The sequence below is a fragment of the Podarcis melisellensis genome (assembly GCF_964234715.1).
Source record: "Podarcis melisellensis genome assembly, chromosome: 6".
NCBI lineage: Eukaryota > Metazoa > Chordata > Lepidosauria > Squamata > Lacertidae > Podarcis > Podarcis melisellensis.
Window position 1 is genome coordinate 56,975,156 of NC_138538.1, and position 122,498 is coordinate 57,097,653.

A 122,498-nucleotide genomic window follows, 5' to 3' on the forward strand; every position below is an offset into this window, starting at 1 on the left:
ATATTTTATTTTAAGAATTTGTTGCTTACATTTTACATTCATATCAACACAACAAAACACTACATTTTGGAGGTTCTCAACCCCCAGATTTCCCCCCATCCTCCTCCCCGGTTTCCCATCATTACCACTTATCTTTTCTGCATCTTTCTATATTTCTCTAATTTATTCATTTCCCTTATTACAAAATTTACCCTAATTATATCACCAGTGCTATTCTAAGCCTGCTAAAGTTTTTATGTGTTTACAATGCTCCTTCAGATATTCTACAAAATTAGTCCATCTTTAAAAAAATATTTTGTCCTCTTGGTGTCTGATCTTCCCAGTCAATTTCGCCATTTCGGCATAGTCCATTAATTTCGTTATCCATTCTTCTTTCGATGAGGTTCTTTCTTCCTTCCATCCCTGGGCATATAACATTCTCACTGCTGTTGTCACATACATAAATAAAACCTTTTCCTCCTTTGGGATTTCTTCTCCTATTATACCTAATAGAAAAGACTCTAGTTTTTAAATAAAAGTTATTTTAAACATTTTCTTTAATTCATTATATATAATTTCCCAATATGCTTTTGCTAATTTGCAGGTGCACCACATATGGAAAAATGTGCCTTCTTTATCTTTACATTTCCAACATGTACTCGACATTTACTCGACATATCATTCCACACTTTTACATAATTATCTTGAAATAAGTTTATATTTTTTTGATGTTAACCGACCCCTAAATATTTTACTTTTTTATCTTTAATTCTGTTATTTGCTCAAGTTCATTTTTATTTTGTTCTGTCATATTTTTAACCAGCATTTTTAATTTTCCTTTATTTAACTTAAAACCTGCCACATGGCCAAATTCATTCAATTTCTCTAATACTTTTGGTACCAATTCCAAAGGATTTTCTACTGTTAATACTAAATCATCTGCAAATGCCTTAAGTTTGTATGACCTAGTTCCAATTGTGATGTCTTTGATTTCTTCATCTGTTCTTATCTTTCTCAACAAAGTCTCTAACACCAGAATAAATAACAGGGGTGACAATGGACACCCCTGTCTTGTTCCCTTTGTTATATTACATTTTTCAGTAACTGTATTGTTTACTATTAATTTAGCCTGTTGCTCAGAATAAATTGCCTCAATACCCTTAGCAAAGACCTGTCCAAAATTCATTATTTCAATTACTTTTTTCATATATGTCCATGATATATTATCAAAAGCTTTCTCTGCATCAATAAAAATCAAAGCTGCTTGCTTATCAGTTCTAACTTCTAGATATTCAATCACATCAATAATGTTCCATAAATTATCTTTCATAGATCCACCTGGTAAAAAACCGGCCTGATCTAAATGAATTCAAGGGTGCAATTCAGGATGGTACTTTCTGTCAGTTTCCCAACCTTCTATAAATCTTACTTGTGAGGCTCCTCTAGTATAACAGACCAGGGGATCAGCTCACCCACCCGACTGGTTTGGGATTCTTCTCTTTCAAGAAGATCTCTCCCCTTCTTACTGAATTGAGAATCCAAATAATATGTCCTCTCACAGGTGCTGTTCCCAATTCAGCTTCCCAGTTTTCTCTTGTCTATATACTCTTAAAATACACTAATCACTGTCTCTCAAACTAAGTTCAGAGACTTTTTTCTGATTACAGAGTGGATTTAACACACAGCTCAGGAGCTATACAACTATCCAGCTGAATACCGGAACGCCAATTCCTTAACTGCTTTTTTCTCATGCCTACGCCAAGTGCTGTCACCACCTCCCTCTGGCTACCTGTGCCCACAACCAATCAAAAGGAGGCTGCAGCACAGCACTCTAGTGGAATTCTGAGGCACTGCATCACTAAACTCTAAACAAATTGAGCTTTCAATCTCACAAGGCTATAAACATATCTCGGTTTTCACTGAAGGTTTCTTTGACTTTGCCCCTTCAGTCTATGGAAACAAAGACTTTGTTAATTCTCTTTTCAGGTGGTGCTCTTGGAATCCCTCATGTGGGCAAAGCTTGGCTGGCTACTATGAATTTGTACAGCTGGGAGGGAATGAACACACTGTTTCCTGAGCTATGGTATGTGTCCTAAAGTTTACTCATCCCCAACCGACCCTGCCGATCATGAATTGCCAAAGAAAGGTCTCTGCTGCAACAGTATTACACAGTAGGCGGATCCTTCACTAAATAGCAATGACTTGGAAACGGAGACATCCATATTAATCTTCACTACTTCATGTCTGTTTGTGACAGAACCTGTTCCTCACAGGATTTCATGTAGAGGTTACTCAGATGAAGAACATCTACTCATGAGTCAGAGTGAGGTATGCCTGGTTGCCATACCTCTGCCTGATTGGTGAGCAGACACATGTCATGGATGTGGCATATGCTGCATGTTAAGGAGCAAAAACTGCAAGCCGCAAATGGAGCTCAAACTGCAGCCCATAGGCCTGGGAAATGATTTTAGGACTGCTTTAAGCAGTGCTTCCCCCCCTAAAAAATGGTTTAGGGCTACTCTCATTTTCTGACTCATATTAAAATACTGCCCCTCAATGAGGCCAAACTTAGATTCACAAAATGTTTAGATGTATGTGCACCCCTGCATACACCCAAAAAAGAAGCGCTGGGGACCATTTGGTCTCTGTGACCAGTGAATTCTTGTCTATCACATTTTTTTTTGGTAATAGGGTATAACAGGGTTTCAATCTGTATATGTAAGAGACTATGGACTCAGCTATACAGCTGCAAATAAAACATTTTAAGTGTGTTTTAAGAGCAATATACAATGTGACACAAGATGGCTATGGCGAGCCTTATGGAAAATTCAAGGTATTTTTAAAAAGCATTTTCAGAACATTTTTTATATGTGTGTAGATTCTACCTATATAATAGTTTGCTCATGTGCAACCATCTCTCTGCCTTTTTGATGTGCTTGGGATTACAAAACACAGCTACAAAGATGTTTGGTGCACATTATGCAAATGTGCACATCATGGCAATACTGCACTGGTCCCCTCCACACTTCATTTCCAAGCTCAGAGTGCAGGCACTCTCAGAGGTCCAAAGAGGCCAGTTTTTGAGATCCCTAGCTATGATAAAAATGAAGATAAAAACGACAATACTGGAAAGCAAAATAAGGCACAAAAAATATAGTGGATTGTTTTGTTTGTTATTATGTTATGCTTTTTTGTCTTTTTATACCGTAAACTGCCCTGTGATCCTCGGATGAAGGGCAATATAACCTGCTTTTAGTGTTACCACTACATCCAGGATTCCTGACATTGTCTTCCATGAACCTGTTTCTTCCTTCTTTCTGAAATAGGCTGTTTCCTACATGGCTGCCGGGACATCCCTCAACATACTTGTGTCACGCTCGCCATATCACCCTCGTGATGAGCTACTGCTATGCCACTCGCCTGACTATAGAAGAAGATGAATTGATCCAGAGTCTAAGACAGGCAAGGCAACATTCTCCAAACATCCCAGCATCCTTGGTCAAAGTGGGACCCTCATACTCCCTTGAATCTGCACTTGGGGGATCGCTTGCTTGTATCTGACAGGGAGAAGGCTGAGCTGGATGTCCTTTTTCCATTTAAGGCAGAAGCTGAGCTCAGAGCATTGGTGTTTCAAAATGCCATGTGTCAGGGGCTCAGGAGCAGAGGCACAGGAGAGGGAGGAAATGGAGAGCGAGGGGGAGGAATCCGAGGGGAGCGTAGGCGATGACAGTGGTCCGAGGGATTCCCTGAGTCTCTCCAGCGAATCGGAAGATTCACAGAAGGGGGCGCCCCTGGCCAGGGCAAGGGGGGTGCCTAGGGGGACACCCCAGGAAGAAGGGGCCAGAGGGGACTCAGAGAGCAGCAGTTGGAAATCAGGACCAGCTTCCCCACCAGAGCGCAGTGGGGGGGAGGAGTCCCAGGTATCGGGATCAGGCTGCTCACCACCAGCGAGAGGAGATGAGTCAGGATTGACCACGCCTCCATTGGAGAGCGCGGAAACGGTCGAGAGGAAGGTTGGAGGCTGGGCGCGCGCGCCAAGTTCAAATGTACAGGCGAGCGGCACAGCAGGTAGCCCGGATAGTGAACCAGGTCCTAAAGCCTGCCGGAAGGAGGGACAAGAGTCAGGGGGGTCAGCGTCAGAAGAGTCCAGAAAGGAGGAGACCCCGGGGGGCAGAAGGACCCAGAGGAGGAAAGAACAACGGAAGAGGTGGAGTAAGGCTAGAGTCTTAAACTGGTGTACAGGGGGCGGAGACTCAGACGGAGCTTCGCCGGTCTAGGTTCTAGACGTAGAGCTGCACGCTGCAGCTTGTAAATGGAAACTGAACTTCAATAAAGACTTTTGTACTTTACCACCGGCTGGCGTTGGGCCTGTGTGAGCTGGGACCTAGAGGCAGCTCTGACACCATGTTTTTGTTTTAATTTATTTTAATGGCTCTGTGCTTCGTGCTCCACAGATAATTGCTTTAGACCTTTGCCTCTTCTCCTAAAAACTGACAGACAACACCCATGTTGCCTCCTCCATCGCAGTACCGTAATACCAGACTCCCCCTTTTTGATGCATGTTTTTCTTTCTTTCTCCCTTTCTTTTTGGGTGGTAAAAGGTGTTTTCTCCTCCCCTCTTCAGAATTGCTGAAAAACAAATTAATGAAGAACTGTTGAACCATTAATCTATGGAGTACCCTCCTCTAATGTTTAATTCATTAATTCATTAAAATATTATTTATTATAACATACCTCTTTTCATATAAGTATCAAAATGGTGATGAAGTGGACTATGAAAGCTGATGCCATAACACAGGGAGGGGTGGGCTCCCTTCCTAGCACAAAGCATTGCGTTATGTGGGTACAGAGCAGATTTTGCCACACTAACATGAATTTTCTGGGGTTTTTAAAGCTCTGAAATGACAGTTGTCAAGTACACTAATATCCTGCTTCTTCTTTACTAGGAAAGTTATTTCACTTCATGGTTTCCTTCTAGGAGATTTATGTGGAGGACTTCTCCACCATTGATTGGCCAGCCCAGAGAAACAATATTTACGAAACCGATTTGCAAGCTGCACACAGCTGGATGCTGAATGCTGCTTTTGGTGAGTGATGTAGGATTTGGCAAGTCTTATTCCAGGAATTCGGGTCTTCAACGTAGGTTTTCTAGGGTTTACTTGGCACAGAGAAAGAGAGGAAGAGACTTCTGTTGGTATAGACAAACACATTTTCTGAGGAATAAGACGTGGCCCAGACATATATCCATGGAAACATACAACATCTTCCAGGTTTCATATTATCACAACTTGTTAGCTGGAAGCAAACAGTCAGCTCTGAGAACAAACACAATACAAACCTTTGTAGCAAATACAAGTAAGAGCCTTGCTTTGTGAGCAAGAAGTCTGAACCATGCTATGGACATATGCCATGGAATTATGGATTTTGTTGTCTCATAACCATTCATGGTGATCATCACTGTGGTTTTGCCTGTCAGACTACAGGGTAGTTCGGGACAAACGATCGTAGAAAGGTTTTGAGAAGGGGATCTGCAAAATGTTCATGGAAGTGTGGGCGGGGGTTACCACAGATGGAAGGCATGGCATTTTGGTTTTTTCTCTGTGTTAAAAAATTGATTTTTTATTTTTTTAAAAAATCTTTAACTGTTGAAAGCTAAATTGTGTTTGTCTTGGCAGATTCTGGCTGGTATCTGCCATTTTCATCTACAGAGAATGCCCTGAATTCTGGGGGATATGTCAGCTGCCACAGTAACCACCATTGGTGGGCACAATTTTGGTGTGGTAGCAGCTGTTCTCCTTTTCCCACTGAATTCTGGGGGAAAGAAAATGGTCACCTTGCAGCTGCTGAGAATTCCACTTACCCTTTAAATGGGTAACAAGATGGCCAATCACAAATCTGCTAAGTGGTGTCACTTGGGTCCACATATGAAAGAGGGTGTCCCATTAAAGGGATCCACAAGGAGTTGCTTCTGTCTGAACATCCAGGCGGGGGTTAGGGTAATAGCACTCATTGACCAGGGACCCTTTGGGGGGTACCCCAATTTGGTGTAGGTCATAGTATTGGGTTGACCTTAGAAAAAGTTCCAGTCTGTAGGTTGGACTTCAAATGATATACCCAATGTCTATGGCTAACATTCACATCTGTAATCAATAAAGTTGTGGCCTATTTGACCCATTTTACATTTACTCTCGTTGTCCTGTCTGGTTATTTCACTGTAATGGGGGCAATGGGGTCATTCATGGTGACTTGGCATGCAAGCTCCTCACTTGTTTGAAAGGCAAAGGGAAAAAACCAAATGACCCTAAACCACTGGTTCCCACTCCCTGGTAAACCCCTTGTTCACACCCATGTTCTTTTGCAGATTCCCCCCGAAATCATCTTTGAAATTTGGGGGCTGAAATCCTGCCTCTATTTTGAGCCAAAAGATCTTTTGGAAGCAAGTGCCATTGAATTCAATGGCGCCTTCTTCCAGGTAATTGCATGGAAGATTGCAGCCTAAAACACACGAGGAAGATAGAACCACATTAACATGATTGTGATGTTCATAGTGTCTCTCTTATTCCTTCTGTAGCTACCTTAAATTTGTATGAGAGATACCATTTCACCAGTTTCAGAAAGAAAGCCATCGCAGAAATGTATGAGCAAATAAAGGCTGATGACATATTCTCAAATGCCACCAACTCTAGTCCGGTAGGTCCTTTGTGAATGTATTTCAGAAATAATTGTATCGGGACCAAATTACTTTTGATGGCAGCATATATTCCTTCTCCTGAGGAAGATTTCCCCCAGAAACCAGTATACTTCCAAAGGTAGAGCTATGCTTGTGGCAATCTTGTTCTGCCCACTTGAAGGGGTTTCTGTGTTTGGCTGGTGACATGCAGAGACATAGCCACGTGGCAGATGAGTGTGCTAAGCATGGAGGTATAGTGGAGGAGAATTTCTAACTGGAATGATATCTCTTTTGTCCTGTAGATTTGTAAAGCGTTTCATATGCTAATAAGACGGCATGTTGATGGAGCCAATTCTCCAGCTTTTCAAGAACATATCTCCAGAATTTATGACTACCTTTGGTAAGGCTGGCATATTTATTCCACCCATCTTTGTAGTGTTCTGAACATGGTCTTGCATAAGTGTGGTTTTGCAGACCTTGATCTTTCCTCAAAAAAGGATCAACCAGACTAGAAAACGAACTTTCACATTCACATCAAACTTCAGAAAGGTGTTTATACCTGTGACATCTGTCATATGTGCACAGATGAGCACAGATGCTCAGATGGCAGTTTCATCACTAGGAGTTCCAGGGGGTTGCAGGGGTGGGGAAACCAGAAAGGGCATGCACACTCTATAAAGATATCTCTGCCCCCTATCTTATGTGAACAACCCTGTGCAAATGTGGCTTGCAGTGCAGTGGGATAAAATGACCTTGCTGCGTTTTAAGCCAGTGATGTGAACATATCCTTATTTGCAGTATAGGCAGATCTCATGCACACCCATGCCTCACTCTTGGTGTTGTATGGAAGAGATATCAGGATGATTTGGGTCTCCTATTATGCAATGCAGATAGGTAACTACATGGTCTTGTGTCTGCTATAATCTCTGCTTTTTATATCTCTGCAGGATGGGACAAGATGGTATGTTAATAAAGGTACAATAGTGTGAACCAATATGTTGGGAAATATTATGGGCTGCAATTTGCATTGCTTTGGTGACTCTGAAGCTCAGCTGTCTTCTCCTTGCCTGACAGCACCAGCTTATTTGAAGTGAATATCAAAATATCAGGAGATCCAGTCATGGCTCTCCTGCATAAAGTGTAGCTTCACCCCAGGGTTAGGGCTAGGAGATAAGATGTACGATAATACCAGGTCATGTAGCACCTTTTTAAAATGCTGATTCAGATCTTATCTGATGTGCCAAAAATCCCAAAACACATGCTGCTTAACTGAGAGAACAGGAGGAATTGATCAGTACACAATACAATCAAAACGAGGGCCAAGCGAAGGTGCAGAAGAGCCCTTTAGTTACTAATTTACTCCCAGTGCTCTTGCTTTCTTTTAAAATAGTGTATTATAAAATAAAAATGGGAGGAAACCAATTCTTCACCACTCCCACACAATTCTGACCACACAATTTTCAGAGGCTTCCACACCAGTCCACCCACATCTTTCCCCATCTTCCACTCAGTTAAGCAAGAGGCCTTATCACAGTTCCATGAGACATTCCAGCCCTTAAGGAGGGTGCAGAGCAAGGCCAGTGGGGGAGGGTGTAGGCTGGGAAGTGGACATGACTGGGGAAGCATCCAAAGGGCTGGTTAGAGAGGACTGCCTTTAGATCCCAGGCCATTGGTTCCCCACCCCTGATCTAATGGACAAAACTGTTCTTCCTTTCTTTATATCAGGTCATGGGATCACAGACCTGGGATACATCATTTGCCATTCAAGGCTTCTTGGAGGTATCATTTTATATTGTCAAATCTTCTGCTTTTGTTCTTTCCACAATAATTTCCATTTACACATATATTTTAGATGAATGAACTGGCATGTAGAGAGTGTGTGTTCATTATTTAACCAAAGCACACACATTACGAGATCCGAACACCTCGTATGCCTGTCATGGTTAACCAAGAAAGGCATGTTCTCCAGGTGATTCTTAGGACATGAGGTCCAGAAATCCACACACTGAGTATTCCTTTTGTAACACTGAAGTTATCCCTGAAGAACTTGCATTTATTTTTGTGGCTGTCCAAAGTGATGTTTTTGTGTAAGTGTCTGAGATTTTCTCTGTGACTTTCCTGGGTCAGAATTCTTAAGCATAACTTCTGTCTTTTTCTAGGCTGGGGTTCAGAACAATCCTGACTATGCATCCTGTCTGAAAAAAGCCCATGAATTCTTGAAAGCCTCTCAGGTAAAGCACTGATCTTGGAATAACATACACAGGGACTCAATACTGCTTTCAGCTGTCTCAGCAAAAGACTCAGGAGGGAAACACTTGTCTCTTTTTGCAAGGTAACATTGACAAGTAATATCAATTCGGTTTTATAGTGTGACTTCAGTCCTGTGTAAAACCTTGTATATCCACTGCAATTTACCTCAACTGACACTATGGGTTGTACGCAGTATGAATCCTATTCAGAGCAAACCAATTCAGGTTAATAAACCTGCCCAATTTGAGTTCATAAATTTCAGTGAGTTTGCTTTGAGTAGCAGTTACAGATAGGTAGCCGTGTTGGTCTGCCATAGTCAAAACAAAAAAAATTCCTTCCAGTAGCACCTTAAAGACCAACTAAGTTAGTTCTTGGTATGAGCACACGAAGAAGTGCATGCACACGAAAGCTCATACCAAGAACTAACTTAGTTGGTCTTTAAGGTGCTACTGGAAGGAATTTTTTTTGTTTTTTGCTTTGAGTAGCGTTAGCACTGGACACAACCCTATGTGCTGCCATTGCATCAGGTTGTAGCCATATTCTGTCTTCTAAATTACAGAACATATTTCTGACTGAGTTAATTTATTTATTATTTTCTATTCTTTGTTAATTATTGCATAGCCCATCTTCTTCTCCAAGGAGCTTAAGGTGGCATACATGGTTTTCTTCCTCCTTACTGAATCCACACACCAACACTGTGAGGAATTTTAGGCTGAGAGGAAGCAGGGATTGGCATCCTGGTCTCTCAGGTCCAACACTCAAACTGTTATGCCACACTGGCTTTCTCTGGTTATAAATATTTTCTGATTGTCTTTTATTAATATGCTGCTAATCTGTTTTTCAGATTGTAGATAACCCACCTAACTACCAGAGATATTATCGCCAGATGAACAAGGTACATCCAGAATTGTGTCCTGTCTGTGTGACACACAGCCAGCAAAAAAAGAGTCTTTAAGTGTTAATTCAAATCAAATCAAATTTTATTAAACGGTCACAGACCAGATTAACTCGTACAGCTAGTCAGCAAAGCATAACACCGGAAAAGACAAAGGACAATTTCAATACAGATTAGGCCATAACAGCAATTTAAAATTAGACAGCATAAATAAAATTAAGTATTTGCCTTCGCCTGCATATTGACATTGGAAAGCTCTTGTTTCTTACGCCTAATAGCGGCTACACAGAATTTGGCAACATTGATCGTAATTTCAGGAACCTTATCTTCTACCAAGGCTCTCATACGTTGGAGTTCTGGTTCATTTTTAAGCTTTTGTAGAACTGGGGCAATAAAGGTCAGGCGTAGATCCTCGTAGTAACTACAGTGCAGCAATACATGCAGACTTGTTTCCACTTCCGATGAGCCACATGGGCAAACACGTGACTCATATGGTTTGCCGTCATATCTGCCTAGCAGCAGGGCAGAGGGCAGAACGTTGAATCTGGCCAGGGTAAAGGAGTGTCTGTACTTAGCTATTTGTAAATCAGCCAGATAATTTGGGGGTGAAAACCCTCTCCCAAAGTCTCTAATTGTGGCATGTTTATCCATTTTGCCCATATGACATTGCAACTCTATGTCCCTAATGCGTTGAAGCACTTGACTTTTGGCTTTCTCATATCCTGCCGCTATCAAGATCTGCGGGGAGAATCCCAAGCTTCTTATCTTTTCAAACAGGAAAGCTTTCCAGGTAGAATGAAAGGTGTCTAAGAGTGTTAAAGGAGCCAAACCGGCCGGGGAAAAAATAAGTTTTAACCAATAGTGTATCTTTAGAATCCACAACCGCGCGTTAACGGGTGGTTGTCCAACTTCTAAGCGGACAGCTATATTAGATACACAGGGGGGGATCCCCAATAGACACCGATAGAATTTTGTTTGAAATGCCTCCATAGGCACAAAATTTTTAAAACTGGGATCCATAAGTGAGTTGTGGGAGTATTTTTGCAGCAAAAACCTGGGAGGCTGCCGGAACGTATTTACCCCCTTTCCCATGAAAAAATCTTGTAAGGGCTTTATTGGCCCTTCCTGCGTTGGCAATGGCGTTTTTCATCTGTTGGTGCCATGAGACCCTTTCCTGAAAAGTTATTCCCAGGTATTTGAAAGTTGCTACCTGGTCAATAGGTTGACCGTTTATTCTCCATTTGTGTTTCCTTCTTTTTTTTGAAAACACCATAATTTTAGATTTGCTGTAATTTATTGATAGTTGTTCCTCTTGACAATAGCCAGCAAGTGATCTCAAAAGCTTCCTCAAGCCAACAAAGGAAAATGAGAGTAGGACTGCGTCGTCTGCATACAGAAGCACCAGGAGGGGCAAACCTGCCAGTTTGGGAGGGTGGGCATTTTCTTTCGCCATATTTACTGCTAGAGAGTTGATGTAGAAATTAAATAGCGTTGGCGCGAGGACACATCCTTGTTTAACCCCATAGTGCGTTTCAATTTCTTTAGTTAGATGGCCTGACCGATCGCATCTTACCCTCACCCTGGTGTTTTTGTATAGACCACGAATAAGGCGTAATAAGCGTTTATCTATGTTTGTAGCGCCAAGCTTTTCCCAGAGTCTATCCCTTGGTATTAGATCAAAAGCCGATTTAAAATCGACAAAAGCTGCATATAAAGACCCCCCTTTTCTAGAGTATTTATCTGCCAGGTGTTGAAGGATAAGGGCCTGGTCTATAGTTGAACGCTTTGCTCTAAAGCCAGCTTGAGCTTCTGATAGAATATGCTCTCTTTCCATCCACTCCACTAATTTATCACATAAATGAGCAGCGTACAGTTTCCTAATAATACTTAATAGACTGATTGGTCTGTAGTTAGCTGGCTCAGTTCTGTTTCCTTTCTTGAATATTGGAATGATGATGGCTAAACCCCAGTCCTCGGGGATAATAGCTGCTTGATTTATACTAGTGAACAAGGCGGCTAGCACAGGGGCCCACCATTCAACATTTGCCTTAAGAATTTCTGGTGGGATATTATCAGCACCCGGGGCTTTCCCTGATTTAATAGATTGAATAAGGCCAGTAATTTCTTCTGTGGTCACAGGGGGCCATTCCTTGCCAAAATCACTTGAAGCAGGAAGCAGAGCTGGGACCAGTTGATTTGATGAATATAATGAGAGGAAGTAGGCCTCCCATGCTCCAGCGGGTATAGAGTATTTGATTTCAATTGGGGAGTCTCTCCAGCTTTTGGCAATTGTTTTCCAAAACATGGCAGAATCTTTCCTTCGGGAGGCCTCCACTAGGCACTGCCATTTCTCCCTTTGTGCCTGGAGCTTTTTCTTGTTAATCAAAGCTTTATAACTGCGTTTTAACTCAAACCTAATGGAAGCGAAGGTAAGTTCGCTGCTCTATAGTTCCTGTACTTATCCCGCAGGAGGCGTTTCATAGCCATGCATTCTTGGTCAAACCAAGGTTTGGATTTATTAGAGTGTAGAGATTGCCGTGGCATTTTTTTGTTGGTCAGATAAGGTTGTAGGGACGAAATCAGTTCCCGGAACATGTCTAATCTAGCCTCAGGAGTTGGGGAATTAACAAGGTTCTCCTTTCTAGCAAGAAAAGTATCTGAGTGAAGTCTTTCCGATATTTCATCACTCAATTTGCTGGACCATTTGATACGTGAGTATCTTAGCTCCATGTTTTCGAAGTGTTAATTCTGAGAACCTAAGGAGCCTGCTGGTTTAGGCCAGGGCCCATCTAGTCTAGTGTCCTGAAGAAGAAATATGGATCACCCGTCAAACCTCTGGTTGCTTTATTGGGATCTTTTTGGAAGGAGATTATTCTACACTGATGGCTGCCCAAGGAGTCCTAATATATTTTCTTCAATATCCAGGGTGGATTCCCCTTCAGCAATCGAGATAATGACTGGATAGTCGGTGATTGCACTGCTGAGGCCATGAGGACATTGATGCTGCTGGAGGAAAAATGCCCCTTCATAGAAGATCATGTGGCACCTCAGCGCCTCTTTGATGCTGTCAATGTGGTGAGAAGGGGGAAAGCTCAGAAGAGAAAATGGGAAGCAGGCAGGAGGAAGCTATTGTGGGGAGACTGAGGTCATCTAGCATGCAGTAATAGTGCTGAGGAGAATATTGGCTTTGTGGGACCGTAGGCTAAGACAATTGGTGGAAGTGTCCCTATGGCAGAATTGTATCCTCTGTGAAGGATGATCAGTCTTGAAGTTTGAGTTCCTTATGCTCAGGTAACGGGTTGTAAGGTAGCAGGACTGAGAGCAATCTCCCCCAGGAAGCTGGATCGAAAGCTCACTGGGCTTTAGGATTGACAACAGACAGACCATTGATCTTGTTCATTAGAAAGTAGCTATTGCATCATTACAGTTCACTTACAATTTGAAGTCAAATACATAATCTGTTAATCTCTGTTCCTACAGTAGTAATTTGGAGATACAGTGCAAATTAGCAAATTTTGTCCTGGAATCCTCATCATAGTCACGAGGAGCAATGACACTTTCTAGGGTTTGCTAGAACAACAGAATCTCCCCATCCACTGAGTTCTCCATTGGCCAAATATGGTGAGAGAGGGCCAACTGGCACAACTACATATGTACGGCGAGCGACTCTCCTTTTGTTTAGTTCCACTTAAAATAAAGAGATTAGCTTGTCAAGAGCACAGACTCTGATTTTACACACCATTGTAGCCAGGTGGAGTGGCGCCTGAATTGCATTTGGTGCTTGTGGCAAAGTCTGAAATAGCAGGAATCTATCCAGACTTGAAAAACAGAAAATGGCCACATGAATCATGGGAATTCTTGCACAGAAAGGGGCAACTAAAATGATGAAGGAGTTGGAGGATCTCCTCCATAACATTTGGGGTTTTTTGGTTTATAAAAAAGGCAAGTGAGGAAGGGACACAGGAGTGGCTGGTGGGGCTGGACAGGAGCGACTAGCCATGTTCCTCTGCAAGTAGGACAAGGAACACCATGCCTGTTCTTACACCCTCTCCCCGCCCCCCCATCCCACTTGTACTTTTTTGCAGATTCTGAGCATGCGAAATTCTGATGGTGGTTTTGCTTCTTATGAAACCAGACGAGGGAGTAGACTACTGGAGATAATGAACTGCACAGAGATATATGGTAAGAACACAGCCTTGATATCAGTACAACTTAAATGGGAATCTTTTGTGAATTCTGGTCCTCTTTACAATTTCATAGTTTTGGGGATAGAGACCATGAACTGAAGCCACATGTTTGAAGGCAGTTTGTTTTGGCCATAGGACCTTGGCAATTGTTCATGTTGTCAGAGTCCACCGTAGGAACTGATAGGGGAGATGTTCTAAGGCAGGCTGGTGGTTGGTTTCTGGAACAGGCAGAACAAAGATGGCGTGATACGGACAGTCCATGTGGCTCTGACCATGGAACCAAAATGATAAACAGGTACACAAAGTCAGCTAGAAATCAATGGTCTCCTCACATCACACATTGTCTGACTGTCAAAACTCTGAAGCCACCTCTCCCAGGATGACCCCACCACCTCACAGCCTTCAGGGAGGCGACACTTTCCCTTGAGGGCATTCTGCTGTGAACTGCATGCCAGTGGCCAGAGCCGGCTCTCCCTCCTTTTGCCACACCCTCTTCTCTTCCTCTCTCTCTTTTGCTCTGTGCCCAACAGGCTGCTAGGGGAGAGACCAATAATTCTTGCAGAGGTCTGTATGTGACCCCCTGGATGCAGATTGCCCACCCCTGATCTAGACAAAGAAGGATCTCGCTGATAGTCCTCTACACAAAATGCATGACCAGTTTTCCTGATAAGCTTTTGGTGGGCTGACATTTTGACTGTTGTTTTTATAGAGTTTTTTTTTTCTCCTGCTGTTTAAACTGCTAGGTCTTGCCTCCCTTTTAAAGGATATTTTCGGGGATGCTAGCATTTTATAAATCTGTAAGCCACCTTGAAACATAAAGTAAAATACTTCACTTTATGATTTTCAGCTGACTGTATGGTCGACCACACCCATACTGAATGTACTTCATCCATAATGCAGGGATTGAAACATTTTGGGAAAAGATTTCCAAATCACCGGGAAGATGAAATCAGGTAAAGGTATGGGGGGGAAATCCCCAGAAGCTGAGTAGGATATTATTGTTACAGCATGAATTCATATTATATAGTCTTGAATTCTGTATTCTAATAGAATATTCCATGTTAAGAGCTCAGGAGTTGCAAAGACTGAATTTTTTTTGTATTTGATTGCAACTCTAGTCATTATTCAAAATATATACATATACCTCCATCTGCTTACATACCTGGCAACTAATGATCACACGGTACATCTGAAGTGGACTCCAGTCCATAAAAACTTTTGCCACAATAAAATGTGTTAGGCTTTAAGGTGGCACAAGACTCTTAGTTGTTTTTGCTGCAGCAAACCAGGACAGCTACCCCTCCGAAAATGTTTATGTACATGTAACTTACAGCATACATGCTATTTCCAACATAGAAGTGATACAGTATGTAAAGTTGTTGCTGGTGATTTAAACAAAGACTGATGAGGAACACTCTTGATCTTACTTAGCCATCACCTGGGAGGCTGGTAGGACCACTACTGGATCACAGCCTGCTCTAAGGTGGGTCACAATAGCAACACTAACGTTGTTAAAACATTAAGAAGTGACGAGACCAAGATGAACAGAAATTTCAGAAAAACTGGAGTAAATATTGGAAACATATTGGAATAAATTTGTAGAGGGAACTGGCGGGGTTGGAATAACTCTAACAGTGATTGGTTAACATCTAAGATTAAAAATCAAATACGTGATTGCGGAATTTATTCAATACCTACCAAGAGCCTAAAACACTTTGATTTTCTTTTATGATTTATTGTATAATTTGTATAATTTGGAGAAGGGAAATAATAAATTATGTAAATGAATTATATTTATATCTATATGTATACTGATATAGCTATCGGTATGTTTATGTCTACTTGTTTATTTTATATTTACACTGATATGTTGTTGTTTTTCTGCATAATTTGAATAAAAATGTATGGGGGGGAAACATTAAGAAGTGGGCCACTAAATGCATGTTTGGGGTGGGTCCAAGTTCTGAAAAAGTGGATGGCTTCTTTAGGCCGTTGAATGCCATTGTTACACGGAGCTTGTCTTAATGATTGTCTTATCCAGAACCTGGTTAGCTTGAAATGTAAGAAGACTCCTTTGTTTTTCTTCCCAGTGATACTCTAAGTAAGGCTTTGCAGTTTTGTCGTAATACACAGAAAGCTGATGGCTCCTGGCTAGGGTGAGTGGCTTACAAATATCCCACACTGAACTTGACTGTGGCACTGGTTGGCGGAGTTTCTGAATGCATACATAGTGTTCTCAACGAATGACTTTGCTGACTGAGCTGTGGAAACCTTCCCCTTTTGAATGCCTTTCCTACACAACAGTTTGACAGATAAAAAGGAGAGAACTAGCTAATGCAACACGCTGTTCCATTGTTTCAGCTGGTGTGTCATCCTAGTAGACAAAGTGCTGTGGATCAGCTGACCACTTGTAGTGTAGTTGACAGTCAGCTGTCCTATGTTGATACGGCCTATGATTGTGGCCCAGTGCAACCCCTCGGGGGACGTGGATGGGGCAGGTCCTTTGTCCTTCATGGCCAATTGTTTTCTTCAACTCACCAGAGGGGATGATGGGAACGCCTGTCAATTTTTAAAATATAAATTGGCCAATATTGACCTGATAGTGGAGTGGGGCTTCAGCAGCAGAGATAGATACTGAGGGTTCACTCCAGTCCTCCGCTGGAGTATTTAAGCCATCTGCACTGGGAGCCAGCAACATAGTTGGCAGCTTATCATCCCACCCACCTAAAAATTGGCATTGCCTTTGAGGTAAGTGGGCAATGTGTATGGAGGACCTTGCTGTGGAGATAATCGGTCACTGCTTTCAGGACCAGGAAGGAATTTGCATGCAGACAAATTGGGCCCAATTGGTGGTTTTGCCTTCTCATAGCAATTGTCACAACTTTCAGTGGATAAGGCATGGGATGAATTTTTGGTCTATTTCTTGGGGGGTAAAATGGTGCATCACCCCCTTCATTTGGTGCCTTATCTCAGGGAACCCTGGTAAAGGGGTTTGGGTAGAAGATTCTGTCCAGAAGTCCAGATGGGGGCAGACAAGCAAAGAACTTTCATTTCATGGCCTGGGGGAGTGGTCAGTTTGGTTGACCTGTGTCTTGAGGTGACCAATCACAGGCACAGTCCCTGCATGGGAATGAAAGGACGAGTATGCAGCCTCTTTTTTGATGCAATGAGATCCTAAAAATAAACAGAGCTGGATCAGATTTAACCCTGATGCATGAAATAGGCAAATTCAGCATGTGACAGCTAAGAGGGCAGTTTGGGGTCTTCTTCACAACATATAACTGATGTTAGCCTGTCTGAGGAGTGATTTGAAACCAGCAGCCTAAAATGTAGTACCAATATCTAGGCATCAGCAGCTTTTTCCACCCTCAGTCAATCTATGTCTGTTCTGAGGCAGGATTTTGTGACCGTTCAACTGAGCAGTCTTTTAACAATGTAGTTGCATTAGGTAGTTGCACAAACCTTCACATTGTCATTAGGCTTAGAGAGAAAACATACTGTACTGTTGCCAACACTATGTACTGATCCCATACTGATCCCTTCATGAGTCATTCACATCCTTAGATCTACAGCCAGTAAGAAAAATAACTGGTTATATAAATTAGATCTAGTTAAATGTACAACAAGAAAAAAATAACAAGTTATATAGCAATAAGAGATTCTGACTTTGACTAGGAACATGAAATTCCAAAGATTCTCGCATTACAGGGGGTTGGACTAGAAAAGGGATCAGCAAACTTTTTCAGCAGTCCCCTAGACTTGTGGGGGGCCAGACTATATTTTTTTTTGGGGGGGGAGAACGAATTCCTATTCCCCACAAATAACACAGAGATGCATTTTAAATAAAAGGAGACATACTACTCATGTAAATTAATGCTGATTCCTGGACCGTCAGTGGGCCAGATTTAGAAGGCGATTGGGCCGGATCCGACCCCTGGGCCTTAGTTTGCCTACCCATGGACTAGATGACCCTCATGGTCCCTTCCAACTCTTTGATTCTATGAAACAGTGAATGGAAGGGCATACTCAAAGGGTGTAGTCTGTCATTTGTCTCAGTATCTTTCATTCAGCGGCTGATGGTTTTTTCCTCCCTGACAGGCGATGGGGCGTATGCTTCACATATGGCACCTGGTTTGGACTAGAGGCATTTGCATGTATGGGATACATCTACCGTGGTGGGTGAGTAAGCAGCCTTTCGGGTAGAAGATTAGTATGAATGTTGCTCTGCTGGGAGCCCTTGATGGAGCTGAGCTTCAGGGGGTGTGTGTGTGTGAAGTGGAGAGACCGTCAGGCTCCTCCACCCAAAATATCAAAGGCAGGGGAGTCATGTGCATATAATATTGACAGCGCCAGCCCCTATGCATGCTTACTCAGAAGTAAATCCAGCTGAGCTTAGTGGGCCTTACCTGCAGGTAAGTGTGCATAAGATTATTTGGATGCAGTCAAGGCCAACAGTGGAACAAAACCCAATGAGGCATCTCATGGGCTATTTTCTCTCTCTCCCCTCTCATATTTTCTAGGGAGGCGTGCAAGGAAGTGACCAAAGCCTGTGAATTCTTAGTCTCCAAGCAAATGGAAGATGGTGGCTGGGGAGAGGAATTTGAATCCTACAAGTTTTGCAAATATATTCAGCACACTGTTTCCCAGATCCACCAAACCTCCTGGGCTCTGTTGGGGCTGATGGCTGTTAGGTAAGCACAGAAGCTGGCAGTTACCTACCTTAGCTAAGGCTTCTGTCTGCTTTTGCCCAAGTGGTTTCTGCAGCAGCTAGACAAACCAATTAAGGCGTGCTAAAGAAACATGCTAAATTTTGTGAACTTGCAGAGGACAGAATTTTCCTGCAGCTTCGTATGTTGATGTTCCCAGGTGCTTCTTAGTCCAAACAATTGAAATAATGCCAAACAAAGAGGCAGTTAAGGCCGTCTTAAGGACTGGGATGGAGGCCTCACAATTTCATTTCTTTAGCTGCTTCACTTTTCAGAACTTGTGTGAAGGACTCATGCACTTACAAGTCTTTCCCCTAGGGGGACCCATTGAGTTTCTGTGAGCCCATGAGGGTTTCTTTCCTTTAAAAAGAAATTGTAGTCATATAAGCTCCTTAGAAGAAAATGTTAGGCTTTCCCTGCTGATAACAGAACTAATGACCGGTATTTTTGTGGCTTTGCAGATATCCTGATGTTCAGGTTCTGGAAAGAGGAATACAAGTTTTGATTGACAGACAGACATCGATTGGCGAGTGGCCTCAGGTGTGTTAATACTTTTAATTTCTTTTCCTAATCAAATATCCTCATAGCAATATAATTTAAAGGTTCACAGAAACAGTATATTTCAGCCAATTGTGAAATGGATTATATCCTCTAAATATATGTAAAATGAATGAATGCAGAGCATTTTCCACCAAGTACTGAGAGTGGGGGTGGCTAAGTTGTTGCCTTCCAGCCTACATAGGCAATAGACAGGGATGTGTTAGAATTCTAGCCCAGTCAGAGGTATGTGCCTATCTGTTCAGGCACCGGCTGAATTCCTTAGACCTCCCTCCGGCGACTCCCGGCAGGATACAACATACTCGAGGTCCGTTCCGGCGATTTTCCTCAGGCTGTGAGGAAAACACACCAACTGCTTCTCCTCCTTCTCCTCCTCCCTGCATATCCCCTGGGAGGGGAATCAGACACAGACAGAAACAAATCTACATGTCTTTATTTGTGTCTTTTAGCAGTCATACAGTAAAGATGTCTGCTCTCTTCAACAAACAGAGAGAAACTCCAACTCCACCCATGTACTTCCAGCACAGGTCATATGACAAACCCACTGAGCTAACATCCGGTGCTCAGTACAGAATGGACTGCCCCTTTGTTCCCATGGCAACAGTCACAAACTTCCTGTTTGGCTTTCCAGCCACAAGCAGCAGACCTGGCTGCTATAGCCTTTGCTTGCTGCAGCATTGGTGCTTTAGAATAACATACTCCCCCTAAAGTATCAATGCGTGCTGCGAGCAAAGCGTCATCCAGAGAAGAAAACAAACAGTTGTTATACTTATAACATTTCCCTGTTGTTTCAGTTCCACCCTGGGAACTACCCGCCACTGGTTTTACCAATGTACCTCTCTGGTTGTGTGACTTCCAAGGAATGAGTGCTTCTGCATTACCTTGGTTAACAACTCTCTGTTGTGCCTTTGTCTCTGACTCAGACACAGCTTCAATCTGACCTTGGTCGTTTACAACAGCAACAGCTAAGTTAGCAAACTCTTGTGAATACCTCTTGGGTGGTACACCCTTCGTTGCTCTCTCAGACCTACGTAAGAGGTGCTGCTCTTCTCTGCTTTCTGGTTCAGCCTTTGGACTCTCTGGAGAACCAGTACTAAGCTTAATCAGTGGTTCATCCTCCTCTTCTGAGGGTCTAGTCATTGTGTGAGATTTCCTCTCAATGACTGTGACAACTGAGCTGTCTGAGCTATCGCTGTCATCATCAGTACTACTGAACTCAATAAGATCAAAATCATCATCATCATCATCAGAATCATCATCACCTGTGGGAAATGTTGGAACAATCACTCTCTCCTGTTCAGGAGCACTCTCTAGAAATTTTGTGAGAATCACCTGACCAGATTCAGACAAAATTACTCTGTAGAGACCCTTTTCATAACCCACAAAAATGCCTCTGGCATTCTTTACTCCACCTGGAGCTTCTGTTCTCACATGAGACCCAAAAACCTTGAAATGGGCAACAGAAGGTTTTCTGTGGAACAGTTTCTCAAAAGGAGAACTTCCCAACTCCTTTGAAAACTTTCTCAACCACGTGTAACAGAATGACATTAGCGACTCAGCCCAGTACTCATGTGGCAGATGTGAACTTAGCAATTGCGCTTCCATTCCCTTTTGCAATTCTTTGTTCACCCTAACACAAACACATTTGTTCCAAGCTTCTTCAGAACTAGCAACTTTGTGTCTTATCCCTTTCTTCTTCAGGAACCTCTGGAAAACCTGTAAGAGAAAAATTGGCTTCTCATCTGTGCAAAGACAATCTATGTCAGCATCATGCATATTTTTAACCTTGTCACAAAACTCTTTAAACCTTTCTAAGGCTTCTTTCGGTCTCTCCAAAAGATAAATCCAGACAAAACCTGTAAAAGAATCAACACATATTAGGTAATACTTTGCATTGCCTCTAGATGGTGCTAAAGGACCAATCACATCAGCATACACCCGCTGAAATGCCCTGTTGACCCTCGAGGTGACCTGTTTGGCGTTTTTCTCAGCTACACCTGCAAAAGAGATCATGTTAGAATCACAAGAATTACATTTCATGTAATCACTTTGATCAAAAGTCAACAAATACAGTCCATCTTTCTCTTTGGCAGAAAGATACAACTCTCCATCTTTGTAGATCTCGCATTTCTCATCATCATAGGACAGTTTTAGTCCCTTCTTGGCAATCTGTGAAACGCTGAGCAGATTGTGCTTCAACTCTGGAACCAAATAAACATTGTTTATAGTCAAGTTCAGACTTTTAAGATACACAGTCCCAATTCCGGTCGCTTCCAGCTTTTGACCGTTGGCTAGTTGTACAGCGAAGCTTTGCTTCTCAAACGTAGAAAATAGTCCTCTGTGTCGACACATATGCTGCGTGCATCCGGTGTCTAGGGCAAAGAAATTCCCCGCTTCTGGTGTGGCCTTTAGCGACATCAAAGCCTTTGCAGTCTTTGCCTTTGGCTTGGTGTGACCTTTGTCTGACGCCTCAGACTTTGTGGAGCTCGCCTTGGCTCCTCTGTTCTTACGTGGCTTCTTGCAGTACCGCTGAAGATGCCCAGTTTGGTCACAATTGTAGCATCGGACAACGTTTAAAGCTACAGCGTCTCCTCCAGTAGCTTCAGCAGTGGGGTTGTCAGAACTCCGTTCTCGTCTCCCCCTGTCCTTGACTTCCAGGGCGGCAAGTCTGTCATGTTCACAAAGAACAACGGCAAAGACCCTCTCCGACGTGAGATCCGCTGCTGGGAGAGACCCCAGCTGACTGGCAACTGTTTTGTAAGTCCGATTCAGGCTGTTGATCACCATGAAGCAAAACACTTCCTCCTGCAGACGGAAATTGTGTTCCACCATCTGTTGACGCAGAAATTTCATTTCCGTCAGGTGCGCTTGAACATCTCCATCAGGCGCAAGCCTCAGGTTGGTCAGCTTCTCAAAATACAGCAACGCTGAAGAACCTGCATCTCTCTGATGTGTCCTTCTCAGCGTGTCCCAAACAACTTTCGCGTGGTCTAAATCTTGTATGTGAATCAGCTGCGAATCTGACACGCACAGAATTATAGCCGTTCTGGCCTTCACATCCTGTGACTCCCAAGCACGCGTTGGTGCTGCTGGAATGGGGTTTTCAATCACCCCAAACAGTCTCTGATTCTGCAGCAAGGCCTTCATCTTGATAGACCAAGATGCATAATTGTCACTGGTCAAAAGGGGCGGAGAAGGCAAACTGCCCTTCTTTGCATCCATCTTGAGTCCTTGCATTGACTCTCAAACACAAGCCTCTAAAATCCAATAGCTGGCTTGTTTACACTCTGTGCCACCTGGCAGCTCTGAACGCTAGCTGCTTTGGAAAGTCCCTTTCCAACAGTTTGTTTGCTTGGGCCTAAGTCATAACAAAACCTTGTTTTTGCCTCTCCGAGGCAAAAGGCTGACTTGTCCAGCCCTCTCGTGAAACTGGCCTTCGTTGCTAAGCAACAGCATTCCTTTTCCTTGAACAGGAAACCACAGGAATGTTTGGAATGCAGAGCTATTGTCTCTCGGAGCTGTTTTTCCCAAACGTTTCTCCCTCGAAGCAGAGAATGAATCAATCTGCATTCACACTTCTAAGCCCGAAAATCTCATACCTGGGCTCCGTTGCTTGGCTTTCAGATTCTTCTGGTCAGCGTCTGGCTGCAGAGAATCAGCCTTCTCACCTCAGGCTTCCATGGAGGCCACTTCTTCTGCAGAGGTCGATGAAAACAGCAACCGGCGTCTGCTACCACTGTTAGAATTCTAGCCCAGTCAGAGGTATGTGCCTATCTGTTCAGGCACCGGCTGAATTCCTTAGACCTCCCTCCGGCGACTCCCGGCAGGATACAACATACTCTAGGTCCGTTCCGGCGATTTTCCTCAGGCTGTGAGGAAAACACACCAACTGCTTCTCCTCCTTCTCCTCCTCCCTGCATATCCCCAGGGAGCGGAATCAGACACAGACAGAAACGAATCTACATGTCTTTATTTGTGTCTTTTAGCAGTCATACAGTAAAGATGTCTGCTCTCTTCAACAAACAGAGAGAAACTCCAACTCCACCCATGTACTTCCAGCACAGGTCATATGACAAACCCACTGAGCTAACATCCGGTGCTCAGTACAGAATGGACTGCCCCTTTGTTCCCATGGCAACAGTCACAAACTTCCTGTTTGGCTTTCCAGCCACAAGCAGCAGACCTGGCTGCTATAGCCTTTGCTTGCTGCAGCATTGGTGCTTTAGAATAACAGGATGATGGGAGTTTCAATTCAGCAATATAGGGAGGATCAAAAGTTTCCCACCCCTCACTTACTAAATGAGGCAGATCAGAATGTAATCTCTTTGGCGTTGTTGCTGTCATAAAGATGCTTCTCATAGATGGCTGCAATGTATTGTGGACACACATGGACACTTCTGTGGCATTGGTGAGATCTTACATGTGCTGCCCATATTCTCCCTCTATTGGACACTCTGATGTTCCTGTGGGAAGTATTCTGTTGCCTTAGGCACCCAGGTGATTCATGCACCTGTCTTGTTACTGCTGTGGCATCAAAATGTGCCATCAGGATTGAGTTTGTGTGGTATCAGAGCACAGGACACAGCCAGCCCTACTGTTAACATGTGGCAGGTCAGAGGGGTGCCCTCAAAAGCCATAGACTGCCAGTTGATTATTTTATTTTTTAATCATGGAACCATTTGGATATTCTGCCTGAGATGCCACAATGTCTTTAGTCGCCTTTCCTACATTTTAATTGGCTCTGGTCTCTGATTCCTGCTTCCAGAGTCTTGTTTGCCAGCCAAAAGCTCAGTGATACTGTATGTGACAGTTGCTCTTAAAAGAGGTTACAGTGATCATACAACTGGGTTCTCAAATGGAATTTAGTCACCATGAAGTCAGGGAGAAGACTGCATGCAGGTTGTTCAGGAATTTCTCTCTTGCCTCTCCTCAGGGTGACATCGCTACAGCATTCAACAAATCTGGTACTCTGCATTACAATGCCTACCGAATCATCTTCCCTATCTTTGCACTTGCCCGCTTTTCCCGGCTATATCCCAGCAGCCCTGTCGCTAAAGGACTCCTGAAGAATGGATCTGTGCATTCAGCGCAGAGTCAGAATGGAGGGTGCTGAGCAGAGGTGCAGTGTCATTCCTGAGAGCTTGGGTTTCATCCTTCTCAACATCACCCAGTGCTTTGCTCTCTTGGTTGATATTCGCTGTGTAGCATGTGCTGTTTTTCTTCTATTATAATGCCACATTAGATCACTTGAAACATTCCTATAAGATCAGAATGAAGGGCGCATTGACAACTGAGAGACTGTCTTTTCCTTGCCAGGCTAACATGTCTTGCTACCAGGAACAGCTTAAACTATCACATGAGCTAATGTCCAAGCATGAATCAACAGGTGTTGGCTATTTGGAGAGTCCCACCAGAAATTCATTATTTAAATGCAGTGAGTACATCTCCGAATAGCAGCACCAATGTAATTGGTTGCACAGGAGTGCCAGCTTGGCCCCGTGGCCATGGGTGCCATGCAGCGTGTATGGCCTTGGCACTGAAATGTGTGGGTTCCCGTCCTCTTTATGGGGAATTTTGTAGGTGCTCAGCCACGCAGGGCCTCAGGGAGTTGGCACCCACGGGTTGCATACTTGATAAGATCAGTAAATAAGTTACTGAATATGTGATTCTGAATATGACTGTTAACGTATCTGGTGGTTTTAATTAATTGCTCTGGAAATGTGACAAAAGAACAGCCCCACAATCCGTTCAGAATTAATCCATTCTGTGAGTTCAGTATGTGGCCTAGCAAGAAGCTCACATGATATGTGAAGACAATTGATTCAAAGGCAGGAGGCTTTCATTCTATATTTTCAACAGACAAAACCAAACAGGTACCTACATATTCTTGTTTTTTAAAAATTCTAAATAAACATCTATTATATCTCCTTTTCATTAAGTGAAAAATATGGGGTGATGGTGGTGGTTTTCTTCCAAACGGAAGAGCACATCCCCTAGGTTGCTACAATTAAGTTAAATGAATGTATATATATATATCCAAAGCAAGGGCATAGGTATCAATATCTGGTCATATTAAGCTTTGATGGTTGAGAAATGATATATGTAAAACATTATCAGAGTGTTGCTGTAAATCACTTACACCTTACCTGCTTCCCAGTAATAAATGAAGGCTATTTTATCTCCTGTTGACCTGCTTCTGTGTGCTTTGCATACATACATACATACATACATACATACATACATACATAGTGTCAAGGTTTTGAGCTTCTTTAATGCTTTGCTTTGGAAAAAATTAATTACGCTCATTTTTTAATATGAGCACACATACCTCGACTCCTCCATGTATATGGGAGACTAATACTTGGTGGGTGCTCTAGAAAGTATCACATTTTATTATATAGCTTTTCATAATTCTTTCCGCAAACTATGGGGAGAGCTAAACCTCTTGCTGTGCCATGTGGCTGAAAAGCAAACCAGCCATTCAAAAGGAGAGTGAGCGCTCATTCCGTCTACCTTTGTTAAAGTCACACTTCATGGTCTCAAAGAGCAATTTCACCAGCTCAGTCTTCCCTCTGGCCACCATGGCTTTGGAGAGCTCAAGCACCTCAGCTGTGTAGTGACGACACACCAGCCTGAGCTCCTGCTGCACTCGCTGTTTGGGATATTTCTCCTCAGCCTTCTTCACCCACAACTCTACTTCCTTCATCAGCATCTCTGTATTCATCCTCTTCTGACTGAACAAGGCAAGCAGCATTTCCATTAAGCAACGGAAGCTCTCTGTGTAAACAGAACCCACATCATCCAGCTCTATTGCCTGCTTGAAGCATTCCATGGCATTCAGGTCTTCATTTTTTACCCGAAGGCATTTCCCCCTCAGCAGCTGGATTTCAGGCAAAACATTCCCCAGGTCTAATTCCATGGCTTTAGCAAAGAACACAAGGGCATTGTTCACGGCATTTTCATCTACAAGTAAAAGTTCCTGCATGGCATCTACTCCCATGTAGTAACATACCTGGAAGAGCAGTGGGTGGGCAGGGAGGGAAAGGAGGAACACTCAGTATTTATTTAAACATGTCAAAAGAACAAAGATGGCTTACAGCTTGCAGAAAACAAATCCATAAATGTTCACTGTTAAATAACAGCCAGAAAATACATTTTTAATATAATGGTAATGAATCATAAAAACACTTTCTTGAATATCTTGTACTTTCTCTTAAAGCATGGGGGGGGGGGCAAACCTGTGGCACTCCTGTAGTTGTTGGACTGCATTTCCTGCCAGCAATGGCCAATGGTGAGGCATGATAGGAGTTGTAGTCCAGCAACATCTGGAGGGCCATAGATTTGCCCTCCCTTTCTTAAAAGCTTGTAGAGTGAGGCTGTGTGTTAACAGTGAGGCTGTGTAATAACAGAGTTATAGTCAAGAAGCCCCTGTATGATCAATCATTAAAGAAACTAAAACAGGACCTCAGTGACATTCAGCTCTTCGTTTTTCATCTGAAAGCATTTCCCCCTCAGAATGGGCAAGTTGAGGGAGAGAGCGCACCCCACAGAGACAAAGCTATTCCAGGGCAATGTCAGGGCTTTACATAGGTCAACACCATTGGAACCTTGAGTTGGTTAAGTAGGCTGCTAGGCAGGAACTTTCTATTAAATTAATGTATTATTTCAGAGAAGGGAACAAAAAATTCACAAACTATGGCCACTTCAACAAGGCTTGTGGGTGAGTCACACCAAATAGAACCAGAGCAGAAATTTGGACTGAAAGTTCAGAATAGCTCCTTATGGTGCTCATCCCTTCAGAGATCCATGCACACACAAGAACTTCTCCAGATGTTACTAGTGGTGAAAAATGGATAGGCTCTCATCACATTCTGATTACATTTCTGAGATCTCTCTAGAATTAACACTCTAAAATTAAATAATTAAAAAGTGCAATCCTAACAGTGTTTACTAAAAAATAAATCCTATTGGATTCAAATAGCGCTCGCTTCCAAGTTACTGAAGTTAAGAAGGCAGCCTTAGTCCTGTCCTGTTAAATCCTGAATGAACAACACCACTTTTATTATCATACAGATAAAATAAAGTGAAGACCATGAATGTGTCTGGACCAGGTGGCTGCTTTCACTCACCTGGCCTAGGTCAAGGTAAGTCTTCAGACATGGATGCACCTTCATGACGTTCTCGAGATCAGCTTTGGCATCAGAGAGGTTTCTCTGGTCTGGCATTCCTCCCAGGCCCATCTTCACACGATCCAAATCACGCAAATATAGTTTAAGCAGCATCTAAAAATAAAGAGCTATTCAACACTTTTTTGCCCTCCCCTCCCTGCGCATTAGTTTGTACGACTGTTCTTTATTCCCCAACATCTCTTGTTAAAAGGGTCTCAGGGCTCAGAGCTTGGAAAGACCCAGTGGTACCATCAAGGTAGGACTTTGGGGCTGAAGTGTGGGACACCCCCCCCCATTCCTCAGAATGAGGAGGGGAGGCCTCAGACACAGCAAGGTTGACTTACCACATATGGAAATAAGTGAAGTAATGTATACGACCATCTAAAGCCCCCTCCCATAAGTGCGTTAAGTTCAGAGTCTAAATCAGTAAATGACTGCCTCTGCCAGATACTGCCCTTCATTCACTTTTAATCTGTATACCACCTACAATTACTATACACAAGGTGGTTTACAAGCTGAAGAATAGACAAAACGGACAACAAAGACTGCACACTTAATAACTATCTGATCCAATACAAAAAAGTCACAATAACTTTAAAATAAACAGCTTATATCAAATAGACACAGATATTACTAAGCTAGATGGACCAAGGCAGGTTCATATGTTCTACCAGAGTTGGTAGCACTGGAATTTAAGCAGTGCCGTCTTTAGGAGAAGTTACAAGAAGAGACTTTTTGTTCATGCAGTTAAACCAAAATAATTGATGCTGTCCAGATAGGGAGCTGCATTAATGGCTTTTCAGGAAGCACAGTGCTGACACACCTACCACCCCTACCCCTACCCCTACCCACCCCTACCACCCCTACCCCTACCCCTACCCACCACCCTTACCCCTATTAGTGCAAAAAAAACAACAACCCCCAGCTGGTCTCCCATAGCATTTGTATGTTACAAAGGCCTTGTTTTTAAAGGAGAGTTACATACCTTGGCACGCATACAATATGCCTGCCAGTTAAGTACTGGATCTGGCAGCACATCTAAGGCCATGTTGCAGACTGCCATTGCCATTTCTTGCTTGCCAAGGAAGTGGAGGATTTTTGCTAGGCGGTTCAGAACCAGTGGGTTTTCTCTAGCTATCTCTATTGCCTTAAAAACAAACAGATCCACAATACATTGTTCCATTAGTGAACTTCTCCTTGCTCTGTTGAACAATGGGCAATGAAAGGAGAAATTTATGTGTCAACATTCAGCTTGGCTGCCATTGCACATTATGCCCTTTGAAAGGACTGAAGTGTGTGAGGACATGAACTGAGGTGGCACCTTGCTCTGGATGAGAAGGAAATGAGCAAAAGAGGGTATCTCTTCCCTTCTGTCAGTTATAGCACGGCCTTTTATATATCTACTCATAAGCAAGTGGTAGCTGGCACCACTGGAAAGGGGGGAAAACAGGGAGGCCAACAAGAGGTACACCCAGAGTCAACAAATTCTAGTTTTGTGTCCATCCTCCTCTCCTGAAGGGTAGAAGGGGTATTTGTTTTATAATACACCCGCATTATCCTTAATTATAATTAGCACCACTTGAAACACTCACAGCATTAACACCCCAACAGAGCTTGCTTCTCCACTGGCCACAGCTTTGGATCCAGCACAGGCCAAATACATCTCTCTCTGCAGCTTCTAGCTTCAGCTTTGCAGCTCCACCCACTCTGGCTATTGTTCTGCTAGCAGCAGGGCAGGGCCAGATTAAGATAATTTAGAGGGCCTCCATATATAGCTTATTCAAAATATAAACAATAATAAACAGTAAAATAACATTTTATCTTTCAAAATGAAACAAAACCCACAGTATGGTGGAAAACAATGTTTATTTTTGTATACAGTACTTCCACTTTATTTATATTTGACAAATTTTTCTCCTACTTTTTCTAATTGCAAAGTCTTTGATCAGATCCTCAAAACTAACCTTACGCAACACATCTGCTTCTAAACTTAGTAGAAATAAGGCACCCAGCTTGCCTTGTTGCATAGTTGTTCTGTTGGTATTTTTAATATAATGGAATATCAGCTGAGCAATTTGTGACTATTAATGTTAAAAAACCCATCAATGGAAAATTTCTCTGGTGCCCCCCCCCCTATTTTGCTCAGTGGTTAATCCAGCCCTGCAGCTGGGTGAGGGGTGTGTGGGGAAAATCTCACCCATTTGTTTTATGGTACAGAGCAACTTCTTTGATTATGCTAAATCATGGTCCTTAACTAGCCAGGCAAAGCCATTAACCTGACAAAGGAACTGGTTTGGAAAGCTTGTTCTTATACAGATAGCCCCCCCCCTCCAAAAAGAACTCGTAACCTACTTTTCCAAAGCAGTCGAGGGGATCTGTCCCAGAGTACCCACAGTCATGAATAGCCATCGGGGTATCTGAGAAGGAATATTTCCTTTCAAACAATATCCCAAGATAGCACCAGGCCAAGGCTAGAAGAGGAGGAGAACAGAATTGAAAGCAGGGCAACATATTACAAACGGCATTGTAAATTCTACTCTACTTTCTCCAAAGCAATTCAAAATGATTTACAGACAGTTACTGAGGTTGGGTAATAGTAGAAAAGTTCCAAAGGAACATTTTATGCCAGCTTAAACCAAGCACTGAGGTTTCCCAGCTGATGAAACAAACTACTTGTGAAAATAAAGAGTAGTTTGCCTCACTGGGCATGGAGATTGCAGCAATGAACACTTAGTTGGACGTCTTCTAGCTGAGCTGAAGAGCCCAATTACACACACCTGGGTTGCAACAGTCTTCTGGGATGCAGAGCTGCATGTGTGAATTACACATGTAATTACATGTTTTTGATTGTGCAAGTGACTTCTCCTACCTCTATAATGTAGGCTGGAGCACTTCAGGACTTGCTGAAGCAAAACCAAGGTTCTGTTGAAGGCTGGCAACCTTTTTTCCTCATCATTGCCCTTGTTCATCCACATCGCATCCAACCTGAAGTGAAGAGAGAAAAAGGCTATTGTGATTTGTTGTTCTGCATATACAGAGCTCTAAAACTGGCAAGCAAACGATTTACTCCAAATGCCACTGTTTTACCCCCATCCAATGGGTTTGGCAGCAATATTTCAAAACAGTTAATATAAAATACAAAAGACATAAAATGCAATATATAGTTCCCCAAAATAACCACCATCTGCTGCAAAATAACCCTTTGCAGCGTTTCTCAACTGGGGGCCTTAAGGATATTCCAAGGGGGGCACAGGTGAAAGTCATGTAAATGGGGGGCCACAGAGGGTAGTAAGAAGTGAAGAAAACAGAGGAGTGACTGAGAAAAGAAAAAAAAATTAACGAGCTTTAGAATAATATGTCTATACTGTAGTAGTATAGTACCCCATATAGTGAGCTCCTGTTGCTCGGTCCCAGCTCCTGCCAACCTAGCAGTTCAAAAGCACATCAAAGAACAAGTAGATAAATAGGTACCACTCTGGCGGGAAGGTAAACGGCATTTCCGTGCGCTGCTCTGGTTCGCCAGAAGCGGCTTAGTCATGCTGGCCACACGACCCGGAAGCTGTATGACGGATCCCTCGGTCAATAAAGCAAGATGACCCAGAGTCGGTCACGACTGGACCTAATGGTCAGGTTGCCTTTGCCCCATATAGTATGATTAATCTTTTTTAAAAAATATACCATTTCTACTTCAGTTATAGGAAGGAACACTTGCTATAGCTAAGCCATTGGTTGTAGCCAATAGAAGGCTTTTTTCTAGGCTAGCTGCAGTGTTGGGAAACAGCTTTGGGAGTGGTCATTAACTGAGGAGGGAAAGATTAAGGCACATTTGTTTTTAAATCTTGTCAAATGTTGCACCCTATACAGTAATGAATGATGCTTTGGCAAGTCTTTCTGCAAAGCATTGTTCTTTGTCCTTTCTAATTTTCATGTTCTATATTGTTGACACTGTGCTTTCCATGACAATTGATTTATCTCTGATTTTGTAACAAAACCCCTTTGATGTAACATAGGGAGGAAAGATTGTGGATCAAAATCTCTGTGGTTGTCTTTGATCTAATGCTGATTGGTTCATAGTTCTGTATGGTGCAAGGTGCCTACCGGCACAATATATGAAATATAGCCAACAAGAAACATAGCAGAAGTAAATGGAAAACAACCCCCGACCCACTCAACCTAGCCTTAACAACAGTACTTACGCTCATTCAAAACCAGTATTTCCCTGTGCGCTATGGTGGTTCTAAGACTGTAGTGCTGATAAATTAGGCCCTAATCCACAAATGCTTAACTCTAATAATAGTGCAATAGTGCATCTACTCAGAAGTAAGTCCTACTTCAGTGGGGGTTATTTCCAGGTAAGTAACTTTCCTTCCAAGGCGAAAAAGGTAAAGGGTGGTTTTGTTTTGCTTTTTTGCTGCAAAGTCCACTCACCCCTCTTAGTGCAGCAGCGTTATGGGAGCACCAACGAGGGAACTGGAACAGTGATGCCCTTCCTGGATCCTAGCCTGCACCCAGCTTTGGCGAACAGGGATGCAGGCGAGGGACTCGTGCTGTGCCAGGGGGCAGAGCCAACTGCTGCCCCTCCTGAACCTGCCCTCTCCCTTTCTTTTTGCAACTGAAAGTGATATGTTTCGTGTCCTGCTGGGCCTTAACTCACTCCAGATGTTCTTGTGTGGTATAGTGGCCTTTGCCAACCTGCTGCCCTTGAGCTGTTTTGAACCATGACTCCCCATCAGCCATGCTGACTGAGGTTGATGGAGAGTTGTAGTCCAAAATAGCTGGAAGGTACCTGCTTGGCGTAGACTGGACTACAGCTCTGGACTATGGATCAAACCATATAATTCTGGGAAGTCTGTGATCAGATGCCCTCATGGAGCTCTTGCAGTTATGAATAACGGTAAATACGGCCACAGGAATCCTGATTCAGATCAGGGCAGCAGTGTTAGGGTTTTTTTGTTTCTTGTTTAACTCTTTTCTAATGCTGCTTTCCTGAGCTGAATTCCTCCCCCATCACCTGCAACTTGTCCCTTGTGAGACAAATTTCAGTCAGTGTAGGGGAATAGGACATCATAGGACCACACCTCTGATCCAAGTCTGGCGATGGCAGAATTTATGAGTGAAAAGCATGCTAGGAATCTGATGCAGTGATGTCTAGTTGGGCCACTCAGCCACGAAACTCACTGGCGTTGGAGCAAACGGCAATCCGTAGAAAACATGAGTTGCCATTTGCTAGGGCTGCCGCGCATCCGGAAATTCCTGGACATAGTCAGAAATCACTGAAATGTCTGGGAAAATCAGGGCATATGGCAGCCCACGCCGGTAGTGTAGATTTTGGCGAATTTAATTAAAAATAGCTCAAAAACGACGGCAACCCTACCATTTGATCTAATTCAGCAGTAAATATTGGGTTTTCCTGGGAAAAGCATTGGGCTATTTTTTTTTTTTTTAAGCACTCAGACAGGAACCGGGGAAGCACAGACCTGTGCCCAAGAAAGCATGGGGCAAAAAGTAAATGTAGATAAGCCCTAAGTGGATCCCATCACAAAAAGTTCTAGACTTGCCCCTCAGAGCCCATCTTGTTTCTGTTTCCTTTGAGGTGGCTGATTCTTGCCTCACCTTATGTGCAGGGTGGCCATAGTGAAGTACCAGCTTCGTTTCTCCTCCAAAGGGATCTGAAAGAGGGAGAGAGAAGTTCTTAGAAAAGCAGTATTTGCCTCCCTGCAAATACATTTTAAAATATCATTGCCTTCTATTTATTTTCCAACCATTCTTCGGTTGTGGAATCCAAGGTGGCATTCATGTGGTTCCCAAGCAGTGGCCACCCAACCAGCCACCTGCTTAGCTTCTCTAAGGTGATGGGCTTCAGGTGCCTTCAGGTCTGTGCTGAACACCAGTTGCTCCATTAAATCAAGGACTTTGGCAGCTACTCCTGTCCTCGCCATGTTCAGTGATGTAATATTAATAATGCAATGCATATTAGGAGAGATGCACATTAAATGGTGACAAGAAAACCACAAACTGATGCAGGAATGTGATGAAATGAACTTAAGACTGGGAAAATGGGAAACTACGAGAAATCAAAACTGACCAATTCTTTCATATCTAGAAGTAAATCCCACTGATATCAGTTGGATTAATTCTAAGGAGCACAATCCAGGGAACATATTCTTTTTCTTGTCTCTCTGTGTGTCTGTATATATGCTGATATATGCACATTGATTCACATTCAATTGATTATTGATTGATCAATAAACAACTCGGACTAATTAGCTAAGATTTATTTAATTGGGCAGCCATGAGTAACAGGAAACGGGTTGTAGCTAAAAGAAGCTCTGAGCAAAACAGGTAGAATAGCAACATTTTTCTGTGACTCAAGGTGGCAATTATTTTCTGAAACATTTTTGTCGTTACTATTATGGTTAGTTTGATTCCCCCCCCCCCATTGCTGCTGCTTTCTCTAATGTCTTAAGAAGTTTGGACTCTGCACAGTTGTAGTTTAAATATAAATATAGCCCTGCCCCTCAGTGCAAATATTTTGCTTTGACAAACAGTGCTTCAGTTCAGCCACCTGCATATTCCCTGTTGTCTGTCGCTGCAGGGGATGATAAACTGGGTGTGCAAAAGGTTGCACCTTTGTTTGGACAGCTTGAGCCAAGTAGTCCAGAATATTTAAAAAGCATCTAATCAGAAAACTGGATAGTGTTAGAAATTGGTGCAGAGGACTGTTCAGGGACTTCTTGGGAGCACTGCAACCACTTCTCTAATAGGTTTGAGCACTCCAAATAAAATATTTGAATTGGCCTCATCTTTGGTTATGTCTGGTTCTTTCTTAAAGCCACATGTCTAAAGCATCTTAGATTTATTTATTTTTTAAATTGATCAAGGTTGCGCCCAGTTACAGAATCCTTGTTTAAATTTACCCCCTCCCCTGTGGCCGCATGCTCCTCCCATCTGGGAGGATACCAAAACAAGCCCCACCTCCACCAGTGACCATAGCTGTTTCCAGTCCTCACACTTTTTTTAAAAAAAGATTTTATTATTATTATTTTCTTATTACAAAAATTGTACATGCATATCATAAAACATGGACATGGCCAACCAAAAAATGAGTCACTAGAGGGGTAGAATTCTAAACATATGATTTTAGAGTGCATAATAATGAGGTGATTAAGTTCCTCCAACCTTTCCCTGTGATTCTGAAGCCACATTTTCAAAAGAACCTGAAGCTCCTATGCAGCACTGTGCTAGAAAGGTGAGTGTCATGCCCTGGCTTTGTACCTGTGTGTCAGCTTCATGGTGGTGAACGAGGGTAGCAGAATGCATTGCCCGGCTGGCAGCTGTTGCTGTAACCTGATGTATCTGAGCAATGCCCCAGAAAACTATCATGGGCTGGTTGTGACACATGTGCAAGCCATTCTATAGGCATTTCATCTGCTGCAAAGACTATGGGTCTGACATATTGTAGCAGCTTTTTCCTAACAGGATGGTTATTAACCACACACACATACAAAAAAGCTTCAACCCATCTGGTCAAATGCCTGCTGGAACAGAACAGTCTTGGTCAAGCAGTGAGAAGCCAGGGGAGTTAGAGAGCAGAGACACCTCCATAGGAAGCTGCCTTGCACAGAGTCAGGCCATTGGTCCATTTAGCTTAGTATTGTCAACACTGACTGGCAGCAGCTCTCCAGGATTTGGGACAGGGGCCTGTTTGGAGATGCCAGGAACTGAACCTGGGACCTTCTGCATGCAAAGCAGATGCTCTCCCTCTGAGCCACCTCCCAAAGCAGGGAGCTTCACAATCGAACTGAGGCGCCATTGAAGCATAGCAGGACAAAAGGGCCTCTCAGCCTCACAAGAGGCCGTGAGGACCTAGGGCTCTGATTCTAAAAGTTGGCTTATCAATATTATCCATTGGCATCTCCTTTTGTTTGCTCTTGCACATTTATGCAGGATTAGGTGTTTGAAGGCTACAAGTGGTTTAAATGAAGCGGTGGTTCTTAATGAGAAGAGCTTTCTCTTGGCCTGACTCAGCTCCCAGAAGGGTTGTTTCCCTCCAAAATAGCCTAGCAAGCTAACTGGAGATGCAATTGCTGCTGTAAGAACAAGCACCTTTCCCTACACAGATCAACAGCTAAGATGCCTAACCTACCTCACAGGGTTGTTGTGGGGATTAAATGATGCGGGAGAGACCATGGATGCCGCCCTGAGCTCTTTGGAGAAAAGCTGGGATATAAAGGCAATAAATAAATAACAACAACTAATGCAGGACCCACACTTCTAAAACATTTCTAGACAACAGACGGGTATGGTGCGCCTTCTGAAACAGAAAATGAAAAGGGGTGTGTGTGTGTGTGTTGGCTAGTATCCCTCTTCCAACGAATGACCCATTGAATGGCAAGTGACATCAGAAGGTAAATCAGCCTGCCTACCTGCTTCCCATAAGCAAGAGCCTTGCCGTAGAGAGTGAGGCCTGCAGTCAGTTTCTCCATCTTCTCTTCTTCGTTCACCAGCCCAACGTCGAAGGCATAAGCATAGCCCTGCTCAGCCAAGCAACGGGCTGTTCTGAGCTGGGGGTCCCCTTGCGGCTTGTGGTCTTCTGAATCCAAGCCCATTAAGAGGGAGAGTCTTTCGGTGCACCTAGCCTCTTCTTGCTCGTTGTTCAGCCTATCATAAACGTAGGCGAGGTTGGCCCAAGTGTTCAGATTCTCAGGGTCCTCCTGAGAGATGCAGAGGAAAATCTCCTTGGCTTGCTCCACTTCTTCCAGGTAGAAAGAAAAGACCCCAAGGAGGTTTCTGATGGCATACTGCTGCAAGCCAGTTTCGAGCTCTAACTCATAGGTTAGGCTCTCTCGTTTCAGCTTCAAGTCTCTCCCTTGGAAATTCATAGGTGAAGAAGACTCAAAGTTCAAGTTCATATCTAAGTGAAAGTGACCTGGAATGTAATCCATCTCGTCAATGAGAGTATCAATGTCCACCTCGGCTTCTTCCATTTTCACGTTGGAAAGAGTATCAACCACTCCAGGCTCTCTCGAACAGCTACTTTCCCCTGTTATTTTTCCATTCAAGACGTGGTTTTTTTGTTGGTTTTTTTACTGTCCTGTCAGGGTATTTGCCTTTGGAAATCCTCCACCTCTTTCTCTACCTGTATTTCTGGTTTAGCTGATTCACATGAAGTTTGGGAAGGGAGGAGCAAAATAGAAGCTTGTCATTCCACAGCCAACCAGCTGGTTCAGGGTTCTCATTTGGTCAGTGAATAGCAGAAAGCAAAGACAAGAACTGCTCAAGCAACCCTTCATTTGTCAATAAAGGAGAAAGCTCCAGGTCCTGGAAGGCTACCAGTGTATGGCAAATACAGTGATCGGCTCCTTTGAACAAACTTGCATTTCAAGTACGTTATTAACATGCCTTTGAAAAGGCTAGCAGCAGGGAGAACAAATGGTGCTTCACCCCAGCTACCCATAATGCCAACCCATTACGAGAAATGCTTTAGAATGTCAAGTTTGGAACTGAGTGGGATGCAACCTAGTACAAACCATATTGTTGCACAGCACTCCAATCTCCGAGCAGTGCAAGATCCCAGAGTTTCCAGGAACTTACCCAGGGTTTGCATTTCCTTTTAGAAATGAGACACAGCGGAGTCTCTAAACCACTGAGCCTCTTGGGCTTGCCGATCGGAAGGTTAGCAGTTCGAACCTGCGCGACGGGGTGAGCTCCTGTTGCTGTCTCATCTTCTGTCAACCTAGCAGTCTGAAAGCATGCCAGTGCGAGAAGATAAATAGGTACCACTGCTCTGGGAAGGTAAATGGCACTTCCATGCGCTCTGGCTTCCATCATGGCCAGAAGCGGTTTAGCCACGCTGGCCACATGACCCAGAAAGCTGTCTGTGGATGAACACCAGCTCCGTTGGCCTGGAAGCGAGATGAGTGCAGCACCCCATAGTCACCTTTGACTGGACTTAACCATCTAGGGGTCCTTTACCTTTACTTTTCTCCAGTGCTTTTTTTCTGGGGGTATGCATACCCCTAAACATTTTGTGAATCTAGGTTTAGCCTCATTGAGGGGCAGTATTTCAATAGGAGTAGGAAAATGAGAGTACCCCTAAACATTTTTTAGGAAAAAAGCACTGCTTTTCCCTACCTTACATATCTATACACAACCTAAGCCTACAATGGAGGGGTTCACAGCATTAGCGTCTCAAAAGGGCCTTGTTTCTCCCAAAGCTGCAGCCTTAGATTCAAGCAGAGATCAAACATTGTGCTCTGCCTCGCTGGCTGTCCAGCCTGCAGCTTAACTTTTAGGTCACATTGCACACACTTTCAAGTCTAATCTCTGGTTTTTGTCTTTCTTACTATCTAAGAAGTAGGAAAGGAGGGGCCCCACCCACTTGTCACCTGGCACAAAACCCCTTTTCTTGGTTCTCTTAGCGGCCTATCACCTAAACACAGGAAGCTAGCCTGCCTTCTATTTTAACACTTGCTGGGCCCAGGGGTTAGAATGGGTCTGGCACCCAGTTTAACAATATCAGCCTTGATTAAATGCTAATGCTTGCTGGATCCAGGGGTTATAGGAGCCTGGCACCCACAAACTCACAGAAATATAAAAGACAAATTACCATTCCTTGTTCCTTTTCCCCTAGGGGTGGGAAGTTCCAGAGGTAGTCTTGGGTTTCCTTTGGAGAACCCTGGAGATGGATGGTGTCTTCATAAGAATTTTATTGCTTGTATTGTGAAGACAAAAACATTCCTTCAGCAGGTAGGGCAGCTGCTAACCTTGCATCAGAGTGCAGCCGATACAGCCTCAGATTGCACCCCCATTTACCTACCTCCATCTAAAACAGGGATGGGAAACTGGATCTGTCTATCAGGTGATTGTGTAGCACCCTGCTTGTGGTTAATGCTTACCTGGAATGAAATATTCAACACAGCAATAGAGAAATTAAAATAATAATTTGTCAGACAAATAAATGAGAGACACAGTGGTATATGATTACCAAAGCTCTGCCCACTCCAGCCCTGATGGTCAGCACTTATATTTCCTCAGCTCAGCCCCCTTGCTCCTCCTTTGGCTGTCTCTGTCCAATCAGCCTGGTTGAAATTCCTATTGGCTGTTTGCTAGAACCAATCATAAAATATACACCCATTTCCTATTACCTTTTATGGGAGACAAAGAGCTATATTTCCTTCTATCTATAAATGGCAAATAAGTAGTCATATATCTTACATTTGCCTCAACAAGGCACCTTAATTACCAGATCACCTTTTGCCCTTCTTGCCCTATTCACTCCAAAACAGATGGCTAATGGTTTTAAATTTTTATCTTAGACAGAGATCTTGGGTTCACCTTCTCACACACTGTGAGAAGGAGTAAAAAGGTGTGCCTCGAACTCAGTCGTAAATTCCTGCGGTGGGCTATTGTAAATTCCAGCATTGGGTGCAGGGGAGCCAGGTCAACAAGATAAGGAAGTAGAAAGAGTCTCTAAATAAGGTTAGGTTTAGAGAGGGTAGAATGGATGATGTATTAGTACCATGTCTTTGATGATGAGCCAGATTGTAAGCCAAGCCTCAAATGAGGGGCGGCAGCAATAGGGATAAAAACTCTTGCCCGTCCATTGTTCGGGGCTCTTCGTACCACCCTGGGACGAGGAGCCCGCCTTTGCAAACGCGTATAATAAAAGGGAAGTAATAGACCTTATCTCGGTGTCTCCTTGTCTCATTGTAAGTCCACGTAAGAAACTTCTCACAATTTTTGGCGCCCCCCAACGTGGGGCTCTCGACGACCTGCTCGGCGGGGGCTGGGGAACGGATCAGCCGGCACTCCGACTTTCGGAGAGATCTGTTGCTCAGGGCCCGCGGTGACAGGTTCCGGGAGCTGGAAGGACGGAGAACCGACTTAAGATATTCTGAAAGACTGGTGGTCTGGGACCGCCGCAGTCGGGGACTGCCTCGCCCTGCAGGGACGCCTGCCAGTTTACCAGCCACCGAGAAGGAGGCACTAGACTGAAGGGGGTGAGTATCTTGGTAATATATCCCTGGGAAGGGGAATATTGGGTGTTGTTGGTGTGTGGTCTCTGTATGAAAGAGAGGTTCCAAACGGACGCGTGAGTGTGGACCGGGGGGCCTGGGACCCCGGCGGGAGGATTAGCTTGCGGTTCCGTTCTCCCGCGAGGGAAACGGCCAGGCGATTCCGCGTGATTGTGTGAGTGAACGAAAAAGAGACATAATAGAGTATGGGAAAGAGTCAGAGTACATGTAGAAGGGGCCCCAGTAATGGGACCAAGGACCCCATAGATCCAAATAGTCCTTTGGGACAGGTTTTGTTGGCTTGGGATGATAAGGCAATTAGACCCAGATAGAGTAAAAGGGATCATGGAACTACGACCACCTAAAGATAAAACTGATGTAAGAAGAATGTTAGGATTATTGGGATATTGCAGATTGTGGATAGATCAGTATTCAAAGTTGACTCAGTTTTTGAATAAGAAACTGACAGGAAAACAAGAGGAGGTGCAATGGGACGAGGAAGATAAGGCCAGGTGGGAAGAAATTAAGAAAACTTTAATAACTAGTCCGGCTCTGGCCCTGCCAAATCTACAGCAGCCGTTCCACTTGTATGTGACAGTGGCTGCTCAGACGGCAGTAGGAGTCCTGGCTCAGAAAAGAGGGGGGCGATATCAGCCAGTAGCTTATCTAAGCGCAACCTTAGAACCAGTGGTTAGAGGATGGCCGGCGTGCATTCAAGCGGTGGCTGCAGCGGCCGAATTAGTATTGGAAAGCAGGAAATTGACCTTTGGGGAAGCACTGATAGTGCACAGCCCTCATCAGATAGGCGCAGTACTGACAGGTGTTGCACCCACCTGGATGACGGACAGGCGCCTAGTGCAATATGAAGGGATACTCAGAACTGGAAATGATATAACCATAGGGACAGATAGAAATTTGAATCCAGCGGAATTCCTAAGAGGGGAGCGGCAAGAATGGGAACTCGAGGAGCATGATTGCCTTAAGGATATAGAATTAATGGCCAAAGTTAGGGAAGATCTAAGCGAGGTACCTCTAACGGAAGGGGAAAGATGGTTCGTAGATGGATCTAGTTATGTGAGGGAAGGAAAAAGAAGGTCGGGATACGCAGTGGTCAAGGAAGACGGGGAGACGATAGAGAGTGGGGCCCTCCCTAGCACGTGGTCAGCCCAGAAATGTGAAGTAATGGCGCTAACCCGAGCCCTGGAATTGGCAACCGGGTTAGATGTGACAATCTGGACTGACTCAAGATATGCATGGGGAGTGGTGCATACTTTCGGTCGGACCTGGAGAGAAAGGGGCTTCATAAAGGCGGATGGGAAACAAATTGAACACGTTGCTTTACTTGAGCGGCTACTAGAATCCCTGATGGGACCTCGGAAGATAGGCATTGTGCACATCCTCGCCCACACCAAAGGATACAGTTCGGAGGAACAGGGAAATGCATGGGCTGATCTCCGAGCGCGAGAAGCGGCGGAGGGGGAACCAAGGAAGGAAATATTTAAACAATGTGTCCTGCAAGTACCTGTGATTGACCCGCAGGATGTAAAAGATTTAGTGTTCACTCAAAAGGAGAAAGAATAGATGGAAAAGGAGGGATGGGAAAGAAAAGGAGAAAGTTGGGAGACTCCGGAAAAGCAAATGGTCCTTCCAAAATCAACTATGTTAAATATATTGGAGAAAATACATGAAGGAAGTCATTTAGGCACGGAGGGAATGGTGAATTTGGTGAAGTCAGTGTATTGGAGTAGAGACATGTGGCCGATGGCGCATGCCATCGCATGGAAGTGTCTGATATGTCAAAAGGTTAACAAAGCCCGGGCAAGGAAAACTGAAAGGGGTGGGCGGCCTCTAGCGGTATGGCCCTTCCAGAGAGTACAAGTAGATTTTACCGAACTGCCAGAAAGGGGGGGGCAGAAGTATTTGTTGATATTTAAAGATCATTTGACAGGTTGGATTGAGGCCTTCCCTAGCCGTAGGGCCACAGCTCAGGTGGTTAGCAAAGCCATTCTGGAACACATTCTTCCTCGGTATGGAATAATAGAAGTCATAGACTCTGATAGGGGAACTCATTTCACCAAAAAGCAATGCAGGAGGTAATGAGAGCTGTGGGGATCATGTGGAGTTTCCACACGTCCTGGCACCCTGAGAGCAGCGGAAAGGTGGAACGGGCGAATGGGGAAATAAAAAACATTTGACTAAGTTATATCTTGAAAATGGGCTGCCTTGGACGAAAAATCTCCCTTTGGCACTATTAAGGATGAGGGTGGCTCCCCGGAAAGACACCGATCTGTCCCCTTTTGAGATGATGATGGGTCACCCATATCTGGCAGTGTTAGGAAACCCTCAAATCGAGTTCAGGGATCAGTTTATCAGGAAATATTTGCAGTCACTGTCCCAGTCTCTGTTATCTTTCCACAGACAAGGCATACTAGCACAGCGGCCCCCGCTCCTGGAGCAACAGCACACCTTTCAGCCCGGAGACCTGGTCCTGATAAAGGCTTGGCGGACGGAGAAACTCAGCCCGAGTTGGGAAGGCCCATACCAGGTCCTGCTCACAACCGAATCAGCAGTACGGACCAGAGAGCATGGATGGACCCATTACCGCCGGGTGAAAAGAGCTCCACCTGAAAATTGGACAGCAGTGACTAGTCCAAATAATCCGCTGAAAGTTACGCTTACCAAATCAGGAACCGGGATCCAGAAGGGCGCACCTAGACTGTGATGTGTTTGTTTTGTACCTGTGTGTGCTTTTTCGAGTGCTGTTGCTGTCAACATTGCGAAGGGTGTGTGCAGTGTGTGCATTGTACTGAAAGGTGCAGCATCATCTTTATAGAGGACGTTATACTCCAATATTGTGAAGTGAAATTAGGAGGGGAGGTAACGTGCCAATTAGCAGAAACCCCAACGGTGAGGCAAGCTTTAATCTATTTGAACCCCACACATGAAAGGTAACTGGCAAGTATTAGGAATAGTATTAATAGGATGGGCCACTTCATGGGCAACCCAATCGGAACCCCAGTGCACCGAATGCATCCAGACAACCCGAACAGGCAATAAAATCACACAGACCCTAATGTATTATAATATAGCGCCAGAATGTGTTCAACAGTTAGATCCTTGTGTTCACAACCAAACTCAATATTATAGATGTAGGGTAAAAGGAAACAAGACGGAATGCTATGAACCCCTGGCGGTGGGACCCATAACTTCCAGTATATATGTTTACGGATATAAGGGCGGAACCGCTAATCAAGCTGGTGAGGGGAGAAGTATGTTTTCCTTGGCCCAAAACCGACAGGGTTATATAGCACATAATACAACAAGGGGAGAGGGCAGGATTATGGTCTGTTTTGATGCTTGTATCGCAATAGATAAAGGACAGGGCCCAAATGGAGGGGCAGGGGTCTGGTGTGGAAATCGTGGATGGGAACAATCATATTTACAGGAAAGAAAGTACCTTTTCCAGAGAATAAAAGGAAGCAACGTGGGGGCTGGGGCCGGGGTATATAATTATTGGTACACAGAGGGAGTTAATAAGCAGCCCACCTATAGAGGCCCTGAGGGAATAAATCTCACTAGGGGAGCTGCCTCCACCGACTGCTCCACAGGAAAATGCAACCCAGTATGTCTATGGGCGAGCGAGAGACCTTCTACTTCGCCTAAACTTGTGCACATAGGTATAGGCATTGATGGGACTGGAAAAGATCCTTATGGATATCTCATCATACAAATACACACAACTAAGGTAACAAGACAACCCATATCAGTATTCGAAGATTTTGAGGAAGAAGTACAGCATTTAAATACCCTTCCCCTACCCCCTAAAGCCCATAATATGTTCCTAAGTTTAGCTGAGACTATAGCCAAGGAATTAACGGTGAAAAATTGTTTTGTATGTGGAGGAACAAATGGGGGATCAGTGGCCATGGGTGGCTCATGAAGTAAACTATACGGAGGTATATAAAACACAAAACAATTACACTTATAAGCATTTGGGTAACGAGGTATGGCAAATCTCTAATCACCTAGTTGGGACAGAATGCTTCACCAGGAACACCAGCCGAATAAATGGAACGCATGTGGGGACACTCCCTTGTATAGGACAATGGGAGGACAAACAGTGGTGGAGTCAAGGGAATAATAATAAAACTTGGCCCTCTCCCCTCGGAAATATTACCAATATGAGCTTTCTCCTAGACCCGGAGAACAGAATGCTAGAATGGACAACCCCCGATGGGTTTTACTGGGCTTGTGAGAGCTATGCTTACAATAGGTTACCTTTAAATTGGGTCGGCTCATGTGTATTGGCAACCTTAAGGATATGTTTGGTTCATGGTTCCCTAAATTACCTGGTCTGCAGGCCATAGTGGCCCTAATTGGGTTAATTGCGGCAGGATGCGTACTACTTCCATGCATTTTGCCAATCTTCGTTAGAACTATCAATAATTCTTTGTCCCTCCTAGCAGAACGGAAGGTATCCACATATTTTATGAAGATGCAATATGCCTCAGTACCCACATCCGATGAGGAAGCAGAAATAGCAGCCCAAGAATTATTATGTGAGTTCGAGACAAGATACGAAAAGAGGGGGGATTGTGAGAAGGAGTAAAAAGGTGTGCCTCGAACTCAGTCGTAAATTCCTGCGGTGGGCTATTGTAAATTCCAGCATTGGGTGCAGGGGAGCCAGGTCAACAAGATAAGGAAGTAGAAAGAGTCTCTAAATAAGGTTAGGTTTAGAGAGGGTAGAATGGATGATGTATTAGTACCATGTCTTTGATGATGAGCCAGATTGTAAGCCAAGCCTCAAATGAGGGGCGGCAGCAATAGGGATAAAAACTCTTGCCCGTCCATTGTTCGGGGCTCTTCGTACCACCCTGGGATGAGGAGCCCGCCTTTGCAAACGCGTATAATAAAAGGGAAGTAATAGACCTTATCTCGGTGTCTCCTTGTCTCATTGTAAGTCCACGTAAGAAACTTCTCACACACACCATCAATGAAATAAGAATCTAACATTTCTTACTTTCTAAATCCTTTGCATAATTACATTTAAGCCAATATATTTCATACATAACATATATAGATTTTTAGAAGCAAAGGCCTTTTCAAAGTAAAAAAGGAACTTAGTAAAAAACACTTTCCAAAAGCAATCCCTTAAATTTACAACTCCCTTTCAAGCCAGCTGCTGTTTCTATTAGCTCTTGCCCTTTAACTTTAGGAAAATATGGCTCAAGTCTAATGGGAGGTACCTAGTATTATTTTCTGTTAAACAATAAATCCTACTATTTACCAACTCTTAATTGTGTTTTTGCAGCTTGATTGTATTCTGTAATATGTATGGTCAGTATGACCTTTTGCTCCCAGCCTGTAATTTCCTTTTACAACTTTGAGAATTTTGGCTCCTGCTATAAATCAGGGGGGCCCTTGTTCAGGAGGATAAACATCTGCCAAAGCCAGCTGGTCTTCTGCCTGGCATAAAAACATCTTTAAGCATCTGCAGATATATTTTTTAAGCTCATTTTAAAATACAGGTCTTGATCAGATGCCTCAATTGTACCTTCAGGTGTGAAGGAAAAAGCTCCCTTTGCAGCTGGAGCTCCTTAAGAAGACTCTACCTTTGCCTCCCTGGCTTGAATTCAAGCTGCAGCTGCAAATAACGAATCAGAAATGCGCTCCTGGTTTTTCCTTTGCAGCCAAGACTTGGCTCTTTTCATATTTGGCATCTTTTGAAAGTGCCAGTTTTCCCTACCAAGGAAGAAATGAGGACCTCATGGCTTGAACTTCCCCTGCTTGATGTCATATATGACAGCAGACATGGGAAAGGTAGGTATGGCTTGGCAGTCCAATTTCTGAGGCCTAGCAGGCCTGAATAGTTCCATGGGCTGGAGGTTCCAAACCACTGATCTGAACTCTCAGCCACACTACCATCACCACCAGGCTGGGATGTGGATAGTTTCGGTTATCATCCTTCACTGCTCCCAACAGCAGAGTGTCTAATTCAGGCATAGGCCCTCCAGATGTTTTGGGACTACAACTCCCATCATCCCTGACCACTGGTCCTGTTAGCTAGGGATGATGGGAGTTGTAGTCCCAAAACATCTGGAGAGCCGAGTATGCCTATGCCTGATCTAAGTGCATGTGTGAGGAGATGCCTTTCTCCCAGTGATTAAAACACCTGGTACTACCTGGTCATGGTTGCTGCGGAGCTTTCATGGATGGGGGTGCTAGTCTCCTCTGTGGTCCCCACGGAACCTCTGAAAAGCGGCAGTTGAAACTGCCACATCAGCTGAGGCCTGGAGAGGGATAACTGCCACTATCACCTCCCCACCCTGAAGTTTATAAGTCACTACTACCTTGTCAATGAACCTCGTTGTTGTATTATCTTGTACTATTATCACTTTTCAGTTACTGTCATCTAGCCTGGAGGCCACGCAAAAAGGTCTTCAGAATATATATATATATATATATATATATATATATATATATATATATATTCTGAAGACCTTTCTGCGTGGCCTCCAGGCTATATACAAATATATAGAAATCCTTGTGTATCATAAACATATAAATGATTCTTTATTTGCTGCAAAACTGGCTGCAGACTACAACTATTTCTCTGCCTCTCCCTTTAGCTGAAAGGCGTTGGCTCCTGAAGGTTGGATGGAGGGGCTGACCCTTCCACATGTCAGGATCAAGACAAGTGGTGACAGTCCCGAAAAAGCAACTGTTGTACACCACCTCTCCCACTCCCTAAACCTTTCCCATATTTTTACTTTAGCTTAAAGTTCGAGATGAACTGTGGAAGCCCTAAATCACAACAATGTCCTTTTGTATCACATGGGATTTCTGGCACTGAACCACCACAGGTGCCTTCAGCACTGAGAAATCCTCATGAGCATATCAGGCTGTCTGAATACCTGCTCCTCCCAGCCACTTGGAAACAGAAAGCCAAGCATCTAGTGTTGTCATGGCAGTGAAGTTCCAGAGCTCTTGTCAGAAGCAATCTCCAAGAAGGAAGGGGGTTGTCCTCCTTCTGCTCCAAGCATCAGAGGATGGAGGAGCCAAAGAGATTCACAGGTGCCCCCTTTTGGAGTCAAACGGCAAGGTAAGGGCTGCTCCCACAGGAATCGGGTTGGTTTCTTTTTTAAAAATAAAAAAAAGATTACACCTTCTCGAAGACAGGGCATAACTTGTGCTAGGGCTTATCAATGATCAGTCCTGAAAGACGGAAAATATAAGAGTCTCTGAGCATGTGGTGAGTGGCTTTCCCACTTGAGAAACCACAGCCATCCTTCCCTTAGGAAAAACACCAGAAGCCTTTCTTTTGGGAATTACAGACCTGGATATTCCCAAAAAAGCAAAAGAAATTTTTTTATATGCCATGGTGGCTGCAAGAGTTCTTATAACAGCAAATTGGAAGAGTGATAAAATACCCTCAAAGAAAGAATTAGTGGAATATACAGAATTAGATAGCCTGTCTGAAAAAATAAAGAACAAATCAAAACAAGCATTTATTTCAAAATGGGAAGCCTTTAAAATATACTTGAAAAATAATTATCCCAGTTTAAATTCTGTCGCAGCATTTGAATAACTTTAGTAGCAGTTTTAAGTTTGCAGTGAGAGATAACATAGTTCAATCATATTTACATTTTGATCAAATGTATGGTGTAATGGCAGTAAACTAATGAAGATTATCTGAGGTAAGGAGTGGACGAGAAGTCGGGTCTATAGTAATAAGACCATTTTCAGTTTGTCATTTTGTGTTTAACATCGTGCTTAGGATTTTTTCTTTTTGATGTAGATGTTGTTGAGGATGTTGTTGTTGTTATTGTCTTTTTCTTTTATGTTCTTGGGATGCTGTATGTGGATATCTGGTTGAATTTTTAAAAAAATATGAGAGAGAGAGAGAGAGAAACCACAGCCACCCTTCCAGATTTCTGGGATTTTGAGCAGAGGGCGCTCTTTTCTGGCAGCTTTGAGTAATGCAGGCATTTTGTGTTTTAAAAACCAAGCCACAGTTCATATACCACTTGTGTTCGTGGTACAATGCTTACAAATAATTCACCATGGATTTTAATTTTGCAAGAAATGTAAGTTCTCACATACAAATATTCACACAAGTATGGATCATATACAGTTTCTGTCTTATAGATCTGTATTTATCTTGGTTCAAAGTCCATGTAGACATGCCCTAAGTCACAGTCCTACACAAGCAAACAAACATACCCCTGAACCTGCTCAGAACTGCATTCTGCGCATCACATCAACCTAGAACAGTGTTTCCCAACCTTTTTTGGGCAAAGGCACACTTGTTTCATGAAAAAAATCTCGAGGCACACCACCATTAGAAAATGTTTAAAAAATTAACTCTGTGCCTATATTGACTATATATAAAGTAACTCTCTTTAATAGGAATCAAATAAACACAAAGAAAGTATTTTATAATCACTTTATTATGAAATAGTAAGTAAACAGAAATATGAAAAATTATAAAATACTTTATTCAGTGCGCAACCTGGGCCTGTTTGGCTGAACACAAAGCTGATATTCTGGCTGGAATCGAAGAAAGACACACACGTAGCTCTTCGTCAACAGCTCTCAGGCTCTCTCTGTATTTAGTTTTTATAGCAAATGAAGGAAGAGTAAGCAGGCTGGGGTGGGTTAAGTAAGGGCTGAAAGTGCCTAGATGAAGTGGGGGAAGCTAGAGAGGAGGTACATTCTGACGTTTGAGGATAGACTAGGTTCTTTATGTGAATGATAGGTGAGTTATTTGACAGATCAAACTGAGAGCAAGGTGTGGCTTGTGTAGCTGGGGTGGACATGAATGTTTGGGGTGCAAACCCCAGGCCGGCCAGGTCCAAGGGGGGGGCAGGGAGAGACGGGCCTGCCTGCCTCTGCCTGTGCTGTGGTGTGTTTTGCCCCGACCGACGGACGGACCGACCTGCCAGCTGTCTCCGCAGTAGCAGCGCGGACTGGAGCTCCGTCATTCTCCCCGCCGGTGCCCGGGGAGGGGAGTGTGGGGCGGCCGCTGTGGAAGCGACGGCGTGCTCCTCCTCCTCCTCTTGCCGGGCTAGAGCCAGCCGGCTAGCGCTCGCCCCTCCTTGCTCGAGCCGACCCCGCCGCCGGGGGCCTTCCCGTCCTCTCAGCGGCACCGCCTCGCGTCCCTCGTCCGGGGGTTGGGAGGGGGCTGGGGGGGAGGAAGGGGGCGAGGGGGAGCAGCCGCCGCCGCTCCTGAGGAGATTCTGAGGCGGTGGCGGGTGACGCGTGGCGGAAGAGGAGGGGTCCCGCCAGCCCCGCGTTTCTCTCTCTCTCTCTCTCCCTCACGGAAACCTTCCCCTCAGCTTCTGCCGCTTTTTCTCTTCTTTCCCTCTTCCTTTTTTTTTTTTAAAAAAAATGAAAAATCTTTCCTTTCTCTCTTTTCCAGCCCCCCTCCCCTCTTCACGGAATTTCACTGCACTTGGGCGCCGCGGCGCGCAGGCACACTGCTCGCTCCTCTTTCCGCGCAGGCGCCTTCTCTCGCTCTTTCGCCTCCTTTTCTTTCTCTCTTGATGGTCCGCCTACAAAGGAGCGAGGGAGGCGCCCGCCATGTTTGGATTTGCATCCAGCAGGAGATGCCGCTGCCGCCCCGCCTCTCGCCGCCCGACTCGCCCGCCTCCCTCCCACGGCACACCAGGCAACTAGTGTGCCGCGGAACACCGGTTGGGAAACACTGACCTAGAACACAGATCCTTAATAGAAGAGAACTTCAACTGCACAAATGTACTCATAATAAGACATAATAGGGTTGTAGTTTCCTTCCATAGCGGGAGTGTGCAACCTGTGGCCTTGCAGATGTTTGACTCCATCATCCCAGAACATTGGCCACACTGGCTGGTGCCAATAAAATAATAATAATTATACTACTAATAATAATTTTATTATTTATTCCCCACCCATCTGGCTGGGTTACCCCAGAAACTTTGAGTGGCTTCCAGCACATATAAACGCATCATAAAACATCAAACATTTTAAAAAGGAGTCCAACAACATCTGCAGGGTCACAAGTTGGGTGCCACTAATTCACACCTTAGAGGGCTTCCCATTTGCCTCAGCTGTTAGACACTTCAAATTCAATTCAAATGTTACTTCTATTACAAATGCTTTATCTCTGTAAGCACACCAGCTTGCCAGATGAAACAAACACCCCCTTTCATGTGCTGTTCTGGGGATCCTCCCAACAGCCCCTTGAACCAATTTCAGGGGGCAGGGGGGCATATGGGGGGAAGGATTTTAATGTAGATTACCCTGTGCCAGAATTCTGCAAGTCAGATCGAGCTCTGAAACAACCTCATACAGAGCTGGTCCTACTATTAGGCAGACAGGCAAGTACCTCAGGCAGCAGATGCTGGTAGGTAAGGAGTTGTGCAAAGGTGTTGATGGATCAAGTGGCATGTACCCCCTGCTGCCCTCAGGTATGATGGGGGGTGCTGCTCATCATTACCAGGCACCACTGAAGTAAGAGTCAAGTGCCCACCTGCTTAGCTTCTGAATATGGAAGTGGGGGGGGGGGGGAGGGAGGCACCATCTTGTCCTCCAGGCTCCAAGTCAGACAGCAACTGGTTCTAACCTTATAGACAGATTAACTGGAGACCAGGGCTTTTTCTCAGCTGGAATTTGCCGGAACTCAAGTTCCAGCACCTCTCAGGTGGGTGCCATTGCCCTTCTAAGAGAACAAGGGGAGTTCTGGCACCTCTTTTTCTCGAATAATAGCACTGCTAGAGACACTGAGATGCAGGATCTGGATTTTGAAGCAGCACTCTGCATCATTCCAAACACAGGTTGGCTGCCTACATTTACCCTGAAGCTATTATTGTGGTTATATAGCTAGAGTGTCAAAAATTGTTTTGAAAGCAACTGTGTTACATGACTTTGATTCAAATGGCCCCAGCAGGATCCTTCAGCTCTCCATATTTGTATTTCTCTGGCTAGATTTGATGTGTCAGCAATTTATCCAGATGTCAAGAGACCAAGTACTTACCTGCAGGCCCCATACACCAAAACGGTCTGCTCAGACTTGGTGAGTCTATATCTCAGGGTGCCTCACATGCACAAAGCAAACCTAGTCTTCAGTTTTACTGTATGCGTGGTTGAACAATATTTTTTTAATGTACAGTATTCCCTCCACCACCCCTACCCCGCATCTACTTTAGACCATCCAGAACTTTGTCTCCCACTATAGCTGCAAACTGACTATTTACAGAGGGACAATCTCTTGGGAGTTTGCTGTTGTGATGTCAAACTATTTCATTTGAGTAGTCTGCTCATAGAAGCAGTTGCTTGCATGCCACCCGTGTGGAGTATCAGACAAGCCAATTTAGACGTACATTGCCTAGCCCTAGACGGATTCCAACTCCTTGATCATTCTAGAGCACGGTCAAGACATACTTGGCTTTTCTCTAATGAAATGGACGGGGACTCCGAGTTCTAATAGGAGTGCTCTTTTTCATGGTTCTATCCAGCCATGCTTTCCTCCAGGATATGCTATTCCACCCCCACTTCAGTTTTTCTTTTCATTTCCAACTGATACTCAACATTCTGTGGCTACTAAATGTGCTTGATCCTCCTTTTTCCCCCTTTTGGCGGATATTTTGCCCCCTGAGGGTCTGTTTTAATATCTTTTATAGTCAGTGCTTTTTGTCTAAAAAAATGTTTAGGGGTGTTCTCATTTTCCTACTCATATTGAAATACTGCCCCTCAATGAGGCCAAACTTCGATTCACAAAATGTTTAGGGGTATGTGTACCCCTGCATCCCCCCAGAAAATAGCACTGTTTATAGTTCTGGAAACCTCGGGGTCTCTCAAAGCATTATGACGCCACCTCCTTGTTTTCATTGCCTGCGTTTTAGCCTCATTTCTGTCAGCATTCACAGCCTGAGTTTGCTATTGGAGAGGGCGAAAGTTGTCTTCTCCTTGAGCAGAAGGACGACGGCATCATATTGTTATGAGTTTGGGTGCCAGAGTTTGTGGGTGCAAAGCAGCCACCATTCCTGAATTTAGTAAGTGTTAGAATTGAATCAATGCTTGTGGGCTGCCAGATACTGGATTTAGCATGTTAAAATACACGTCAAACCAGCTTCCCATGGCAGGTAAACACCTGGGGAGACAGACTATTAAAAGAGGGCTAAGAGAAGGGACAGAGCCATCAAGAAAGCAACGGACTCTCTGGCAGCCAACAAATGGGAAGAGCCCCTCCCTGAGCTCTGTGATGGTTAGTCAGAAGATAATGCCAGAGTTTTTGTTAAGAGGAAGTTTTAGGATTTCAGTTGGCTGTGGTGTGACCGAGGGGAAAAAAGTGTCAGTCTGTTAAATGCAACAAAAGGGTGGTCAAAGTGTTATGTGGATAGAGAGATTGAATCCAAGGCAGCAGCACTGGGAGAAACAGGACCCTCTGGGAGTGTAATGCTTTGAACCCCTCTTGTCAAAAACCTTAGAGGAATATTACCACAAGAAAGCTGTTACAAAGTAGAAGGGATGGTAAACAGTGGGTTAAATTTGAACTACTTATAGGTACATGTTAAATGGAAATCTTCATAACTGTCTCAGTACTGACCCCACCTATCCTCTAAGTCCCTCACCTGGTAGCATTACTTTTAGAAGGAAGGAAGAAACTTATGATACCCTCTGTTTCTCCCCCCCCCCACTCATTTTATTACTTGCTTCTGCTCTACAATGATAGCTCAGTCAGTAAAGCATGATACTCTTAATCTCAGGGTCATGGGTTCAAGTCAAAGATTCCTACATTGCAGGGGGTTGGACTAGATGACCCTTGTGGTCCCTTCCAACTTTACAATTCTATGTCTTTCCCACTGGTGCAACTAACCTCATACCATTCCGTTCTAGAATATGAATTATGCTACGCTGGAAACGGAGTATTATGGTTTCATTTGTGGATGTCAGAGGTCTATTAATCAGTGATGTGGGTAGGTGGGTGGAGATCCAAGAGCAATATCTGTAATCTAACAGATATCAGTTGAGGCCTTCATTAGCATATTAAAATATCCTGCTGAAATGGGATAACTAATGCTGAAGGATACCCATTGAACCAGGGTGCTTCAGAATGTACAGACTTTTCACCTAATAGTTTATCTAGCCCTGACGATGCTGTTTTTCCAAAGAACTGTAGCTATGCAAGCAAATGCAGAAAATAACCATATATTCCTTTAGCACCGAAAATTAGGACCAGGCACCTACAGTATTGACTATGGAGGCTTCAGTTCTAGTCATCTGCATAAGAAGATGTCAAGCTCTAGTTGGGCGAAAGCCCAGGAGGCAGCAAGGCTCACCAAAATGCCACATTTCAATTTTAAGGAAATATGCAGCAGGGCGAAAGCTCTGGTGAGTGTTTGGCTTCAAGCTCTTTGTTACATGTTGGTTTAGTCTAGGGGTTAAAATATTGGCCAGTTTCATTTCAGATACATCTGAGGACACGGGCCCACAGTTTTCTCAGAGACTGGTATCAACTTTAAGAGTATTTTCCAAATGGCATGTGGTTTGTCTTTGTTACATAACCAAGAATGTTATCATTGTGAAATATGAAGGAAAGGCCCATCAAGCGTAACAATGGGCATCAGGCAAGTGTAAGGGGGAATCTTGTCACCCCTGTCTATTTCTCAGGCAAGTACACGGGTGGCATTGTGGTCTAAACCACTGAGCCTCTTGGGCTTGCTGACCTGAAGGTCAGTAGTTCGTATCCGTGTGAAAGGGTGAGCTCCTGTTGCTCTGTCCCAGCTCCTGCCAACCTAGCAGTTCAAAAACATACCTGTGAAAGTAGATAAATAGGTGGCGGGAAGGTAAACAGCATTTCCATGTGCTCTGGCTTCTATCACAGTATCCTGTTGTGCCAGAAGCAGTTTAGTCATGCTAGCCACATGACCCGGAAAGCTGTCTGTGGACAATTGGCGGCTCCCTCGGCCTGAAGTGAGAGAAGTGCCACATGCCATAGTCACCTTTGACTGGACTTAACCATCCAGGGGTCCTTTACCTTAACCATAAACAGTATTATTTAATATTAATAAAATACTATCAAAAACTAAGTAGGAAGGAAGCAAAAACAAAAAAAGATAAAAAAGAGGTGCTTCCACTCTTCTATCTGCCAATTATATATAACACAGTTATTTCCAATATTTGGCATATACACTCCAGAATAACTCCTGATGAATTATGACATTCATATCTGAGCCTGGCTTCCCTAACAAAGGGGTCATGTACCAGGTCAGACCTACCTTTCAATCACCCCCACCCTAGTTTCTGCCACTAGCCGGGGGCACAATCTGCTGTGAAAAATAAAATAAAGCCTGGAGCTATGCTCCACCTCATTCCTTTGCTGCCACAAACTCCACATACCAGATGGCTGTTTTAAAGCTGCACATGCCATCTCTTAACCCTATTCACGTGCATCCTTTCTCTCTCCAAGAAAGCAAAGCTGGGTCCTGGGACTTATGAGTACTCAGATTTTCTACAACTCCAAGAGAAACGTCCACACAGCATTAGAGGAATATGTGACACCGGAGCAGTGAGATTTAAAGACCGCATCAGGGTACGCATCTGTCCTTGTCGGAATGAATTGTGTGAAATGCAACATTCTTTGCGAATGGTTTTTGCCATATCTACTTTGAATTTGCTATTTTTAGTATAGTCTCCAACTTTGCTACCTGGATTGTGGAGTTTTATTTGTTTGTCTTGGTTCCTTTGATCCTGTCTTTCAAACCACCAGTTGTGGTGCAATTCCGTATTGATGCAAAACATATTTCATTATGCATTCCCGCCTCCATGATTCACATGGAATGGAAGATGTGTGGACAGCTGAATCTTGAGCCATTCACCACGCCAACATATTCCATTATGAAAATAATATTTTTATTAAAAGAAACTGTCTCCATTTTAAAGGAATCATAGAGTTGGAAGGGATCCCCGACTCTATGCTCATCTAGTCCAACCCCCTGCAATGCAGGAATCTAAACTAAAGCATCCATGACAGATGGCCATCCAACCTCTGCTAAAAAAGGAGAGTTGACAACCTACCAAGAACATTCGGTCTTTAAAACCTACGTTATGGGTCTAGGCTGAAAAGTAGGCTTAGAGAAACCACACCATGAAGCCACTGTCCCCAGTAATGTGAGCCTATGTCTCTCCAGAGCATCAAGAAAGGCGGGTGGGACTGCAGCATCAGCATACAGAAGTCAACCATTTGGGTTTTGTTCCTACTAGGGGGGTTACCAGAGGCGGACCGTGGGTTCTCAAATTACAGTGGCGTTCTGTGTGACACTAAAATTTGGCACCTTCCACCTCTCTTGCTCTGCTCTACAGCATTGTTGTGATGGCCCCAGCAGCACAGTGCCCAGTGCAGCCGAACTGGTCACACTACCTTAAAACCGCCTCTGGGTTTACATTTGGCTAACATCTAAAAACCCCTTGTTCTAACGTGTCATAAATGAGATTGCAGCCATTATGCATGTACTAATGGCTGCCATTGCTATGGTCACCTGCTTTGTGCTCCTTTCAGTGTGTACATTCCTCCTTCCTCCGCTCCTATCACCTGTAGAGTCTACCACCTGCTCATTACCTCAGGAGTCCGTAAGTAGGGGTGGGAAGCCTGTGGTCCTCCATATGTATTGGGCTCCCAAGTCCCATTATTCCCAGCCAAAATAGCCAACAGTGAGGAATAATGGGAGTTGTAGTGCTACAGCAACTGAGCTTGTGTCGTAAAAAAAGAAAGGTTTTGATGTAGATGGAGAGTTGGCGTGGTGAAAGGCTCAAGATTCAGCTGTCCGCACATCTTCCATTCCTTGTGAATCATGGAGGTGGGAATGAAGGACAGATATATTGGCTGCCTTCCAACGGTTTTGTGGTTTAGCACCAGCAAAATAAAAATTATTCATCACCGGACTGACACATTTATGAAGCAAGAGTGACTCACAGTGGATTAGTAGGTGAAACACATTAAAAAAAATATTACAACTCTTAACTGCTGGAAAGATGGCTTTGCCTGCAAAATACCTTTAATCGCAGTATTATTCATTGCGTTGTACTGTTTTCTTTGTTCTGAACTATCGTGCAGAATTTCCAGGAATTGTTTTTGTAATGTTTTTCTATAATCAACATATTCCAAAAAACCAGGTTTTTCTACCCTCACTTATGTCACAGTAGTAAAGATGATATCAATAGTACCACAAAAGGGAAACTGTCTTAAAGTATCAAAGGATATGGACATATGTAATACTCTAGTCTGTGCGAGGTTTTGGTTGTTTTTGTAGCTGATACAAATCTCAGTAAAAGTGTGTGTGTGTATGTGTGGTTTTTTTAAAAGGGTGTTTTCTCATAGCACCTCCTCGCTCCTGAAGTCAAGGGAAGGCTCCTTGCCTTCCTACAAGAACCTGAGCTATTTCCTCCACAAGAGGCAACTAGGAAGCAATTGGACATGAAGAACCAGCTTATGTACATGTGGCAGAACAAAAGCAAGGCAGGGATTAATAACCTGTGGCCCTCCAGATGTTGTTGGACTCCGTCAGCCCCAGCCAGTGTGACCCAGGGTCAGGGATGATGGGAGATGTAGCCTAACAAAATCTGAAGGGTCACACGTTTCCCATCCCTGATCTAGAGTTTTTCCTCTGGCAGGCCTTCTGTACCTTTAACAGCAGTGGACGAGCAGAAATTCATTCTGTAGGTGAAACTTTTCCCATTTCCCATCCAATTGCTGGGGAAAGCTCCACCCTTTGAATGCCTGATGTTTTCACACGAGCCCTACCAAATAAGAACTGCCAGCCCAAGACTTCGCTAATAATTATTGAGTATTCCTCCTAATTAGTTTGCCAGGTGATTAGACGACACTAGCTATTTAATGTACATAGAGTCTGATTTGTTTGCAGGAAGGTTAGATGACATGGTGTCATAATAAATGTGACTATGTATGTGCTTTCTAGTGCAATTCCCCATCATTTCTCTTAATGCAAAATGTCCAGTATTTTGGTAAGATGCACTTGGTGAGCTGGAGCTCAAAATCAACTATAATTGCATAACATGAAATTGCCAGCATGTGGTTGCATTCAGCTCAAAAACAGCAGCAGTCTCGGAGCACCATTGGAAACAATGTGGAGTCCAGATAAGAGATGGGCATTGCTCTGCTGTGGTTATGTTAATGCTCTCTCTTTCTCTCCACCCTAACATCCTAGGAATGTTATCCTGGCCCAGGAACCTATGGAAATCCTTATGCTGCCCTAGATAAAAAGGAAAAACGCTCTGTGACTGCACTTGGAATAATGGACAGTAAAACTTCAAAATGCTTCGCCTTTCCCAATGTGGCAAGTTTAGTTTCTTAGTTCTCTACTTAGCTGCTCTCGATCTTCAAAGTCTTCCTGTTGAACTGGCTGGAGAAGGCTTGTGTTGCTGATACGGGATTGCATTCCCATGCCACACCTTTGGCACGGGATTATGATCCCATGTAGTTTCATACAACTACAGCCACATCAGGTCCAAGTCCTCGCCTATTCAACGCAACAGATGCTACACTTTTGCAAACTGCTTAAGAAGCCTCTCCCTCTCCCTAATACTTTCTTAATCCTTGATTTCAGGGAAGTGGTTTGGGACCTGGCACCTACAATATCAAAAATGGGGTGGATGAGATGCTGAAACGCGTGGTCAGCTTAAAAGGCCCTTATGAAACCTTCACAGGAGACAGGTCAAAGCCTATTGTCTGTGGGCATTACGCTACTGATGTATGTACGCTCATCTTCTTTGCTTGCAAACTTTTTTTTAAAGCGTCATGTTGCTGGTTAGTAATTCAAATGATAGAGTTGCCAGACTTCAGAGTGACTGGCAAAACATCAGAAAGTCCATGAACCTTCCCCACACTGCTTCTTTTAACCCTCCAACTTTTGGAGTAATGGAGTTTAAGAAGATTCTGATTGTCTTTAAAAAGAAGAAAATATAGAAACACAAAAAGAAATAATTTTGTATGTGTTAAATTTTGAAGTTTTGTGATCTGTCAGGTTCTGCTGCTTGGAACACTGGTGATTCAGATGAAAAATGTCTAAATTATTAGACAGGCATTTGTAAGAGTTCAAATGTCTCCACTGCAATATTGTTTTTCATGTTTCTAACACTCCAGACCAGGGGGAGCAAACTATTCCGATTATATTGATGATTAAGTACTTATTTAGCATTTTGTCACAAGTGTTCCAATACACCGCATATTCCATTAATTATCTCAGCACCCTCACAACAAATCTTGCATTATACAATACTACAGATGGATCTGAGGCTGAACAATGCAAATAACTGCAGCTGTTTGGAGGAGGGTGGGCATAGGAAATCTTGGGGATGGCCCTTTCTTCTAAATTTTCTGCCAGAGATAAATATTGCATTGCTTTCCTTTTCCAAAATGGATAAATTTACAGGTTGAATGAAAACAGTATAGAAAAAGAAGCCAGTCAGCAGTGGTAGACGAAAAGCAGAATCAGGGCAGATCCTACAGTTCAACAAATTCAATTGCATTACGTGCATTTTAACTGTTGTAAGCCTACACAATGCAGGTTGAAAATTCATTTTATATAAGATCATTGATACAATGATACAATCTTCCTTCAGATTATTGAGCTGGGGGTGGGGTTGTGTGTGAAAATTATAACTGTATTCCATGAAAGAACAGCAACAAGAGTACCCTCAGGTGACTTCCTTCCTTCTTCTTCTTCTTCTTTTGTAAAATTGCACAGATTTGATATACACATACAGTCGTACCTTGGCTGTTGAACGGAATCTGGGTTTGCGGCATTCGGGAGCCAAAACATTTGAGTTGCAAGGCGTTTGAGATCCAAGGTACAACTGTATCTCCTTTCCTTGTTTAATATTTCTAGAAAAAGTCCATCGAACTGAGTGGCACCACACTGAAGAGCTTCCTGGAAGTACTAGAATCAAGGGATAAAAGGAAGCACGGCACTTTCGGCAGTCATGTTTGGAATCCCAAGTGCCCCTCTGATCGGATCTTCTGGGCCACTATCAGCCAGTGTCCACGTGAACAAGTAGGTGACTTTCCATTGCTTCTTGGTTGCAATCACAGTGCCAGTTTCTTCCAGATGGCCGGGTTGGGATGTCGTGTGATGTGAAAAGCGTGGGTGGGGAACAAACAACAAAGAACAAACAGGCTTCTAGGACAGTCTACTATGGGCCCCAGGCTTTCCAAAGAGCTGGACTAACTCCCCAGCTTTAGGTAGGTGCCAAACTGCAGCTAATCAACCAAGCAGAGTTGAGGGCAACCAGCCACGCACCTGGAGTCTAGGGGTTTGAGGCAGAGTCCATTGTGAGATGTAAAGGTAAAGGTAAAGAGACCCCTGACCATTTGGTCCAGTCGTGACCGACTCTGGGGTTGCGGCACTCCTCTCACTTTATTGGCTGAGGGAGCCGGCGTACAGCTTCTGGGTCATGTGGCCAGCATGACTAAGCCGCTTCTGGCGAACCAGAGCAGCGCGCAGAAACGCTGTTTACCTTCCTGCCGGAGCGGTACCTATTTATCTACTTGCACTTTGACACGCTTTCAAACTGCTAGGTTGGCAGGAGCTGGGACCGAACAATGGGAGCTCACCCCATTGCGGGGATTCGAACCACTGACCTTCTGATCGGCAAGTCCTAGGCTCTGTGGTTTAACCCACAGCGCCACTCGCGTCCCAGGCCATTCTGAGATAGCGTCAAATTAATATATGTTTTGGAGGTTGTGTTTCAACCTTTGTTTCATAAATGTCATAGGCATATCTTGCTCCAAGTACATAGAAGCCAGTATTTTATGTGGCGTCCAAACTGGTAAGCACTCAATCACACAATGTCAAGGGAACAAGGGGAATCTCTAGCAAAACGTTGTGCTGTGTCTCTGGCTCAATGTAGCTAGCTGTATCTCCCCCAGGATGCTTTTCTATACTCTTTGTGCTGCTACACAACTGTTGCATTCACTGATTCAAAGTAATTTATTTTACTTGTTACAGTACCTGACAGGGCCAGGCTCATACGACATAAAGCCCATCAAGAGAAAAGAGTATGAAAATCAGCCACCGTTCTGGATTGGTGCAAAAAGATTTGACAGGAAAGCATACCGTCTGTTTGTTGGAAATGCTGTGAGTGGGAAATTATATGATCAGAGTTTGACTAAGAAAGACCGCTTACCGTAATTTTCCCAGTGGCAGAAAGGGGAGAGAATTTGAATTCAGTTTGCATATAAAGGTGCAGCTAACTAACTTGCCCTTCCTGAAAAACTATGGAAAGCGAAACACAGCCATCTTTCAAAATTTGCACTTCTCCAGATATTCCAGTGCAGTTCTCCTGCCAAGTAATGTATGTACTAAATGGGAAAATGAGAAATGGAGAGAAACCAAAATGGATCGATTTGCCTGTCCTGAGAAGGGGCTCAATGGAGCAATGGGCATCTCACATGAGCCCACCAGGAAGCATGGCAAAGGCACGAAGGGTGAAGTGGCAGAGAATCGGATTGGTTGGAAACATTTCCTCTGCCACTGGCAAGTTGCAGGTGGGGCCACACACACACCTGGCCATCCCTGCCTTATACTTTGACCATGCTCCTATGTGTACTTACTTAGGACTATTTCCCCCCAAGCAAACACATTTAAGATCAGGAATTTTGCAGTGCTCAAATGAAATACTTTTGTCTCCACTAGGCTCAAGCGCCCCTTACACTGTGCTGGGTTGAGGGAATCTATTTTAGATTGTTTGATAGTGTCGCATCCCTTTTGCTGATAGGCTAAAACTCCTTTTAGTAATGATGTGCCAAAGGGATGGCTCTGGCTCTGTTCCTCCTTCTCCTTGTGCCCTTTCTTGTATCATCTGCATTCATCTTTTCCGGGTTCCTGTGGTGAACTGGAACAAAGCTGGGAGGACTCAGTCAGCGAAAGCTTTCATTTGAAAGAGTTCACTTCCACTTAGGGAACAGGTAAGGACTCCCAGGCAGGGTTTGTTCTCTCTCCTTGATCCTGGAGAGCAGGGAACTTAAAAGAGGTCAAGAATGAAGGGCTCTTTCATAATTGATGGGGAACTTTGCTGGTGGTGATTAAGTGTCGCGGATAAAGTTGGCAGAGAACTGAACTTACCTGCCGGCGGTTCGAGAGTTTTTAATGCAACGGAGGAGCAAATCGTTTTGCTCTGGCCACTGGGACATCTAAAAAAAAGCCTACTTCAGAGGGGCCTCCTCAGTGATCTGGGTTCAAATAGCCAGAGTTGGTGAAATGAATGAGAATTCTTGTACACGTATGGAAATGAAAGAGGGGATTGATGTTCTCAAGTACAAAACATGCAAATGGAGTGTTGTTGATAGCCGGAACAGCCTCTCTCTCTTCTACTGCCATTCTTACCCCAAGGGGACGGGGAGGACCCTTTGCAGAGGCGTTTTAGATGCATGGCCTCTCCCTACAGCAATTGTACTAATGGCAACATTGGAAAAGAGGCATAGCTCAGAAGAAGAGCCTGTGTTTGGCATGCCAAAGGTCCCAGGTCCAATGTTTGTCATTCTCAGTCAGTGGGTGGGTGGACTTTCACCTGAAACCCTGGACAGCGGCTCCCAGTCGGTGCAGACAGTGCTGAATTACATGGGCCAATTTATTTTTTAGGCGACTTCCTAACAGCAGCAAGGGAGAGGGCTTTGCCCCCAATAAAAGGCTAGGTGGGTTGTGGAACATTTCCCTCTAGCAGGGCCACTGACATTTCTGGTGACAGGAATCCCAGTGTGAAATCGTGGGGGGGGGGGCTGTTGGAGGACTAGATGGAATGGCCTAATATAGGGTCAAGCCATTGGTATATTGTCCAAATAGATTGGTTTGAAATCATTCTACTCATTAGACTAATCCACTGCACTTATAGAGATTCATGAACAAGTGGAGTGAGCCTTTGGATTGTGATGTCAAAGCCTTTAAGGCTATGTTCACAATTCTTTCAACCCATTCTCCCTTTGAGAGGATCAGAAGTCTTCCTTTAAGACATGGGGGGGGGGAGTCTGTGGCTCTCTGTATGTTGAGCTACAACTCCCATCAGCCCCAGCATGACCAATGTCCACGGACGATGGAAGTTGTAGTCCACCAACATCTGGAGGACCTTATAACAAGATATGTAGATACATTATATATTGGGTATCAATGAGGTGGATGTCTGTTCCAATGTTATAAAGATGAGAGGTGGTATCATCTTCACTATAGTGCAGCTGAACATTCATGATGTCACTCACAAAAATCAGAAAGTCTCAGACATAACAGGGAACATTAACAAGCAGTTGTGAAAGTAGTCCAAACCTGTGCATTTTGCACTTCTACTGTCTAATGCCAAAAGGGGATTTTGCACAGAGGGAATGCTGAATGCCCATTCATCTCCCCAGCATGAGCTTACTTTCATTCCATTGGCCAGACAAGAAGTGGATGCTCAAGGGCTTTACAGATCTGCATCTCAGGATACCCAAAGCTGCTCCTTGTCTGCTTTCCTGTTTATAGAACCCAGTTGGAGTTGGCCGCTATGATACTATGAAACATGAAAAATACCGAAAGAAGATCAGATACCGTTCGCTTTATATGAATGATACACAGCGTTACCTTAGTAACCTGGAGAGGGACAAGTGCTTACAGTAAGTAAAAAAATTACAAAACACAGAGGAAGCAGCAACTTCTAAGTTCTAGCAGTACATGAAATTGTGCTTGAGCAATTCATTCGAATTTGTACACTTGGCCTAATTTGCATGCCTTGTTTTGGATGACAAGTTTTGATTGTAACTTAGTTTTAGAATTTGGAAACTTTTCAGGATCTAGAATAGTAATAGAATTGGGCTTGTGAAATGTTGAGGATTTGGCTCAGGCCAGTGAGACAGGAAGCGTTTAGAGTGAAAATGTCTCATGTGGAGATAAAAAGATGTTGCCCATTCTGCTTCCGTAAGGCTAAACAAACCAGGGGAACAATAGACTAGAACCCAGAAGGAGTGGAGCTTAACTAGAATTCCTAAAATTAATTCTTGAATTGGGTGCAATTTCCAGCTCATTTGCATCTCTTTGAAGGTAAACATTTTGCGGGCTTACTCTTCTAACAATTCAATCCTCTTTTTCAGGGAGAGGATTACGCCTGTTAATAAAGGCCTCCAAAGACTCTGTTAATCTACCTGAAGACTCGTTGCTTCCTGAAACATAGTTAAGTCACCAGGTATCAGCTGCATTTCTAGTTAATGTCCATAAAAAATCCTGCCAAGAGGACACAGACACCTCAACATTTGCTATATCGTATCCCGTACCCACCTACAATCATTTCTTGGTAATTATGTATAACACTCAAATCAAGACACTTGGTGGAATATGGTTAATGTGTTTTTTGAAAACCAGCATGCTGATGTAATTATATCAATATTAAAAATGCTAGACACAAACTGAACTGCTTACTGTTACAAGTAGTCAACACCAGCAAAAAATAATAATAATTGTACTAGTCAGTTGTATGAGTAAAGAAAGCACAGTTTGCAGTTGCTACTAGTTCCTCCAAATATTGCAGACAATCAGGGTCAGGTGTTTTTTAAAGTGCCTCTTCTCTGCCAGGGATCTACCTGGAAAGTCTGAACTCGTATCAGAAGCACCAATACATGCTGGTTGATGGTGATGGAGGAGGAGGAGGAGCTTCTTGGCTCCAGTGTAATACCTGAAGTTAACTTGGCAGGTGTACAATGTATGTGCACATATAAACCTTGTGCAATCCTTCAATGCAGTCACACGAACAGAAATAGCAGCAGTTGCTAGAGATATAAGACTGTATCCCGACAGGGATGATTGGCATGAATACAAGTAGTTGTGTTTCCTATCAATTTGTTGTTTCATTGATGATTAACACCATTGAACATTTTCTTGCTTTTTTGTGGGTGGGCATATTCCCTAGAGATCTCATAGGGTAGCATTGACTGTCACAGCATTTGAACACTAAATGGTTCAATCCTATTTGGTGTATGAAAAATTCTATTTAACTAGACCAACATGAGCCAACAGGATGCTTTCCAGATGTTGATGCAACTACAAGGACCACCATCCCCGACCATGAGGTCAACAATGTTAAGAGGGCACATATTCGTTACTTCTGAATTAGATAGTACTGAAGCACAAGGAATTGAAGTATTAATTCATTCTGTCAGTTCCTTTAAGGACATTTTATTATACTTCTGAATAAATGTTAACTTGCACATAATGTGGTAAAATAATGCCAGGCAAGACCCTGTAGGAATTTATGGCAAGGTTTACTTTTGAGACATTTTATAGTCTAATGGAGCCATAATTTTTTTTTTTTTAAGGATGCAATACAACATATTCTATAAATATGGATGTGATCCCAGGATTAGAAATAACAGTTAAGTCTAGGAAAAAGCTAAAGATTGAATTTTGATAGCTTCAAAAATCCTATGAGCACTTCAAAAAGCTCCTGAACCCAGCTTCTATGAAGACCTACTTGAAAGTTTTCAAAGAGTTCTGCCCAATAAATGACATTTCCAATGTGTCTTCCATTCAAAGTGACTTGAGATAATAGAGGCGTGCAGCAAAGATCTTCTCAACACCATTTTATTCAGTCACATCAAAATAGCATATTTTTTTTATGGTGGTAGCACAAGTTCTGCCCGAGAGCAGCAGTACAAAACAGCTGACAGTTGCAACATAAGTACACTGTGGCTGCTGGTATAAAATTAGGACATCTGAGTGGTTGGGACTCTTTTTCACTATGGTTGTAGCAAGAGGACAAACACACTTGCAGATACAGCCTGTGATGAGAAACAGAACCGTGTGCGACACAAAGACATACTCTACAGATTACAGACTCTGGCACTCCCCCCCCCCCCAATGCCTTTAAAACTCATTCCTGCACAGATAAATAATGGCAAGCATGGATTGCGCTGTCAACTCTCAGTCTCTTTCTGGATTCAACCTATGCCCAACAATCTGGCACAGCTACAGTGGCTTTTTACTGCTACTGCCACTTCCTACTCTCACAAACATTACGAGAATGGTTTTCAGATGCGCTACAGCAGTGTAAGCAGGTCTTTCCCTCATCAAGGAATAGTTATCAGATGCATGTGCATTACTGAGTAGCTAAAATATGCTCTTGTTTATTCTCTTCCAATAAATAAAACCATCAGCTGGTCATAAATAAAACCCCACAGACAGTAAGATGTTTTCATATTGTCTCACCAAGCCGAACATTTCTCCCTATGTTCAGATAAATAATTCCACGTGAGAATTTTTGAGTCTTGGCTAGTCTTTGGATCAGATTTTGGTTAAACTTGGTGAAATGAAAAGGAAAGAAGAAAGAAGAAACCCAAACCCACTTAACCCCTGTAAAACTGATTACAGATGTGAAGCGAGTTTTATTATGGGGAAGTTTATAGCCCCAGCTAAACTTAACCTATTGCTATTACATTAAGTTTTTAGGAAGCATTGATGTTAGAGGCGTTGGGGGCTTATTGCTTCAGTGCAGAAGCTTTACCCTAACAGAAAAACCACTAGCTTGTAGAATTGTGAAAAAGAAAACAGCCATGTTAACATTTTAACATTAATCAGAATGTATGGAAGAGGGGGGCACACATAAAAGTAAAGTTGAGGCCCGCTCCTCTCTCACTAGTGTGCAACCCAAACCCCTGGACCACTAAGGCTAGGTTTAATGAATTGTAGCCACTGCTACTTCCACAGCCCTACTGACAACACACCAGCCAGTGTGGAAGAAGCAGGGGGCAAAATTCCCCCTCACTAGAACAGCTCCCAGGCTGGGCTGGTGGCCTAGTTCGGGCCTGTGGCTGCCAGCAGCTGGGATGGATCAGGATCCAGTTGATCATGTGTTGGTCTCTCAACCCCAGGTTTCTGCTGAATATCACCAGCTGTATCTGTCACCCACCTTTTGAGCAAGCACTTTGGAGGGCTTGACAGGTGGCAACAGATCTCTCTCGCTGACAGATTTAGGCAGAAGGACAGCTCTGCTTCTTCCAAACCCTCTGCCTTTTGTTGGGCAGGATGAGGGTAAAGAGGATGAAGAAATGGTATCCGTCCTCCTACAAGGCTGGCTGCGTGCAAGTTTGGCTTCTGGATGTACGTGGCTCTCTTAAGGCTTACTGAAAGTGGGACTTGTGGGTAAATGTGCATAGGATTGAGTTACATCATACAAAAGCTTAAGTTTCCTTTCATCTACATGTGGGGCGCATGTTCCGACATTTTAAAAATCTGGATATCTATTCCTAACCCACCCGCATTTCCAAACACTAATGAAGTCTAAAAAAATAGGATGGCTAAAATGATCCAGGTCTCTTCCAGTTGATTAAGGCACTAAAAATAAAAATAAAAACTTCCTAAAAATAAAAGATACCCATGGTGAATACTGCCTTTCAAACTAAAGTTATGTGCATCATCTACCACACAAAACCCATAATTTGCTACACATTTCAAAAACAAAATAAAGCCTAAATTAGTTAGGCAACAAAATGAAACCACTTTGCTCAGTGTCTGATCAGTGTTGATCTTCTCCGTGTATTATGAAAAATGAGGCCAATCTTGCATTTCTGACAATCCATTTAAACTGCTAATCCAGTGTTTGTTACCCAAAAAACAGATAATCATAGCATATTCTGTATCTTGTAGCAGCAGCAGCGATACCAAAAAGCAACACAGGAAAACAAACAAACAAAGGCCATCCAGTGGCAGTTTGCACTGAAGACTTGTAGAACTGGGGGCAAGAGGGAGAACAGACAAAAGCAACATCATTTATAAACAGGAAAGAAAAATGCATAAATCCCTCCACAGTGCATACCAGCAAGTCTTCCCCTGCATCAAAGAAACCTTGATGGACACAACTAAAGAAAAATGTAATTCAAAGTAAAAGAGAGAGGCTGAACAATTCAAATTGCCTGAAAACCATAACTTCCAACGCTTTCAGACAGACAGGTCTACAACTGGGAATCTAATGCATGGTTACTTTTAACAATTCAAATGGAAATCCTGGGAAAGCTTAGTGATATGGTATAGGCAACAGTGACGTAATTTAAAGGCAGTCTCATTTGGCAGGTATTTGGCACTACCCTCGCGTAGAGGTGATGTTCTAAATTACAGGATCCCATCCCATTACATTTGTAGTAGTGAAGCTCCTATCAAACTCCCACTGGCAATTGCTAGCTAGACTGCAGTTCTAGCATCCTCAAAACTCAGATTTTTCCCATTTTTCTACAGGAAACCACTAAAAGATCTATAGCAAACCTATAATTAAACTTTATAGGAATTTCCATTTCTAAGCTATAAGATTATTAAGTGTAGATTTTTTTTTCATATAAAGGCAGGAGTTTATATCTCTTAAATCACAAATATGCTTGAAGTCTTTGGGACAGCAACAACATGCTTTCGTTAAGGACAGAGCAATTAGTTATTGTAAAATCCAGCTTCACCCAATTTCTTGCTCAGGTGAATCCGATTTAATGTCTTGCAGATTTGCAGATTTTATCATACACCTCTGGAAAAGCATCGTTACAATGAAGTTGCTTCCTCAGCTTGTGGTACAGCGAGCCATCAAACATTTCCCAGAATTCCTCACGGGTCATATAGCAATCAGCATACAACATCTGAAAACTAAAAGGAAGAACGAAAAACAGATCTTAAAATTGTTGCATCAGAAGGCCGCAGAAACTATTGCTCATTTCTTAGAGCAGGCTATTTTGCAAGCACAAACGTTCAGATCTTATCCTAAAGGAACCCTTTTGTCTAGTCCCCAGTACTCCAATAGAACCCCATGAAACCAATTCTGAATTTTAGAACAGAAAACACTTCAGACTGCCCAATAGCTCCAAAAGGGAAGTCTGTCATAGCAGCTTATAATGAAGCACGTTTTTGTTAAATAATATATGCCTTCAGGTAAAAAGGATCCTTAAAAACCCTGACCAATAAAAAATTAAGTTAAAATTCTTTTTGTTTTTGCAACATCGCCATGCAGCAAGCTGAAAAGGTAACTGCAAGAGAGTTCTCCTAACAACATGAGAGAATGCCCTTTCGGGACTTAGACCCTTACCCATGAACACTCCTTACAAACTTTTCTATTTGCCTGGTGGAAGCCTTAGCTTCGAAGTATTTTGTTTTGGGCTCTCCGTAGGCTCCCACGTCCACATAGAGCTCTGCTTCATCTCCTTTTGGGTGGATCATGCCAGGGTTATTGGGCAAGATGAAGGGGCAGAGCCACAGAGGATAAACCTAGAGACAACGGAAGAACAAAAAAAATCACGACAAAGCAATACATGGGAGCCACTACCCAGCCCTTCTGAATCCTGTAGTTGAGACATGTTTTGTTTAACTACTGCTACTAAGAACAACCTAGAAGGTAGGAAAGATGCTCTTACTTTGATGTCACTGTGGAAGGTTTCAAGACATTGCTCAAGGCTTTTCATGGGGACCATCATGTCTTGTACAACGTGATGCTGCTCATAGAGCTTCCGAATTGCTTCTCCTTGGGTCAGTTTTAAGAGGGAGATTTTAGGAGGAACCATCCAACCAAACAGGTAGCGGAAAACAGGGTTATTGCCAAATGGGATGATATCCTAGAAAACAGACCAAATGCATGTTGTGAGAAAGCTACGCATTTCAAATCTGGATTGCAGACTTCAGAAATAACTGTCTGCCTTAAAAAACATCACCTCAACTCTTTTTCATCATTCATTTATTTTAACAAAATTCACATGCTGCTTGATTGAAATAAAACCTGTACAGTGGTACCTCGGGTTAAGTACTTAATTCGTTCCAGAGGTCTGTTCTTAACCTGAAACTGTTCTTAACCTGAAGCACCACTTTAGCTAATGGAGCCTCCTGCTGCTGCTGCTGCCGCGCCGCCGCCGCACGATTTCTGTTCTCATCCTGAAACAAAGTTCTTAACCCAAGGTTAGCGGAGTCTGTAACCTGAAGCGTATATAACCTGAGGCGTATGTAACCCAAGGTACCACTGTATGCAGTTTACAAAAATCAAGTCGATTACAATTACTAGTGGCACTAATTAGTACATACAATAAAATAAAATAAAACTACAGCACATATGGATTTAGCTAAGTAGCGACTAATCCCACATAACATTGGCAGGATCTTCTGTGCAGTGAGCTGCAGCAATATGATGCTTTTCAGTCTGGGGAATGACCGCAACCATTTTTCCAGTTGGCTCACATTGGTGCTTACGACAAGCCCTGAGGGGAAATGCCTACCTTTTGCTCCTGTGGCTTGAAATTGAAGGGCGTGGGCAAAGGAATTTTTTTTTTTGCCCTAGCCGCTGATCAACTGATATCAGGCAACCAATAGGTAGGCAGCTGTCAAACTGGCCCATGGGAACTGGGACACGTCAGCTCGTCAGATCTAGTTCCTATCCTGATATATAATATGGGGAAGAAGTTTGGCCTAGTCAGCTATTTCGCTAACTAGGTTTATCATTACCAGAGAGAGGGTTGAATTGATAAGGATGTGTCTGTGGGCTTGACTGACAGCAAATATGGCACAAACTGGAACCTTACCTGGAGCTCCCAGAATATGCTCCGTGTATGCCTGTGATAGTATTGCCTTGCAGGGATATATTCCGTTCCCGTCTCGTTAGCCTTTAGATAGTTCTCCACATGCTTGAAAAACCATGGCTTGTAGTAGTACCCAATTCTGTTGATCTTAACATAAACAGAAACACAATGAACACACCAGCACAAAAGCTACTTTGCCTGAAGACAAAGTTTCATAACGTGACTCTAATTACAGCTGCAATTGAATACAAGTTCTTTTAATGTTCAGCACATTTCTGCAACTGTTAAGTTGCCAAAGAAACACCAACAACAGGTTGTGTTGATCAAGGGTCGCTATGAGGGTTGCTGCTCCAGATGTTGCTGCACTACAATTCCCTCCACCCCTAAAGCATTGGCCAGCAATGGCTGGGGCCGACTGGCAGTTCAGTCCAACAACGTCTGTAGGGTGACACACTGTCTATCCTTGATGTCAAGTCATGCAATGTACATCATTTACAGGCAAATGTCTGTATGCAATCAACACTGGCAATTTTTTTTGTAGGTAAGAACTGCCTACAGGCCAATTCTGTGCACTTCTATCAGGCAGATTGGTTTGCCCCAGGCCTGTGGGAGAAATAGTTTTGTAGAATGACCTCTCCCACCAGATTAATTATGTGCAAGACATTCCACTCATGGAATTGATCTGCCCAGTATTTTGTTAAACTAGTTTAACAGTCACTCCTCCATCCAGAGAACCATGGGAACTACTGTTCTGTAAGTGAGGCTGAGCTCCAAAAAAGAATTCGCAACACTCTCAATGAACTACTGTTCTCTAGGGGAAGCTATGGCATTAAAAATACCATAAAAACTAAAGGAAGCCTGTACTGCAGATGGGCTCTCTTAACTTTAGAATCAACAAAGTGCAGAGATTGGTTTTCAGAGGCAAGTTTGGCTAGTTCTCCCCCCGCCGGTGTCCTATTTACCTGAAGAAGTGAAAGAATCAATGTTGTTACCTTACTATGATCAGCTTCATTGGTCAAAACTCCGGTCATTATGACAGCTTCTTCTAAAGAATAAACCAGACCCTCCACAAAATGGTTTTCTTTCTTCTCAGATTCTTCAGCAAATCTCTTGCAGATTGTCTTCAGTCCTCTCACAGGCTCATAATGCAGCTTCACATATTTTTTCGCTGGGATCATTTTTATTTCTGCTGCCACCAGGAAGCCCAGTGTGCCACAAGACCAAGGAACTGCATAAAATAGGTCTGAGTTCTCCTCCTGCAAAAAGCACGCAACACTAAGGCGCATACAGATACAGAGCAGGTATAATGTCACAAACCACAGCAAATTAGAATGTTATCTTACCGGTGTACATCTCACATGGCTCCCATCAGCAAGAACAAGTTCATAGGCCACGCAGGAATGCTGAAACAGTCCATAGATGTGGGAGGACGATTCAATACCAGTCCCCATGATCAAACCACCTGAACAAGAGATCATTGCACAACAATCACATGAATTGTATTTTCATTTTCCAGAGGACTTACTTAAATAACAAGTGAATTTTCACAGCTTGGGAATCATACAGTGAGCATTAGATCTTATGCATCACAGAAAAGTATAAAAATAATTTGCTTTTAATTGCTAAGTGGAACTGTATTGAAAAATTTAAGAGTTGTAGTTATATTTTACAAATCCCAAGACCTCTCACCTACAGTAAGGTCATCAAGTTCTGGTACCACTGGAATAGTCCAGCCTATGGGGTTGAGGTGTGCTGTTAATTGTCCCATTGTGACCAAGGGTTCCACACGGACAACCTAAGGAAGAACACATTTTATATGCCAAGACTGAATGCCGCCATCAATACAAATCTGATGCCAAAGCAATAACACAGAAATGCACTCTGCCCCATCATTTGGTGCACACCTTAAAAGTTACCTCGGTCTTTGTGAATCAGGAAATACAGTGGAAAAGAAATACTTTAAACAGGTTAGTGTTGCAATCATGCTTGCCTATCCTGGATGTACAGTGGTGCCTCGCAAGACGAAAAGAATCCGTTCCGCGAGTCTCTTCGTCTTGCGGTTTTTTCGTCTTGCGAAGCAAGCCCATTAGCGGCTTAGTGGATTAGCGCTATTAGCGGATTAGCGGATCAGCTGTTAAGCGGCTTAGCGGATCAGCCAATAAGCGGCTTAGCGGCTTGGGAAAAAGGGGGGGGGAGGAAAAAAACCCCGCAGGAACTCGCAAGACATTTTCGTCTTGCAAAGCAAGCCCATAGGAAATTCGTTTTGCGAAGCACCTCCAAAACGGAAAACCCTTTCGTCTAGCGGGTTTTCCGTCTTGCGAGGCATTTGTCTTGCGGGGCACCACTGTAATTAGGCAAATTACAACTAGGAAACCCGTAGCATTAATGCTTTAAGACTGAGCAGCACAACAGTACTTTCTGCAGCAGACAAGGCAGCTAAGGTTGCACCAAAAACTTGAAAATTTGGCCCAAGAAACTCCTGTCTGCACTGTTTATCACAAACATATATACTAGTGCATGAACAAAGTGTAGGGTCATGCCTCTGTTCCTGGCTATTGTACCTTCCACTTGCTAGGCAGAGTTGTGTAAGCCAACTTCCCATGAACAGAAGCCTCATCCTTCAATTAGCATACAGAAATGGCAGGTTTCATTTCTTTCACAATCAAGCAGTTATCTACATTGATCTCCTTCTTTAATAATAATAAATGCATTTTGCAGTGGTTCCAACCCTACCTTTGGAACTGAGTCCAGAGAGTAGCACTGAGAGTGCCTTCCAACCCCTTGGTGGCTACATTATGAACTTGCCACAGCGTACTATCTTACAGGTATCTCCAATGCTATGCAATGCATATTTTTCGCTCTATAAGACGCACTTTTTCCCTTCTAAAAATTAAGGGAAAATGTGTGTGCGTCTTATGGAGCGAATGCAGGCTGCATGGCAGCGCTCCCTCTAGCTATTCTGACTTTTGGATGGCCCCGCGAAGCTCCCCGTGCCCTGCGGAGGCTTCGATCAAAGCTAGACCAGCTATCCCACTGGCTATCCCAGGAGCCAGAACAGCAAGAGGCTATCCCAGAAGCCAGATCCCTCTTGCTGTTCTGGCTTCTGGGATTCAGAATCCCCCCCCCTTGTTTCCTCCCCCCCAAACTAGGTGCGTCCTATCGTCTGGTGCGTCCTATTGAGCAAAAAATACGGTAATATCTACATGAGGCTATTGGGATCGGTCATTATGAGTTTTGGGGTAAGGTGCCATCAGTATGCTGATGAAACTCAGCTCTGTCTCCGTAACATCTGAAGTGGGAGAGGCTGTACAGTCCCTGGGATAGTACTTAGATGCAGTGGTGAAATGGATGAGGAGAAACAAGCAGAGCTTGAATCCTGCCAAGATGAAGGCACTGTAGGTGAGTAGTTTCCGCATCTAAGATGCGTAGGCAACTCTCCATAAACACAGAGAAGTAGTGGTCAGTGGAATGGCAGCATTTACTTGCCCTTCCGTCACTGGTGTTACTACATATTACTGGGAGGGAGACAGGAAGGTGCAAGGAGTGCCAGATTGGTTCCACCAACGAGTTTGCACTGCGCCAACCTGGCCTCTTGCAGTAAGCTGGAGTGACATGAGGTCAGGTATGTGCTGCTGCCCACTGCCTGCTACTAAGACAGAGTGAGCAAAAGATAGCAATTCTGAAGACACCAGCTAGTGGGGAAACATCTTCAGTAGTACTGCCACACCAGAGGTCCTGTGTCCCAAGGTCTGATTCTTCCGCTTCGAAATCATGCGCTTCATCCTTGGTCAGGCACCTCAAAGAGGACCAGAAAGCACAGAAACCATCAGGCTCAATGATGTTCAGCCATGGCCACATCCCTTGAACAAAAGCTCATCACTTAAATAGAAGGATCAATTCCAAGCTTACCATTCTCTCAGTGTCCACTTCCAGAACATCCATCAAGTTGATTGTTATATTCTTAAGCGTCTTCTTGTACTTTCCAACACGAAGAGACACTGTAAGCCAGCCAGGACGTCCTGTGCACATATATGTTTTTAGCCCTTCTTTTTTCCATTCTCGTACCTGCAAGAAAGAAAGATTAATTTAACACCTTATATATAACAACTTGATGTTGTTTTTGCAAGTAAACAGATCTGCATCTGAGAAAACTGATTCTGACTAGAAGAATCCTATGTACACTTCCCTGGAAGTCCCATTAAATATAATGGGGCAACTGAAAGCAAACATTTACTTAACAAAATTTATATACTGCTTAATTTAGAAAACCTAAGCCAACAGTTCCTGAACTCCCCCTCCCCCAGATTACTTGAAAATTCTTGAGGGTCTTGGTGGACCACTTAATGGTTTTTCTGCCTGTTCTCAAGATAGTACCTTTAACACAAAAGGTTTTAAAATTTGCATTGGTATTGCAATTAAGACAGAAGAAGAGCCTACTAGGGCTCCCACTGTGCTCACTGCCATTCCGGTGCAAATGCATCCTGGACTTTGTTACACTACTGTTTTATGAGTTTCTCCCCAAACTAGCTTCACACTGATTGAGAGTCCTTAAGCCATTCGCAATTCATCTCCAGCCAAGGTGTGAACACTTCTACATAGGGAAAAGGTGTCACTGCCTGCCAATGCACTCTAGTGTGTACACAAACAGATACAAATCTTACACTAGTGGAGCCATGTTGATGTGAAAAGCTGGGGAGGGGGGACAGAATGAACTGTGCTGCAAAATTCACTGGGGCAGCGGAAGGGACTTCACTGAGCTTTAAAGTGGTAATGTGAACACACTCTACTATCTGAAAAGCATGACAGCACAGGCCAGTCTGGCCTTGTTTGCACTGTGATGAGCAGAAAACTGCAGTGTGAGGTTAAAGTATCTCATGCTAATGAACCCCACGATGATGATTATACAGTGCCATTGGTGTGCACCGTGTTCTTCTAGCTCTAGCATGTCTCCTCTTAATGGCCTTTCTCTACACTAAAAAGCTCCAAGTGCTGTAACCTTTCTACACAGGAAGTTGCTATTTTCATCAACAGGAACGAAAGAGTAAAGGCTTGTTTGGTATAATGTTGTAATCATTCAACTTGTTTTTATTATTGCTTGTAAGCCGCTCTGAGCCCGGCCTTGGCTGGGGAGGGCGGGGTATAAATAATAATAATAATAATAATAATAATAATAATAATAATAATAATTACCTGTCAGGGAGACACATGGCACAGAATAGGCTCTCTGCAATTTGAATGTTCCTGATTTATGGTTTCCCTAGCATCAGGCACATACCTACGCAAGCCACATATGAACTCCACTAATGTTTATGCCTGTTATCCATAAACAAGAGGACCACTGAAGACTAGGTGTCCCTTGTGGTCTTTTCCAACTCTACAATGCTATGATTCTATGAAGAAGATACTGTCTAGAGAGCAATAATGTGCCAAATACTGGCACTGCTTTCTTGCAGCACCTTTCCTTCCACTTACAATTGGTTTGTGTAACAGTAATGGAATGCCTTCTCTGCTGAAATACATCACTACTTATATTGACCATCTGCCGGTTTCTGAAAACACACCTGTTTGCAAGATGTGTCCCTTGATATCTTCATCTGGGGCAACCCACTTAGATGAGCATCATCTGATTTTCCCACCTTTTAATTTTAATGGTACTATTTTCTAGTGTATTTTAATGGCTGGGTTTTTAAATATTTTCTAAACTGCTCAGAAACCTACTCTAGCATTACATGGTATATAAGTAAATAAGATATTAATTTAGCACTGTATCACTGCTACAGGCCCACAGCTGATTGGTCAGGAACGGGGAAACTGACTCCAAATCACATCAGCCTCAGCTAGCAAAGCCAATAGCTGGGATGATGGTAGTTGTAGTCCAACATCATCTGGAGGGCCAGAGGTTTCCCATCCCTGCTTTGGTCCAAGGGTGCAGCCAGAGATGCAACCCAAAGTAACAGGGCAACAACATAATTGTCTCCTCTGAGTTTTTGTATGAGAAAAATTTCCAATATCAGCAATATCACAAAACTGCTAAAAAAAGGGGGGGACACCAGACTCAATGGTTGCTGTGAGTAGTCCTGATCTGCAACTCAAGACTTCTATTTAGACCTCATTCAAACCTCTGGCCAACTTCCATGCTTGAAAACCTCTGCTCCAGGGAAGGAAGGCCGGGAACACCAGGAGTCTTACTAGGAAAACTGAACAGCCTGCGCTTCTTCCAACTTGTAAACCCTTTTGGGGGGACTTTCCCCATCCGCCCGCCCTTCTCACCTGCTCCTGGATGTTGCGAACACGCAGGTTGTGCTGCCGGGGCGCGCTGTGCATCTTCTGCACCATCCAGGCGCGGAACTGGTAGTAGATGTCGAAGAGCACGGAGAGGGGCAGCAAGAAGAGGCAGACGAAGATCCAGCGGTGGTGGACCAGCACGTACCCGAGCCCCTTGTAGCGGGCCCACAGGATGAGCAGCAGAAGCCCGACCCCGAGAGACAGCAGAGGACCCATCGCCAACCCTCGCCGGCACTCACTCACACGCAACGCGCCTAACAACCCAAGTCGTTCTCCTAATCGGATCCGCTCGACTCCCGCAGCACCCAACAAGGCGCCACAACTTGTTTTGCACAGCCGGCCTCTTCAGTCCCCAGGTGGCTCACCTAGCAGCCACCTGTTCCAACAACCCCCGAGACCCCGCTACCCTCCGCCGCCTCTTCCCACGTACAACGGTCAGCACCGTCTTAGCAGCGCCGCCGCCCTGTGCAAAGCAAGGCGGGCAAGTCTCTTTACAGAGTATGTTTGGAGACCCAGGTTCAGAAGAACCGCGTCGGGGACACGCGCGCGCCTTCCCCACGACCGTGTCACACCCGCTCGCGGACCGGCGTCACCCCCAGCTCGCGAGTCGACCGTTCCTTGCGCTCCCCTGCACAGCCCCAACCGAGCCAACGTTCGGCGCTTGACACCCGGCGCTCCGCCCCCGGCCCGACTCGAAGCGCAGCCCACCTCCCTCCTGGTTGGCCGGTCGGGCTCCTCGGCGGTGAGGAGAGGGACGGCGTCCAACCAATGGGGTGGCGCCGTTTGGATCGGATCAGGCGCCGAGTGGCGGGATTGGCTGGCTCGGGGGGGCGAGGAGCTAAACACCCGTACCGGCCGGGTGCCTCGGAGCAGCACGAGGCCAGTTAGCAGAGCGAGCGCCGCGCGCCGCCTCCCCGCCCTAGGCAGGCATGCAGGCTGGGTGCTCTCGCCTTGGGAGGGGGGGGGATGACGCTGCAAGGCATGCTTTTTTTTTGTATGGAGGACCCAACCCCCGGTTCTGTTCGTGAACTGACGAACCCGTCTCTGGTACTGTGGAAGGTTGTTCCCTGCAAGCCATGCAACGGCGGAATGCCCGTCCTAAATTGCAGTCAGAACAAAGAGGCCTCTTGCTCGTATACCGAAACATAGGAGAGGGAAATAACGTTGCAATCCTTTACACACCTGAGAGTTGATCGGTATAGGATTGCGCTTAAGTATTTTGGCAAATGTGCCTCCTCCTCTGCTCATGGGACAACTCGCGTGCCAAGGGAGACTTTCCCCTGCCTTGCTCTGCCTTGCTTGCACACGCAGATACAGTTCTGTGGGCTCGGAAATGTAGTTGGCACGCTGGGGTGAAACGGCAGCCAGGGTCTGGAGGAGCACCAGGGGGGCATCCTTTCAGGCCACGTGCTGCCTGGTGGCACCTCGCCTGGAACGTTGTAATCCTGCCCCCTTTGTCCGGGGCACAGTGCCGCGGCACGAGGCGAACCATCTGCAGCCTCTGAGCGTTCGCCATGTTAGAAGCCGTGTCCAAGTTCTGAATCACGTTGCTTGCTAAACAGAGAGCTCTTTGTGAAAGCAGAACTCAATCCTACACATTATTGTTATGCTCGTTTTATTATGATGCTGCGTATTGTTATGCTGTGTGTTATGTTGTTGTTGTTCTGCTTAAATTATGTTTGTAGTGTTGTATTCCGCCCTTGGATCTTTGGATAAAGGGTGTTATATAAATTGAATAAATTAATAATAATCAGCAGAAGGAGAGGGATGAGTGAGTTTGCAGAATTCTTGGTATTCTCTGTAACAGTACCCCCTAGATTGCAGGTGGGGAACTGCAACTTTTGAAAGTTTGCACACACAGCAAGATACAAACATACTGTGTTCTTCTAAAAATAAAATAAAATAAATGATGTACCAGTTCTCATATCTTGGTAAGCATGTTGTGGGTGCCATGGGCAGCAAAAAGAGAGGTGCTTGTTTTCTGTTTCTGTGAGTATTGTAACAAAAAGCTCTGCATGCATACAGTTAATGCCAAAACATTCTTCTAAGCAGTTCTAAATAACCAGTTACAAAACATTAAAACAAAAATCCATAATTAACTACTTTTATATATTTTGGAAAGTTGTTTGGACATCTGTTAATATACAACCAAATTTTGCAAAAGGCTTCCTGCAATCGAGCAGGTTTTCATCTATGTATGGATGCAACTGAGCGGCATAGAATAAAACAATTGTAGAGTTGAAAGGGACCCTGAGGATCATCTAGTCCATCCATGCAGCTGTCCTTTATTGTGATTGAACCTTCAACCGTGGCATTATGAGCACCATGCTCTAGCCAGCTGACCTATCCATTGAAACATTAGAAGATAAACATCCATCATTAAAACACGCAATAAAACAATCCCATTAAAACACAGAAATGAAAATAGGAGATTCAGATAAAGTTATCAAAGTTAAAATCATCTGGCCTTGTAAGAAAGCCTGAAAGGGAAGAATAAACATAAGCACTGGATAATTATATAATGGATGGTACAAGATACAATGCATCACATCATCAATTTGGCCTTTCTGCATAAGCCCAAACTATCCTTTGCTAGTCTATTAGAAAATCTACAACCATATCTAAACATCAATAGGCATGGCTTGGAATCCAAACTAGGTAAAAGCATGTCTGGAACAGGGGGAGGGGCGGAGTAAATTTTGATAGATAGGTGGCCCTTTCATGGTCTGGTTTGATTTCACTATACCAGACAGCAGTCTTAAAATTCTTCATGTATTCAATATTTCTTTTAGCATCTTTGAAAAAAATTATATCCCAGCTCTTACAGTCAGATGAACCCTGCATTGACCTTGTTGTGAGAATCAAGTAGCTTACCATCAAATATCTGCTAAATTGTGTCCAACCTTCTATATTCTGTAAGTCTTAAAAACACAATTTTGCTAAACGTTGATCTAGCACCACTGATAGTTTTTTGTAATACATTGGTACCTCGGGTTAAGAACTTAATTCGTTCTGGAGGTCCGTTCTTAACTTGAAACTGTTCTTAACCTGAAGCACCACTTTAGCTAATGGGGCCTCCTGCTGCTGCCGTGCCGCCGGAGCACGATTTCTGTTCTCATCCTGAAGCAAAGTTCTTAACCCGAGGTACTATTTCTGGGTTAGCGGAGTCTGTAACCTGAAGCGTCTGTAACCCGAGGTACCACAGTACAGTATAATGTGTTTGTGTATACATAGAATCAGAGAATCGAAAAGGTGGATGGGACCCCAAGAGTCACCTAGTCCAACCCTCCGTTGTGCAGGAATCTCAACTAAAGCATCCATGACAGTTGTCCATCCAACCTCCACTTAAAAACTTCCAATGAAGGAGAGTCCACACCCTCCTGAGGGAGTCCATTCTACAGTACTGTCGAACAGCTCTTATTGTCAGAAAGTTCTTCCTGCCTGCTGTTTACTTGGAAACTCATTTCCTTTAACTTGAATCCATTGGTTTGAGTCCTACTCTCCAGAGCAGGAGAAAACAAGCTTGCTTCAACTTCCACGTGACAGCTTTTTTGATACTGGAAGATGGCTATCATATCTCCTCTCAGTCTCCTCTTCTCCAGGCTGAGAAGTTTTTAGAGAAGGGAGGCCTACTTCATTCCTCAATAGTGCACCGGCTGTGAGATACTGCCAAATGCATGTACAAGAACATATGCTGAATTACATAAAGTTCATATCTACAATGGCTACTCCAAATTGCTACATACCCTCATTTCTCTTCAGATTGCTAGATAGATATACACAATTGAACCTCACATTCTCACACATGGGGTGAGGAGCATTTATATATCTTTCAACATGGAGGTATCAGCATGTCAACAAATGGTTAAGATGAAATTTGGCTCATACTCTGACTACTGGAAAGTTTACCATATAATAGATATCAGCATTCTGGCACAGAATAAACCAAGTCATACCTGGCAAGGGACTGTCCATGAGGAATGTAGATGCTGGTGTCTCTTTGGCCTTGACTTTAAAGGGACTCTTCTACTAGCAGCGAAAGAGATAGATCTACAGTTGAAGAACGGAAACCTAATTTATGAGTAGACAGATATGGTTGCTGCTTGTTGGAACCTGGTATCTTTGCCCATTCCCAAAGCTCTGCTTTTAAGCCATTTCTGCAGGCTGGGGAGATGTGAAGTCTTTATATTGCCTCTTTGTGGGCTGCTTAAATGCCTTTGTGAAGAAAACAAGAAGTTGTCTGTCAGGCTGCCTACCTGTGTCTCCACTGTCTCAGAAAGCAACTTGAAAACATATTTGTTTTCTTTCCCTGGTTCCCCCCACCCCCTGGAGGAGAAATGCTGCTTCTTATGTCTGAGTTTCAGTTGGAAGGTTAAGGCTAAAGTTTCAAGGATTGCTCAGATCAGCCTTGTTACCACTGGTTTATTGAAAAATTACTTGGTGTACTCTCAGGAGTACACTGAGTTCCATAAATAATTACTTGAAGCATTCTCTTACCAGCAGTCATGTATTGTTTTGCTAACCTTCCAAACCAAGGGCGTGCGCACAATATATTTTGCAATCTTACTCCATCAGAGCACTTTCCACATTCCATGATAACAATATGCCACAATCTCATTCCAGAGCTATACACGAAATAGTGTGTATCTTTTTTTTTGTATGTGTGTGTGTGTGTCACTCTCAAAGAGCAGCCTCTCCCCTTGCCACAACAAATAATGCCTGAACTCTGGGTCTTTTACTCTGAGCCCCAGATCTGCTTCCCTTCTTCCCCTTTTAAACTTCTTTGCAAAATCATTGTTTATACGCCAACTGGCAGGGCCAGCCAAAACAGAGCCAGCTTGGGGCAGAGTGAAGCAGCCCACCTTAGGCAGCAGAAACCTACAGGGTTGTGACAGCCCTGCTGCCAGGGATCCATAGTGATGGCTTCCGGTGACACTTTGCGAGATCTTTGGAACAGTGTTTGAAACTCCCATTGTTCTAGGCACATTTTGTGACAGGGAATTTCATCAGCGCAAGCAGTTTCTGAGCTCTGGGCCTAAAATACCAGATTAAAACTGCAAAGTGGAAAGAAAGGAGGGCCTTTTTCTGCCTCCCTACTTCCTGCTACTGTCTGAATGTGTAGCACACAGGCGCTTGCATGGTGTACTTGAATATATCCAGTATTCTGAATTTGCAAAAATGGTGTATCCTCAAGTTGTGGAGAAAGGAGTGTTCATCACTGCTCAGTGCTTACACCTACACAGGTAAGCCACCTGAAGCTTAGTTTGTTTCAGTTACGTAATGGGTGGTGGAGGAGTATGTGGATTGAGTTCAGTTTGATTCTGATGTATCCAGGTGTGTTGGATTTATTATCTGTAATTGGCTTTATTACAAATTATCTGTAATCTGCTCTGTGACGGTTTTTTGGCAAAAGGTGGGATTGGAACACCCAGAGTTCAAAACTTCCATTGTTCTAGGCACATTTTGTGACAGGGAATTTCATCAGTGCGAGCAGGTTCTGAGCTCCGGGAGCAGTGCTGCGCCTAAGATTTCAGACTAAAACTGCAGAGTGGAAGGAAAGGAGGACCTTTTTCTGCCTCCGCACTTCCAGCTAATCTCTGAAGGCTGGAGAAGAGACCCTCCTAAGAATATTAGAGGAGTGGGCAGGGGAAGGACGAAACCACATGAAAATTTTTAGCTGCAGTTCATTCATTTTCAGCTTAGTGTTCTTGTTTTTTTTTTAAAGCGCACCTATACATTCCACTGTTGCGCCCATAACATAGGTTTAAGGTGCCATTTAGCTCCTAGCTTTCATATCTGTTTCTAACACTGCTCTGGAATGCATGGAGTTGATGGGTTCCAGGCAGCAGGAGTGGTGGATGAGAAGTTACTGAAGTCATCATTATCGTAAGGTCTTTGAATCTGAGTGATGCTATGAAATGGTTTGTGACTTTATGAGCACGCCTCTGCAGTGACCATTGTGCCATTTATCATTGTGATTTCATATGGAACAGGACTGAAAGGCATTGAAAGTTTGTTGCAAAGCTCTTAACATAGATCACCTCCCTCTCTCCCTTATGAAAGGCACTACTGTACTGTGTCTCGCTTGCATTGGTCTGTATACTTTTTAATTGCAAGCTTTGCCTTATTATCACGTTGGTGCAGTGTGCATCCCTGTGTGGGAAGTCAATTTGAGCGAATGTTGTCCTTACCTTTCCACCAAACATGGTAGCTGGTGCCATGCAAGTTCTGAGGGTATGGTTTCAGAGCTTCAGAGAAATGGAAACAGTTCTTGTTTTATACTGGCTGCCTCTGCTGTGATAATTCATAAGTCTTTCTCAAGCGTCCTCATAAATCTCTAAACTTCCCCATTTGCTTGAGACCAACGAGAGGCAATGTTTTTGATATTTGAATCCAAGATGGTCTGAAAAATGAGGAAATTACACACTTTGAACAGGTGGTCCATTGTCACTATTTACAGTAGTAGGAAGGCCATTAGATGAAAAGCATTTGTCCAATTTGGGGGTGACAGCATTCGCTGAAATAGTGGTGACCACTTCTACCTCTTGATCACTGCTGTGCTCATCCATAACAACCCAAAGATGTCCTCCATTGGCGAGGTCACAGAAATCAGCACTGACTCGACCAATGGTGATAGAGGACAAGGGGAAACATGCAGTGGCGTAGAGTGGAGTTTCTGTAAAGATGCTGCTTGGCACAGTGTGGAATATTTTATATGTTTATATTTTAATCCCAGGGAGGCAGAGCCCGAAACCAAAAGTGGGTGGGGCGACTCCTTTCCTCACACTTTCTTTCTGCTACCTCCCTCCCTCCACCCAGATCTTCAGCTGATTGCATACAGAGGGCTTTTGAAATTAGGGCCACATAAAATTTGGCTAAAGGCCTCATGTGGCCCTAGGGCTGCTGCAGTTTGCCCACTCCTGTCCTAGTGGTTGCATCTGTGCCATGGAAACAGAGCATTCACAAGTTGGAGATTTGTCAGTTCAACGAAGACTCTTCTTGAGGTTGCTTATTTACACTATTCTCCTTTTATGAAATAAGTTTTGCAAGGGTAGTCTGTGGCCGCTTCCCTTCCTCTAAACTGATACATATGAGGCATTTGATCCCTGGGGGTGGGGAAACCCCTCCTATAAATTCAAGTTAGTTGGAGCTGGGTGAAAGGAAGGAGGGAGGAAAAAGTGCTGCATTTGTGTCCCCGTTCAATTCATCACTGCAAGGGCCTGAGATAATGCCTGTCACACAAAACTTCCCAAAATAGAGCTCTTTGCTGCAGAGAAGGTTGCAGGGAGGGAAGGTACAGTATATGAGTTTCAGGAGGCAGAGTCCTTTAGATCTATTAAAAAAGCTGTAAGAATTATTGCTGAGTAGAACGCTTGATTATGCAACATGAAGCCTTCTCTCTGGCTTGTCATATAGTAAGTGACCGAGAATATGGTCCTGGTTTAACACTTTTGAGGGCAGTTCTGCCTTCCCCATCCCTTTGATGGCTGACTGTGTGTATTAGGATGACACACAACACATTGCAGGGGAAGGGCCCTAGCTCAGAGGCAGAGCTTTTGCACTGCATGCAGAAGGTCCCAGGTTCACTCTGGAGAGCTACTGGCAGTCAGTGTTGACAGTACTGAGTTTGATGGACCACTTGTCTGATTTGCCAGCCTGGGCTGGGGGAGAGAACTGTTGCTGGTGGGGTGGGGGGAGGGTTTGCTGTGGTGGAGGACCCAACTTAATAGTGGTGGGTAGGAGATGCTGTTGAAAGCATGTACTGTACACTATTTTATGACATTTTTGTTGGCGTAATAAAGATATTGCCCTGGTATGGACTTTTTCTTATGGACCAACATAGTTACTTTTAATATCATTGTGTTTATCCTTTCCAAAGTTTCTTATAATATGGAATCTTGGGCATTAATATTATGTACTATTATGTGCTTATTCTTACATTCTAGTAATGGGAGTTGTTTCTTCCAGCCTTTTGCCAACTAATCTTTCAGCAGAAGTTAACTTATTCCCTACGGATTGTTTGTGTTTAGATAGTATCCCACCCATCCAATCTACCAAGTGAAATAACTTTGGGATTGGTTTATATCTTATTCTCTTTAAAATTTTATATTACATTAATAACTTTAACCCCAAAATTTCTTATTTATTTTCAGTCCCATCAAAGATGCTTGGAACCTGCAGTGTAGGGCCAAATGATGGGATTACCAGCCTCATATAAGCAACATGATTAAGTTTAATTAACACATGAAGAGGTTAATACCATAGAGTAAGCAGTCCTGCCAGGCTTAGCTATGTCCACTTCCCCTCACCTTGGGAGGCAACCAAGCCTTTGTTCTCCCCCAGTCTACCTGAGAGCCTCATAGTGTGAAGAGGTTTGAGCTGGTTGCTCCAGCGCAGCCACATGGCTTTCACCAGCCATTCTTGAGTTCCTATATGCCAATACAGTGGTACCTCAGGTTAAGTACTTAATTCGTTCCGGAGGTCCATTCTTAATCTGAAACTGTTCTTAACCTGAAGCACCACTTTAGCTAATGGGGCTTCCTGCTGCCACCACGCCTCTGGAGCACGATTTCTGTTCTCATCCTGAAGCAAAGTTCTTAAGCCAAGTCTGTAACCTGAAGTTTCTGTAACCTGAGGTACCACTGTACTTTAGGAACTTTCACTACTTCATAACTAAGCCAAGTTCTAACTGCCCCTGTGCAACTTTCTGAAGCAATCGAACCCGGAGAGTTTGTTAGTGAACCATTTTTAAACTTACCAAAGACGTGTGGTCTTTTAGTATGGTAGGGAAAGAGGGAAACTTTGGAAAGAAACTTTTCCAGGGGCATTTGGGAACTCCCATCACCCCAGACCAATGTCTGGTCTGGCTGGGGCTGACAGGAGTAGGAGCCGAGCACCTCCTTATCCTTCTGGCAGCTGCCCTTTTTCCTTTCCTCTTCATGTCTGATTGATGCGAGGCACTCGCCAGAAACAGGCGTTATCACCACCGCCATCCGCCTGACTGGCAGAAAACACGTCCAGGTGTACTTCGGGGGAAGTTCTCCCTTTGTCCTCCGGAGGGCGCTGCTGCTAAACCCAAGTTCCTCGCGGGAGCTGCGTTTGCAAGGCGGCATTCTTTCGCCAGCCGAGCTGCTGCGCGCGCGGCGCTTTCTCTTTCTGCCCCTCGGGATAGTCGCCTTTTTGCACGGCTGCGCTGTCTGCCTTTGAAGTGCATGGGGGAAACCCGCGAAGCTGCCGCCGAGCGAAGTAAGTATGGCAGGGCCGAGGCTGCAAGGGGACAAAGCGCGACGAGGAGTTGCACGCGTACTTCGCAAGCTCGATCTCTTGCTGAAGCACGCTTGGATTGCGCGGGGCGTTGCAGGCGATGCTACGCTGTCTTGCTACGTTGCACCAGCCGCTTCGGTAGTTGCGCCTTGCCCTTGGCTCGAATCGTTTAAAAGTTAGCCGTCGTTGACGCTGCAACCAGTAAGGGATTCAGAATGGTCTGCAAGTCTCCCAGATCAGTGGCAACTCTGGCAATTTATTTTATTTTATTTTTGCAAGCACGATTATTTTGCTCGAAGCCTCATTCGTTTGTGTGTGTGTTTTTTGTTTTGCATGTTTGCTTCCAGCCGGTACTCGCGGAGATGATAATAGCATTAACAGAGCTTTTTCATCCTGTATCTTAAAAGCCCAGTGCATTTTCTTTGTAAGAGTTGAGTACAGCTGGGGCGGGTGAGAAGGGGGGGGGGGAGATACAGAACCCATTTCCATCTAGGCTTGATGGGTGCTTTCGCATCGCGCTTCTTCGCCTCCCTGCTGTATTTCTGCGGTTGCTAATAGCGTTGGATGGACGCAGAAAGCAGAAAGATTGGCGGGGGAAGATGCCATCATCACACTTGCGTTTTCTGAGTGGGACGGAGGAGCCAAGAATCTCGCGTCCTTAGATTTTGTTTAGTAAAGAGTGCGATCCTCGAGCCTGGTGGAGCCAGTTTAGACCCATATTTGTATAAACCCAGTTTAATCTGTTTGCTGATGAATCATAAAGCTTAGCGGAGCCTCTCGACCACATTCTGCACAACTTGTTCTGTGCACTTACCCTGCAACAACTATTAAGCTTGTTGGATCGACCAGATCTCTTCTTCCTTCCCTGCCATGCACACAGTGACTTTAGATCTATTCCTGCAAGACATTTCCCATTAAGAATAGTCCACACTTGTAACAGAAAGCATCTCACAGAGCTGTAATTAGTAAAATATAGAGCTAGGGTTCCCAAACGTGTAGCACACAGGTGCTTGCATGGTGTACTTGAATATATCCAATATTCTGAACTTGCATAAATGGTGTATCCTCAGTAGTGGAGAAAGGAGGGTTCATCACTGCTCAGTGCTTATACCTACACAGGTAAGCCACCTGAAGCTTAGTTTGTTTCAGGTACCTAATGGGTGGTGGGGGAGCATGCAGATTGAGTTCAGTTTGATTCTGATGTATCCAGGTATGTTGGATTCATTATCTGTAATTGGCTTTGTGTGATCTGCTCTGTGACGGTTTTATGGCAAAAGGTGGGATTGGAACACCCAGTGTTCAAAACTCCCATTGTTCTAGGCACATTTTGTGACAGGGAATTTCATCAGTGCGAGCAGGTTCTGAGCTCCGGGAGCAGTGCTGCGCCTAAGATTTCAGACTAAAACTGCAGAGTGGAAGGAAAGGAGGACCTTTTCCTGCCTCCCCACTCCAGCTACTCTCTGAAGGCTGGAGAAGAGACCGTCCTAAGAGTATTAGAGGAGTGGGCAGGGGAAGAACGAAACCACATGAAAAATTTTAGCTGCAGTTCATTCATTTTCAGCTTTGTATTCTTGTTATAAAAAAGTGTGCCTAGCCATTCCATTGTTGCACCCATAACCTAGGTTTAAGGTGCCATTTAGCTCCTAGCTTTCATATCTCTGTTTCTAACACTGGCGAGACCTCAAATAAAGAATTGTGCATGCTAATATTTTGTTTCCCCTGCTGGGATGGTGTTATCTGAGGGGATAACCCTACATATTAAGGATCCTGTAGCTGTTTATAGAAGCCATACACTAGAAGAGGGCAGTATCTCAGTGGTAGAGCCTTGCTTTACAGGCAGAATTTTCCAGGTTCAGTTTTTGGTTTGGGGAAACCCAGCCAGATGGGCGGGGTATAAATGATTTCTTCTTCTTCTTCTTCTTCTTCTTCTTCTTCTTCTTCTTCTTCTTCTTCATCATCATCTCCAAGTAGGTATGGGGAAAACTCCTGAGTGAAATTCTGGGAGGTGCTGCCAGTCCGTGTCAGTAACATTGAGCTAAATGGAACTCATAGCCTGATTCTTTTTAAGGTAGCTCCTATATTTTACACAATATGTTAGCCCCAGCATGCCCTCCGCCTCCACTTTCCACCTCTCCCAAAGCAAAGGTTTTTCTTCTTCCTTGAGATCAAGAAAAGAATGTGGCAATGTGTTGCTTCTGACGGGGCAATACGTAGAACAGGCAGATGACAAAACCCATCCAAAAATGCCTCCACAGGAGTGGCATTTCAAGTAATTGTCAGCTGATGAAAAGTGATAACTAATAATGCAGGCATAGGCAAACTCGGCCCTCCAGATGATTTGGGACTACAACTCCCATGATCCGTAGCTAACAGGACCAGTGATCAGGGATGATGGGAATTGTAGTCCCAAAACATCTGGAGGGCCGAGTTTGCCTATGCCTGTAATAACGATTATGGAAGCCTGAGTGCAACCCAGGCGCGCTCAATATGTTCTCCTGGGACCCCCTGCCCTTGAAAACTTTTTAAGTTTACTTCCATCAAGAATTTGCGGCAGGAGGGGAGTCTTAGTAGGTGTAAAAAGTACTGCCTGGTGGCAGAAAAGTTTTCTTTCCTCAAAGGCATCAGCCTCAGGGGCATAGCCAGCTGCTCCAGCCTCCAGAGCGACGGGGGTGGGGCAAGCAACTCACAGGGGCGCTGCAGCAATCCGCCTAGGGAGTCTGCCAGGCGGACACAAGCCCTACGCTGCCATTTTGGGCAGCGCGGGGCCCTGAGCCACTGTGTCACTCCCAGGAGATATGTGTGGCTCAGGCGCACTGCAGGCCAGGCCCCGCAGTAAGTGCCGCCCCCCTTGGTGTGCCATTTTGTCACTCAGGGATGACACCTAGGGCGGACTGCGCCCCCTGCACCCCCCTTCCTATGCCCCCGATCAGCCCAAATCGTTATGTATCTGAATGCTGATTTAGAAGCCGCCAGTGTTCCCCTCTCAATAACCTTGGCCTTGGTGGGCCCTTGCCAGTACTGGGTGGGGAACGAGGCAATAATGGGCAGAGGCTAGTTTATCTTACACACACACACATCCTACTTGGCCAAGCGAAAGGTCCAGTCCCAGTTCAGGGACACATTCCTGCCAGTCCAGGAGACTCAAGGGTGGTGTAAAGGCCTGGGCAGAAAGGGTGTGGCTGGGGAGGGTGCATGGTTTGGGAGAGTCCCAAGAATCAGATAGAGAAGCTTAGAGGGCTGTCTCCCACCCACCCCTGAGCCTGAGGCCCCACACTCTGCAACTTAAGTCTTGCTTGTGAGTGTCTTGCTATGCTCTGTGTTCTTTAGTAAGTGTGTTTGGAATGGAAGCCTGGCAGCGGCAGCCTTATTCAGAAGTAAGACCCATTGAGTTCAATGGCAGTTACTCCCAGCTTAAGTGGGTTTAGGATTGCAGCCTTACTAGCTAGTCTATTGACATATAAGTGAAGACCTGTGGACCCCTGCACTTCATTCCTGCCATTAAGCAGCCCCTTTCAAGGATGCTCTTACCACCCCCACCCCCACCCCAGTTTTTCAGTATTCTCCCTTTCCATATCTTTTCAAAGCTTTGAACTTTCTCAGCCTTTGTATTTATGTATTTTAGTAAATGTATACCCTTCCTGTTCATCTGGTGCTGCCTAAGACAGCTAACAAAACACATGGATATGAGTATGTGTGTGGATAGCTCTCTCTGTGTGTGTGAAACCAAGATAAAATACAAATAAATTAAAAAATGCAGGTCTCCTATGAGGGTAAGGAATAGCTGAAACAAGACTGTAAAGGTGCAGTTCTAAATACATGTAACTTAGCAACTAAGCCCTGGATTGAGTAGAACTGACCTGTGAAGTAAGTGTAGGATCGCGCTGATAAGTTTTGGGATTTGATCTCGCTGCCATTGGTGTGAGGAGGGATCCACTACAATTCCCCTCCTCCTTTTCTGGAAGCGTGGGCTGAGGATGCTGAAAATGTCACTGCTGCAGCTTTTATGCAAGGGGGAAGAGAGGACTTTTCCCCTTATGAAACTGTCAATCTCCCTTATTATTTTGTAAGCGATAAAAATTGCGTTAAGCTGTTAGCCTCCCCCACAAAAATCATCCTAGAAGGCTGAACTGGAAAGTGTTCGCTGTGTTGCCTCAGATGCAAAACAAATGGCAAGCTGGTCTTCAGCTGACTCGTAGAAAAACTCTCCGATTCTAACTTCTCATACCTGACTGAGTCACCATCCTTCCTGTCCACAAAGATGGATTCCTCTCATGACTCTTTGTGGTTTCTTAATCAATATTTTCACCCTCCTTATACCAGTTCAGACTGTCCACCAAGCCTACTGTCCACTGTAACTGGCAAACGCTCTCTGGGATCTTGGGCAGAGATCTTTCCCCATTACTACCACCTGATTTTGTTGTTTTTGGAGGGTTGAACTTGGGACCTGCTGGCATGCAAAGTGTTAGCAGTAACCAACAGGCTGTGTCCACAACACTATACCTTTAAAACACAGTCAAAGAACATCATTCTTTACCTCAAAGAATTATGGGCACTGTAGTTTACCCCTCAAAGAGTTACGATTCCCAGGAATTCTTTACAAACTACAGGGACCTGTATTCTTTGAGAGAAAGAATGGGCATTTATTATAATTATCATCACAATCCCTCCACATTTATTTATGTAGTGTTTAAAGGCTTGGGTTCTATGGCTTTTCCTCCAGTCTGTAAATGATATAATATATTGCTGTGTGCCACCCCAATCTCCAAGCGGTGCGAGATTTGAGGGGTTCCATGCGCTCGCCCAGGGTTTGTGTTTCCTTTTGGGAACGGGGCACTGTGGAGACGGCAGTGTCTTGATGATATATGGTTTGTTCACACATATATGCAACCTGAGCCTGCGATGGAGGGGCTCACAGCATCAATGTCCCCAAAGGGTCTTGTTCTCCCATAGCCACAGCCGTGGATTCTAGCAAAAATCAGCCATGGTGCTCTCTCGCTCTCTCTCTGCTTTTCCAGCCTGCCACTTTTTCTTCTAGGCCACATCACAGCAAACTCTGCCCTCAAACCCCAGCTTTGTCCTTCTAACTATCCGAGAGCTGGAGAAGAAGCCCCCCCCCCCATTTTACATCTGGCACAGAGCCCTTTCCTTTGCTCTCTTAATGGCCAGTTACCTCATCAGGAAGCTAGCCTCCCTTGATTAGCTGGCTAGGATTACAAGTGTCTGGCACCCACAAACTCATAACAATATGATCTGTTTTTGCCCTCTTTGTTTGGTGGAGAGGGGCCTGAAGGGGGAAAGCATTGACTGAAGCATCTTAGTTAATAAAATGGTTGAGTCGCATCTCTTGGCTTTGATCCTGGTGGCCACAGAGGCATCCCACAAAATGTGTGGTATGCAAGGAGCCTGATCCTGTAATTCAATTTATTGTGAGCAGACTGTCTCTGTGAGGTTAATTACTTGGTGTTGTTAAGACAGGCAGCGTACCACGGCTTAAGCCCCGTATAATCCTTCAAGTGGATTTAAGAAGGATTGACTCACCCACATTTTGTAGACCCAGCAGGTAGGTAGATATTCCTTTGAAACTGTTGTTGGCGATTGTCACGGCCACCCAGGACTGGTCCCAGCTCACAAGAGACCTCACTCCGTTGCAGCTTATTTACAGGAAAAGTTTATTGAAGATTTCTGCTTCTCATACAGTTCAGCATTGTGGCCGTACGTCTGCCACGTTAGACCGCTGAAGTCCCCTCTGACTCCTCCCCTCTTCCGCACCAACTTAATAGCCTGGCTCTAGACCACCTCTTCCTCTCCTTTCTTTTCCGCAGGGTCTTCCTGCCCCCCTGGGTTCCCTCTCTCCGTGACTCGCCTGAGGCTGAATCCTCTGCCGCCTCTTCCCCCCTCTTTCTGGCTTTAGGGCCGGGCTCCTCCCCTGAGCTCTCTCCACTTCCGCGCGCCTCTACGTTTGAACTTGGCGCGCGTACGTTGCTGCTGACCTTTCTTTCGACCGCTACACCACCCCCTGCTCTGCTCTCCACCCTTTCCGGCTGAACACCCTGCTCCAACCCCCTCTCTCTGTTCTCTCCTAATCCTGCTCCCTCCGAGAGGCTGACGACTCCACCCCCTTTACTCCGTTCCGGCTGAGACGTCTCTTGCTTCCTCTGTCTTCCACTGGGCTCCTCTCCGCTTCTCCCTTCTCCTCCCCTTTGCTTGATTAAGGTAACCCCCTTTTGAGAATCCTCTGACTCGCTGCTCAGACTCGTGGATTCCCTCAGAATTCCGTCATCTTCTTCCTCATCCTTCTGCCCCTCCTCCCACTCGCTCTCCGTCTCCTCTTCTCTCCCAGAAACCCTGACATCCATCCCCCCCTCGAAGCCCCCCCTTCCCCCCTCCCGCTCGCCGGGGACCGGTTGTGGAAACTGCGGCTCTTCGGGGGTAGGCTCAGGATACAGGCCGTCTACGTCAATGTTCTCTGCTGGCAGTTCTGTGTAAGCGTATTCGAAGTCGGGTTCTTCCCCCAAATGCTTCTCAGTCTCTGCTTCCATCGCTACTTCCTCCGGTGCTGCCCGCCAAGGACCTATCAGCCACCTCTTACGCCATTCCTCCTCTGGCTGCTCCTCCCACCAATAAGGGGTTTCCGTGTCCACCCCCGAGCACGATCCCCTGGGCGGGCTTGATTCTGGTGTTCTTTCCTCGGGGGAAGAGAAACCCCTGAACGTGCTATCTGACAATGTGGGTGTGAAAAGCCAGTCATCAAAGTACTCAGCTGGCATGGGTCTATGTGGGAAAAGTGCATGGAACTCTTCTTTCAAAAGGGGTTCGTCTAACTCGTAGCCTGGCACCCAACTATTAGCAGCGGCTGGTGTGCCCTCCCTGGCGAGAAAATATTCAACTCCCTCCTCCCCCCATCTCGAGTCCAGTATCTCTGTGACCTCGTTAAGAGGTCCTGGTCTTGGCGATTCCCCCCTCTCAGGCGCCCTCCTACGTGGCTCTGGGGGTGCTCCTGACTCTTGAAACCTGTGTGGGGTTTTGTAGGGAGTGAGCACCGACCTATGAAAGACCGGGTGCACCCTGGAACCTTCCGGAAGGGCTAGACGAAAAGCCACCGGATTGATCTTAGCCTCAACTTGATATGGCCCTAGCTGCCTGTGTCCTAACTTCTTCTTGGCCAATGACCTGGCCGGCATCGCGTGGGCTGCTAACCACACCCAGTCCCCAACCTGGATGTCCTCTCCCGCCCTCCTGTGCTTATCGGCCTGCACCTTATACGCCTGTTTTGCCAGCTCCAAATGTCTCCGCAGCTCCTCGTGCACCTCTTGCAACTCCGCTGCAAACTGGTCGGCATCTTGAGGCCCCCCCCCTCCTGGTGCCGCAAATCTCGGGAAGGTTCTGGGATGACGGCCATTGTTCGCGAAGAAAGGCGTCACCCCGGTGGAAGCGTGTTTCGTGTTGTTGTAGGCGAATTCAGCCATCGGCAGATAGTCCACCCACGCCGCAGGTCGCTGGTTGGCGTAGCACCGCAGGTACTGCTGCATGATCGCGTTGACCCTCTCCGCTTGACCGTTGGTTTGTGGATGCCTCGCCGATGTCAGGTTGATTTTGACGTGCAAGATGCCCAGAAGCTTTCGCCAGAAAGTGGAAACAAACTGGCGCCCCCTGTCGGACAAGACGGACTGCGGAAGTCCATGCACTCTGAAGACGTGATCGATGAAGAGCTTTGCGGTCTGTTCTGCCGTCGCCACCTTGGCACAAGGGATGAAGTGCGCCATCTTGGTGAACAAGTCCACCACCACTAACACCGCCGTCTTACCTCTGGAGCTGGGCAGGTCTGTAACAAAGTCCAACGCTACCCTCTCCCATGGTTGCTGCGGTGTCTCCAGCGGTTCTAGCAATCCCGCCTGCTTCTGGTGCACCGGTTTGGACCTCTGGCAGATATCACACCTGGCGACGTAGTCCGCCACCTCTCCTCTCATCTGGGGCCACCAAAAGTCTCTAGCCACCAACTCCATCGTCTTCTCTTTGCCGAAATGGCCTGCACTAGGGGCGTCATGCAACTGTTGCAGAACCTTGGCTCGAAGATCGTCGGTGGGCACGTAAAGGGCACCCTTACGAGTCAAAAGTCCATCTTGTAATTGAAACTCATCGGTGTATCGCGACCCTCCGCGTAGCTCCTCCATCTTAGACTGTGCAAACTGATCCCTTTGCAACGCGCGTCGCACCGCGTCCAGGTCGACTGCGATGGTAGCGCACGTCCACGCCTGCGGTGCGAAAATGTGCTTTGCTGCGATTGGAGCTGCTTCCTCCAAGTATTGCGGCTTTCGGGACAGCGCGTCTGCAATAACATTGGAGTCTCCTGGGATGTATTCTATTTTGAAGTCGAAATCCGCAAAGAACTCCGCCCAGCGCATGTGTCGCTGGGTCTGCAACTTAGCCGTCCGCCAATACTCTAAGTTCTTGTGATCCGTGCGGACCTGCACCGTGTGCTTGGCTCCTATCAAGAAGTGTCGCCACGCTTTGAAAGCTGCATGAATGGCCAACAACTCCCTGTCCCATATGGTATAATTGCGCTCCGCCTTGCTGAGCTTCCGGGAGTAGAACGCACCCGGTCGCCAGTTGCCTTGCGAATCCTCTTGCAAAAGAACGGCCCCAACCGCTCTATCTGACGCATCGGTCTCTACCCGCATGGGTCTGCCGGGATTCACGTGGAGCAGCTGCTCTTCGGAGGCGAAAAGACCTTTAAGCGTCCGGAAGGACCGCTCCGCTTGTTCGGTCCAGACGAACTTCTTCTTCTTGGAACTGAGGGTGTCAGTGATCGCCGCCGTCGCGTTCGCAAAACCTTTAATAAACTTGCGGTAAAAATTGGCAAAGCCGATGAACCTCTGGACCTCTTTCCGATTTCGAGGGCTTTTCCAGTCCAACAGCGCTTGAACCTTAGCCCTGTCCATGGCCAGTCCCTCGTCGGACAACTTGTAGCCAAGGAAATCAACCTCTCTGACATCAAACTGGCACTTTTCCAACTTGGCGTACAGCCTGTGTTCCTTCAGCCTCTGCAGGACCTCCCTCACGTCCTTATCGTGATCCTCCGGCGATTCCGAGAAAATCAGGATATCGTCGAGAAAGCAGACACACTTCTTGTAGAGGAGACCTGCTAGCACGTGGTGCATAAATGCTTGAAAAACGTGGCTGCCATTTTGGAGGCCGAAAGGCATGACTCTGTATTCGTATGTGCCCAGAGGGGTGAACATGGCGGTCTTCCACTCATCCCCTTTCCGGATGCGGATGAGATTGTAAGCTCCACGTAGGTCCAGCTTGGTGAAAATCTTGCCCCTCCTGACGGTCGCTAAAAGGTCGTCAATCTTGGGCATGGGGAAAGCTTTGGGCTTAGTCAAGCTGTTGATGAACCTGTAATCCACTATAAGCCTTTTTTGGGGCGTGTCCTTCTTCTTCACAAAGAAAACAGGGCTGCCTCCCGCTGCTTTAGATTCCTGGATGAAACCTCGCTTGAGGTTATGGTCTATGAACTCCCGAAGCTCTTGCATTTCGTCCTCCGACATGGAGTACAGCTTGGCAGCAGGCAATTGCGCCCCTGGCACTAAATCAATCGCGCAGTCGTAAGGTCTATGAGGCGGCAACTTGTCAGCTTCCTTCTCACAGAAAACCTCCAAGAAGTCCTGGTACTTGTGAGGCACTGTTTGCACCATACCCAGATGCAATGGCTGCTCAGCTTCTCCTCCCTGATCGGTCTGAAAGCAATGCTGAGCACAATACGATGAACAAAAGTTGATCTGCCTCTGGTACCACGCAACCGCGGGACTGTGCCTCTCCAGCCAACTCATGCCTAACACGATGGGTGTGTCCGATAAGTGGGTGACATTGAAACTAATAAGCTCTCGATGGTTGCCAATCTGCATCATCATGGGAGGGGTTTGCTGCACCACTTGCCCCCCCAGCAACTTCCTGCCGTCCACCGTGACCACGTTCAGAGGCGTCGTTGCAGGCAGGAGCGCCATGTTGTGCTGCTTAACGAACTGCAGTCCCATGAAGTCGGCGTTGCTTCCCGAATCGATCGTTATTGGAACCTCGAGGAGTCTCCCATCAGGCAACTGGAGTGTTGCTGTGAGCAGAACTGCCGGTTTGGGAGGCAAAGGGTCCACGCTCTGCAGTGATGCTGGGGGCTTGTCTACAGATCCGCCTGGCTGAGCCCCAGTAGCTCTGCTTCCAGCCAGGCACTGTCGTTTCCCTGAAGCTGCTCCCCTGGTTGCACCTCTGCTGTTACAGTTGCCAGCGCCGCAGTGTGCTTCTGGAGCCTCTGGGGGCACTCTTTCGCCATGTGGTGCGCACTGTCACAGATGTAACACTTCCTGGTTCCTCTAGGAGGCTGCGCTTTGGCTGCACCAGGGACAGGGCTCTGGGATGGCTTCTGAGCCCTAGCACCACCAATCTCCATTGGCTCCTCTCTGTCCTTCCCCATTGGCGAGGGGTGCGCACGGCTGAAGTCCCTGTGCACAAAAGGGAGAGTCTTTGCTTGCGCACGCGCTTGGGGCCCGTCCTCCTCGTGCCACGGACGCCCCTCATGTCGAATTCCAAGAGCTAAAGCCCGTTGCACCACGTCTTCTAGGGTCTGGGGTCTGTCCCCCCTAGCGATCTCATCCTTGATGGGGGGGCTCAATCCCTCCCAAAAAAGATCTCTGACCGGTTTACTGTCCTTTGGCCAATCTAAGGCGGTGAGCAATGCAAAAAATTTAGAGTGGTATTGGCGCACAGTCGCTTTCCCCTGCCTCAGCCCGTGCATTTGACGGCGCGCAATGTCCACATCCACAGAGGATTGAAAACAAGAATCCATCGCTTTGATGAACGCAGTTGAATCGCGACGGGCCGGTCCATCTTCGCGCCACAAATTGCGTAGCCAAGCCCTGGCCTCCCCATGCAGGTGCGAAACAATGAACCCCACTCTCTCCTCCTCATCTTTAAAATCGTGACGGAGTAAGTGCAGTGCATATACAACGTCCGCTCTGAAATTGGGATAGTCTTGCAAGTTGCCATTAAAATGCGGAACTAGGGCACCCCCCCTTCGTCCAAGCGCAATGCCCTCCGCTCTGGATCCTGGGGCCCCCGCCTTGTCCGCGCGCTCCCACCTTGCCTGCAAATCCTGGCACGTCTTCTCCAAGTCGTCATTCTTCTTCTGCGAAGCAATGACTGCCGATGTGAGAGCGGTAACCTGATCCCGCAGTGCAACCAGCTGCTCCTCAGCGCTCATGGCTGCTCCCGTTCGTGAGCTTCGCAAAAAAAAATTTTTGCTTTCAGAGAGGGGACTTACTGTCACGGCCACCCAGGACTGGTCCCAGCTCACAAGAGACCTCACTCCGTTGCAGCTTATTTACAGGAAAAGTTTATTGAAGATTTCTGCTTCTCATACAGTTCAGCATTGTGGCCGTACGTCTGCCACGTTAGACCGCTGAAGTCCCCTCTGACTCCTCCCCTCTTCCGCACCAACTTAATAGCCTGGCTCTAGACCACCTCTTCCTCTCCTTTCTTTTCCGCAGGGTCTTCCTGCCCCCCTGGGTTCCCTCTCTCCGTGACTCGCCTGAGGCTGAATCCTCTGCCGCCTCTTCCCCCCTCTTTCTGGCTTTAGGGCCGGGCTCCTCCCCTGAGCTCTCTCCACTTCCGCGCGCCTCTACGTTTGAACTTGGCGCGCGTACGTTGCTGCTGACCTTTCTTTCGACCGCTACACCACCCCCTGCTCTGCTCTCCACCCTTTCCGGCTGAACACCCTGCTCCAACCCCCTCTCTCTGTTCTCTCCTAATCCTGCTCCCTCCGAGAGGCTGACGACTCCACCCCCTTTACTCCGTTCCGGCTGAGACGTCTCTTGCTTCCTCTGTCTTCCACTGGGCTCCTCTCCGCTTCTCCCTTCTCCTCCCCTTTGCTTGATTAAGGTAACCCCCTTTTGAGAATCCTCTGACTCGCTGCTCAGACTCGTGGATTCCCTCAGAATTCCGTCATCTTCTTCCTCATCCTTCTGCCCCTCCTCCCACTCGCTCTCCGTCTCCTCTTCTCTCCCAGAAACCCTGACAGCGATGAAGCTAGATCTTGGATCGAGCAACAAAGGTAGCTCACATTTTAGCATCTCTTTTATATTTGCAGCATATCTGAATATTATTAATTCAGTTACTTACCAAAAGGGACCAGGGTGGGTTGCAGCAATTTTAAAATATTGGGATGAATTCAGCATTGTGCTTTGTCGAACATTCTGTCAGTGCAAACTTTTCAACTTGCCAGACAGAACAGCCCCCCTCTCCTCTTTGCTGTGCTGTTTTCAGGGTTCTCCTGACCCTTCCCCAAGCTGTTTCTGGGGGAGCAGGGGGGAAGCCCAGTTGCACAAGTATAGTACCTTCTACATTTGGGACTTGTTGATCATAGGACTATTCCATTCTAGGGGTTGGATTCGAATCTATTGCCTGTCTTCCAAAGAACCTTTGAATATCAGACAATCTTACCACCTTATTATTATTTCTGCTATACCCCTTTTTGGCTGTTCAGGTTTTTGAAAAGCAGGAGCACACAAGGCAATGTCTTCTGGGACTGCTTGTCTTCTGTTGTCTCATGCCACCATTTCCCACAGGGGCACATACTAATATAATTGTTGGTGCTGCGGGAGATTCTTTCTTAGACTTGGGAGGTGTATTTCCAGGACCTTAGAGAGTGCAACAGACAATGCATCAGTTCTGCTGACCTTGCAAGGTACAAACCTGACGGTCCCTGACAGTAATCCCCATCTCCCCTCTCAATTTCTTTCTGACATAAAGTACGGAAACCTTACTGCAGGGATAGGCAACCTGTGGCTCTCCAGAATTCAGACGTTGTTGAACTCCAAATCCCATTGGCCCCAGCCAGCATGACCAAATGGTCAGGGATGGTAGGAATTGTAACCCATCAACACTTGGAGGGCCACCAGACTCCCTGGCCCACACCAAGGATCCAAAATTTAGAGCATCTTTAGAACATCTTAGTAAAAATTAGCCAGGTTCAGAGTAGAGAGAAAGACCTGAACAGGCTTGCTAAGGGAGTCTGGAGGTAACGTCTGCAGCAGCCCAGATACCAGTCCCCAGATCCAGCTTTTTAGGTACCAGCGATGGCTAGGCATTTTTGTTTTTGCACTCCTGACAAAGACCATTGACTTGGCCATGTCATATGGGACAGAATCAGCTCCAGAGGAGTCCCATGTTTATGTGATTCAAGAATCGTTGAGCTGTGCCAGGGATGCATTCCCCAAAGCTGAAAGAGGCACTAGATTAATACACTTCAGATTCATCCAATCTGTCTGCAGCTTTAATAAATCTGATTTCATCACATCTCTTCATTAAATATGAATAAGATCATCCAGGATTTCTTTCACTGCCTCGTAATTCAGTTTCCCAATTAGCTTGCCCAGCTCATGTGAAAAGTGCAGTTTCCACTCATCCTGAAGATGACAAATTAATCCCAGTTTCTAGGTTTCTTCCTCTGCATCAGATCTGAGATTGCATATTTCAGAACAAACACAGGGCTATTCACTCCTAGAGATTTATCAAAACAATTCCCTCCCCTTTCTCTCTTCATAGGTTGCTGTTAACCTTCAGACTGGGCCACGCTTTGAAATACTGCAATCTTTTGTGCATTGTCTAATTGTTGCAGGTGTTAGAAAATTATAATGAAAAAAATTAATATCCAAACAAATCTTTAAGGCTCCCCGCAGCAATACAATTTGTACGCCTTTTAAGATAATTGCTAAATCACTTAGTCCTCGGAATACGTTTTTCTCCCATTTCATCTTGCACTTTCCCTTCACTCGAAACCTTGCATATTATGATTAACACCTGATTCATACAAAGCATATTCATTTTTGCATGGTTATCGACTCAACTGTGCAATTACAGTGATTATTACACCATAGATCTAGGGGTACATCCTGTGCAGCCTCCTCTCCAAAACCTAGATAGCATGAGTGGCATCAATAATTATGGAATTATGAAGACCTGGGAGTTATGGCTCTCGTATCATAAATAGACGACAAGTAGTCAGTTGCCATTATGTGTGAATCTGCTGGTAACGGCAGTGGCCTTCAGCTCATGCATAAGAAGAACCTGCTGAATCAGGTTCTTCTTATGCATGAGCTGGTCCATCTAATGCAGTGTTTCCCAACCTTGGGCTCCAGCTGTTTTTGGACTACAACTCCTATCATCCCTCGCTAGCAAGACCAGTGGTCAAGGATGATGGGAATTGTAGTCCAAAAACAGCTGGAGGCCCAAGGTTGGGGAACACTGATCTAATGATCCATCGAAGTCCAGGATCATGTTCTCACAGTTGCCAATCAGATACCTGTGGGAAGCCCACAAACAAGACAGGAGCACATCTGCCTCCTTGCAATTCCCAGCAACTGGCATGCAGAGGCAACCTGCCTGGGACGGTGCAGGTAAAACACAGCCAGCATGACTAGTAGCAATTGATAGGCTTGTCCTCCAATCCTTTTGTAAAGGCATCCAAGATGGTGCCTGTCACTGCCTCCCATGGGAGTCAGTAGATTAGGGTTTTTTCATACTCGTCCAGTCTGTTCCACACAATGAATTTTAGTAGTGGACTGCAAAACTCTTTAGGATTTCTAACACACCCTTTATCAAGTAAAAAGAAAATAAAATCCCAGGGCCAGGTACATAGAAACTAATAAAATATATTCACAGATGAAAATTCAGCAGGGCAGCTAAAACAGTGAGTCAGGACTATAGGCACATGCAATTTAAGCACCACTCTAAGTAATAAATGCCTGGGCAAGCTCAGTGGTAATCTAGGATTGGAACCTGGTTGGGGTCGCTTCCAGATGACCTGTTTACTGAGCATTCCTCCTGACTTGTTTGCACTAAGTTTCCAGGGAGGTTAGATGGCATTGAACATTTGTTCTGATTTGTTTGTGGGGAGGTTATACCATGTGGCATCAAACAGTTGTTATCCCATACTTTCTAGAGCATTTTCCTGTCACTTTCCTTATCACAAAAAGTCCAATATTGGGGGCAGTGGGTTTCTTGAACAAGATGGCCAAATCAGCTTTCATTGGGCCACCCGAATTTGCCAGTATGTGATTGAAAACAGTGCTAGTCTGGAAATGCCCAAAGTCAGATATTGGCTGATGTTCACACAGAAGGATCAGTCATTGTTATTATTTATTATTTATTACATTTCTATAGAACCCTTCATTTGAGCATTGCGAGGCAGTTTACAATATAAAAACGCAAGAATACACAACATAGTAACAAGCAAAATGGTTTGCTTTAACCGTGGTCTGTTTGACAGAAGGGACGGCAGCAGCACGTTTAATGAAAAGTGGTGACAAAAACTGCTACCTGCAATAATTAACAGGCCATTACGTTGCTTCTTGTGTGTTGGAAGGACAGCATTCCTCTTGTCCTCAGTTCATGCTTTGTATTTTTTATTTCCCCCCTATTCTTTTCCCACTGTGATGGTTTCTCTTCTCCCCTTCCCTTTTTTTCACCCCCAGCATGAATCAGGACATCAGACCTATTTCCTGGTGAAACTTTAGATGACCTGTATCTGCAGCCTCTGTTTTTAAAATGGCAAGTGCTACTTTGCGCCATGGAGTGACCATCACTGGAGCTATCCTGCTGGTGACGGGGACTCTCTGTTTTGCTTGGTGGAGTGATGGTGAGATGGGAGCCGCCCCATCTAGCAGTGAGCCAAAGATCATGCCTGATGGAGAGGTCGGACCAGTGGCAAGCTCTTCTTCCTCATCTAATGCACTGCTCAGGTCCATAAGCTTCTTCTGCTGTGGAATTGGTGGTCTCCTCCTCCTTTTTGGCCTTCTGTGGTCAGCCAATGCAGGGATAATTTCGCGCCGCTATCAGTACCATTTTTCAAGGGACCTTCATTACTCCACCGTGGAGCCTCTTGAGAAACAGACCTGCAGGTCAGCACGATCTTTGCGCCCAAACTTGATGGGGGTAGATTGATGCTCAGCTAAAACTAGGATACAATGCCTGTGATATACAAAGATAAAATATTGCTTTTTGGTATCATTTTTTCCATTTGCTGCTTTTCCATTTGCTAGCATTTTCCCTGGCTAGCACTGTTTGAAGGTGAACTCTGCGATCTCAGTATATTGTTGCTTCCCACACATAAACCCTTTACCCCTTGGAAAAGAAAAGGGAAGTCAAATGATCAAAGGTTATGTGAAAGTTTCACCTGTATGCAAGCCATGTTTGCTTAGCAAAGCACAATGGAAAAAGTAATCGCTGCGGCCTGGTGATGATCAGTGGCCCATGAAATGCACATTAACCAGTGGGAATGTGGTCAAGTTTGACACTTGATATTCTAAATATTGTGAAAGGGCACAAGTCTCCGTAATTTACGGGTACTGCTAAAGTGCTGGAAGCATCTGATGCAGGGACAAATTCTTCACTTAAATTGATGTTGTATGCATTTATTAGTATTTTTTGCACTTCCTGTCTGTGTAATTCTAATATACCCACAGAAGGTACATTCGACTAAAGAAAATTCTCTTGTGCTTTCTCTATACCCAGTGCTTTTTTCCTTAAAAAATGTTTAGGGGTACTTTCATTTTTCCAACTCTCATTTTCCTACTCAATGAGGCCAAAGTTAGATTCACAAAATGTCTAGGGGTATGCATCCCCCCAGAAAAAAGCACTGTCTGTACCTATTCATGTGGGTTTTCCCACAAGAGGCAGCGATGGCCAACAACTTGGATGCCTTTAAAAGAGGGTTAGGCAAATTTGTGGTGGATGCAGCTGTCTGTCACCGCTAACCCTGATGCCTGTGTCTCATCTCCACTGTCGGAGGCAATAGGCTTCTGAACACCAGTAGCTGGGAACTGCAGGAAGGCAGACTGCTCTGGTGCTCAGGCTCTGCTTCTGGATTTCCCACCAAGCATCTGCTGAGAACTGGATGGGCCATTGGCCTGATCCAGCAGGCTCTTCTTATGTTCTTATATAGTGCACAAGAGACCCACAGTGCAATCCTGTATATACCCACTAAGAAATAAGGTCAATAAGACGCATATCCCAGGTAAGTGTGCATAGAATTGCACCTGCATTTACACGTCATGTGTGACATTGTCCTTGAGGAACACATGAAAGAGGGTGGTGGGTTTTTCTTCTTCTTCTCTCTCTTTACATTCGACATTGAGACTTCAAGAGTAATAACTACAATGGAGTAATAATAACTAACTGTGGAGTGGAAAGATTACTAATTGTGCTAAAATTATTAATCTTGCTTGCATGTGCCCTTGCAAACCTTATTTTGCATCGAGATACCTCTTTTTAAAAATAATGATTAATTGTTTTTTTATTTTGCCTTGGTTTGTTTCAGCACCTGGGATCCAAGCAGTATTCCCTCTTATGAAGAAGCCTTGAATTGTCAGCCTGCTGAAAACGTCCCAAACAGCACACAGCCCAACAGCCTGAAGGAGAGCGGGCCCCCCTTGTATCAAGTGGTGGACGAAAATGACACATGGCATGCCGGCCGTAGGCGCAGTTCCTCTGATAGCGTTTTGTTCCGGAATATTCTGCCGAGGCTGGAGTCAGCATCGTGGGACGACTCGAGCGTCGCCTGCGACACTCCGCCTCCTAGCTATGAGAGTGTTCGCTCGTGCGACGGATGATCTTGGGATCGGGTTCACCTGTCTTGGGAATCTCTAGATTACTTTTGAGCTGACACCTGCCTTTTTCTTAAATTAGTTATTTGTGGCAAGCTGGAGTGGAAAAGCTAAATAGCTATTAAAAATACGAACAACTGTTTTGTCTTTTCGTAGGGGTCCCCGCCGAATTGTCGGAGGTCAGTCTCGACATTGCTTTTTTTAGTGTGCGACTAATGTGAATACAATGCTTCATGTGCCGAGAATGATGCTTCAGAAGCACATACTAAGTGCATAGAAAATTCAAACTTCCGCTAAATGAAAGAACTGCTTTCATAGGTTACAGGCCTTTAAGGACAGTACACAGCGAATTTGGGTAACCAGGCTGTGGATATATGACATTTTGAAAATGTTCTGAAATGCTCTTAATAAAATTACTATCAATTCTGAATTGTTTTATATGCATAGCGGGGGTATAGGCAAACATGTTTGAGTTTTGAACACCAAAGTGCATGCAATGAAACTTCCTCTTCCTCTCCTGTGGCCTCCAGCTTCTTTAAATCACCTCCAGAGGGTTGGGAACCTTGTGAAGCAGATTTCTTTTGGGGAGGGTTCGGGGGAAGGAGAAAGAAAGGAAATGGAAGTCCCATGGCATTGGTACAACTCTGCTGGATTACAACCCCATGTATTGTGGCAGAGAAAGGTTTCTTTCAGTGCTGGAAGGTTTCCTAAGTAGCCCCTAGAAGCCATTCTTTGATTATATTTGGCCAAACGTTACTCTTAATGAGGTCATACTTAATGGGGACAAAATTCAGTTTCAAGCCAGCATCCCAGTCTTGAATATAAATACAGTGGTACCTTCAGGTTACATACGCTTCAGGTTACACACTCTGCTAACCCAGAAATAGTGCTTCAGGTTAAGAACTTTGCTTCAGGATGAGAACAGAAATTGTGCTCCGGCGGCACGGCAGCAGCAGGAGACCCCATTAGCTAAAGTGGTGCTTCAGGTTAAGAACAGTTTCAGCTTAAGTACCGACCTCCAGAACGAATTAAGTACTTAACCCGAGGTACCACTGTACTATCTATCAAGACCACATTATATTTCATAATTATGATGAGTGAATAGTCATCAGTAGGTCTGGGCTCCGGAATGTTTCTGGGGGTGCTTTGCAAATGTTGCTGATGAGTTACTGAGAGAGTTTTTGTGAGCTGGGATGGAGAGGGTGGTGGTGTTGGTTTCAGTGGTTTTTATGGATATAGCTCTCCATGCAGGCAAGCAAGAGGCATTATCGTAGTTCAGAGACACCTCATCCAGGCAAAAGCAGGAGGATGTAGAGCAAGCCCAGTGAGAGGCATAGCCTGAGAAGAGGGCATGACTGGGGAAAGTCTCAAGGGCCGGCTAGAGGGGCCTTGGAGAGCTGCATTTAGCCCCTAGGCTGAGATTGCCCATCTCTGCCTGAGGACATACAAGTCTTAAGTAGGTCCAGGGAAGGTGTGGGAGGGAAGACAATCCCCAATTCGTATTAGGATGGTTACTCATAAGTTACCAAAGATAATATGCTTCTTCTGCTGCCGAGGAAGAATCCCATGTCATCTGAAACAAGGGGGGAAGGAAGAGGGCAGCAGGACTGCCTTCCCTGGAAGTAACACGATTTAGTGGAACCACTGCGTGCATCTATATTTGGATTCTGTGAGGATCTAACAGATGAGAATGAACAGTTTATTTTCCTAGGTTTTTTATGTTTAAAAAAGTAATTGTTACGGGGGAGTATTAGGACTGAGTCACATGTTTATTTTGAGGTGATAGAAGTCTTCAAGCAATGACTTTACTGCTTCATTTTCACATGGGAAGTTATTTGTCTCAAATATTGCCCACATGAAAATCTCCAGCTAACTACGTAAAAGGAAACCGTTTAGAAATAACATTTTCTCTGATGACACGGTAACTGGTGATTCTCACACAGGAGAAATTTCAATTTCATGTGAAGATGAGGTGGTCAAAATCTCACAAGCGGGGGTTTTATCCATACCCAAACCAATTCCTTGACTCTTATAATTGGTAAGGATAAGTTTTTTCTTCTCCTCTTAGCCTGCCTTATCTCTCTTCAACTCATTTCCACCTATTACTCTCCTTTTTATTCCCCCCCCCCAAAGTATTAACAGTAGTCTGTTTACCCTTAAGCTACAAAAGACCTCTGGACGTTTTCCAGTACTCTGTGCAAATATCTATTTCCTATTAATCTCCTTATTTCATAAAATGTTTAATGACATTTATTTAGTTAGTGTATGGACAAAGGATACGCCAAGGCTTCTGTGTTTTTACCAGTTGCAAAACAGGCAGGAATTCAACAGGTAAATATTTCTCAATTGCATCTCCATGCTGGCAAAAGAGGTTACTGTTGAATTTTTGCCTTTTCTACAATAGTTCACTCCTGATTCTAAAGTGTGACTGCAATGGAAGTTCTGATATGAAGTATTTGGAAGTGGGCAGGCTGGATTTGGTCCCAGTTAGCTGTGAACCCTTGCCCTGTCCTAGCCAAGACAGGAAAATGCTAAGAGCCTGTTTGTGTCATAAACCTGGCTTTTGTGTGTTGTGTGATCAGATGCAAACAACCATTACTGGTCATATAAATGGAAGCCATGAAGCTAGGCTACTGTGAGAAATTAAAATGGCAGCTAGGCCTGAGTTATTGCTGACACCACTCCCCACCAGATAAACCCTTGAGGACCTACAGGCAGATGAGGGAACCAACCCAACAGAGGTCATGTTGTGAAGAGCCCCCTCCATCCAAGAGTTAACTGGGCAGGTGACAGGCAAGCATTCAATAGGTGAAACATCACTACATCTCCACAGTATGAAAATGAAATCACCTGATCTGAATGTTGTTATCGCACAGTTATTAAAGTACAGAGACTCTCAGAAACAAAGGTAGCAACCTTGTTCAGGAATTCAGAGCACAGGATGTCTGCTGCTGCTTTTTTATTTTGGATAGGACACCATAACAAACTTTACTGATATAAAACCTGGTTTAATATTGTAAAAAGTAAGCTAGCGTGGGTGGCATAGCGCAATATTTAAGCCACAACACAAACCAATGAAACAGAACATGTGCTGTTGCTCCCACACTATGCCAAAAGGTGGTCTAAATGTTAAGAGAGAGAGAAGGAGAAAAAGATTCCCTCTGCTATACATAAAAATATAACCAATAGTTGTATGTTGATATAGTGCCTAAGAAGGGACGGAGTTCTCCATTTGGCAGCCCTAAGGTCACTTAGCTCCATGGAAGACAATGCTGGCGTTGAATTGTTCTGAAGCCAAGAACCACTTTAGAGAACAGAATTGTTCCTGTGTGTGTCTCAAGGGGGAAGTTGTAACCTTTTCGCATGACACCTTTTTTTCCAAATGTTTGTTTACTAAATAGTGAAGAAACAAGAGATCGCTGTGAGGGATATAGACGGCCCAGCTATTCAGGTTTTCTTATGTCATCTGCTTGTAAATGCCAATTTGAGATAGTCCTCTCCCCTTTGCAACACCAACAACTGAGCGGTTACAGTACACTGCAACCATTGCTCCCCAGCCTGGAGAAGGTGCCTAGGTGATAATACTCCACAATGATTCCTTGTGTAAAGAAATTACGGGTGTCCTTGTTCAGTGTACAAGTCAGCCCACCCCAACATTAGAAGCATAAGTATACCTTAGGTGGGGGTGCAAATTTATGAGGAAAGGTTAAGAAGGACAGCAAAAAAAAGAAGAAGCAAACTTTCCAACAAAAATTGCTCAGGCAAAAACAATTGCAAGCAAAGAATCCAGACTTTAGCAAATGGGATCAAAATTAAAGGTTTGAAGGCAAAAGAGGGGGGGGAACCCCCAATGTTAAGAAGGAGTTGATTTGGTTTTAAGAATTAGGTCAGTATGTATGATCAAACTGCCATGATGAGAAATGTGGATTGAGTGGAGTGTGGCCGAATTCAGTAGGATGTAAAGCAGCACTGAGTCTGCGGACATCTCATAATATGTGCACTCAGCTCACAAATCAACCCACGTTTATGGCTCAGCCAATGTTGGGTGGCTCTGCAGTGGATAGTAAATGTGGGTTGATCAGGGAGCCAAGCGTGAAGTTATCCTAGGATGCATCATTACCACATAAAAGACAGCTTGGATTACTCAATATTTGTAGCCTGCCAATTTTGCCACATAAAATAGAACCCTTACAAAGCTCTCTCTTTTCTTTCTTTCTTTCTTTCTTTCTTTCTTTCTTTCTTTCTTTCTTTCTTTCTTTCTTTCTTTCTTTCTTTCTTTCTTTCTTTCTGCCTCAGCTTGAGGATTGCTTACAATAAATAACTGAAATTATAATTCCTTAAGGGGCAAGGTGACACATACTAATGTTCCTTTAAGAAGTGCCTTCAGCAACCAAAGATCTGGCAAACTTCACATCTGGAACCCTCAAATTAAGTTTCAGGTAATTCGGGGAAAGGCAGCATTGTGTGTGCAGCGTGGTATTGTCTGTCACATGTTCGATCAATTCTTCCTTCAAACTAAAGAATAGGTTATGTGGGTGTTAGACAATGGATCTGGCAGCATCGGGAACGCAATTAAGTCTGGTATTTTTAGCAGGGTTGCACCCTTTTATTGGTTAAAGGGAAATATTCTACTCTGAAATTAACTGCACACAATATTAGATTATCTTCTCTATATGTATTCCTGTTTAATCTTTCCCCATGCTACCTAGTTAAATGTAAAGCACAATCCTATGCAAGTTTACCCAGAAGTAAAGTCTATTCTGTTTGATATTAGACCTTATAAAACCGGTTCTAAAGGATCTTCACTGGCTCACAATACGTTTTTGAGCATAATTCAAAGTGTTGGTGCTGACCTTTAAAGCCCCCAAAAGCCTTGGCACAGTATACCTGAAGGAACATCTCCACCTCCATCGTTCAGCCTGAACTCCTCTGAGGGCCTTCTGGTGGTTCCCTCACTGTGAAAAGCAAAGTTACAGGGAACCAGGCAGAGGGCCTTCTCGGTAGTGGCGCCTGCCCTGTGGAGACCCTCCCTTCAGATGTCAAAGAGATAATTAACCATGCAACTTTTAGAAGACATCTGAAGGCAACCCTGTGTCAGGAAGATATTTAATGTTTGATGTTTTATTATGTTTTTATATGTGTTGGAAGCCACCTAGAATGGCTGGGATAACCCAGCCAAATGGCCAGGGTATAAAACAACAACAGCAACAGCAGCAACCGCAACCACCTTATGCATCCATGAATAAAGGGCTGCCAGTGTTTTAATAGCCCTGCTCCTGTGCCTTTCCCCATTGTTTTGTCTCTCTATGAGGCAAGCATAACTTGTTTAATTTCTTCACTTTGGGCTGTTGCTCAGCGCTCAGGATCAGGGCCAGGAGAAAAGCTGGCAACCCTGACATGAAAGATGCCAAGCCAGTGAAATCACTTCTCTTCATCTGATTTACCATCTCTAATTTCATTGAAAAGTTAATCCTTCTGCAGTAAAATTACATTAGTGCTTCAGAGACAGAATATAATCTCTTCGTAAAAAGCTGAACAGGGGGAGGGGGAGGGGGACATCCGCACTTAAAACATGCTGGATTTTGCTAGTGATCATTTCAAATGAAATGGACTTTAAATGCAGCTCTAAAATTTATCAGGGATTCCACATAAACCTAGCATGAATACATTTCCTGAGTGTGAATTTCATGCTCTTTATTCAGCTCATAGTAGCAATGAATGAATCTCCCCAAAACGTCTAGCTATATATACATTAATTACACAATGGGCCCTGCGTGATTGGCTAATTCCGGGCTGCTCCTGTAGGCCAATCAGTTTGCGGATTCACCTCCTCCAGAAGCCTGATTGGCTGCTCCTGCAGGCCAATCAGGTCGCTGGTTCACTTCCACCTGGAGCTGGATTGGGAGGCTCCTGCGGACCAATCAGACTGCTGCATTCTGGATCCTATTGTTCTAGGATTCAGCTCAGTACATAACATTTCCAATGATACTTTACTCCTGATTTGTTGCTGTAATTATTGTTGAAAGCTCTCCTAACACTTTAGGATTGGTAATTCTTCAGTGGCTTGGAGGTGTTATGTCTGACTTAACTATCATGAAGATCAACAGGATTTGTGAAACACTTTATGAAAACAGCTTTAAAGGGGCAGGAGCAGAGTACAAATAGTTCTGGAATCCTAAATAATTATTACTCCTTTCTTCCTTGACTGAAATATCCAGCTAGACCAACCTCATCAACAATAATTCCCATGCTTCCTTACTGAAAGGGAATGTGCGACAGCCATTTGCAGCATAAACTGTGAGAAGGGAAACCCCAGATCAAGTGGAAAATAATTATAGGAGCGTCTAATCTTGATTTTTCAGCTTTCTGTGCAGAGGAGTGACTACTTCACACATTGCAAAGATGCCTCTTGTGGATCATGCACTCAGCCGGCAGCCAACTTTTAGGTTCATCGTGAGTTTCCTGCATTCCATTGTGCTGGATTACACACAATTTCAAGAAGCAAAAGTTCAAGAGACTTTTTAAGATAAGACTTTGCTTGCTTTTAAAACAGAGGATTAACCTTGCGGGAAACAAAGGACAATGACTTTAATTCCTTTGCCCTTAAAGTGATTCAGGCAAAATTTGGAAAAGATTTAAGGATGGATTTCCATAACCTGTACTACGCCAAAGGGTGGTATGGGGTGCTAGGGGAGGGGAGTACCTCTGGTGGGGTACACGTCATGCTTCTTCTGGGGTAGTTTGTCCTCTTTTGGTCCCCACCCTGCACTCAGCTCTCACCTGTGGCTCCTAGAAGCAGCCAGCATGCAACAGCAGCCCCAGGAAATGGTTTCAACTGGCCAGCTAACCAGGTGAGGATACCCGATTGGCCTCAAACCCTTGGTGAGTTAGGGATTTCCCTTGCATGTGAAGACAGGCTCTGGCAGACTGAGTGAACAAGACCAAGAGCGGTCCAATGGTCAAGAAGGTGGTATCTTCATGCGCTATAGAGGAAAGTGAGGTGCAGATGGGGGTTGTCAACCTAGGAAGGTAGCCCATCTAAGAGAAGGAAAACTCTGATCCTAAACCTCCACTTCCTTGTGGGACATCTTCGGGAGAAGAAAAGGCTAAGGAGTAAACCTTACACAATCAGGAGCAGAGTCCCTAAGATGGTTGGATGGCGCCTTGTACACTTCCTTCAGGCAATTCCTGCAGCCAAGCTGGTGCCAGACGTATTGCTCTGCTTTCCTTTGTACCACATCAGCAAGCCCAGGACCTCTATGCACACTGCCCATGATTGTGTCCTGGGAAGGTCACTTCAGTGCTGCTAACACATTGGTTTGACTTCACCCCTGGAGGCACACTCCATTGTCTCTCGAGACAGGCAGATGCCAACAACTACACCAAAGTCTCTATCCCCCACCCTATGTGGCATAGATGTATTCCGCTCCTTCTTCCCATACACCTGAAAGGACTGCTTGAGATAGGATACACATATGATATACTGTGCTGAAAAATGCTACACATGTACAACCCAAATGCAATCCAAAAGCTGTAAGCATAGCAAAACAACCTGAAGCAACTGAAGTGCAACTACTGCTGTTATTGACAGTTGCTTACCACCCACTTGAATCTGGTTATAAACTTAGCTGCATGATTGATGGATTTTGCTTGTATGAAATTCCTTTTATGATGTCTCTTTCCTAAGGTGCATTAGATGGTTTGTTCACCGCTTGATAACCTGGGACAGAGTGGTATGAAATGTGCAGGCACCTCAAGGGCTGGAGAGAGGCCACAGAATCCATGATTCTGTGGAATTTCCATTTTTGGACACAAGCACACCACTGCATAACCAGAGGAACACTTGTGGAGAAGGCCTATAGCTTCCATGCCCTGCTTGCAGGCTTTCTAAAGCAGGGATTGGGAGTTTGTGGCCTTCCAGATGTTGCTGGACTCCTATTCCCATCAGCCCCAGATGTCCCCACTGTGGAAGGTCGTGTGGATCCAGAATTGGCCTCCACAGTCACTTACGGACTCATTGTTAAAACCGTGTTTATGGAAGACAGTCTTACTAGGCTACGAGTGATCACCAAAGATAAGAAATTATCCAAGATCTGGAGGGTCATGGGTTTCTCACTCCTGTCTTAGAGGCGTATGTTTGGTCATGGTGGGATGGAAGATTGAGGAACACTTCATACATCAGCTTATGTTGGCTCAGTTGCATCCATCTTTTTAAAAGCTGGACTTCCCAGACTGCTCTTCAGGGTCTATTGTGTATCTAATGTGTGCTGTAAAAGCTGTGAGTAATGTCAACAGCTGATAATGGTGTGTTTCAATGACTACTGGAGTAAGATTCATGCCTCATGTGGTGTCGTCTCTCTCAAGAGCTATTCTTGTTAGAGAAGGATATTTCCACTGGGGTCTAGTAACTGAAGCCAAAGCTCCAGAAATATGAACTGAAAATATATGGATGGCCAAATAAAGATAACTTCTTAGGAGCTTGGGGAGCTGCCTTACTACATTTCTACATTTACCTCTATGGTAGAACAGTTGCTGTTCAATCAGATTCTTTTAAGAGTGAATTTGTAGCTGATTGTCTGTCCCTTTGGTCATACGCCATTGCTATTAGAGTGAATGTGGAGTTTTTCTTTCCACACTAATGGAGGGTTTTGCCTGAGTTGAGGGAAGTTCCACGGTTGTCGTCGCAACTCTTACATACCCCTATATTGATCCAGACAGTAAATATTGGAAGTTATGAGCATGAGCAGGGGGGAATTGACCTTTCATGGCTTAAAACAAATTTATGCCTAGTATTCCAGGATTCTAATCTTGTGGGAGCATGGGAGATTAGAAGAGGAACTACATGTCTTTGGTGAAGCTGGTTATTGTGATGAAATGTTGTTTTCTGCAGCTTACAGTTGCTGTCATGAACAGTGCATGGATTCAGTAGCATCATCTTCATAGGCCATGCCTTTCCTCTGAATAGAGCTCACAAACTGACAGCTTGCACTGGTCAGAGGGAGGTGGCGTAAAATAGATGTCTTCCAAACCATACTCACCAACTCCCTCAACCCAGAAACCAGGATGGTGCTTGTTTACATACCGCACAAATGAAGATGTTGGGGATCCATGACAGATCTTTCAGAAAAGTCAGGGCTTTTTCGTGGTAGAAAAGAAATGTGTGTTTGTGAGGCTGAATAATGCTGACACCATGGGCCAGCATGGCAAAATATCTGGAAACTTCTCTCTCAGCAATTATATCTATAATTGGTAAGTTTAGAAATTCCCCAAATCAGACAATTTGTCCATCCAGCTCAGCATCATTGAGACTGACTGGCCATGGCCCTCCAGGGTTTTCCCCACTGTCAATGTAGATTGCTAATAAACTGGAAGGGTATATATGCACTTGAAGAATCAAGAAACAATAAGAAGAAAGGTTTGGGGGGAGGATTATTTAGATATCTGATTTGTGAACAACTTCCATTTTTGAAGGTTCATAATTTAGGCTGGCTTTCTTACATTAGGCTAGTTTTCCACAGCATTTTTGGTGGAGCAGCTGTGTAAAATGCCCACTAGATGGCAACCTACTCCCAGAACGTTTTCCTTCTACAAATCTCAAAGGTTTTTAAGGAAGGGGGGGGACCCAGCAGAATATTATCAGCTGCTTGAGTAGAAAAGGCCATAACCTAAGCAATCTCCCTTGCCTCCAAGCCCATTCACCTAACCATAACGTAAAAAAAAAAAAATCCTTATTATTTCTGATTTCACTAATATATCCCCTGGCAGGTGGGAAACAGGATACGAGGAACTGCATTACAAAGCCGTGCAGAGGCAAGAAAAGGATGGCGATTTTTCATTCATCCAAGAAGAAAATTGTAAAAATGGACTGATTACTAAAATCCTTCATATAAACTCAAAACTAGCAAGCGCCAACAAGAACTGTGAGAATGGTCCACAAGGCAGGCAGGCAGGCAGGCAGGCAGGCACACACACACACACACACACACTTTTTTTTTGGAAGGATGAATAGAAACTTTCACTCTATCAACATGCATTAGCAGACTATTAAAGCTGGTCAAATGACTTATAGTGGAATCCTATGCATGTCTACTCAGAAGTAAGTCCCATTGAATTAAACAGGGCTTGCTCCTAGGTAAATTAGTACAGGGAATGCAGCCTGAAGTTTGTCAATATAATTGTAAATGAATGATTTTGAGAAAGCGCTTTAAAGGGTGGGGCTAAGATTGACATTTGTTAGTGAATGGCTCATCTCCATGAGGGATTATATTTATCCTGCCCCACATACCTGAGTTATGAGACTCTTGCCTCTGTGAAAGTAATGGGGTGGGGAGGTGGGGGGTTACAGGAGCAAAATGTAGCCATTGTGATAATTGGTCTGACTGAAAGAACACATGGGGGGGGGATAAGTGATCTTGTGAAGCCTCCTTCCTATTTGCCTTTCATACGCAATAACTTCATTATCCAGAGCCTGGGGGAGCCACCATTGTCATCTGTGCAAGATTGCACACTGCGAAGGCCATGCCATCTGACAACACACAGAGGCAGGAAGGTTATTGTCCCACCAGAGAGTCCCCTTAAGGTCTAGACAAAGGACCGGACTGTGGAGCAGTCAGTTGGCTCTCTGGGTACTGTTTTCCTAATTCACCAGTGAGCCTCTGAAACCTGGCAACTGGGATCCCGTTCTAGAAGGGTCCTAAAACCTCCCCTCCTGAGTCCACACCCCTTTGGCAAAGCATGCTCAGCTTTTGCGCTGTATATACCTAGGGGGAAGGTTATTGTGAAGTGTCCCTGGGCAATGTTACTCATGTGTGAATGGAAGGATCTTGTTTGCATTCATTACAAACCCATTAAAAGCTGGCTGGCTGAGACCTGGGCAGGACTGGTCTGAAGGTTGCAGCTGACACTCGTCCCCTTGCTGGCTCTCTGCACCATCTCCTCGCAGTGCACCAGAGTGAGGAGGGCTTGTGTGGGTCAGGGACAGGTGAAGGGCTGCCCAGCCTTTCTGGACTCCCCACCACCACCCACACCTTTCCAGCACAAGTTCTTTCCATGAACTAGCCTGCCCAGAAATTACCTCAATTTCAATCTCTCTTCCTGGATCCCAATGGCTGAAGAGAAAACTTTTCGCCATGGGCTCATCGTCCTGGGAGTTTTTCTGGTGATGATCGGAATGTTCATCATGAGTGTGGAGAAGCCCCAGATCTACATCACCTTTTGTACCTTAGGGGCCTTGGTCATCGCTGCGGGGATCATTTGGAGCATGTGCCAGTGCTACCCGAAGGTAGGAAAAAAGTCTACTTTTCCTTTTTTTCTAAAGAATGTGCCTTCAACAGTTGCATTTTGGGGGTATCAAACTCAGAATTCCCAAGAATATATTTGGGGTCTTGGAAACGGCGGGATTATATGTTTCCTACTCTTTATTGAGTTTGTTAGCCTTTTAAGAAGTAGAAGCTTAAAAATATTTTACTTGCAAAGCAATCAATTTTTTGGTATCCGCTCGATTAAGAAATTACTTTACACATTGGTTTCCTTACAGTTGCCACAAAAATAATGATGCCGTCGCAGGATAGGTATTAGAATGGTGCCACAATATAATGCAGTGGGAACTGTAGAAAGAATAAGTTAGGTAATGGCGAATCTAAGGCTGTTCCCTGTTGGAGGTGCAGCTTGAATCTTCTTTCTGAAAATCTAGGATTTGATTGAAGACACAGTTCGGAATGTAAAAATAAAAATAAAATGCCTTTCTTCTAGGGAACCCCTACATCTCCTTGGAGGTAGGTGAGAAAGAATCACTTTGCCCAGAGTGGACTGCCTCCTGAGCTTTATTTGAGATCCAAATGATACATCACATTTTCTTAATTAAATTCAGTGTTTGTGCATATGTTTGTGTGTAGCTGCTCATTTGATGGGAGGAAATAACCCCCTTGTTCCAAGGAGTTATCTTCCCTTACTTCCCCGCTTTCCCTCCCCAGATCAGAGTTGTTTCTGTTGATGTGGAGTCTGAGAAGTTTCTTGTAAAGAACACTGCTGCTTCATCTGTTCAAAATGAGATTCCGGAGAAGAACAGGTATGTTTGCGGAAACCAAGCCTGTAAGCTTCAACTCAACAGTCTGTAATCTACTTTTTAATTAGAATACAGTACTCGCCTGTGCATATTGCAAACTGTGTTCCGTAGAGGGACAAGGTCAACGTCTGGAAACGCTGGCACAGGGCAGTGAATTGCACAATTTAAGTGTATTTTTATACAGGAGAAAAGCGGTGTCTTTAGGGGAAATATAAAGCTCCTCAGAGGTATGTGTGTTAGTGTGTAAAGCATGGAACAGCTTTGGAGACCCATGCACAGGAAAGCAAAAGGCGTTTACAGCACAATCCTATACTTCTCTGCTTAGAAACAGATCTCATTGAGTTCAATGTGGCTTACTCTCAGATGTGTGTATAGGATTGCAACCTCCATCTCATTTCAGTGTCTAGCCCTGCTATATATAATCCAATCCAGAAAAAGAATGTGGGCCTCCCTGGGATTCATTCTGCACTGGCCATAAGAACAGCAGCTCCTTTAGCCTTGTCTCTCTCAGCTGTGCAGAAGCTATAACTGGTCAATCAAGATAAAATTATGGCAGCTTAAAAGAGCTCCTTTTCCACCTCACATCCAAGCTTCTTCAGAACAGTGCCTCCCTCACCCTAGAGATGGATAAATCCTGGTGAAATGGTATTTGTAGGAGGTGGTCTCCTGCAGAATGCAGTGACAAGTTGGGTATATATGGGGTGGATCTACACACAGGGGAAAACCGCTATAATAAGTCATAAATTAGATCCGTTATAATAAAAGAAAGAAAAAACCCTATGGAAAATTGCATATAAAATTTTTCTGCCCTCTGGCACCATCTGGTGTTGCATGTTTGTAGCACATTCAAAAGTTGTTTCTTTACTAATGTAGCTGAGTCCCAGGGGTGAGATAATCTTTGGTCCCAAGCTGTATAGAGCTTTGTACCAAGTTCATTGGTCATTTCTTCCCTTCCTCTCAACATTGACTAAGGGTAAGACCACAGCCTGCTGCCAGAAGGCCTATTTTATGTGCTTCATAAGCAACTGTTTTTCTGATTAAAAACCTGGACCCGGCTCCAGCCTACTGTGCAGTAGCCCAGCCTCAGAGGTGTCCATGGGCCACTCCATTCCTGGCTATATGTCATTTACTTGCTCAGATCTCCCTTCCCACCACATTCCATCCACCCATCAACTTCCTTTAAACAGGCTTCTTAACAGCACAAGACCATTTTCCATAATACTCCAATTGCCAACAACAGAAAGGAAAGTGAAACTAAAGTAGCTGAAGGCAGCATAGCCCTGGCATACAGACTGATGGATTTTGTATGTTCCTTTCTCCTAGTCATACAGGAGGGAATGGAGGACGGGTAAGAAAAGCAGGTCTCCTGACAGCTCAAATCCAGATAACAAACAACTGCAACACACTTTAGAGGAAGCAAACTTGTCTAGAGAAATGCTGGTCCTCTGAAGCTGCTCAAATTTCTGAATCAGCAAATAATCAGATTCCTGTCCCCTGTTAATAACAGATGTAACAAATCTGGTGAAGTAATATTCCACTTTTTCGTATTGTTTGCTCAGTTCCCAGACACCTTACACCAGCCAGAAAGAAGCTGAAGTCTATGAGAAAAGCCTGCCGTCTTACGAACAGATCCAGATGAAAGTGGCAGGTGCAGAATCTGTGGGTGTTCTGTCTGCTCCAGTCCTACCGGTCAGGGCAGAAGGATGTACCCAGCCTGTTGTACAGGCCAAGGCAGAGGTCCACAGGGATTCAGAAAGCGATGGAGACTCCTGCAAGGACCCAATGTCCCAGAAGGACGCTGCAAGGTTGTACTGGTGAGTAGCCCATTGGGTGCATTCAGGGGCTGGTTTGAATTGCACACCACCCTGAACCTTATGGTCACTCTTGGTGATTTCTGTTAGGCACTCTGGATAGAGAAAAGTTTGCAAAAGTGGGATGGTTGTCAAATTATATAAATATTAGTTGGTTGTATGCATTTTCATTGCTTGATTAAACAAAATGAATAAATGAACATCTGCATAAAATAATGTTACTAATGCAGGTGTCAGAACCGACACAATCTTTGAAAATATATAATATTCTATGTTAGAAATTATATCCTTTTCTATGTGTGAGATATGGCGCAATTATATATATATATATATATATATATATATGCTTTCGTAGATTTTCACGGGTACAGGAATGCAGGTTTTGGTGTCCTCGGGTGTCTTCCCGTGTAAAAGTTGGGGTGTCTAGGCGACGTTTCGACGAGGTCTCACTCGTCATCTTCAGGCTGGTGCTTTCGGCTTCTTGTTACTGGAACAGAGCAGGATCTCAGTGTTTGAGTTCCTATAAATACTGTTGAGGGGGTGTGGTGTATAGCCTCCAATGTTCTGGGCAGAGAGGAAGTTCCCAGGCTAGTGTGCCTTTTCTTCTTTTGTTCCTTAATTACTTGAGGGATATCTTGGGTGATTTCTTGAGTGATATCCTGAGTACCACTTAGGTGGGTCATTAGGTGTGGATTAGTTGCTAAAGTCTTTGTGTCTTGACCTCTTGAACTTTGTGAAGAGTTTTTCTGAGAAGATGGCTGTACTGCACTTAGTTGTGCTCTGGCTTGGCTTCGTGTATAGGGGCGAGCTGTGGTTTTGTGGCCTGTGTCAGCCAGATCTGTGTAGGGATTGCAGGGGGGTGCAGCATCCGGAGGTGCCACCATGGTTTGGCTACTGGATGGTGTCTGTAATTTATCTGTGGAGAGGGTCTGGGTTTGGGTCTGGTGTGGTTGATTGGTGATGGCAGAACGTTCTGCCATCACCAATCAACCACACCAGACCCAAACCCAGACCCTCTCCACAGATAAATTACAGACACCATCCAGTAGCCAAACCATGGTGGCACCTCCGGATGCTGCACCCCCCTGCAATCCCTACACAGATCTGGCTGACACAGGCCACAAAACCACAGCTCGCCCCTATACACGAAGCCAAGCCAGAGCACAACTAAGTGCAGTACAGCCATCTTCTCAGAAAAACTCTTCACAAAGTTCAAGAGGTCAAGACACAAAGACTTTAGCAACTAATCCACACCTAATGACCCACCTAAGTGGTACTCAGGATATCACTCAAGAAATCACCCAAGATATCCCTCAAGTAATTAAGGAACAAAAGAAGAAAAGGCACACTAGCCTGGGAACTTCCTCTCTGCCCAGAACATTGGAGGCTATACACCACACCCCCTCAACAGTATTTATAGGAACTCAAACACTGAGATCCTGCTCTGTTCCAGTAACAAGAAGCCGAAAGCACCAGCCTGAAGATGACGAGTGAGACCTCGTCGAAACGTCGCCTAGACACCCCAACTTTTACACGGGAAGACACCCGAGGACACCAAAACCTGCATATATATATATATATACACACACACTACACACACATACACACACATACACACACACACACACACACACACACACACAGTGTATATATAGAGAGGGAAAGCACGAGAGAGAGAGAGAGAGAGAGAGAGAGAGAGAGAGAGAGAGCGCACCACTGATTGTTTATCTGAGAGCTCCTTTCGAACTGAACAAAACTGAACAGGGGTCGGCCACTGTGACAAGAAGATGTTGGACTAAATGGACCACTGGCCTGATCCAGAGCAAGGCTCTTCTTACGTTTTTATGTTCTTTAATTGATTAATCTATCTGATTGGCAACATTAGTTGATTAATCTGTTAGATTAATCAGCTAATGTTACCATCCCCATAGAAGGTGGAGCTAAATATAAGATGCATGCTAGCTCTGTATCAAAGAAAAGCCAACACAGTCTGTACTGCCCGGTGTTGTTCCTTCTAGTTAAAGCAGGCATCACAAGTGCAATACCTTCCAGGTGGAGTGCAACTCCTGTTAACTCAGACCATTAGGCATGCTGGCCGGGGGATGATGGGAGTTGGGTCCAAGAACATCTGGAGGGGACCACATTGGTGACTCTTGAGTTCAAGATCAAAACAATGCTGTTGGGCTGGCATGGTCAATAATATTTAATTTACCCTTAGAAACCAAGTTAATTAAACCAACAACAGCTGGTCATTCCAGAACCAGGGATGTGCCGGTGAAAAGCACAGCATCTGCCCAGCTTGATTTACTATAAACGTCCTAGTAGAAACACAAAACAGCTCAACAATCAGCCTTGGAAGCTATGTCCTTCAATGAACCTTCTCTTTAAATTCTAGTGAGTCGGAAAAGTTTCCTAACCAGGCGCCACTGGCTTCTTTCCAAGAGGAAGCTGACGCCTCTTCTGTGGAATCTGCAGCCAACAGTCCATTTCTACAGAGGTGGGAAAATGTCTCGAAGCCTATGTCTCCAACAGAAAGCCAGCTCAGATTCAAGCTTCCTTCCTATGAAGATTTTGCCCTGATCGATTCCCTGACGGCAGAAGGTCAAGGTCAAAACAATGAAAGGATAACGGCGCCTAACCAAAGCCATTGCCCTATTCCTGCCCCCAGAAGAGATGGGGCATTGGCTACAGTAGGGCCTGAAGGACTGGAACACAGAGCTACGCATAATGTAGAAGAGGATGACATGTACTATGGAATAAAAGAGGGAGCAGGAGACGTCCCCTCATCGGTCGGTGCTGTCTCTGAACCAAAGGACTAAGCACTAAAAATTAGGAATGAGCCTGGGAACATTCTCATGGGAGTCCAAATCCAAAGAGATGAAAGGTTGGGTGGCGGTGGGGAGTGGGTCAGACAATAAAAGGGATGCCCAAGCCATGGTAGATTGGTCCTGCTCTTTGGGGATTTGTAGGGAGTGATGGAGAATAAGGGTTAGGACCAAAGCAGAAGAACAAAAGTTTGGTTGTCTGTTGAAGTGTCTTAAGCTGTCCCTCCACTTATGCTCAACCTGTATATTTGTAAATAAAGTGAAATATCACCAAATCTCATAAGCCCCCTGTGGTTTTCTTCTAAAGGAAATCAAACCTGGGTAGCACTGAACCCCTAAAAGTTCTCACCAGCCAGAGAGATGATTCAGAAAAACACTATGAAGGGGAAACAGACTCTGTATATGAGAATGGCACCCCTGCTGAGAACATATATATTGTCCCAAGGGGCAGAGTCATGACTTTTCCCTGGGAGTGTGGATGGAGGATCCATGACTTGCTTGAACATCATTTTTTGGTGCTTCTTTGCCATTTATGAAATGATACTCTATTGGGATGCGGGTGGCACAGTGGTCTAAACCACTGAGCCTCTTGGGCTTGCTGATCAGAAGGTCAGCGGTTCAAATCCCTGTTATGGAGTGAGCTCCCATTGCTCAGTCCTAGCTCCTGCCAACCTAGCAGTTTGAAAGCACACCAGTGCAAGTAGATAAATAGGTACTGCTGCAGCAGGAAGGTAAACGCCGTTTCCGTGTGCTCTGGTTTCTGTCATGGTGTTCTGTTGTGCCACATGAAAGCTGTCTGTGGACAAATGCTAGCCTGAAAGCGAGATGAGCGCTGCAACCCCAAAGTCGCTTTTGACTGGACTTAACTGTCCGGGGGTCCTTTACCTTTACCTTCTAAGGCTGCCATTTTCTAAATGTACAAAACTGGGAGCAAGTCCTACCGAATTTAGTAAGGTATGCTTTTGAGTGGAAATGCACAGAATTACACCATAAATGTGTTTCTAGTCTTTTAGAATCCTTTAGTATTCTTGCCCCATCATCCACAGATATAATAATAATAATATAATTTATTATTTATACCCCGCCCATCTGGCTGGGTTTCCCCAGCCACTCTGGGCGGCTTCCAACAGAACACTAAAATACAATAACCTATCAAACATTAAAAGCTTCCCTAAACAGGGCTGCCTTCAGATGTCTTCTAAAAGTTTGGTAGTTATTTTTCTCTTTGACATCTGGTGGGAGGGCGTTACACAGGGCGCCACTCCCAAGAAGGTCCTCTACCTGGTTCCCAGTAGATGCCTTTTATCTGACTGTATATTGGTGTGATTGTACTTCATGTTCATGGACTGATTTGCTGAGGACACGTTCAATGGTGGTGGTTCCTGGGGATTGGATGATATCCCAAACAGCAACACTTTTAACATGAAAAAGAACTGGTCAGAGGTTTAAGAAGTGCTTGCGTGTGGGTGCCAAAGCAGCTCAGGGCTCACGCTTCATTAACTGGCCCGATCGCTATGGAGTGGCTGACGTGCAGGAGCAGCAGCAGCCAGACAGAAGGCGGATCGTGTGCCCTCAGCACCTTTGCTTCTGAGGTCCCGCTTTCTGCTCCGATTCATGCCTTTTGGCCATTGGAGGTCTGCTTGCTGCAGTGGAAAATCCGGAGTGATTTATGTTGCTTTCGGAAGCCTGCCAACTGCTCAGCTTGTCAGATTGCTTCTTCCGCATGGGGAGGGAACCAAGCTCCCAGGCAGCGGTGGGACAGCAGCTCCATGAAACTGACAGCGCAAGACAACCAAAAGGTTGGCGTTGGCTCCGTCTTAACTAGGCTATCTGAGTATAAAGCCAGTAGGGCCTGCTTTAGAAGTTGCGCTCATGCCTGTTCCTTGGGGAGAGAAAGACACCATTTGGAATATGGCATCGAGTTCAACAGGACTTACTGCCAAACAACTTGTGCTTAGCATCACAGCTTTGGGAACCACACAAAATATTTTATTCTGAATAATGAATCTTAATAATAACCCCTGCATCCTAAGATAGCAGCATACCCTCTGGTGAAAATAAGGACGCCCTATTCAATAATAATAATAATAATAATAATAATAATAATAATAATAATAATAATAATACCCTACCCATCTGGGAAGCTTCCAACAGATATAAAAACACAATAAAACATTAAACATTAAAAGCCTTCAGATATCTTCTAAAAATTGTAGAGTTACTTATCTCCTTGGCTTGGGGGTCGCATAACTCCATTCCCTCCAACATTTCCCAAGTGAAAATAGGGATTTCCTAAGGAAATGTGGGACATTCTGGAATCAAATCAGAAGCTGGGATGGCTTCTGCAAATCTGAGACTATCCCTAGAAAAAAGGGGCACTTAGAGGGTCTGTAGAAGTTTATAGGACCATATACACTGCAGGCACTGCAGAGAAACCACAACCATTTGGAAAAGGTATTTTCTTCAGGGACTGAAGGGTGCTGCAAAACTAGGGAGTCTTCACGCATGTCTTGGCTTCTCAAATAAGCTTTCAAGTGACCTGGAAGCTGAGTATTTTTAATGTTTCAATTCCGCATTGGAACAAGACGCTACTTGCAAGTAGACTGCAGTCAAATGCTCCTGGTAACTAACAGCAGAAGAGTTTCACACAGTTTAAATATCCCATCAGAAGCTGGCTTAAGACGTGACCTGGAAGAGGTTGATTGTCTCGTGCCTCAATTTTTACGAAACACTTGACAATGCCAGAAGCAGTCTAGTGTTGTGACCCCCTGGCTCTGTAACTTGCTCCATTTCCCATTTGTGCTTCTGATACCTCACTTCCCCACCCCTGACAGCTGCAGGAAATAACGTGAACTGAAGACAGATTGTGAAAATGATGGCGTAATGGTGTCAGAAGTGACCTCAATGGCTGTGGGTGGTTTTGTTGCTCGTTCCCGTCTGTCCCGCCAGCTTTAGTACTTTGCTAAAGCATTGTGTACTTGGCATAAGCTGCCCTGACAGTGGTAATCCTACTCGTGTACTGTGTCAACAGCCATTTAAAATGTGTTGTTTGCACTAAATAGAAAAGCCCAGTTCGTGACCCTGAGGTGTCCTTCGTAGCTTCACTTGACGTTTGTAGAGGCTGCAGCCCCAGATCCAGTTACTAAGGTACATCCCGTATTCATGAATATTCCATGTGTCCTCAAGTAGATAATTGGAACCGTCTTGTCCTGTTCTGCGGGTTCCCCTTTGCTTCTTTTTTTCTATTCCCACAAGTCTTGTGAGCGGTGACTCCACCACCAACATCCCTGCCAACCTCCTTAACTGGGACAGTTATTTATGACTCTTCCATCTTGGCTCTCGTGGCTATTTTGTGCCCACGCATTGTGTCAATATGTGTTGTGTGTGCCGCATGTTGTGTGCCTATATGTATCCCATATCAGCTCTGACTACACCCACTTTCATTTTCACCACACCCACTATTCCATTTCCTTGTTCCTCTGGCATGTGGCCCCCCAGAAGGCTGGATTTGAAGGAAGGTGGCACCTGGCCTGAAAAAATGTTCCCCACTCCTGGCTTAGCCCATCAAAATAGCTTTTGAGGGGTGTCAAACGGAACCATCCTCTTCTGGAGCACTGTCAGGCTGG

The 122,498-nt window shown here is 44.7% G+C and overlaps 7 protein-coding genes across 12 annotated transcripts; 5 read left to right on the forward strand and 2 right to left on the reverse strand.

Moving 5' to 3' along the window:
* Window positions 1–8,046: 8,046 nt before the first annotated feature.
* On the forward strand, window positions 8,047–14,938 carry LOC309372160 (lanosterol synthase-like; the record flags this gene model as incomplete). Its single annotated transcript, XM_081915463.1, has 6 exons — window positions 8,047–8,428; window positions 8,809–8,880; window positions 9,744–9,794; window positions 12,720–12,869; window positions 13,880–13,976; window positions 14,829–14,938. Exons 1-6 carry the CDS (start codon window positions 8,378–8,380, stop codon window positions 14,936–14,938), a joined length of 531 nt encoding a protein of 176 aa, XP_081771589.1. The 5' UTR covers window positions 8,047–8,377.
* Window positions 14,939–18,085: 3,147 nt separating this feature from the next.
* LOC309372352 (lanosterol synthase-like) lies at window positions 18,086–24,358 on the forward strand (the record flags this gene model as incomplete). The annotated part of the gene is made up of 4 exons (XM_081915905.1): window positions 18,086–18,160; window positions 18,502–18,672; window positions 19,149–19,227; window positions 24,179–24,358. Exons 1-4 carry the CDS (start codon window positions 18,138–18,140, stop codon window positions 24,356–24,358), a joined length of 453 nt encoding a protein of 150 aa, XP_081772031.1. The 5' UTR covers window positions 18,086–18,137.
* TTC22 (tetratricopeptide repeat domain 22) lies at window positions 23,734–36,893 on the reverse strand. Of its 2 annotated transcripts, XM_081915809.1 has the most exons (8): window positions 35,840–36,893; window positions 33,027–33,082; window positions 30,283–30,398; window positions 29,766–29,884; window positions 28,399–28,560; window positions 27,375–27,527; window positions 25,759–26,257; window positions 23,734–24,503 (listed from the first exon to the last, which is right to left on the reverse strand). In XM_081915809.1, the coding sequence occupies exons 1-8, from the start codon at window positions 36,398–36,400 to the stop codon at window positions 24,484–24,486; spliced, it is 1,686 nt and encodes a 561-aa protein (XP_081771935.1). In that variant the 5' UTR covers window positions 36,401–36,893; the 3' UTR covers window positions 23,734–24,483. The 2 variants fall into 2 exon arrangements, with proteins under 2 accessions (XP_081771935.1, XP_081771934.1); XM_081915808.1 differs by lacking the exon at window positions 23,734–24,503 and having other exon boundaries at window positions 25,622–26,257; window positions 35,840–36,891.
* An 8,835-nt stretch (window positions 36,894–45,728) lies between these two features.
* On the forward strand, window positions 45,729–62,852 carry CIMAP2 (ciliary microtubule associated protein 2). The gene is made up of 11 exons (XM_081915867.1): window positions 45,729–45,866; window positions 46,060–46,532; window positions 50,396–50,483; window positions 52,631–52,801; window positions 53,880–54,002; window positions 56,635–56,763; window positions 57,034–57,177; window positions 58,315–58,479; window positions 59,434–59,562; window positions 61,936–62,066; window positions 62,541–62,852. The coding sequence occupies exons 2-11, from the start codon at window positions 46,480–46,482 to the stop codon at window positions 62,584–62,586; spliced, it is 1,179 nt and encodes a 392-aa protein (XP_081771993.1). The 5' UTR covers window positions 45,729–45,866; window positions 46,060–46,479; the 3' UTR covers window positions 62,587–62,852.
* A 1,155-nt stretch (window positions 62,853–64,007) lies between these two features.
* On the reverse strand, window positions 64,008–75,735 carry DHCR24 (24-dehydrocholesterol reductase). Its single transcript, XM_081915835.1, has 9 exons — window positions 75,243–75,735; window positions 72,882–73,037; window positions 70,662–70,767; window positions 70,316–70,434; window positions 69,965–70,228; window positions 68,976–69,119; window positions 67,824–68,021; window positions 67,499–67,677; window positions 64,008–67,062 (listed from the first exon to the last, which is right to left on the reverse strand). Exons 1-9 carry the CDS (start codon window positions 75,471–75,473, stop codon window positions 66,909–66,911), a joined length of 1,551 nt encoding a protein of 516 aa, XP_081771961.1. The 5' UTR covers window positions 75,474–75,735; the 3' UTR covers window positions 64,008–66,908.
* Window positions 75,736–80,481: 4,746 nt separating this feature from the next.
* Window positions 80,482–102,602, forward strand: TMEM61 (transmembrane protein 61). Of its 5 annotated transcripts, none has more exons than XM_081915321.1 (3): window positions 80,482–80,500; window positions 100,043–100,468; window positions 101,887–102,602. In XM_081915321.1, the coding sequence occupies exons 2-3, from the start codon at window positions 100,116–100,118 to the stop codon at window positions 102,176–102,178; spliced, it is 645 nt and encodes a 214-aa protein (XP_081771447.1). In that variant the 5' UTR covers window positions 80,482–80,500; window positions 100,043–100,115; the 3' UTR covers window positions 102,179–102,602. The 5 variants fall into 5 exon arrangements, with proteins under 5 accessions (XP_081771447.1, XP_081771443.1, XP_081771446.1 ...); XM_081915317.1 differs by lacking the exon at window positions 80,482–80,500 and adding an exon at window positions 84,350–84,503; XM_081915320.1 differs by lacking the exon at window positions 80,482–80,500 and adding an exon at window positions 84,561–84,659.
* A 10,494-nt stretch (window positions 102,603–113,096) lies between these two features.
* BSND (barttin CLCNK type accessory subunit beta) lies at window positions 113,097–119,103 on the forward strand. Its single transcript, XM_081916247.1, has 4 exons — window positions 113,097–113,453; window positions 114,145–114,239; window positions 115,796–116,050; window positions 118,443–119,103. Exons 1-4 carry the CDS (start codon window positions 113,277–113,279, stop codon window positions 118,864–118,866), a joined length of 951 nt encoding a protein of 316 aa, XP_081772373.1. The 5' UTR covers window positions 113,097–113,276; the 3' UTR covers window positions 118,867–119,103.
* The last annotated feature ends 3,395 nt before the right edge of the window (window positions 119,104–122,498 follow it).

Bases quoted from the DNA above. Each gene is read 5' to 3' on its own strand.
- TTC22 (XM_081915808.1), bottom strand. From the start codon at position 36,400: ATGGAAGAAGCCGAGGTGGACATTGATACTCTCATTGACGAGATGGAT. The intron at 29,885-30,282 runs GTAGGAGAAGTC...CTCCTCTTCTAG, and splicing joins CTCCAGCCTACATTATAGAG to CCTTGGCCTGGTGCTATCTT. The intron at 27,528-28,398 runs GTATGTAACTCT...CTTTATTTTTAG, and splicing joins CATATTGTATGCGTGCCAAG to ATGCTGCTTAAACTATATTT.
- CIMAP2 (XM_081915867.1), top strand. From the start codon at position 46,480: ATGGAGGAGCCAAAGAGATTCACAGGTGCCCCCTTTTGGAGTCAAACG. The intron at 50,484-52,630 runs GTGAGTCTATAT...ATATTCCTTTAG, and splicing joins AAACGGTCTGCTCAGACTTG to CACCGAAAATTAGGACCAGG. The intron at 54,003-56,634 runs GTACGCATCTGT...CTAACATCCTAG, and splicing joins GATTTAAAGACCGCATCAGG to GAATGTTATCCTGGCCCAGG.
- DHCR24 (XM_081915835.1), bottom strand. From the start codon at position 75,473: ATGGGTCCTCTGCTGTCTCTCGGGGTCGGGCTTCTGCTGCTCATCCTG. The intron at 73,038-75,242 runs GTGAGAAGGGCG...TCTTTCTTGCAG, and splicing joins TTCGCAACATCCAGGAGCAG to GTACGAGAATGGAAAAAAGA. The intron at 67,678-67,823 runs GTAAGAGCATCT...CGTTGTCTCTAG, and splicing joins CCTTCCACAGTGACATCAAA to GTTTATCCTCTGTGGCTCTG.
- TMEM61 (XM_081915321.1), top strand. From the start codon at position 100,116: ATGGCAAGTGCTACTTTGCGCCATGGAGTGACCATCACTGGAGCTATC. The intron at 100,469-101,886 runs GTCAGCACGATC...GGTTTGTTTCAG, and splicing joins CTTGAGAAACAGACCTGCAG to CACCTGGGATCCAAGCAGTA.
- BSND (XM_081916247.1), top strand. From the start codon at position 113,277: ATGGCTGAAGAGAAAACTTTTCGCCATGGGCTCATCGTCCTGGGAGTT. The intron at 113,454-114,144 runs GTAGGAAAAAAG...TTCCCTCCCCAG, and splicing joins TGTGCCAGTGCTACCCGAAG to ATCAGAGTTGTTTCTGTTGA. The intron at 114,240-115,795 runs GTATGTTTGCGG...TTGTTTGCTCAG, and splicing joins GAGATTCCGGAGAAGAACAG to TTCCCAGACACCTTACACCA.